The following is a 136,267-nucleotide window of genomic DNA, read 5'->3' on the forward strand; positions in this document are numbered from 1 at the left end:
TCACGGACCGCAAGATCGTGACCTGGCTGAAGTCGGACGCTCAACCGACTGCGCCACCCAGGCGCCCCAATAAACTTTTAAAAAAGTGCTTTGTGTAGGCTGCTTGCAGTGGTTCTGGCGCCTCTACCTACTTTGACTCTTAGTTGGGTATTTAGACCGTTTACATTTGGTGTACTTATTGATGTGCTAAGGTTTAAATGTATCGTCTTTTTTAAAAATATGTTTTAAAGAACCCAGTAATAAATAAGTTTACTTATTTATTTTGAGAGAGAGTGATCGGGGGAGGGGAAGAGAGAGGGGGACAGAGGATCTCAAGCAGGTTCTGCACTGACAGTAGCAAGCCTGACGCGGGGCTCAAACTCATGAACTGTGAGATCATGAGTCGAAGTAGGACGCTTAACTGGCTGAGCCACCCAAGAGCCCTAACCTACCATCCTACTAATTGTTTTATAAATTCCCATCTGTTCTTTGTTCCATTTTTTCTTCCTTTTGGATCAATTGACTTTTATTATTATTATTATTATTATTATTATTATTATATTATTATTATTCCAGCATATCTCCTTTGTTGGCTTATTGGCTATAACTTTTTTATTATTCTTATTTTAGTGGCTGTTTTAAGATTGACAGTAACACACTCAATTTACCACAACCCACCTGCTAGTGACATCATCCCACTTTGTGTATAGTATAAGAACTTTCCAATACTGTCTGGTATCTTCATTTCTCCTTCCGGGCCCTAGTGCTATTGTTGTCATACCTTTCGCTTCTGTGCGTTAGAGACCCCAGACTATATTGATATCGTTTCTGTTTCAATAGTCAGTTATCTTTTAAGGAGATTTAAATAATAAGAAAAAAAATTGCATTCCTTCACACAGTTACAATTTTTGGTGCTCTTTACTGTTTTTTGTATGTTTATATTACATCTGCTATGACTTTCCTTCTGCATGAGGACTTTAATATTTCTTTAAAAATTTTTTTTAAGTTTATTTACTTTGAGAGACAGAGCAGAGGAGTGGCAGAGAGAGAGAGGGAGAGAGAGAGATCCCAGGCAGGCTCCATGCTGTCAGAGCGGAGCCCAATGTGGGGCTTGAACTCTCGAACTATGAGATCATGACCTGAGCCGAAACCAAGCGTCAGGTGCTTAACCGACTGAGCCACCCGGATGCCCCAAGGACTTTCGTATTTCTTATGGTACAAGTCTTCTGGTGAACTCTTTCAGGTTGTGTATGTCTGAAAAAGTGTTTATTTCTACTTTGATTTTGAAAGATATTTTCCTGGGTATAGAATTGTGACTCAACGGGTTTTGATGTTGTGCATTTATTATCTGCACTGTCCCCAGTGAGACATCTGTCATTGTCCTTTGTTATCTTTGCTACCGTATACATAAGGTGTCTTCTCTCTGGTCACTTAAGATTTTATCTTTATCATTGGTTTTGAGCTTTTTGGTTATGGTGAGTTTGGGGATAATTTTTATGTATGTTTCTTGTGCTTGGTTTTTGGTGAACTTCTTGGATCTGTGGGTTTATAGTTTTCATTCAATTTGGAAACTTATCAGCCATTATTCAAATTTTTTTTTCTGACTTCCGTTTCATTTAGATACTCCAATCATATGTATCTTCAGCCTCTTGAAGTTGTTCTATGGCTCCGCTTTTCAAAAAGTTATCTTTTTCTCTGCTCCTTTTTTTTGTGGGAGGAGAGCTAGTTCTGAGCACTACATGTCCATTCTGCCATTAATCTTTTTGAGTGTTTATTTGTATTTTGTTTTTGTTTTATCTCAGACATTGTGGTTTTCATCTCTAGAAGTTCTGTTTGGATCTCTTTTATGTGTTTCACGTCTCCACCTAACTTGTGAAACGATGGAATGTTGTGGTAACTGTTGTGCAAAGTCCATCATCCATGTCAGTTCTTGGTCGGTTATGATTTGATTTTTCTTTCCATTAAGGTTCACATTTTTCTGCTTTTTGCTTCTTGGTAATTTTTTGTCAGATGTTGCACTTCAGGAGTTTACCCTGTTGAGTGCTGGACGGTTTCACATTCCTATAAATGCCCTTGAGTTTTGCTCTGGGATATGGGTAAGTTATTTGGCAACAGGTGGTCCTTTCACATCTTCCGTTTAGATTTCTCAGGCAGATTTGGAGCAGTGCTCATCCAGGACCCTTCCCCTGAGGCAGGGCTCCCTGTCCCCCTCCCCAAACGCCGTGGATCATGGGATTTTCCATCTGGCTGGTGGGAACTGGTGCTGCTCCCAGACCTGAGTGTCAGGTGCGACTCTAACACTCTGGAATGTTTCTATCCACAACCCCACATGCATGCACTGATCTACTCTCGACTGAGTTCAGAGGGGGGCCCCTGAAGAACTCTGGAGCCCTCACTCTGTGCAGCTCTGCCTTCTTTGGTCTTTTGTGCTGCTGACCCTAGGCAGTCTCCTGTCTGCCTGGCTCCCCATCTCCACTTTCCCACCCCAGGAGCCCAACCACGAGTTGGGGCGATTGTAGGGCTCATCTCATTTGTTTCTTGCCTCTGAATAACGGGCTGTCCTTCATGGCCTCATGTTCACGGCCTGGAACCGTTGTTCAGGTGTGTTGTGTGTATCTTATCGACCCCTTGAACGTTTCAGGTAGGACAGTAGACTCTGTCTCTGTGGCTCCATCTTGGCCAGAAGTGGAGTCACCAAGACCAAGTTCTAGGTTAGCACCTACATGGGTGAGGTCAGGGATGAGGCAGCCAGCGCTGGTGGGAACTACATACATCGCAGCATGTCACAGAGACCTCTAGGGGGCACCTTCCATGAGACATGTGAGAGATTCTAGCTTGCAGGGCTTAAGTGGGTGCTGTGGGAGAAGCCAGTTTAGCAGGTGGTGGTGGTGAGTCCCTGAGGCCTGGTCCTTGCGAATGTCCGCTGGCACGCACCCAGGGGTGCAGGAGTCAGCCAGGACTCAGAGGTGCCTGCCCAGGTGGTCTCTCCACCTGTCCTGGCTCCTCCGCAGCTCATCACAGCCTACCCAGGAATCTTCAGGTTATGTCATTCTTGCTGACCACCCCCTGCCACAGTAGGGTCTCAGAAAACTATCAGTGCCACTCCCGAGTGTGTGTAGTTTAAGCTACAATAGAAGCCATTTTTTTTGAGGTGATGCAAAAGAAACGATTATCGGGTCTTGAGACGTGGCAGAAAGAACTGAAGTTCCTGGGGTGGAACCAGTCAGAGTGATGCTTCCGCCAGTGAAGAGAGGGAGCAGGAAGTCCCGAGGGCTGGGCCCCTGAAGAGTGGCCCAGGAGGACCCCTGACAGGGGAGAGGGCAATGGCACACCCCCGGAGTGCTGGGGGGCGGTGCACGGGCAGCACAGGCCCCCTCCCCCGTGGGACCCCCACCTTCATGCAGGAAGCAGCCCCAGTGGGGCCCTGAAGCGCCAGCTGGCCTTGGCCCTCACCCCGTGCCCTCCTGTTTCTCCCATCTTAGCAGCGGGCCGGCCTGAGGGCCAGGCTCTGCCCCCCATTTCAATGGGTCCCACAAGAGCAAGAAAGGCCTCATAAAGGAATACTGCACGAGCGTCTAGATTTTGGCACTAGGACTTACTACCAAGTCTCTGCCTTGCAGAGTCACTGGAGGTTATGGGAAACTCGTCCCTAGGGTAAGAGCGTTCAGCTCCTCTCACGTGAGCCCCCAACCCTCAGGCTCAGAGCAGAAACCACAGGAAGCCGTCAGGGTAGGTGCTCACTCCTGTCTGGGACCAGCTGAGGGTCAGTCCTGGTCCGGGCAAGCCGTGCCGGGCTGCCTTTGCACAGTCCTTGGCTTGGGAAAAGGTATGGGGAAGCTGGAACAGAGAGAGGGCAGAGGCCAGGGCCGCGGGACAGGAAGGGGCCCCAGGACCCCGGGGGAGGGGCCACGGTGCTCTAGCAGAGGAACCAGGTAGAAGGCTGGGGAGTCGGGGCGGCAGCGACTGACTGTCAGGTCAGCGTTCTCCTGGGTGTTAAAAAGGCCCACTCAGGGCCTAGGGGACCCAAAAGCACGTACTGTTGGGGCCATTTCTGGAAAATGCAAACTGGCCCGAAGGTTTGTCTGGGGAAGAACCCTTTGTCAGGACTCTCTGGCCGGGAAGGAGCTGGTGGGAGCCGCTGGAAAGGCAGGAGGCCTTCGGGGACGGGCTGTGGGGCTGTCAGGACAGCGGGGCGCCTGGAGGAGAGGGCCGAGGCTGGGGCCTGGGGGGGGGCGCCCTGGGCCCATCTTGCCTCCATGTGGTCTGTGAGTGCACTCTGCGGACTTGGGAAGCCCGTGGAAATGCGAAGGAAGCAACAGAGGAAGTGACAGCCTGGAGGGTACCCCCCACTTCCCTCCCCTTCCCTCGTCCCTCCTCCTTCCCCCCTCCCTCCTCCTTCCTCCTTCCCCCCTCCCTTCTCCTTCCTCCTCCCTCCTTCCCCCGCCCCCCCCACACCGCATTAGAGGAAGTGACAGCTTGGAGGGTATCCCCCCACTTCTCTCCCCTCCCTCCTCCTTCCCCCCTCCCTCCTCCTTCCCCCTCCCTTCCTCCTCCCTCCTCCTTCTCCGCTCCTTCCTGTCCTCCCTCCCCCTCCCTTCTCCTCCCCGATCTCCCACTCCCCCACCCCCACCCCCCAGCGGAAGACGAGGGAAGGCACTGGGCAAAGCCACCGGTTCAAGGCCTCACGCTTTCCTGGTGCTGCAGGAAGAATGGGCGTGGGGCTCTTCCCCTGATGCCGAACCCACCGCTCACCCATGGGGGTGGGGAAGGGGAGTGGCGTTCGAGGTGGGGCCGCCCTGGCCCATCCTAGGCAAGCTTTTGGAGCCCACCGGACCACACGGCCGCTGTTGGGGCACCAGCTCAGTAGCAGGGGTGAGGAGGGGGTGACATCCCAGACCCCACCCGGGGAGAGAAAGCGGGGTCCTCCTGGGCCTGGCCCCCACCCCTCGGGAATTAGAGGGTCTTGTGGGGCTGGGGCCACGTGCTCCTCTGCCCCCGAAGCCTTCGCCCCGCCCCCCCAGCCGCCCGGACCGCCCCCACCCCCCTCCACCGCGGGGCCTGCTGGAGCCCGGAGCACCTTGACGAGTGAAGGTCGGATCTAAGTTTCTGTCTGTGGCGCCGGCCTGGGGCCTCGTCTGGGCTGAGCAGGATTCTCCCAGGCGTGCCCACACAATGCGGAAGGAGTGTTCAAAGGACCTGAATAAACAGGCGGTACATTTCGGGGACAATGGGCAGCCGCGTCTCCAGGCGGGGAGGGACCTCTGGAATCCGCCGTCCCGTGCTCCGGGGCCCGGGACTGCGGCGCTTTGTGCGCCGGGTTAATGAGCTGGAAAATACAATTGCGCTTCCCTGGCTGTGAAAATCGCTTTGGGGGCAACCGAGTCACTTAGCTGCCGGGGGAACCGGGAATTGATTTCCTTTGTCCCGAGGACCCAGCGCGTCCTTGCGGAGGCCACGGGCTGGGGGCTGGGCCTCCTCCCACGAAGACCCCAAGCAGGACAGGCTTCAGAGAGACTGAACAGGGCCAGGAATCCCCAGGGAAGGACGAGGTTTTAAAAGCAAACAAAACAGCAGACACCTGTTCTCCTACCTCTCTCATCTTCCAGAGCCTCACCTCTTTTGGACCAGAGGAACGTCCCCTTCCCCTTGTTGAGCTGGCTATGAAGAGGCCACTGTCCCTGGAGGATGGCACTGGAGCCCTGGACCAGGCTCCTGTGTATGGACGCTGGGAAGCTGGGCAGGCAGCCCTTGCCCAGGGAAGTCTGCTGGGCCAGCGCTACCCAAGAGGCCCCAGGACTCTGATGGTCACTTGAGACCTTGCTCCTTGCTTGGCCAAACACCATATTCACTGCGTAAATGGCCCAGGCCCACGGGGCATGTTGTTTTGGGCAGACTGTGGAAAGTTTCTTAATCATTTCCCAGATACGGGGTCATGAACGTTTAATTTCTGAGCCACACAGGCAGTGCCTGACACTTCTGTAGTAATTCTCTCCCATCTTTCAGGCTCACCCAGTGTGTGGCTTTAGATGTTGATGAAGCTTTTGCAGGCTTGATTCTGTGGATGGTGGGGGTCTTGCTGGTTGATGGTCTGTGGAGACAAGCCCTGGGGATGGCGGGCTGTGCTCAGGGCCGGTCCACGGAGCCTCCCTGCTCTCTGCTGCAGATGAGTCTGACGCCAGCAGCACTCCACCGAGGGGCCACTAGGCAGTGGCGTCGGGGGTCCTGCCGGCCTGGAATTCAGGGCTGAAACCCTGATTCCCAGACTTCATTCCTGTGGTTGCCAGCAGCCCAGAGAAGCTGGAAGTGGTTTGAGGAAGGCCTGTAAATCCCAGGGGATGGGGTCTCAGAGGAGCCAGGGCTGTCGAGGGGCACTGGCCCCAGACGGACAGCCATGGAGTAAGAAACACGGCCAGTGTGCAATCCTTGAAAACCCCTCAGCTATGGGAAGAGGGGAAGAAATCCCACGGCTTCAAGGGCGGACGTTTTTCCTCGCTGAATTCTCCTCATTGAAGTACGTTAATTTTCAAAACAAACGCAGCCTCAGTTTTGGTAATTTTCCAGGCGCGGAGTTTCTGTTCTAGACAGAGGCCCTCCACGGAGTCCTGCACACATGCCTGTCCTCCCTGCAGCCACGACGGCCAAGCTGCTCACATCTCTGAGCCCGCTGGGCGGAAGCTTCTGGGGCTTGTAATCCGGCCTGATCCTGCCGGCCTCAGATCCCTGCAGGCCCAGAGGAAGGCCACACACAGCAGTCCCAGTTGAGGCTGGCCCTGGTGACAGGCCAGAAGAGCAGTCCCCTCCCTGAGCCCTGAGCCCCTCAGGACAAGTTGACAGGTGGATGGGCTGGGTGGGTCCAAACCAGATGAGAGATATCAGGGTTCTTAGGGGGTATTCTGGAATTCTGGTTCATACAGAGCACTGCTCCTGCCTCAGGAAGTACATGAAAAGGCGTGGTGTCTCCAAGCTGACCGCTTCCGTTCATAAAAATGGCAAGTGGGAACAGTACCCCGGTATGAGAGTCGAACAGACCAGCCCCAGAAAGAGGTGGCCTCCTTGGCCCTCCCTCAGTGCCCCAGCCCATGCTTGGTCAAGGGGAAGGAGAGCCTTGGGCCACTTGGGCCCAGTCTGTCCTCCACAGGGGCCTCTGGGCAAGCCTCAACCTCTCCAGGGACAGAGTAAATGAGGGGCATTGAGAGACCAGTCACCCTAGTGCACTCCCCACATTCAGGGAAGACATTAGGGCAGGGAACACATCCCCCAACAGCCCTCAAGTCACTGTGGCAAATAGAGGGGCATCGGGTGTGTGGTTAGGAAAACGCAAAGTGTGAGATCTGAGCAGAGACTCTAATGCCAGGGGTGTTTTGGGGACAGAGGCAAGACCAATGAGGGTGGCACTGTGGGAGGGGGCCAGAAAGGGGAATAGGATCTTGGGGTCATGAAAACTGATGTTAGGAGCATGGGTTTTGTTGTAAATAAAGGGGGGAAGGGGTGTGCAGGGTCAGGCAGGAAGTTCAGGTGGCCACACCAGTAAGGTAGTTCTCTATTTGTGCCTCATAGGTCATGCCAGTGCTGGTGGCGTGGCCTGGGGGACTGATGAGACCTTAGCAGGACCCCCACCCCTCACCCTCAGGCAGGGAGGGGGACAGGGGGGCTGCATTTGGGAGTTCTGCAGAGAGATGTAGGGGCCTTGGGTGTTTTCTTCTTGATCAAAGACACCAGGGAATGAGCTGTGTGCATCTATGGACAATTCATGGCCCAAGAATTGTTAAGTTTGAAAACAATTGAAAACGGAGGGTAATTGACAATCTAGTATCTAATTTAATCCTGGTCTAAAAGACCATTTAAGGCTGACGTTTCTGGCAGTGGGTCTGACTGCCCACTTTCTTCTGCAGTCCTGGAGGCGGGGAGGCGGCTGGGCACGTGTGGACCCTGGGCCTGGGCTGCTGTCTGGCCCCTGCTCAGGTGGGCAGTCTCGGGTGGTGAAGGAAAACCAGGATCTCTGCTTCAGGGATGCTGTGGCCACAAGGGCTCCCCTGCCTCAAATTCCCCTCCACGTTCCAGAAGAGGCAGCTCTGGCTTCCCCAACCAGGATGGTGATGACCGGAGCCTCACACACCCCCAGCACTGGCCCCAGGCAGGCACTGAGCCCTGGGGATGTTCAGGCTGCAGTGCTGGGCCTCCTTCACCACCTCCCAGGGGAGGATGGGAGCCCACCACCCGCTTCCCTGCAGGAGCGCCCTGCAGTGCGGGACCAGAGAGCGCCCAGAGATGACTGGGTTGTGGCCGGGCAGCAGGGCCCAGCTCCCGCTGGACGCATGCACCGGCCACACTTGAGCGCTCTGGCCGCCCCGCTGGGACTGTTGGCCTCCAGGCCCGTGCCCCGAGGCCCCTTTGTCATGCACATGAGGGCGCTGAGGCTGAGAAAGGGTCCCCTTCAAACACGGAGTCCCCGATGAAGAGCACTTTTCTTTCCCAGTCTGCGGGCTTGGCACATGCCTGCTGTTTCCAAGTGGCCTCTCATTGAAGGGGCCAGCTCCCCCATTCTTTGTCCCTCTAGGTGCCCGGCTGACAGCCCCTGGCAGCTGCTGCGCTTTCAAAGGCTCTATAGAGCGTCTCTGCAGGTGAGCCCTCCTGCCAGGGGGCTCCCCGTCAAAGGCTCTTTGAGACGTCACCGGGGAGCGGGCTCTGAGCGTGTAGCTGCTCACAGCGCCGGCACAAAGGCCGCGCCACTCAACGGGCGACCCCGTCGCCTCCCCGCCCGCGCGCGCTTCCGTGGGGAGGGGGCGGCCAGTCCCGGGCCTCGCGGTCCTTCCCCAGCTCTCCCGCGGCCCCAGGCTTCCCTGGCCTCCCGCCGGCCCGGGGTAATTGCTCCTGTGAAGCCCCCGGCCGGCCTGCCGGCGTCGCGGTGCCCTGAGCGCTCCCACCCAGCGCACGGGGCTGCCGTCTGGCCGCCGGTTTCCAGCTCCTTTTCAACTTTATTAAACCGGGACCCGCGCCGGGAGGGGGCGGGGGGGGGGGGGTCGGGGAGGGGAGGGAGCCGCTCCGCCCTGCGAGAGGCTAGGCGGCCCGAGCAGGGGAGGGGCCTGCGCCTACGGGAAGCTCCGCCCCGCGCCCCTCCCGCCCACGAGTGGGGGCAGGGTCCGAGCTGCCTCTGCCGGGTCGCTCGCAGCCAGCAGTCCTCGGGCCCCATGGTTACCAGGTGACACTCTGTAGGATTCACCAAGCAGCCCCGTAACCCCAGGCTGCACCCCCCCCACCAGTGCCAGGCTGCACTCCCAGCCCCAGGCTGCACCCCTTAACCCCCCAGCCCCAGGCTGCACCCCCCATCCCCCTAACCCCAGGCCGTACCCCCAGCCCCAGGCCACACAAGGGGTTTTCTTGCCCTGGGGTTTGGGTTAGGGGTTAGTCTCCAGGGGCTCTGGGAGGTCAGGCAACACTCTCAGGGACTGAGTCATGTGGTAAAGAGCACAGGGGACACCTTCTGACAGGACTTGAGTGAGTCCTCAGACAGATTTTTGGAAACCCAATGGTCACTTGTCACCAGCGTATCCACCCAGGACTGGGCAAGCAGGCAGCCCTGGGTGGGGCCCAGTCTCTCGGGCTTCCAGCCCCTTGGAATTTCCTGGGCCTTCCAACGGTGGCTGCTCCAGAAGCTTCTGCACAAGTGCTGCCCAGCCCCCCCCAGCCCAGGAGACCGACGCCTCTTGCTAGCTCAAAGAATGAAGTTTCCCTCAGGCCAGTCCTGAATCCCTGCCCACCCTGTCCTCTGCGCGGGATGTGCCCCTGCCCACTCTCCCACGCTGCTCTCCTCCCTACAGCCTCTTCACCCTGAGCCATGTCTCCCCACAGGCCACTTCCCCCCACCACTCAGGTTGGACTCAGGCTCCAGTGACCTCCTAGGCAGACATCAGATCCTGGCCTTGCGCTATTACCAGACTGCTCAGAACAGCTAACTGTAGTCAGTGATGGTCGCCATCTTCCTGGTGAGAGCCAGCCACGCTCCCTTCATGGACCCAGGAAGGATGCTGGGGTCCGGGGTGGGCTTGTGTGCTGGGGCGCATGGCAGCTCTTCCCAGACCTTGGAGCCCACTGGCCTTTATGGAGGGGTCTGTGCCTGTCGGGCCAGCTTGGCTGGCCAGTGGAGCAGAAGCCCCTGGGTCCCGGAATCATTTGCCAGCGGCTGATTCTTGTTTGCTGTGTCAGCTGGGGGGGTGGGGGGGGGGTGCGGGGGACGGCAGGGCAGGTGAGGCAGGATCAAGTCTGGTCTGTGCGTCCCAGCACGCTTCTCAGAGGCCGTAGCTGTGGGCACATCGCTCCCACTTGAACTTCCAAGGGAGGCTCCTGGAGCCCTTGTTCTGCATCAGGGTTACTGGATGGCTCTCTCGAATTTCCTGGGTTCGCTCCTGTTTGCCCAGGTCCCCAGGACTCGGGTCTGTGGGACAGATGGTGTCCATTAGGCTGACGCGGCCCAGGGGACCCCGCCGCCATAGCCTATCAGTAGCCCACACCCGACTGGCCTCCTGGGAACCAGCCCCTGATTGCTCCTTCTCCCCCTGAGCGGGGTGGGGGCAGGGCAGCTTTCGAGAGGCCCTGCAGAGTGGAGCCTGCTCGCGGGGCCTGGCGCCTGGGATGGCGACCCGCCTGCAGCTTCCGGCTTCCGTTTCCCCTGGGCCTCGCTTGCTAGCTGCAGGTTGGGGTCTTCCTTTCTCTTCCTCTTTCCTTCAGCTGAGCGTCACAGAACGTGGGTTCCAGTCACCGGGAAGGCCTCCCAGGCAGTGGCTCTCCCCTCTCTCCACACACACCACGCACCTGCCGCTCGGGCGAGCCCGGGGACCTTGCAGGGCAGCGCCCTTGCCCCCACTTGCTGTTCGGGGCCTCTCTGCCTGGCCCGTTCCTCTGCCCAGGGTGGGGGCCCCTGTATGGGGTCCCCAGGAGGTGGTTCTCAGGTCTAGCACCAGCCTCCACCTTGAGTGGATCCAGGCCCTGGATCAGAAGGGGCCACTTGGCCGCAGGTGCCTCTAAATCCGGGCCTCTGGGGCACGCGGCCACCGGTGAACTTCAGGCCGACCCGACGAAGGTGTACCAAGTGCTGACCGTCACCCTTGCCTCCTGTAGGGCCTCCAAAGGGACTGTGGCTCTTGGGTTCCTGGCTCCCTGGTCCCCACCCCCCCCCAGCTGTGGCAGCTCCCCGAGGGAGCAAGACCACCTGTGCCCCCCATGCCAGGCCATCACCTGGAACCCAGGCTCACCTTAGCCCCCTGGCCCCACAGTCCCCTCGGGCCCCCTTGTGTGCTCGGCCCTGCCCCATGTCACCTTCCCAGGGAGGTCTCCCCTGGTCACCAGTGGCCACATCCCCTGTCCTTCTCAGCCCTTAGGACCACTTGTAGGATGAGCCCTCACTTTTCTCTGTCTCCCGACTAGAGAGGATGTTCCTGTGCTCACCAGGTGCTCCTCGGAGTGGAGCCAGAAAGTGCTCAGCAACCATGGGTTGATGAATGAATGTTGAGGGTGGTGGGCACTCAGACCATGCTGGGCCTGGGGCACCTGTCCTCTGCCCAGATCCCTGGGAGCCTGTGGGTGGCAGGAAGCCCAGCTCCGAGGACGCTCAGCTCCTGTACGCAGGGTAGGGCTGGAACGTGCGACACCCCGTCCCTGGGACACCCCCGCCCCAGGGTCTGGTGGAGCCGTGACCAGGAGCTGCTCTGACCTGCCCTTCCTGCCCTGCTGTGGCCGCCACTGGACTCGTGGCTGGCCGACCAGCTGTCTCCATGGGTGTGGTGGGGGGAATGTCCCCCTCTTTTGTCCCCTCTGGAGTCTATTGTCCCCCTCGGGGGGCATGGCAGCTGCCTGGCCATTCCTGGTTCCTTCTCCCCCTGCTTCTGACCCTGACTGCTATCGAACTCCAGCACCCAGAAGCACTTTCTTCCACGGAGACCCCTCCCCAGTACGGATCCCTCCCCAGCTCCAGCCACGTGGCAGTGTGAGGCCCACTCCGCCAGGCTCAGGTGCACGACCTCAGCTCCTGGGCTTCCGGGGAACAGTGTTCGGAGCACAGCATACGGACCTCAAACGGTTGGGGGAGCCTCAGGGGCTCCCGGGGCCTCAGGCCGGGCCCTCCTCCCCACAATGGCCCCCTGAAGGGCCGGGCTGGGGACTCTACACTGTCCTGCCCAGGCCCTCGGGGGCTTGGAACCATCCTGTTTTAGGAGAACCAGACCCTGCCTGGAGGGGCCATAGGTGCAGGGACTCCTGATCAACAGGTCCTGCCTGAGGAGGGTGGTCTTCTCAAGTTTACCCACCCCCACTGGCCCCTCCATCACTACCTGGTGTCCTGTAGATGCAGCCTCTCCTGACCGTGTGGACAGCCCATGACAGCAGCGTGTCTGCTCGAGCAAGAGACGATTGTATCACATGTATACTTAAAACACATTTGGCAACAATTAATTAATATATTATTAATTATATATAAATCGTGTCATAAAGCATGGCAGGTTGATGAAGCTAGATGCATGCAGCCTGGCATGGCTGACCTGTGGTGACCACCGGAGGCCCCGGGTCAGCCCTGTGTGTATGCCCATGCCTCTCCCTGTGTCTCCTGCTCCCGCCCCGGCACCAGGCACACTGTGGAAGCCCCTGTGTCAGGCAGGCCCCCCTGGTCTGGGCTGCTCAGGCCCCTTCCTCCCCAGGGCGGTGGGCATGCAGCTGAGGGCCTCGGTCTGCCGATGCTCAGAGGTGATGCAGTATGAGCCCCACACGAGGCTCAGAGATGGGCTCACACACCACCTCACGTGCCTTGGGGAGAGGGAACTTTGTCGAACGATTTCCTTTGAGGTGGGGCGAGGCCAGGCCGTCCTGCCTCGGACAACAGCCAGCGTCGCGTCACTGCAGTCCCAGCTTGTCCGTAAGGATGTGGCCTCACCAGCTCGCTGAGCCGACAGGTCCGTGCAGCCCCGGAGACAGGTGCTTCCCGGGAACCAGGTGGGCATCGGGTGGCTCGGCCTCCAGGCAGGGGCAGGGGACATCCTCCAGCAGGGCATGGTGTCCTGGGCTGGGGGCTGGTCCCCTGCCTGCTGGAAAGTGACCCTGTGGGCCAGCCCTGCTCTGCTCTTGCTCTGAGGTCCTGAGCTGCTGTGCCTGAGGGCACCTGACCCCGGCTCCCCACCTGAGTGTCCAGCTGCCGGCCTGGCTGAGCAGAGCAACTGAGGGGTCCTGAAGGCCCCCGTCCCTGGACACGCAGACCCAGAAAGACACAGAAGGAGCATCTGGAACCAGCCTCAACAGCTGTCTGTCCTGGGCCCGGGGACGATCTGGGCAAGGAGACGTGGCCCCTGCTTGGCCTCTCCACCCCGCCTGAGTCTGGGGGATGGCTCTAAGCCGGGCCTCTTTCCAGACCCTCTTCAGGGAACAAGCAAGGGAAAAAAGGAGCATCCAGGTCTGCCCTAAACTAGCCAATTACCACCGGGACCATACAGCCACCTCTGGAACCCTACTGTGCCACCAGAGCGGGGGGAAACCAATTAACATGGACACGGTTTCTCGCTGTCCCCGGCAGCCGGCCACAACCACTGCACTGCGAGCTCTGGGGCAGGATCTCTGTCCTCTGTGTGAGCCATTGTTCTCCCTTTGGAAAGAAGTCAAAAGTCAAAAGAAATGTTTTGCTGACGCGGAGCAGATGTGAACTTTTCCTCTGGGCTCAGATGTGAGTGTGAGGGGTGGCGAGGCGCCCTGGGGCCTGGCCTGTGCAGCAGAGCCCAGTGTCAGGTCTGACTTGTGGTCTCCTGGCTCAGGAGGTCACTTCCTGCCACTGGGGACACTGCCTGCCGGGAAGGAGGCACCTGACCTTGGTCACTGGGGTAAGATGGAGACGCCCCAGGCTTTGACCTCCCGAGGGCATGTCAGAGAGAGGGAGGGGTGTCAGAGCAGAAGCAGACACGATGCCTGGGTACCTTTGCTCCTGAGTTGGGGGATGGGAGCCCCAGAGCCCTGTGTGCCCAGCACCAGGCTGCAGGCCCAGAGTCTGACAACACGTCCCCACTTATGGGGATACTGAGCCCAGAGAGCATGGGGTTCTGCCATCCAAGCCAGAGTGGGGACAGGACCCGGCTTCCCCACACGGTAGAGCCACCCCAACCTCTAGAGTGACGTACACAGCAGGGGTCAGGACCCAGTCGGGGTCGGGGAGCAAGGCAGAGTGGCTAGTGGAGGCTGGGTCTGGGAGGGCGTGCCCTCGTGTCCGACTGGACCCACACCACGCGCTCCTTGGCACAGAGTTCAGCTTCGGAGGAGGCAGACGTGTTTCCCCTCTCGCTGGTGTGGGGGAAGGGCAGAAACACCACGGGCAGGTGTGCTGGCCTCACGCGGGGCACTGACCCACCAGGCTCTTGGGGCGGCTGTCACAACGCTCTCTGTGCAACAGGAGAAGCCTCGTGGGATCACCTGATTCCCCTTCAGGGGCCCCGCCCAGGGGAGGACTAGTGCCGTTTCCAGCTCTTTCTTTTTGGCTTTTCTAAGATCGAGTTTGGACTCAACCTAGACGCAGGCTAGCGGCGTTCCTATGGCATTCGAGCCTGGCAGTCTGGTCGGTACAAAACTGCCCAGGGGTGCATCTGGACTGCGTGGTGCCCACTGAAAAGGAAAGCCTAGAATGCTCACTGCCCTCTGACCTTCTGCCCGCCCCCCGCTCCCGCCGCCATGCCTGCCCTCCTTCTGGCCCCACCCTCAGACTCAGGGCTGTATACATTCACATGATATATCAGTGGGCAGGAGATGTCCTTGAACCCTTGCAGTGAGTCCTTGGAGAGGACTCCCCAAGAGGAAGGACCAGGGGCCAGTGAGGACAGGGACCCCTCAACCTCAGGCCTCCTCCTGTTGCCCGCGGCCGTGACCTGGGTCTCATGGCTGTGACTGCATGGTGCCCCCACTGCCCCCGTGGCTGTGGCAGGCAAGGACACCTGGCGCCCCGAGTGACCCCAAGAACCTTGGCCAAGCTAGCCCAGACTGGGGGCTGCCTGTCCTCTACCAGCCACCGGGGATCCCAGCACCCAGGACCCCCCCTTGGCAGAAAGCTGGCACCTCGCCTGCCGGCTGCTGGACAGGAAATGTCTGACAGAGGGCAGAGTGGCGGCATCCTGCTAGGACTTGAAGTGAGAGAGGAAGTGAGAGCCGGGCCCGGCCATGCACAGCCGGAGCTTCTGTTGAGCCACTGTGGAAGGGGGCACACGCCCCAGGGCCTGCTGCGCAACCTCGGGGACCCCCTCCGGCCAGGCTCTGGGACGGCCACCTACCTGGGGCTCTCTGCATTCTGGGGCGCAGGTTAGCCTGGAGCAGGGCGCCCGCACAAACTCTGATCCCGGTGCCCGCAGGCCCCTCTCCACCTGCCCCCACCAGGCATGGGCTCCCCTGCCGCCCCCACATTAGAGGCCTTGGAAGGATTCCTTCTGGGGTGGGTGGGGCAGACCTGGAGCTGCACGTGGGAGCGGGCATAGTCCTGGTGTGGATGACCCATGGCTGGGCGGCCTGTCATGTGCAGGGCTGACCGAAGCTCGGTTCTCTCTCCCTCCCTACCCAAACATCGCTGCTGCTGCTGGCCGGCCAGCTGTGCTGGGGTGGACACACGGCCACCACAGACGCTGTCCGGCCAGGTGGGGCCTCTGAGCCAAGAGGCACGTGCTGGGGGCTGCTGGGGAGGGTGCGATGCCGGTGGGGACCTGACTCACAGGCTAATCTGGAAGCAAAGAGGGGAAGGGTGCCCAGCAGAGGGGACGGAGGCTTGGCAGAGTGGGGACACAGAGATGGAACATTTGGTGTGGCCAGAGCCCTGGGGGCGGTGGGGCAAAAGAGGAGCGGCTGCTGGAGTCAGCAGGGTCCCCCCCACACCAGGGGAGCCCGTTGCTGTCCAGACACTGTTCAAAGAGGCTCAGACAGCAGCAGCCAAGGTCTCCAGTCCAGCCTTCATGAGAAGTTAGGAGAAGTGATGGGTGGCCAACCTCAGGGGAGAATGGTCAAGGGGGATGGGAGGCACTGGGAGTAGTGTTGGCTCCCTCCCTGGTTTTCCAGGGTTTTCCAGGGTTTTCCAGGTCAAAGGGGGAGGTGGGGCAGAGGATCATCACAGTCCCAGCCCTGAGCTGGGGGGCGGGGGGTGGTGGTGCAGGTGCAGGGGCTCTCACGGCTCTATTTCCAGAAAACACGCCCAGCTTGGCCCCGGGCAGGTGGCACTTGCCCCCCTGGGTGACCCAGCTGCATTTCAGTGTCTTCAGCACCTCTCCTCCGCCGGTGACTAGAGCTTCCGGTCTTTGCTTACAAGTGGGTGGCCCCAGCCCCATCATCCCTGTGCCATCTCGGTTACTTTTAGTTGAAATATAATACACACATAGCCTAAAATGTACCATTTCAAAGTATACATCTCAGTGGGTTTTAGTGTATTCACACAGCTGTGCCACTGTCACAGGGACTAATTCCAGAACATCTTCATCGTCCCCATGAAAAACCCCATCACACGTTAGCTGCCGTTCCCTGCTCCCACCCCCTCCCACCCCGGGCCCAGGCCACCACAAAGAGCTTGTGCCCCCACAGCTGCCCACAAGGGGCCTGGTGTCCTAAGATCCCCCCAGGGGCTGCCCAGTCTCCAGCTCACAGTAGATGCACTTGAGAGCCATTTGTCACCTCCAAAACTGAGGTTGGAAGACCCAAACCCCAGCAGAGGCTTCCTGGAGTCCCTGTGTCACCCCTCTCACAGCATCCCCACAGAGGCCCTCTGGATGGATCTATGAGATGTCACATCCCTCGGGGCTTGGGCCCCTCAAGGCAGCTATATGGGGATCCAGGCTCAGCAGTGACAGCCCAGACACTTCTTCATCCTAGTTAGGGGTGCCCACCCTACCCAGGGCCATGCCACGTCCTTCCCTCCCCTTGAAGAGCCTACTGTCCAGGATGAGGTTGGGAAACTCTGCAGGCTGAGCCTGGGTTAAGACCACAGGGCTCCACTCCTTAGCCCTATTCCAGCTTTCAAAACTCACCTCCCCAAACACGCCAGGTTCATGTACAGCAGGGGCACACGCACACCATAAACACCATAAACACGCACATACACACATGCCCCTCCCCACACAGATGCATTCACAAACACGTATCTGTCAGCCGCTGAGAGGAAAGCACCTTTCAAGCCCCATTCTGAAAACGGAGTGTCAATTTCTCCTTTTAATTTTGCCAAGTTTTATTTTACCAAATTTGACACCATGTTATTAAGTGCTTACAAGTTTAAAATTATTATATCATCCTGGTGACTTGACTCCTTATCATCAAGTACTGATTTGTATTGTCTCCAATAAAGTGCTGATGTCGGGCGGCTGCAGGGCTCGGTCTGTTGAGCCTCCGACTCTTGATTTTGCCTCAGGTCATGATCTCACAGTTCATGGATTTGAGCTCCATGTGGGCTGCTTGGGGTTCTCTGTCTCCCTGTCTCTCTGCCCCTCCCCCGCCCACTCTCGTTCAAAAATAAGCATTAAAACAAATTAAGTGCTGATGTTTAGACTGTCTAATATTCACGCAGCTACACCAGCTCCTTTTCCATGAATGGCATTTGCTAAGTATGTTTTTCCCATCATTTCACTTCCAGCTTTTCATCTTCATGTTTCAGGTGGCTCTCTTGTAAACAGCTGGATTTTACTTGTTAGCCTGCTGAAAACCTCTTTTTGCCGATATGTTCTTATATGTAATATAATTACTGATAGACATCGTTGTGTGATTGTTTTTGTGCCATTTATTGTTCCACTTTATCTTTGCTTCTTTTTTCTCCTTCTCTGATTTCCTTTAGATATTCTTTTGAAAAAGAAATTATCCCCCCCACCCCCCCAGTAGTTTGGAAGTCGAACACACTGTTTCTATTGTCTATTTTTGTTTGGGATATACTGTGTTTTTTGAAAAGACAGGTCCACTTTTTTCATCAATTCTGAGAAGTTATGAGCTGCTAGCTTTTCAGATGTTGCCATTTCCCTATTTTCTACCTGAAACTCCAATTAAAATTGTGTGTGACCTCGTTGTATCTCTTGGTCTCCTAACCCCCGCTTTATATCTCTTATCTCTGTCTGTATCGAGTTCTGGATCATTTCTTCAGCTATTTCTTCCACATCCCAACCTGTTTTCTTCAGCTGTGTTTCATGCTATTTAACTGAGTATTTAATTTTCAAAAATATACTTTCTTTCTTTCTAAAAGTTCTATTTTATTCTTTTCAAATTTCTCTATTTGTTTTTAATGCATTTTGATGCTATTTTGTATTTTCAATTCTTTTATTTCTGAAAAAAATTTTTTTAATGCTTATTTATTTTGAGATAGAGAGAGAGAGAACACTAGAGGGGAGGGGCAGAGAGAGGGAGAGAGAAAATCCCATGCTGACAGCACGGACCCTTTAAAATAAAATTTTAAACACACACTTTATTTTTAATATCTTTAATTCCATTTTCTTTTTTCTTTTTCTTTTTTTATCTGTTACTCTTAGAAAATCTCATTTTTATTTTTTATTTTTTAAAAATGTTTATTCATTTTTGAGACAGAGAGAGACACACAGTGTGAGCAGGGGAGGGGCAGAGAGAGAGGTAGACACAGAATTCAAAGCAGGCTCCAGGCTCTGAGCTGTCAGCACAGAGCGCGATGCGGGGGTTCGAACCCACGAACTGTGAGATCATGACCTGAACCGAAGTCAGACGCTTAACTCACTGAGTCGCCCAGGCGACCCAGAAAATCTCATTAAAAAAATTGTTTTTTATTTGAGAGAGAGAGAGAAAGCGTAACCAGCATAACCGCTGGTTCGGACCACGTAACCTTTCCACGTTTCACCCAGAGCATCGGCAGCAACTTCTGTGGCCACAGGCTCCTCATAAAAGGTATGGAGTCTGAGTTCCCCATTTCTGGCAGCCGGTAGTCGGGAAAGTTCATCCTGGAGCAGCCCGCCGCCTCCCAGATGCCACCAATTCCATTTTCCGAGCATGGTTTCTCTAATTCCATTTTCCGAGCATGGTTGAGTTTGTCGCTTTGCGGCATCTTGCTGGCGGAGACTGTCTCCTCTCCTGTCCCGTAACCGTGGCGTTCGTGTCATGTGGTTTCAGCCGTGGGAGTCCTGTGCAGTCTGGTTTGAGAGCTATGTTCTTCTAGAAGAGACTTCACTACTGCTGTGGGGACCCCAGAACCACTCATTTGCTGAGCCACACAGCAAATGAAAACCCAACCGTCTGCGTAGCTCCGTGTGTGACTAAACTCCCAGCTGGGGGTGACAGGCTGTAGAGCACCCACAGGGTTGTTTTTCTGCGGGGGATTCTCTGTCCAGTCCGGCCCCTCTCTCGACACCAGCCTTTGGGGGCCCAGCCTCCTGCGGCGGCCCCCCTGCCGGCTCTACCCTGGCCTGGCTTGGCGTCCCTTCTTCTGACCTCGCGGGGCCACTAGAAGCCGCTCTTGGCCCCTGCGGTGGCAAACGCACGTGGGCCGCTGCAGCCAGGCTGTTGTGCTCCCCTCGGGGTTCAGCTCCCTTCTCCCTGGACACTTGTGTGCTCCTGTGCAGCCAGGGAGGTTCCAGACTTTCTAGGTGCCTTTTTGTGGAGGGCCGCACTGAGGAAGGAGGGCCCTGCCTGCCAGAACGTCCAAGAGCTTCAGAGAAGCTAGAAATCCTGATCAGTCAGCCAACTTCCTGCTTTTAAAGCGTGGGCAACACGTTTAATAAAACAACAACAAAACTCCCAGGCACTCTGGGTCACACAAAGCCCCCTGCAGCCTTGTGTGGCCAGAGACCTGTCTCTGACCTCAGAGAGGCAGTGTCTGCGCTTTCTGGCTGAGCCATCTGATATTCCGGGGGTTTAAGGGTCTGTCCGAAGGCCACGTGGATAGTAAGTGGCAGAGCTTGGGTCACCTGGAGCCTTAAAAGTTTGGTTCTTCCTTGATCGATCCAGCCCCCCCCTCAGACGCTCGACAGCCTCGGGCTGGGAAATGATGGGATCACCAAGTGACGGGGCCAGGGCCGGCAGGACCACCCCGGTGAGACGGAGCCCCGCCTCTGTGTCCCAGCCCTGCACATTCTGGTCTCCAGTGTTGGCAGCACAGACTTGCTTTCCAGACCGTCCCCGCTAACATGAGGGCGGGGGGCCCTAGGATGCCAGGATGCGGTCATGTGCAGACTCATCTCTCCCACCAGACTGGGCTCGGGGGTGCGCAAGGACTGACGGCTGGCCCTTGGATGCACTAAGGACTCGGGCGTCAGGTCTGGCCGCAAGGACAGGCTGGGGGTCAGTGCTAAGCTGGAGGCCCTGAGTGTGTCTGCCCGCGTCGGCCTGGGGAGCTGGGGTGACATCACCACCTGGACTCTGGCCAGCAGCCTAACGACCACCTTCTGAGCCCCACACCTGCCTTCTTGCCACCTTCCTCCAGCACAGGGTCCTCTCCTCCCTCTGCTCTCCTCTCCAGCCACCAGCACAGGCCCAGGATGACCGGGGCGTCCCTACCTGTGGGAGGGACGACCCTGCCTATGGCTGCTCCTAGAGGCAGCTGTCCACGGCCCTCTTCCCCACCCCCCCCCGCCCCCCTCTTCTGCTCTCATTCCTTCCCCCCACTTCTAGGGCTATCAGTCTTGTAAACAGAGCTTGGATAATCAGTAAACTGGAACCAGGCGCAGAGAGGGAGGAGGGTGGTACTTTGCTGCGGGTTGAGCAATGAGGATACAGACAAGTGAGGAGCGGGGACGGGCCCAGAGAGCCTCACAGCTCACTGGGAACCTCCCAGAATGCCGAGGGCAGGGCACAGAGTCAGGAAATCAGAGCCCAGGCAGGAGCGGGAAGCAGAGCTTCCGGCAGAGTCAGAGCTAAGGTCCGGGGGAGGCAGTGGGGGTGGGGTCTGAACTGAGTGGGGTGCAGGGAAGGAGGTCACTCCCCTGCTCCGAGTTGTCGAGAGCTTTGTTACGAGGGAAATGTTGCCTGAGCCACTGACCAGGCCCCAAGGACCACTGCCCACGGCCCAGAGGGTCCTTGACTGGTGATGGGGAGGGAGGCATGGGGGCCCCCCCTGCCCTGCCCACCCACTAGGGTCTGCATTGAATAGCCTTGACCCTTGACTAGTGACCAGGCTGAAAGGAGCCCTGGAAGGGGCGGGACGGTCACCTCCCTTGGAGAGGTTCTCACCCGCTGGAACCTGCACCGACCCTGTGGCCCCAGCCCACTCACCTCCCCGATTCCCTCGCGTGTCCAGACCGCCCTTTTTGGTGCTGGACGCCGATGACTTGCCCAGAGTGGGGGTGGAGGGGGCGGGCCGAGGGTGGAAGGCGGGCGGGACTGGGATTCCCTCCCCCCGCCCCCTCCCCCCCCCCCCCCCCCCCAGGAGCAGGGCCCTGCCCAGCTTGGTCCGTGGCAGGAGCTGACCTCTCAGACCAGCCCAGCCCAGCCCCAAACTGGAACTCCGGGGTGGGGGCAGAGGTCCCGTGGTCACGATGCTCTGAGACCCCCAGGGATCCGCGGGAACCCCCGCCCATGGCGCTGAACGGTAAGGAGCAGAGGGTCGTCTGATAGGGAAGCAGAGTTCACAAGGAAGGTGGGGGGATGGGAGGAGGCCAGCCTTTGAGCCCCACATCCCCCACTTCCCCGATCCCTCCAGGCTTGGGTTTGGAGCCCCGTGGTCCGAGCTGGGCCTGGGCTCAGCGGGGCCCCCTCAGCAGAGGCCGGTGTGTGAGTGTGCGGTGTGTTAAATACTCGCGGTGACCCTCTTTCTTGCCCTGGCTGCCTCCCGGAAATGAGCTCTGGGACCGGGACCGCCCGCGGAAACGCGGCAGTAATGTTGGGTGGGGGTCCATGACCGTGCGGGGCGGAAGGTGGTGGTCCTCAAGCGCAACAGCGTGGACCCAGCCAGGAATGCAGCCGAGAGGAGAGGGCTCCGGTTAGCACACCCACCTGCCCGAGGGCCCCCTCCCGCACAGCCCTTCCAGGAGGACCAACCGCAGCCTTTGGCTTTGCCCTGAGTGCCCGGGAGTCATGCCCCAGCGGCCCGACTCCTGGGCGCGGGAGCCCGGAGCAAAGAGCAGCGGTGTCTCCCGCCTCCCAGGGGCTCAAATAGCTTTCCCTGGATCTACTTCCTGCCCTTGTGTTCCCAGCCTGGCCAGCTTCCCTCACTCCGGGCTTCCCTCCCGCTTCTTCCCTCCCCCTCCCCCCTCCCCCTCCTTCCCTCCTTCCCTGGCGCTTGCAAGGGGAAACTACCCCTGGCCCCCATTAGCCCCCGCTGCTCACAGGCAGGGAGGCCAGAGGCTTCTTTTCATTGGGTAGCAGACACCCCAGGCCACCCTTGCTTTTGAAGACTGGGTGTTGGTGAGGGGTGAGTGTCCCTCCGACTGGGGGGAGGGGGGGCAGGATGTGCAGGGAGAGGTGAGCCCCTCAAAGGATTTGTTGTTGGGAAAATCTCTGTCCTCCGAAGGCGGTATCACTGGATGTGCCTGCCCCTCAAAGTTCTGTTACTCCAGGCACGATCTCATCAGCTGGGCCTGTGGCTGGTTTTTCTGGGGGATTCTGTCCTCAAAAGGCAGACCCCTCCTCCGTGCCTCTTGGAGTGGTTACCAGCTTGTGCTCCAAATCTGTGGTGACACATCGCAGGCCCCTGGTCCACGTGGGGTGTGCCAGCCTCACTGGCATCATCAGCACCAGGCAGCTTCATCAATTCTGGGTGTCGCTGCTTTTCCAGGAACAAAATAGTCCATGAGGGACTGTCTTCACCAGGGGGGAGTTCAAATAGCTATTTTCTTAAGAGATCACATGCACGTGATGGCTCAGATTGGAGAGGAGCCTTTGGAGACACACCTTTGGCCCAGGTGGGAGGAGGTCTTGGAGGGGGACGGGGCCCCCAGGGACCCAGATGGCTTCTCCCTTGGGTTGCTGAGTAGAACTGGTGAAGGGGCCGGTGCGAGGTGTGGGTGGGTTTTGGGAAACCACCAGGAGGGCCGCAGCTGGCTCCCAGGCTGACCCTGAGAGGGCAGGAACAGGGGAAGTCACCTGAGCTCCGCGTGGCTGTTTGGGCAGGGTCGCCCAGCAGCTGGGGTCTCCCCTTCCTTCGAGGATGCACTCCCACGCCCCACCCTGGCCAGACCTGCTCGGGGAACCTTACCAGGAGGCACCGGTCACCCGGCCCTCCCCGTCACTCCTTCCAGCTGCAGGGCCTGGCCGGGCGGCCGGCAAGCCCAGCGGCCCCGGCAGAGGGGCCTTGTAAGTGCCCAGCATCACCATCAGACAGACTTCAAGAGCTTCCTGACCATCTTGCCCCTATTTCCAGACCTTGAGGCCCAGCTGGGTTTCTCAGAAGGGGCAGTGCTCTGCCTCTTCTCCCTGTCCACCCCTCACCCCCATTCTGCACAAGGGGCCTTCCTCAATCTGCTTCCTTTTTTCGGTTTCTCACTCCTTGTGCTGTAGCAGAGATGCCCCTAGAAAGTATTGGCTGCAAACTTCCTTCTATGTGGGGACGGCACTGGGGGAGGGTCCCCAGCTGCCTCCTAGGCCTCCCCCGGACTGCAGTGAAGAGTGGGCAGCATGGGTGGCCGGTGCTGGCTGGCTGAGACCCTCGATGCCCAGAATGGTGTCTGAGTCATAGCATTTAACGACGAGGTAAATCAAGCGTGTCTGCCGGGGAAGCGTGGAGCGGGTGCAGGCACGTCCCGGACGCGTGCACACCCTCACCCACTTTGCAGGCTGCCCGTGGGAGAGGCGGGGCAGCCAGCCCTCCATGGAGGGGGAGCCCTGTGAGACCAGGCTTTCAGATGTGTCCCCCAGAGCCTCGCCCACCTGACGTTCCGCTGTGCCACCTGGAAGCGGGGGTGGTGGTGTGGGGATGGTGCCCACGCAGGAGGGCTTGCTGGCCAGGAAGGGTGGGCACCGTGGCCCCTTACAGAGGCTCCAGCTGTGCTGTGCTGTGCTGGCCACGCTACGGGAGGAGCCCCTTGTCAACACTGTGCGGGTGCCTTCTTCCCGACCAGCTGGTAGAGCAAGTAGGGGTGGGGGGCCCCGTGGAAGCAGGGAGTGGGCAGCCGGGCTTCTCCCACCTCCATTTCCCAGAGCTGCTCCCTGGTCCTCCTCTGGGCTCTCCTGCCCCTGCTCACCGAGAGGGGACGGGTCTCAGCTGGGAACTTCCTGGCAGAGTGGCAGCACAGCCACTGACCAGCTGCCACATGGGATGTGTAGGGCTCCAGTGGGCGAGGCCCCTCGGCAGGGCCGCCAGCCGGTCGTCGGCACATGAGAGGGTCTCAGCGGCGAGTGCTCTGTGGGCCTCCTTGGACACTAGCAGACAGACCTCTGGTGGCCGCAGTTCAAGCTCTGTTCACTGAGTCGGAGCATTGGGATCTCGATGTGAGGGTCTCAGGCAGCATGGAGAAAGTTCTAGTGCTTCCTGGAAAGTGTGTCTGCCCTTCCTAGAGCAATAGAGCAAACGTTATAGAGGCGGACCCATCTTAGTCTGCTTGGGCTCCAGAACACAACACGACAGGGGCGCCTGGGTGGCTCAGGCGGTTGAGCGTCCGACTTCGGCTCAGGTCACGATCTCACGGTTCGTGACTTCGAGCCCCGCATCGGGCTCTGTACTGACAGCTCAGAGCCTGGAGGCTGCTTCGGATTCTGTGTCTCCTTCTCTCTCTGCCCCTCCACTGCTCATGCTCTGTGTCTCTGTCTCAAAAATAAACGTTAAAAAAAATTAGGAACACAACACGACAGTCTGGGGGCTTCAACAATAGACAGTCACTTCTCACAGTTTGCAGGCTGGCATTCTGGGATCTGGGTGCTGGTGTCATGGCCACCTCCTGGCTTGCAGGTGGCGCCTTCTCACAGCATCCTCACTGGTGGCAGGGGCGGGGTGCTGTCTGAGGGTCTCTTTATAAGGACACTAACCCCATTCATGGGGCTCTACCCTTATGCCCTAATCATCTCCCTATACCTGTACCTGGGGGTTAGGGCTCCGACAAATTCTGGGGACATAAACATTCAGTCTATAGCAATCCCTCAGGACCAGTAACCAGGTGAGCCACAACTGAAGAGAAAGAAGGGGCTGGAAGATGCGGTCACTCTGTGCCCCGACCCTTTCAAAGCCAATGTCTAGTGGACATCAAGGAAGATGCCCCAGATGAGAACAGCAAGGCTGATTCCTTACAGCGCACCATATTGGGGGATCCCACGACACTTGGGTGTGGCCGAGACCCAGGGGCAGGCAGGGGAGTGGGAGACTCCACGGTGGAAGGGGGCTCAGGCACCCTGCTGGGGGCTGGGGGCAGGGAGCTAGAGCAGCGGTATCCTTGCGATTGGGAAAGGGAACGTGCTGGCTTTCTCCGAAGGGCCCTGCCTCGGAAGAGGGGCAGGCAGTAAGCAGGAAAGCTGGTGGTTTGGGCCAGTTGTGACCGGGGTCGTTTGTGGCTCTCCGAGCTGTGTGCTGCGGGTTCTCGACCTCAGTTCCGTCTTTGTAAATAGTCCGCTGTTGTCCATCCCGTATCAGTCCGTGTGTCTTGATCTTTTGCAGCCTGAGGGTGGTTTTCTTCTCCGGAGACCGGAGGCAGATTCCCAGGACTGGATTCCCAGGTGGTGCCCATGGAGTCTGGCCCTGGGGAGGGAGGCGTGGCTCTGGCCATCCCCCCACTGAGGCCCAGTGAAAAGTTCCACCTGTTCGTGAGCTACAGCAGCGTGGACGCCACCTGGACCCACGGGCTCATCAGCCGCCTGGAGGCGGACCTCGCGGGGCTGAAGGTCTGCCTGCACGAGCGGGACTTCACCCCGGGGAGGAATGTGCTGGAGAACATGGCGGAGTGTATCCAGCAGAGCCAGAAGGTGCTGCTGGTGCTGAGCCAGGACTTCGTGCAGAGCCGGTGGTGCCTCCTGGAGGCCGACCTGTCGCTCTTCGGCTCCTGCCTGGAGAGGAAGCCGGTCATCCCGGTCCTGCTGAGGCCCTGCCAGGTCCCGCTGCACCTCAGCCACCTGACTTACCTGGAGGCGGCAGACAGCCACTTCTACCGCAAAGTGGTGCAGCTCCTGCTCATGCCCAACCACTGCCTGGCCCGCTCCCTGCCCGCCTGGCGCCCCGCCACCTCCCTGTACAGCGGGAAGAGCCTCCTGACCCTGAACTGCGTCAACAGGGACAGTCTGCCCTCGTGGAAGGTGGGCACCTTCAGCACCCTGGGCGTCCCCGACCCCCTGAAGGAGGTGCTGGAGGACCCCGAGGTGTACAAGCGAGCCGTGGGCATCCTCAACGGGGTGCGGTCCCCCAGGTCCTGCCTCCGCTACCTGGGCTGCAGGGTCACGCTGGCCGTCTTCCTGTTTCTCGTGGCCTTGGCCCTGCTTTCCCTGCCCCTGATCATGGGCCTCCTGGAAAACACCCCAGCTCAGCGCTTCTTCCTCATCTCTGCCAACATATTTTTCTGCCCCCTCTTCTTCGTGTTAGGAGTTAACACCCTGTGCTGGTTCAGGAGGTTCTCTAAGAAGATGATGCAGGAACTGGTGCTCAGGGTAGGGGAGGCCAACCTCCTGCTGGCGCCCCACTCGCTGCTGATGGGCTGCGACACCATGAACAAGCTGCACTTCGTGTACGTGCTGCTGGGCGACTGCAGGCGGGTCTTCCTGGAGGCCGCGGAGGGCGAGGCCCTGTTCCGGGAGGCCCTGCTGCGCTTCTCCTGCAGCTACGCCTGCTGCGTGGCGCACGCGTACTTCCCCGCCTGCGACGAGGCGCACAGAGCCCGCGGCCACCTCGAGCTGGGCCTGTGCTTCTGCCAGTTCGTGTCCTTGCAGCTGCAGACGCACCAGGGGCGTGAGGTTAACCCCGTGTGACGCCAGCGCCCTCCGTCGGACATCTGGCCGCCCCTCAGCTGGCCCTGCGGACCAGGCCTCAATGAGGTGCGTAGGGGACCCTCCCCTGTGGCCAAGACCTTCGCCCGCAGGCCCCACACCAGCCCGAGGACCCCGCAGCCTGCTCTGAAGACAGGGGCTGGGGAGAGCGGCAGGCTGGCCTGTGACCCCAGGTGTCCTCAGGACATGGCCTGCTCCTCCAAGGAAATGCTCACTGCCTCTCTCTGGACGGCTCGTTGGCGTCCAGGGGCCGGGACAGAACCCGCTGGCTCGTTGTGGCCCCGCCCTGAGCAGCCCTTCCAGGCACCTGCCCCTCAGACTGGAGCATGGAGGGAGGCCAGGCCAGCCTCCAGGACTGGGGGCCGTCCACCCTTCACCGCCAGGGCGACACACACACACATAGACACCCCCCCCACCTCCCCGCCCCCCCCCCCCAACTGTCTACCCCGAGGGTCTGTGGGGCCGCCGCTGCCATCCCCGGCTGGAAGCCAGGAGGCCTCCGTTCCTCCTCAGCGTGGACACCCATCAGACCTGGGGCCGCAGCGCCACCTGCTGGTGCCGTGTCCTCCATCCGGAGATCAGTGCCTGGCGCAGACGATCTTCCTCCCGAGAATGAGAGGCCTCCGCAGACAAGAACCTGAAAAATGTGAACTGGTTCTGGATATGGGGACACAACAGCTAGTGTCCTGGCCAAGCTGCACATCCGCCCTGTGACCACCTTGTGTCAGCCCTGTGTCCGTCCGCCCTGTGTCCACCCAGCAGTGAGACCTTTGCACCTCACGCCCGTGCCTCTGTGAGCCCCAGTCAGGGTCTGCAGACCCTCGGCCCCAGCAGCACACCAGGGCAGGACTTCAGACAAGAGGAGTGGCCCCGGGGCACTGCCTCAGCTCCTCTGTCTGTAAAAGAGCAGCTGGCAGGTGATCTGACAGATTTGAAGTTGGAGCTGGGTGTTCCCGGCAGCCCTGGGGAGCCCTCCACCCGCGGCCAGGTGCTGCTCCGGTTTGCAGCCTCACATCCATCTTGTGTGACCAGTGGCCCTCGGGGCCTGATGCCACCCCTTGTCTCTCCCATGAGCGCAGGCCCCAGACCACAGCCACCAGACGACAAGCAAATGAAGTCCCGGCTCTGACTCCCTAGCAGCCCTTACAGCCAACAGTGTGCCTGCCTCCCAAGACCTCTTCTTATGCACGCCTTAGAGCAGAACCCCACCCTGCACCATGGATCCTACCAAAACCCCGCTCTTTTGGTTTGAACGAACCAATGTGGTCCTAGCTCAGGAACCCAAAGCACTCCACCCAGAGACCCTGGCAGAGGCCGGAGTCTCAGATCCTGTCTACACCCTGCCTTGACGTGGTCTCTCCAGGCGCAAGTGCACTTCCTCCAGGACTTGTGAGCAACCGACTTCTCTATTTCAACTTGTCTTGTGCAAGAACAGCAGGTCTTGTGATCTGTTGAAGTACAGCTCACCACCCAGCAGCCTGCACACACTGAACACGTGTTAACTGGACACAGAGGCTGGACTGCTCACCTGTGTCCCGAGGCCAGGACTGCACGGGGAGGGTCCCCCTTGAGAGGAGCAGAAAAGGGAGGGGCTCTGGTCACGGGGACAGTGTAAGCAAAGGCACAAGGCAGGACCCCAGGTCACAGGAGAAACTACCAAGTAGGGGATGGTCCTGTGAGCCCCAGGGCTCGCTGGGTGGCTTTGGGCGCTGGAACTTTCTTGGGGGCAGTGCTTGGCATCAGGATCCGTTCCAAGGGGTCCCAGCACCTTGACGGACCTTGAGAGGCCTTCAGTCTCGGCCATGTCCGAAGCAGGGGGCATAGTCTGGGCCCCAGGCTGAGAAAGAGCCTCCCAGGAGCAGCCCCACAGATGCAGCATAGGGTGAGGACACAACAGGCGCATCCATACCCACTCTGCCGCTCTGGGCACAGGTGGCCCCCATGAACACTGACGGGCCTACTCTAGGCCACAGCAGCTGCACCCGCTGTGGCTGTGGATCCGCTCGATGCCTAGAACGTGGCTGTGCCAGCAGGTGCACGAATGCTTCATGGAGCTAGGTGACCAGCCAGGCCTTTTGGGACCTGGACTCCCGGCTGCAGCACAGAAACCCTGGGGGACAGTGGCTGGGGGCCTGTGGGCTGAGGCCTAGCCGTGTGCACGGGTGCCCACATGTACACACAGCCCCTCCACTCCTCGGGCAAACCATGTGCTGACAGTGTATTCCTACCCCCACGGTGCTGTGCGGCCCAGAGACAGCAGAAGGACAAAAAGAGATGCCGGTCCCTTCAAAAGGCCATGATATTTCAAGTCATGAAACACCACATTTGTGAGCACAATAAAGAAAAAGGTTTAAATTAACCATTTTTAAGGGTTATTTATTTTGAGGGAGACAGAGAAAGAGTGGGGAAAGGCTAGAGAGAGAGGGGGAGAGAGAACATGAGCAGGGGAGAGGCAGAGAGAGGGAGACAGAGAATCCCAAGCAGGCTCCACGCCGTCAGCACAGAGCCCGACTCGGGGCTTGACCCCATGGACTGTGAGATTGTGGCCTGAGCCGAAATCTCCAGTCAGAGGCTCAACCGACTGAGCCCCCGGGAGCCCTTATGGGAACCATTTTGCAGGATCGTTGATCTTTTCCTCGAGCTGTGGGAAATCCAAGTCTCTTTTAGATCCTGCTGGCTCGGTATTCCGAGCCTCTGCTGGGGTCCAGCGGTGTCAGGCCGGCAGGGGGGTACCATACAGCCGGGGGAACGGCACCCCCAGTGCCCGCTGTGGAGCAGGGTCTGGAGCTGGCTGTCCCCCGCCATGCCCGCCAGCATCTATCCCCAGGACTGCACCATCCAGGCCTGTGGCTCCAGAGTGCCAGCACCCCAGCTGACCTCCCAGCAGCCTGGACACAGGGCTGTCCCAAGTCACGCTGCCTGCCCTGACCCCTGTCCTGACCCACGCCAGCAGTCGGTGGTCAGGGGGTTTGATGAGGCCCTGTCCTCAGGCTGCTGGAGTTCCCACCCCCAGGCACACCTTTGCGCCCAGAAGCAGTGGTCTCCACGTGGAGAGAGGGGAGGCCACTGCGTGCCCCACCTCCGCTGTCCACCCCAGGGCAGCCCCTCAGCTGGCCCTGCAGAGCACACACGTGTACCCCCTGGGCAGGTGAGGGAGGAGACACGGAACTTTCCAGGGACCTCCATCTCCTGAGATGCCTCGCGAAGCGTTGGTGATCTGTCCTGGCTCGTTCTTAGTGGGTGACCTCAGGTGTGCTGGGGCCTGGGGACCCCAGGGAGGGGCCGAGGTTCTATCCAGTCCTGGGAGCACCTCACTAAGGCGCTGGTCTCGCCGTACCCCAGCTGCTGTCCACAGCCAGTCCTCCGTTGTGGTGTGTCACCCGCCGGCGCCCACCCCACGGGGCCTCTGCATGGACCCCTTCCAGGGTCCCCACATCATAGGGCGCTTAGAGAGGAAAAGCACATGTTCTGACTCCACCATGGGGTCCCACTGCGGGTCCCATGTTGGGGTCCCACCGCGAGGATCCAGGCTGCGGCAGACTGCAGCGTGGAGTCAGTCCCGTGAGCTGGGCTTCCCTCCGGTACCGTCTGCCCCGCACACACTCACCTTTCTTCTCCACAGCAACCGGCAGGTGCCTGGCTGCGGGAGGTGCTCTGCGCCCTGGGACCATGAGTGGGCACGCCAGGGTGTCCCGGCTCCTGGGAGGGTAGCACTGGTGAAGTGGCCTCCCACCTGCGGGATCCTGCGCTTGTGTCCCGAGGCCCGACCTTGGCGGGGGAGGGGTGGGGGGGTGGGGTTGCCTGATGGGCCAAGGCATTTAACCTTGAAACACCCTTGAGGAAAGAGCCGAGAGGAAGTGAGAGAAGCAAGTGGGGAGAGGGTAGTCACACAGGTGCTGGGGGTGGGGCATAACGCACGGCACACCGATGGGGCCGGTGGGTGTCTGTGCGCGTGCGCCTGCGTGTACGCATTGTGTGTGCGTGCGTGCCCGCATGTGCGTCTGCGCGCGCATTGTGTGTGCGTGCGTGTCTGCGTGAGCGCGCGCGCGCGTGTGTGTGTCTGTGTGTCTGCATGCGCGCGTGCATGTGCGCATGTGTGTGCGTGCACGCGTCTGCGTGTGTGTGCGCACGTGCGTACATCTGCGTGAGCGCGTGTGCATGTGTGTGCGCATTGCGTGTGCGTCTGCGCGTACGTGTGTGCGCGTGCGTGCGTGTGAGCATTGCGTGTACGTGTGTGCGTGTGCGTCTGCGTGAGTGCGCGTGCGTGTGCGCATTGCGTGTACATGCGCGTGTGCGCGTGCATGCATGTGCGTGGCATGTGCATATCCCGTGTGTTTGCCTGGTGTTTGTCATGGTGGAAACCACAGCCCACCGAACAGAAACAGAATTCGTGCCCTGCTAATGTGTCCTTCTTGCCGAATGTGCAGCCGAAGGAAGCAGAACTGACTGCGTCTGACAACCTAGGTCTGCCCGGCCCCGGACATCGGGTCGTGCACGCAGTCTGTCCAGCGAAAGGACGGCCCCAAAGGCCACGGCGCCCGGGTGCATCTCTGCCCGGTTGGGCCCCTGAGGGTCCAGGGTTTCTTTCTGCGTTGAGCTCAGATCTCCTCACGTTTTCCCCGAGTCCCGCCAGCCTGTGGGAGCCCGTGATCTTGGGACACGTTCTGTGTTTCTGTAAGAATCGTTTTAACTTTTGGACATTTTATCTGACACTATCAACAAAGCCTCTTTTAGTTTCTTCACGAAGGACCTTCCGGGCTGTGCGTTCGAGCCTCCCCAATACTGGCACCACACGCCGTGGACAAGACCCACGGGTGAACAAAGTGCAGAGGGTGTCCACATTGGCTCCCCGAGGGCAGAGCCTAGGACGGGACGGTGAGCAGGTGGCGAACCTGGCAGAGGGTTCTGGGGGGTATGTCCTGGGCACCCCTGAAGGCCAGGCCCACCTGAAGTGAGCCAGCCTGTGGTCCCACTCCAGGGCGGCCAGCTTGGGAAAGGGTTTTTGCAAGAGGTTTCTGTAAAATCTGGGTAAGAACAAAGTTGAAAGGACACCCAGAGGATGTGTGGGACCCTGAGACAGGAGCTGGGCCCGCTGCAGGGGGCCTGGCAGGGGCCTGCACACCCTGTCACGGAGCCTCCTGGGGAGAATGGGGTGCTCTGGGCAGTTGTGCACACAGATGCCGGGAGGGTGCGGAGCAGCTCCTGCAACCCCCGCTGGGTTTGCCCAGAGGTCCTGGGGCACAAGTCGTGAAGTTGTGCTCGTTGCTCACGTAGCATAAACGACTTGTTTTAATTTGAAGGGTTGAAAGTTAATCTCAGTAACCTAAGGTTTTCGTTTTAGAATGTGTGAGAGAATTCCAGTTTAAGATCTGATTGACTCTGACTCCATTGTATTAGATGGTGAGTAGTGAACAAATGTTCGTAAAGGTTTTGTTTGTAGGTTGGAATCAGTTGTATCAATTTATGGTTAGAGCTTGAAATACCCAGGGCATCTAATTAAGTTTATCACGTTTGTGAAATGTCTTTAAAAATTAGAGACTGACTATATATCAAATATATAAGTTAAAAGAAAATTAAAGAATGAGTGAAGAGACACATAAAAGTTACTACATTTGAAAGCAAGCTTTTAAATGGAGCTTTAAAGCTTGGGAAAGCTGGGGAGGTTCAGGACAGACCTCTCCAGAATGTGCCACGTTGGCTTGTGGATGGTTTTGAGCTGAAGGCACTTGAGACCCTGTGGGCTCAAGAGAAACTTTTGTCCTTCCCTTAACCACATGCAGGAATCTAAACGGGGGCGGGGTGTCTTTCCCAGAATAAGGGTTATTAACCGAGATGCATTCTGTCGGAGTGACTCATCTGTCTGGTGGGGCAAACGTCTAATTACCAACATCTGTTTCTCTTATCTCGCTGTGAAGTGCATTCCCTCCTCTGACGTCCCGGACCCCCACCCCCTTCTCCTGGGTTCAGGACGACATGTGTACCTCCTTTCGCCTGTCTTTGGAATTTCCAGGTCTATGTGGATTTCCTGTTGGTACATCGTTAAGTTTGATTTCCTCCTGTTAATCTGTCTTACTCCAGCTAGAAGACGGGAATTCATGTCCCTGACACTGGTTTAAGTTTATAAGTATAAATTATAAAATGTTATAATTTTATAAAATAAAAAAATTTAACCCACCAAGACCACTGGTAGGAATTTGCTTTGAAGATAAGTTCCCCACAACACAAACCGCACACGCGTAAATTATTCATTGCAGCAAAGTACCGTAAACCCGGTAAAGAGCCCTGTGTGGCGGAGCAGCCCGCAGCTGGGACAGGAACGAGGACAGCGCATGAGCACCGTGTGGCATGACCTTCTGTGTTTGTTAGGTGAATGTGCTCGGATGAAGCATGTGTTTGTCCTTTGTCCTGGGTCCCGGTGTAGAGCTCCTGAGACCCTCGGCATTTCCTGCGTGACAGGGAAGGCGCCGAGCACTAGTTAGAGCAAGGAGATTCCCAGGGCTTCCAGATTGAACACCCAGGTGCAGGAAAGTTCCCTGCTCCTAGGCCCACCCCTGGCCTTATGCCTCTTCCGTCCGGCTGTCCCTGATTTGTACGCTTTATAATAAGCCAGTAATCTAGCAGGTGCTTTCCTGAGTTCTGTGAGTAGTTATACTGAGTTATCAAATCTGAAGACGGGGTCCCCAAATTGGTAGCTGAGTTGGAGAGAAATGCATATGGCCTGAGGCCCCCATACTTGTGACCAGCGTCGGAATCAGGAGCAGGCTCTTGAGGCTGAGCCCTTCACTTGTGGGGTCTGTGCCGGCGCTGAGGAACAGGTGTCATAGCACTGAACTGTAGGACACCCGGCTGGTACTGGGGGACTGGAGATTTGATTGTTGTTTGTGTGGGGAAAAGAAATCCTTATAGTGAAAAGTGTCAAATAGGAAAAATAAAGTGCAGGTGCATCTGTGCAAAAAGATGCACAGACAGGCTGAGCTGGTAACGAAGACTGATCTCCCTCGGGGGTGGGACACACCGTTTGGAGCCGTGTTCACGTTTTACATGCTAAAAATAATAGGACAAAATCAACCAAATGGGAGAAGGACTCTGAAACAGTGCTAGCAGTACTAAGCGATTCCGCTATATTTCAGAGGAGTAACACAGCCACACTGATGTAAAGAAGAAACCGCGTAACTTGAACACAGCATTTTGACTATGAATCCCCAAGTTAAAGACAGAACTCTAAACGAGCACCAGACTCTAGTTTGCACGCTTACTTGTGCCATGGTATGGTTACCACTTCTGAAAAGGATTCCAGTGTGTTCTAAGACTAAGCAAATGAGTATATTGAGGAAAACAGGAACCAGGTTTCTCCCTGTTGGAGGATGGAGGTATCAGCAAGGAAAGGGGGAACTAGAATAAACCCTGAGGTTCTGGGTTGGGATTAGAAGTATTGGTATGAACTCCTGGAGATTCATGTATGTCGTATGTGCACTCATAGTCCATAGATGTATGGATATATTGTATTGATTAAATGTGGGTTGTGTCTGTACAGGTGTAGACACTTGCACACACGTGCACAGGTGTATACGTGCACTCACAGGGAGGAGGGAAATACGGACTGTGTGCGGATGAATGTGTGCATGTATGTATCACACCCCGGCTCTCTCCACTGAATGTGCCTGAAGCCACACCCACAACCACACCCAGATCTTGGTAGCTAGCACAAGAGGGGCCTGGAGCATCTTTGCTCCAGAAAGCTAGGATGCGCCCCGAGACTGATGAGGGCACGTCAATAGGATGCCTTCCACCAGCCAGGAATGAAACATGTGAACATAAGAATTAATAGTGGTGGTAACAGATTGTCGCCTGTTGAATAAAACGGGAGAGTATGGGTCACACTGATGTAAATAAATGAGGAAAGGGGGGCAAAGGAAATCTTTTCTTTACAGTAAGCCAATAGAATGTCAACCACTAAATGTAGGAAAAGTGCTGAATTTAGATAATTGCCACTTGGAAAATATAGTAGTATTGATTCAGACAAGAATTGTCAATGGAGGGGCGCCTGGGTGGCTCAGTCAGCTAAAGGTCTGACTCTTGATTTTGGGACAAGTCATGATCCCAGAGTCGTGAGATTGAGCCCTGCCCACCCAGGGAAGGGGCTGATGTGAAGAAGCCCCCCCCCCCCCCCCCCCCCCCGCTCCCCGGCCTCCAGCATGTCCATGGTTTCCTTCAAACACCTGTCTCATCCACTTCCTGGTCACTGCCTGCTGTCCAAAGCCACTCAGACCCCTCACCTTGCCTCCCTGGGCTGGAGGCTGGAGGTCAGAGTCCCACACTCAGTCTGAGTGCCCAGCCTTGTGTCCCCTCACAGGACTGCACTAGGGCCAAAAAGGGCCCCCCCATGTCACCTGACACTGCTCAGTGCAGAAAATGCCTGTTTCCTTCCTAGTTCTGGCTGCATGAGCCTGCAAGGTTGTTCTCTCCAACCCCAGCCCTTGGTACTGGGGCCCGAGCTTACCTCTCACCCGGTGGGAACAGACCTGAGGCCTCGAAGTGCTGTAGTGGGGGGGGGGGGGGGGGTGTGCTGTGGGCTGGGTGAAGAGACTCTTGCCAGCTCCAACATCCTCAGACCTCCCACCACCCCTCTAGCTCCAAGGGAATGGGAGATAGGGGTGGTCCAGGAGTGGGGACCCCTCTCAGACAGGGATGGGCTCACATCCCCTCTCCAGAGGCCCGGGCCCCTTGGAACCATGCATTTGCTCATTTCTTCAGTGACTTGTGCCTGTGTGAGGCGGTTGGGGCAGGAACCACATGTGGGCGCTTGCCCAGAACAGGGGGATTCAGAGGCTCCCGTCGACGGGTTAGGTGTGTGAGGACCAGGCCCGGCAGTAGGAGGCGGAAGGGCCTCACTGGATGTAGGGCTAAGCAGCAGTCAGGGCTGGAGCCCAGCCCTGGATAGAGGCGAACTTACTCCTTTGCAGCCCGGCAGCGCTGGGCCTGTGCACGCCGGGCGCTGGCCTTCCCCCTCTCCCTGCGTGGCCGCGGCTTCCCGGGGCTGCCTCACTGCCCCCACCCCCACCCCCACGGTGGCTGCTGCTCTTCCGGATCCTTCGGGGCTCCCTCCGGGCAGCAGAGGAGACCCGAAGCGGGCGCTCACCCAGGCGGGGGTTGGGAAGGCAGGGAAAAGGTCAGCGGGACCAAGGAGGCTCAGGAGAAACAGAGGCCCAGGTGGATATGAATCTTTACTTAGAGAAAAGCAACAGAGCTGCAAGCTCGGGGGCAGGGGGCGTCAGCGAAGGGTCCTGGAAGCAGGGGCACGACCACGAGATGGGAGAGCGTCGGGCGAGGGCGGTCACAGGTGCCGGCAGGGGGCGCTGCCAAGACAGAGGGAAGCAGGGGCGAGAGCCGGCGCTGCGAGGTGGGCCCGCGTCCCCCCTCGCCGCCCACCTGCGTAGGAAGAGGTGCCAGGCTGAACCCCGTCCCCCGGCTTCCAGCTCACCGGACCCCCGCCCTGCCCACGACCCCCATGCCGCCTGAGCACACCTACCCGGGCTGCAGGTGCGGAGGGGCCATCACTGGGGGGCCGGGGGCGGGGCGCTGCCTGCCGCCTTCCGCGCCGCCTCTTTCTCTCCCGGCGCGGAGGGCTTCCCGGGGGGCTCGGTGGCCGCCGCCGCCGCCGCCGCCGCCGCCCCCGCCTGGGTGGGCGCCTTGGGTCCCTCCTTGACGGCGCGGTAGCCCTCCCCCCAGGCCGAGGGCGTCTCCGTGCCGTGCTTGCGGCTCAGCGGGTAGGCCCCGATGGCCGCCAGGATGCTGCGGTGGCGCTCGGGGTCCATCTCGGTGTAGTACATCTCCAGGGTCAGCGGGGTGCAGATCTTGTGCTGCGGGGGGGGGGGGGGGGGGGGGGATCAGGGCGGGGCCGCAGCGGTCTTCCCTGGGCGTGGTCCGAGAAGCGGAGGGGAGGCAGCCCACCTCAGTGCTTCCACAGGGACACCCACCCTCCCCGCCCCCGCCCGAGCAGAGTAAGGTCGCGACTGCCTGCCTCACCCCGACCCCGTACACCCAGCTGGCCAGGCCTTACCCGGAGCAGGAAGCCGTCGGGGCAGGTGAACTGGTCATACCAGATGGCCTTGTACATGATCAGGACACAGCCCAGGAGCGCCATGGCAAAGGCGATCATCCGCGCTGTGGGCAGCTGCGGGAAGGAGAGAGACCCGAGGAGGGGGGTGTGAAGCTGTTGGAAGGACCAGGGCGGTCCTCACACAGCCCCGCTCGCTTCTGTTTGGCTTTTCTCTCAGAAACAACGGAGGAAAGGAGATGACAGGTGTCACTAATGAAAAATAAAGGGTTTTAGAAATGGTGTGCAAAAACTGATTTAAAAAAAAAACCCCAAAACCATTTAGTGAACTTAAGAGCTAAAAAAACAGGAAGGGTGAAAATATTAGCCAGATATATAGCATAAGTGACTTTCCATAGTACCTAGAAAACCCAGGGGTCACTAAGGGAAAACGGACACACAGCAGGAGCAGGTGGGGCCCAGGGTGGCTCAAGGCAGGAGCCCCTCTGAAGGCAGATGCTGTTCTCATCCACTTTATAGCAGGATGAAGGCCTCTGAACGGGGTGGTGTCCTGTCCCTCTCTCTTCCTGAGAGCAGGCGAGTGAGCAAGAGCTCCCGGCCAACCTGGCCCAGACGTGGCCCCCCATGGCCTGCAGCCTCCTCCTCGCCATCTCCCCTGCCCTGACTCCCCATGGAACTGACCGCTGGGCACCATGGGCCCAGGAGGGTTGGGTTACCCTGCGTCCTTCCTCAGGGTGGTTACAGGCCAGCTTCTGGGCCTCCAGGTCGGGGAACTTCTTTGGCTGGTCCGGGGGGGACAGCTGGTATTCTGTCTGTGTCTTGATAACCACCTGTGGAAAGAGATGGCCCAGGAGGACACTGAACCGGGAGGACTGGCGGGGGCAGGCCCAGGGGTCAGCTCCCGGCAGTGGTGTGGGTGCTGGCCATCTGCCAGGACTGCCTAGTGGCTCCACTGGCTACAAGCTGAGGCCAACGGAAGGTGGAGGCAGAGAGCCTGCTGGGCCGGGCGGCCCTGGGGCCTGTCCACACCACACAGGGAGCCCCTTAGTCTGCGGGCTGCAGTCAGCTCTCCCTGCCAGGCCAGGAGCTTCCCTTTTAGGTGCTCCACAGCTTGGCTCCTGCCTCCGGGAAGTCCACCCTGACTTCTCCTCTGGCTCCCAGAGTCTTGAGGCCCCTACCACCTGGGGCACAGGCAAATAGTCCTGTGCTTTGTGAATGCTCCCAAGGGGTGAGCACTGAGCCTCCCCACGTGTCTACTGAGAGCCAGATCCAGACCTGTGGCGGACTCGGCTGCTGCCCCCCCCAGATCACTGGGAGGTGCTCCCACCCCCACAGCCCCCAGACAAAAGCTTTCAGCTGCCTGCCCCCTCCCTCCTGCTGGGACAAGTCCTGATGCCAGTCAGCTCGTGTGGGGTCAGGCAGGGCTACGCTAGAGCCGAGCCCTGCTTCTCACACATCCCTCCTGACAGCGGGTCCCCATCGGTCACCTGCCCCAGGACCCTGTTTCAGGCCCTCAGGGAAGGATGGGAATTGTTTGCTTGCTGAGCGCCTGTGGGCAGCACCGTGGGCTGGGCACGTCTGCAAGATGTTGTAGGAGTCCTCACAGTGACCCCCGTTCACGGATGAGGAAAGGGTGACTCTGGGTGACCAGAGAGCTGATCAGGTCACATGGATCACCCATAGCCGACTAGGGCTTTGGTCCAGCCCGGCTCTACCTCTGCTGGCTCTCCTGCACGTTGGGGGAGGCCACATCTGCATAAAACTCACCCCACTGCCCTCTATGCACAGGGCAGGCTGAGAAGAGCCCCTCACCCCCTCATGCTGGTCTAGGCCCTCACCTGGTCCGGGAATGGTGGCTGGAGCTGGCTGACGTCCAGGGGGCTGATCAGAGGGACGCTGTCCGTGGTAGCCCCATCCTGGTCCCCGGGGTCCTTGCCCGGCTTCCCGGAGAAGCTGCAGCCCAGCTTCACCATGGTGATGGGTGGTCCTCGTCCTGTGCAGAGTAGACACAAGGTTACTGGCCACTCAGCACCCAGCAGACGTCCATGCCGGCTGCTGCAGGAGCCAGAGGGCCCCAGCTGACCCCGGTGTTCCTCACACCTGGGCCGGGACAAGCCAATCTCCCAGGACAAAGTGGGTGTGTTCGTCCATAGGCTTCTAGTCCCTTCCTGCCCTCTGGTCTCCCTTTGGGTCCCAGAGCCATGCAAGGGGTGCTGCCTCTGACCAGGGAGTGCCCAGACACACAACACCGGCAGAGCCGGCAGCTAGCCAACCTGCTAGCACATTCCAGCACATTCCAAGGGCAGCTATGTGCTCAACAGAAAATGATCCCAGATAGAAGGCTGGAGAGTAGGGTGGCCAGACTGTGCAAATAAAAATATAGGACACTTGGTTAAATCTGAATTTCAGATAAGCAATGGAAGTTTTTTGACGTCTATGTCCCATGTAATATGCAAAATAGGACGTATCAAAAAGTTATTTGTCTGAAATTCGAGTTTAGCTGGGCGTCCTGTGTTCTATCTGACAAATCTCCTGGAGATGCAGGAAGTAAGGAAGAGGTACAGAAAGGACATCAGTGAGAAGATCCAAATGCTAACTGCACAGAGCACAGTAGTAGGGCTGGAATACCCTGACGAGAGACAGAGGACCAGCCGAGGACAGCGGAGGTGCCTGGAGGAGCGCACAGCCCCCCCACCCCCTCCACCCCCCCTCGGGAGCTCAAGACGATTTTACCTCTAGGCTGACCGATAAATAAGAACAAAGAAAGGAAGGGCCGCCTGGGGGGCTCAGTCGGTTAAGCGTCCCACGTTGGCTTGGGTCATGATCTCACAGTTCGTGAGTTCGAGCCCCACGCCGGGCTCTGCACTGACAGCTCAGAGCCTGTTGAGATTCTCTCTCTGCCCCTCTCTCTGCCCCTCTCTCTCAAAATAAATATTTGTTTAAAAAAGTGATCAGTCTTTTCACCATAAGGAATACAGAAGAAAGATCACCTGATTAACTTCAATAATACCTGGAGAAGTATTTGATAAAATTCAACATTTATTATTTTAATTATCTATTAGCACTTCAAGGGCAGAAGGAAACTTCCTTAATCTGATGATAAAGGTTATCTACAAAAACCTCTAAGCTGTCCTTATACGGTGTAAACAGTGAAAGCTTTGCCTTTAAGGTGAGGAAGGAGATATCAAGGCCTGCTATTATCAGTTCTATAAATCACAGTGCAGGAGGTTTTAGCCAGCTGTCGGGCAGGGAAAACGAATGAGAGAAAACAGGCCTGGACGAGATCAGGCCAAACTCTCGTTGCTCACAGATGAAGCACCTTGTATGTGCAGAACACCCACGACACTCTACAGATAAGTGACAAAGGCTGAAGAGTGAGGCCAGCAGGGTCATCCAAGGTATTCAGGGGTCATTAGTGACAACAGATTAGGAAATAAGCTTTTCAAAGATTCTACTTAAGCGGCACTGGAAATATTAAACACTCAGGACCAGACTTAATGAGAAAATCATGGAAAACCTCAATCAAAACATTACTGACACTGAAGGAGACCTAAATTCTTTCAGTAAGTGGGGTAGGGAATGGTCATGGATTTGGGAAGGTTCTATGTTTAAAAATAGGGGCGCCTGGGTGGTGCAGTCGGTTGAGCGTCCGACTTCAGCCAGGTCACAATCTCGCGGTCCGTGAGTTCGAGCCCCGCGTCAGGCTCTGGGCTGATGGCTCAGAGCCTGGAGCCTGTTTCCGATTCTGTGTCTCCCTCTGTCTCTGCCCCTCCCCCGTTCATGCTCTGTCTCTCTCTGTCCGAAAAATAAATAAATGTTGAAAAAAAAAATTAAAAAAAATATCATTTCCCCCAAAACGTGTCTGTAGAATCAATACACCCAATCCATAGCCCAAAAGAATTCTTTTGCGTGTGAACATGCCCGGCATCGTAATTTTATATAAAAACCAAGGGGACAAGAACACGTGACCCCTTGAAAATGACCGAGGGGTAGGATTCGTCCGCCAGGTGCAGCCAGTCGCACAGCCTTGTGGTACAGATGCGTGGTATACACACGCCTGTGCACACGGACCACAGATTTATGACAGAGATGCCACCTTTCGATAAACATGTGTCCACACGGAGAGCAAGGCACCAAAACCCCACCTCACACACACAAATCTACTCCATGTGGATGTAGCTAAGTTGGGAAAGCGTCTGGAAGACACTACAGGAGAATGTTTTCCTGGTCTGGGGGAGGGAAAGAGTTCTTCAGTATGACAAGTAAGTACTAACCATCAAAGGGCTACATTCAATTTAAGAACTTCTGCTTATTAAAACGCAACTTCAAAGAATGGAAACAGAAAGCACGACTGGGAGAAGATGTTTGCGATATGCAACTGGCAAAGGACTTGCGGGCTCGTCAACAAGGTATGTTCAAACCCTAACCCCTGGCACCCGTGAACGTAACCTCACTAGCAAACAGGGTCTCTGCAGATGTAACTAAGATGACCTCATACCGGACTGCAGGGGCCCTAAGCCAATGACTGGTGTCCTTACAGAAGGGAGAAATGTGGACGCACACGGGGAGATGCTCAGGTCCAGATGAGAAGGTTGGAGGGATGCATTCACAGGCCCAGGAACACATGGGGCGGCCAGAAGCCAGGAGAGGCAGGAAGGATCTTCCCTAGAGCCTCAAAGGGATCACGGCCCTGCCCCAACCTTCATTTCTGACTTCTCGTCTCCAGAGCCGATGGAAAAATACATGTCTGTTGTCTTAAGCCACCTGCTTGTGGTAATTTGCCACAGCGGCCTGAGGAAGCCAACGCAGGGCAGATACCAAAATATAAAACGGACATCTCAAGTTGGTAAAGAAAAAGATAAACCCAATAGAAAAATGGACAGAAAAAGATTTCAATGGCCACGAATACTAAAAAGGTGCTCACCCTCACTAGTCCCCGAGGGAGATAAATTAGAACCAGCTTAAGGGGACACACTGAAGCCTGTCAGGACCCAGGAGAGATGCCACATGGGTGGCGTCCGCTCACGTAATCCACTCAACGTCCGACGCCGAGCAGCCCTCACTCCAGCGTGGACACCCAACAGAAGGACGGGTGGGCGTGAATGTGCACACAGCACCACACATCACCCAGAGTGACACAAGTAAATAAATGGGGGTGTTCCTACCACGGAGTCCTTGGAGCAACGGAAGTGACCAGTCACAGCTTCACGCAAGAGCAGCCCTGAGTCCCACAAAACAACGCTGGCCAAAAGAAGCCGGGCGCAAAGGAAGGTTCGATAGTAAGAGAACTCCAACTGAAACCTTTAGGAACCAATCGGCGGCATTTAGACACGCACTCTGGGGGTCCGGACCAATCGTTGCTCCTGTGTCTGGAGAGTCTGAGAGGCGGTGCCCGTCAGGGAGGGGAGCTGCGTCGGGGCTGGGTTGGGATTTCTAGTCTTTGCTTGGATGGTGGATGGCTGGGGTGCCCTTCTGTTACATTATTAGGCTGCACGTTTGTTTTATGACCTCTTGTGATGGCAGAGGCACGGCCACCCCATGCCCTCCCCCAGGATGTGGACCCTGGGGTTCCGCTCAGCAGACAGGGTGAGTTCCTTGGCAACTGTGCCCTGGCTGTCTCCCCACCCTCTTCCTTGTGAGGACGAAGGGCAGAGCCCCAGGGGCTGTGCTTCCTACCCTGGCCACTGCATGGGGCCCTCCCTCGCCAAGGCCAGCACCCACCCTACACACACTGCCGTGCCTCTGCAACCCCAAACTTCTGTCCTAGGGTGACTTCACCACCCCCAAATGCGTCTCCCTGGAACAGCCCCACCAGCACAGGTGCCCATCAGGCTCACAGGTGCCAGTCTCACACCCCAGAGGCCAGGCAGGCCTTGCTGTGGGTTCTGGATGTGAGCAGTCAGGGTGGGAATATAGAGGAGGAGCCCCTACCCAGAGGCAGAGAGGCGGAGAGATGCCCAGGATGGAGAACCTGCGAGGTGCTGGGCAGGGGGCCGGGGCTGTGTAGGACCGGGGGAGGCGTGGCCAGGAAGCAGCTCTGTGGGGCTGGCGAGAGAAGCAGCCCGCCGGGCAAGACAGGAGCGCCCCCATCGTGGACTTCCCGGGCGCCCCGGGGAGGGAGGTCCTACTAGGGCCCTGAGCTGGGGCTCCTCCTTGGATTTACGAGCCTGGCCCGGGCGCCCTTACAGGACGGCAAAGCGCCCCCCACTCCCACCCCCTGCTGGAGGGCTTTTCCTGAGGACAGTCTGGCTTGGCAGGGGATCCGCCTGGGGCACATTTGCACCAATTGGTTAGTCTGCACGAGGACCACGCAGACCACGTCCGTGCTCGGTGAGGCAGAGATGGAGAAGGGACCACCCGAATAGAAACAGAGATGTCGGGCTTTCCAGTGCAAGGAAGGAAATGTGGCTCCAAAGCGCTGGGAAGGGGCCACGGAGGGAGGGACTGACAGGAGAGCGGGGGGGAGGGGGGGCGAGGGGAGGTGGGGGCAACAAGAGCTCAGGGCTTGAGGGGAGCTTCGTGGGGGCGGGAAGGGTGTGCCTGGGCCTTCTAGCAGCGGAGCCCCGCCCCGCCCCCCCCATCAGCCTTCGATTTACAGAGGAGAGCGCGGAGGGGCACAGTGTGTCGCCTCCCGCACTCCCGTCAATCTGTGGTTGGCCCCCCCCGCTGGAAGGCCGGGTGTGTGCGGGGTCTGCACAGTCTCTCCACAGGAAGCCTCTCCCTATAAGGGGTTCCGCCTCTGGGGTCCTCTTGGAGCCAAACCTAAGCTCCAACTCCTCCGACGCGGTGTGACGTCCAGGTTACGTCATCGCGGGTTTCCATGGCAACGGAGGCTGGCGACAACAAGTCTTCACGAAGGAAAGGAGCCATTTGGGACCTTCTGGACCCTCCGCTTCTGGTTCCGTGCCCCTCCCACCAGGCGTAATGCTGGGGAGGGGGCTGGGCTGCATGTGGGACCCCCTCCCCCCGAACATTTATTTCCCTCGCTGAGACCTGGGGACCCTCTGGGAAGGCTGGCTGGGCTCATTCACAGGACAGACACAGAACTCCGTGGAATTGGGGGGTCGCCCCTGCTGCTCCCACTGCCCCCCTCACTCCACCCTGCGCCGTAACTGCGTCTTCTCCAGCAGCTCATCCGCTCCCCCCCCCACCACCGCTGTGCCCTCCTGGATGGGGGCCGTGCACGCTCCTCTCCGACGTTCGGGGAAGGGGCACCGGATGAACCGTGCGGGTGGACGGACACGCGGACGGCCAGGCAGGGCAGGGGCCCTCGGCTGAAAACCCGACCGAAGCCGGGCGGCAGATCCGTGCGTCACAGACTCGCCTTGGCGCCCCCACTTCCCCCGCCCCCCGCGGTGTGCTGCGTCACGAGTAGAGGTGCGCGCCGGGGCGCCGGGGCGCGCGCTTGTGCGGGCTGGGCACGAGCGTGCTGCGCGTGGCGGCCGTGCATGTGACTGCGGGGCGCAGGGCGCTGCGCGCTCCGCACGGCCCTCCGCCCCCCGCCCCTGCCCTAGCCGCAGCCCCACCAGATGCCCTGCAGGCGGGTCGTGGGCTTGGCTTTTGGTCTAAGGGTCTGTGGACTGCAGGCCCCAGCCCCGCCCCGCGAGGCCCGAGTTGGGGGAAGCTACGTCCGCACCCAGCGGTGCTTTGGTCCCGCATCGCAGCCACCTGTGGCCCCGCGTCCTGGGTCTGCGGCAGGTGGTTCTGGAAAGATACCCCTCCGCGCGCCTGCCCCCGCCACAGCCACCCCGCTCTCTATGCCAGCAGCGCTTCCCCGGGGTCTGGTTCGTCTGACGCCTTCCACCTCGCTGCTTCTCCCAACCCCCTGCTCTCCCCCACCCTCAGACGCAACTGGCGCCCCCTCCCTACCCAGGGGACGCCCAGCTCCCAATGGCTCTCTCAGATCTGCAGGGAAGAGGGGCTGCGGTCACCAGCACGACCCCCACCCAGCTGCCCTGCTCTGCTGAGGGTGGGGGATCCGGGCAGCACGTCGGGTCTCTGCAAGGCTGGACACCTAGGGTTCTTCTGGAAGGTCCAGGCAGCGGCTCACCCCGCGGAGGCCCCCGATCCTCTGGGAGGCCTGGGGTCAGCACCCCCGCTCCGTCAGCAGAGACCCCAAAGGAAGACCCCGGTTCGGCCTGGCCGCCATCGGCTCAGCCGCAGTGCCCCCCCCAACACTCTCCCACCCCTACACACGCACCTTGCACACGCGCCTGCACACGTACCTCACACACCCGTGCACACTGCCCCGTGCACACTCGCCCCCCCCTCCCCCCGCTCCACCAGGAGAAATGGGGAAATGGCTCACAGGCGGCTCCGACGGACAGCTGCTGCAGGACGCGGTCGCAGGACGAGGGTGCGGAGGAAGGACGCGGTTCCAGACGCTTCGCAGCCGGGGCGGGGCGGGGGAGGGGCCGAGCCGAGACCGAGGCTGCTGTTGCCTGGGCGACGCTGGTGGAGGGAGTACTTGCGTCTGCTGCAGCCGCTCCCCTCCCACGGTGCCCCCCCAATCGAAGCTGGGCCTCGGCTCCCCCATAGCCTTACACACACACCTCACACACTCACACCACCTCGCTGCAGGGGGGTAGGCACCCTGGCGGGCCGAGCCCTGGCTGCTCCTCGCCTGAGGGTGTCCAGGCCCTGCCCCACCACCCTGGTCAGTGCTCACACTCGCCGTCTTGCTGCCCTCGGCCGGCTGTGTTCAGGCGCGGCTGGTTTGGCCTCCACGTCCCCGGAGCAGAACCTCCTCGTGTCTTCCTGCCTAAAACCCCTGGGCTGTCGGCTTTCCTAGGGCCCTCCTGTCACCCTCGGTCACTGCTGTGCCGCAGCCCAGAGAAAGTGCTCAGTAGGCGTCTGCGCAGCGACTGGGTGCTGTGGCTCCCCTGGCTGGGGTCAGGCCGGGCACTGTGGGGGACGGGGCCCTCTGGCTGGGGTCTGGCTGGGTGCTGTGGGGGACGGGACCCCCTGGCTGGGGTCAGGCCGCGCATCCTGGCTCCCAGCTGGTGTAAGAGGGCAAGGAAGACAGCAGGTGTCAGTGATTCATCCCCTTTTGCTGTTGAATAGTACCCCGTGGTATGGATGGGCCCGTTTTATCCGCTGATGGGCATCCGGACTGTTTCCAGTTCTGCCTGTTGTTGACAACGTTGCCGTGAACGTTTTCTTATGTGTCTTCGTGTGGACAGAGGCCTTCACTTCTCCTGGGTAGGCACCTAAGAGTGGGACTGCTAGGTCAGGTGGTAGTTTACATTTAACTTAAGAAAATGCTACACTTTTCCAGAGGGCCTGCACCATTTTACACTCCCGCAAGCAAAGTATGAGGGCTCCAGTCTCCCCCTCGTCATCAACACTTGCTGCTGCCTGTCTTTATAACAGCCATCTGCATGGGTCAGTTAGGGCCGCTGTGACAAAGCACCATGGGCTGGGTGGCTACACGTCGGATTTAGTTCCTGATATCGAGGTGTGGGTACGGTTGGCCTCCTCTGAGGCTTCTGTCCTTGGCTCGTGTCTTCGGATGGTCGGCCCTCTATGTGTGTCTGTGTCCTCACTCCCTTTTCTTAGGACACCAGTCAGAATGGATTAGGCCCACCCATATGACCTTGGTTTTGTTTGTTTGTTTGTTTTGGGGTTTTTTGTTTGTTTGTTTGTTTTAGTTTATTTAATTTCTATACCCAACTCGGGGCTCGAACTCACGACCCCAATATCAAAAGCCACATGCTCCACTACTGAGCTAGCCACACTGAACTCCCCATATGACCTCATTTTAACTCAATTATCTCTTCAAAGATCCCATATCCAAATACAGCCACACTCCAAGGTGCTGAGGGTTAGAATTTCAACATAAGAAATTTTGGGAGGAACAATTCTGTCCCTAGCACTGTCCTAGGACATGGAGTGATATCTCACTATGTTGTGAACCTGAATCCCTAATAACTAATGACACTAACCAAGCATTTCTTTATGGATTTATTAGCCACTTACATAGCTTATGTGAAATACCCGTTCAAATGTTCCTAATGCTTTTCAGTTGGGTTGTTTGTCTTATTATTGACTTCTAAGAACTCTTTATATATTCTGGATACAAGTCCCTTATCAAATATATGATTTACAAACAGTGTCTCTCTGTCTCTGACTTTTCTCTTTCCTTTTTTTTTTTTTAAATTTTTTAACGTTTATTTACTTTTTGAGACAGAGACAGAGCATGAACGGGGGAGGGGCAGAGAGAGAGGGAGACACAGAATCGGAAGCAGGCTCCAGGCTCTGAGCCATCAGCCCAGAGCCCGACGTGGGGCTCGAACTCATGGACCGTGAGATCGTGATCTGAGCTGAAGTCGGATGCTCAACCGACTGAGCCACCCAGGCGCCCCTCTTTTCTCTTTCTTGATGGTATCTTTGGAAGTGCAAAAGTTTGTAAATTTGATGAAGTCCAATGTATCCTTTTTTTTTTTTTTTTTTTTTTTTGGTACCACGCTTTTGGTGCTATACTTAGGAACTGTTTACCTAACCCAAGGCAATGATAATTTTTTCATTTTTTTCTTCTAGAGGTTTTATAATTGTAGCTTTTACATTTAAGAATCATGTTTTGGGGCACCTGGGTGGCTCAGTCGGTTAGGCTCTGACTTCGGTTCAGGTCATGATCTCGCAGTTCGTGAGTTCAAGCTGTGCTGACAGCTCGGAGCCTGGAGCCTGCTTCCGATTCTGTGTCTCCCTCTCTCTCGTCCCCTCCCCTGTTCACACACTGTCTGTCTCAAAAATAAACATTTTTGAAAAATTAAAAAAAAGGAATGATGCATTTTGGGGGCGGCTGGGTGGCTCAATCGATTGAGCACCCACCTCGGCTCAGGTCATGATCTCATGGTTCATAAATTTGAACCCCGCATTGGGCTTTGTGCTGACAGCTCAGAGCCCCCTTTGGATCCTCTGTCCGCTTCTCTCTCTGCCCACCACCTCCTCATGCTCTCTCTCTCTCTCTCTCAAAAATAAATAAAACATTAAAAAAAAAGGGGTGTCTGGCTGGCTCAGTAGGTAACGTCCGACTTGGGCTCAGGTCATGATCTCACAGTTCATGTGTTCGAGCCCCACATCGGGCTCTCTGCTGTCAGCTCAGAGCCTGCTTCGGATCCTCTGTTTTCCTCTCTCTCTGTGCCCCCTCCCCTGCTCTGTCTCTCTCTCTCAAAAAAATTTTTTTTAAGTGATGCATTCTGAGTTAACTTGTGTGTGCAATGTAGGTTACAGGTCTAAGTTCTTTTAGGGTTTTTTTTGCATGTGGGTATTTGCTTGTCTTGGTGTCTTTTGTTGAAAACACTAACCTTTCCATATTGAATGTTTCTGACATCTTTGTCAAAAATTAGTTGTCCATATGTGTATGGGCTTACTTCCGACCCTTAGTTCCATCTCACTGCTCTGTGTACAAACCTGCATGCCTCTGGCATGTCCTTTATCACTGTGCCATGAGAGCAAGTTTTGAAATGGAGGTAGTGTGTGCCTTCCAATTTTGCCCATTCTTTTAGAAAGTTGTTTTGGCTCTTCTGAGTTTCTGCCTTCTCACATAAATTTTAGGATCAACTTGCAGATTTTTGCAAAGAATCCTGCTAGGAATTTGACAAGAATTGCACCAAGTCTGTAGATCAATTTTGGGAAAATGGCCATCTTGACAAAACCGAGTCTCCCAGTCCGTGAACCTGGGACACCCTCCGTCCATTTAGAACTGCAGTTTTCTCAGCACTAGTCTTGTGCTGCTTTTGTTAAATCAATCTAAGTGTTTTATTATTTTCAATGCTATCATAAATGAGCTTTTCCCCTAATTTCATTAAAATTGTTCATTGCTAGTACGTAGAAACAATTGATTTTTGTATATTGATTTTATATCCTGAGATCTTATTAAATTCATTTACTTATTTCTACTGATTTTTTTTTTTGTATTCCTTAGAACTTTCTAAATACGGGGTCACATCATCTGCAATAGAGACAGCTTTATTTCTCCTTTCCAATTCAAGCATAGTTTCCTTCTTGCAGGGTTGTGCTGCTTGAAATTGACAGGACAGGGGCGCCTGGGTGGCTCAGTCTGTTGAGCGTCCAACTTTGGCTCGACTCATGATCTCACAGCTCGTGAGTTCTAGCCCTGCGCCGAGCTCTGTGCTGACAGCTCGGAGCCTGGAACCTGCTTCTGCTTCTATGTCTCCCTCTCTCTGCCCCTAACCCACTAGCATTCTGTCTCTGTCTCTCTCAAAAATAAATAAACATTAAAAAAAAAAAAAGGAATCGACAGGACAGCGCTAAAAAACGGTGAGAGTGGACATGTTTGCCTTATTCCTGTTCTTAAGGAGAAAGCCATCCACCGTCTTTCACTGAAATGCGATGTTCACTGTCCGACATCTTCCTAGTTGGAAGTTTTTATCACTTATGGATTTGGATTCTGTCAGATTATTTTTCTGCATCTATTAAAATGACCATGTGTTCTTTGTTCTATCAGTATAGTGTAACATATCAATTGATTTGTGAATATCAAATCAATTTTGCATTCCTAAAATAAATTCCTTTTTATGTGTTTTAATATTTTATTAAGAATTTTTGTCAATGTTCATGAGGAATCGTAGTGCCTAGTTTTCCTTGTAACGTCTTCGGCTGCCTGTGGACGCAGGGTGGCGCCAGCCTGGAGCGCTCTCCTCTCCTGCGCGGTCACACCAAAGGGCTGCGGCTCCCTCTGGGACTCCGCCCGCGGGTCCCTAACGTCTCCAGGAGGAGGTCAGCTGTGGGTCTGATTGCGGGCGCTCTTCTGGGGGTGCTTTTCTCTCGCTGCTTTCTATATATATTTTTTAACGTTTATTTATCTTTGAGACAGAGAAAGACAGAGCATGAATGGGGGAGGAGCAGAGAGAGGGAGACACAGAATCCGAAACAGGCTCCAGGCTCCGAGCCGTCAGCACAGAGCCCGACGCGGGGCTCGAACTCACGGACCGCGAGATCATGACCCTAGCCGAAGTCAGCCGCTTAACCGACTGAGCCACCCAGGCGCCCCTTTAAATTTTTTTTTAACATTTGTTTATTTTTGAGAGACAGAGACAGAGCGTGAGCAGGGGAGGGGCAGTGAGGGAGACACAGAATCCGAAGCAGGCTCCAGGCTCCGAGCTGTCGGCACAGAGTCCGATGCGGGGCTCGAACCCACAAACTGCGAGATCATGACCGGAACTGGAGTCGGACACTTGACTGACTGAGCCCCCCAGGTACCCCTCTCTTGCTGTTTTCAAGACTTGCTCTGTCTTTAGATTTCAACAGTTGAGCTGTGTCTTTGTATCCTATTTGGGGCTCACTGAGCTTACTGGATCTATGGTAAATGCATTTCATCAGGTTTGGAATGTTTCTGCCATCGTGTATTGAAATATTCTTTCTGCCCCTTTCTCTCCTTCCTCTTCTTCTGGGAATGTATCTGTATGAATATGTACGTCTGGTGTGTATATACATGTGTATGTGTGAGTGTGTCTGCATGTATGCACGCTGCACGTGTGTATGAGATACGTGTGTGTATACATGGTGTGTGCGCGTAGGGTACACGTGTGCATGCGTGGGTGTGTATGCATGTGCTTGACATTGTGGTCTCACGGGTCTCTGGGATGCTGTTCATCTTTCTCCTTTTTTTTGGTCTCTTCAGGTTGGATAATTTCTATTGATCTGTCTTTGACAGTTGATCAGACTTAAAGATATTAAATACTTAAATGCGTCTTCTACTAAACCTTCCAGTGAATTTTTAAGTTTTAGTTATTGTGTTTTTTAATTCCAGAATCTCCACTTGATTCTTTAAAAAATTCGGTTTATTAAAATTACTTAAGGGGCGCCTGGGTGGCGCAGTCGGTTAAGCGTCCGACTTCAGCCAGGTCACGATCTCGCGGTCCGTGAGTTCGAGCCCTGCGTCACGCTCTGGGCTGATGGCTCAGAGCCTGGAGCCTGTTTCCGATTCTGTGTCTCCCTCTCTCTCTGCCCCTCCCCTATTCATGCTCTGTCTCTCTCTGTCCCAAAAATAAATAAACGTTGAAAAAAAATTTTTTTTAAAAATAAAATTACTTAAGACATCTTCATCAAATGTTCCTTTAATTCTTTAAGCCTGGTTTCCACTCATTTTTTTGTCCACTCATCCAGTGTCTGGGTCCACTCAGAGAGACTTTCTGTCACCCCCTTTCCCCTAAATACTGGCCACACATTTCTTGCTTCTTTGCCTTCGGATTTTTGGTTGAAAAATACGTGTTTTGTAAAATTTTTTTTAGTGTTTGTTATTTATTTTTGAGAGACAGAGAGAGACAGAGTACGGGCAGAGAGGGAGACACAGAATTCGAAGCAGGCTCCAGGCTCTGAGTTGTCAGCACAGAGCCCGACGAGGGGCTCCAACTCATTAGTCTTGAGATCATGACCTGAGCTGAAGTTGGATGCTTAACCGACTGAGCCACCCAGGTTCCCCCAAAATAGGTGTTTTAATTGGCTCATCAGTGTCACACATGTGCCATACTAATGCAAGGTATTAATTGTGGGGGAGACATGGGTGAACAGCCACAGGCTGTGTGGGGACTCTACTTTCTTAAAATTTTTTTAAACGTTTTATTTATTTATTTATTTATTTATTTTTTCAATGTTTTTATTTATTTTTGGGACAGAGAGAGACAGAGCATGAACGGGGGAGGGGCAGAGAGAGAGGGAGACACAGAATCGGAAACAGGCTCCAGGCTCTGAGCCATCAGCCCAGAGCCTGACGCGGGGCTCGAACTCACGGACCGCGAGATCGTGACCTGGCTGAAGCCGGACGCTTAACCGACTGCGCCACCCAGGCGCCCCACGTTTTATTTATTTTTGAAGGATAAAGAGACAGAGCATGAGCAGGGGAGGGGCAGATAGAAAGGGAAACACAGAGGGGCGCCTGGGTGATAATTTCGAGCTCGAGCCCCGTGTCGGGCTCTGTGCTGACAGCTTGGAGCCTGGAGCCTGCCTCGGACTCTGGGTCTCCCTCTCTGCCCCTCCCCCACTCACATTCTGTCTCTCTCTCTCTCAAAAATAAAGATTAAAAATAAAGACATAAATAAAAAAAAGAAAGGGAGACGCAGAATCCGAAATACGCTCCAGGCTCCGCGCTGTCAGCACAGAGCCCCACACGGGGCTCAAACTCACGAACCATGAGATCATGACCTGAACTGAAGTCGACGCCCAACCGACTGCACCACCCAGGCGCCCCATGGGACTTGTGCTTTCTGTTAGATTTTTCTCTAACCTTAAAATTACTCGAAACATCAAGTCTATTTGTTTAAAAACAACTGGCTGTCTCAGATTGTATAGGGTAACCACCTTGGATTCTGGTATTTCCTCCGCAGATGGCTATTGTTGGTTCGTTCAGTGATTCCCTTGCACTAAACCTGTGCGCTGCTTCCTTCTGGTGTGTGGCACGGCGCCCCAGGGTCAGGGCGCTGCAGCCCCCTGCGAGGCCGCTGGCGCCCTCCGCTCATACCCAGGGCTCAGCAGCTTGCTGGAGCACCCACTTCTCAATTGCTCCTGTGCCACAGGTCAGGTTCCAGAGCCCTGACATGGTTGGTTTTAACGGTCCTCACTCTGACTTGTGGGAAGCCCCACCCCTTGTGCTTGTCTTTGGGCAAAGTCAGCTGGGGGGAGGCCTGTGCCCAGAGTGCCCGTAGGGCTGGGGCGGGGTTTGCTGGGATGCTTTTCCGGCTTCCAGCCAACCAGTCAGCCCAGTTTTGGGTCCATTGCCCCCGGGTCGCGCAGCTTGGGCCTGCAACGTCAGGACATTTTGTTGGTGGGTGGCCAGGCCAGGAGGAGTGGGCAGGAAGACGCAGACTCCAGGGTAGGGGCTGGTGTGGGAGGCGGAGCTGTGTCAGATCTGCCCTGAAGTGGGTGGTGGGAAGGCCACGGGACTGACAGGTCGCAGGGAGCCAGCTGGGCGCACCCAGTCACCGGTGCAGTTGGGAACCCTGGTCTCTGACCTCTGTCCAGACACGCCTACATGGGGGCCATAAAACCCTGAGAAACGTGGGTGGGGAGGCGCGGGCCCAGTGTCTGAGTTACTGTCTACGTGGATCTGGGACTACAGGTCCCCGAGAGCACCCTCTACGCTGAGAAGGGGACTGCGGCATGAGGAGGTAATACCCAATCCCTCTGAGGCCAGACCCGCCACCCGATCCTGGGGCTCTGCTGTGCAGCCACTCAGACTGGTTCCAGGGGAGAGGGTCGGGGGCGGAGGGAGGAAGGCTCGGCTCTGTCCTCAGGCCAGTGGTGGCTGCAGCCCCCAGGGTGTCGAGCCCTCCCTCCAGAGCCAGCCGAGATTGTGGCCCATCTGCTGTCTGCGTCCGGGCACCCGATTTGAGGGCCACCCCTGTGAGCACACCTGTCCCTTGGGGTGTCCCCTGACCCAAGAGTCACCCTGGAGGTGGGAGGTAGGAGGCAGCACGTCTGTGACTGCCCAAAAGGGAGGGTTGGGTCAAGAAGAGGAGGCTGGAGGCTGGCAGGGCTGAGGGCAGGGGTCAGATGCTACCCTGAGGGAATGTCAGCCTGGCAGCTGGGGTGTGTACCGGGCCCTGGGGTCAGAGGCTCTGTTGCTCCTGTGGGGGACCCCTTTCTTCCTCCTCTCAGCCAGAGCCCTCCCCTTGCCCTTCTGTTCTGGGGCGGGGTTCTCCTTGGGACCCTAGCTTGAACCTGAGGCCATGCCTCCTTGCAGAGAGGTGGGCCACTGGGTTAGGGCTGGGGTCCAGAGCTGTCTTCCTGGACAGAGGATGGGGGCCCCAAAGCCAGGACGCCCCATGCTCACCGCTGCCATCCCCACTCCCTGGACCCCGCCGTGTCCTGTCCTGTGAAGTCCTTTCCCTGACTCAGCTGGACAGCATGGCGGTGGGTGTGGCGCCCAGACACGTAGGCGCAGGCAACCAGTTCAGCCCCTGTGCAGCACTGGAGCTGGCCTCTGCCTGGGGACCCCTGCCCTTTGGCTCCCGAGGTGTGCCTCAGCCCCAAAGTGCTGAGCCACTCGGAGAAGCAAAGGTCTTTGTGGGGATGGAGTCTGGGGCTACAGGGGCAGGCAGCTTGTAGGAAGCCTTGATCTGATGCCCCTGCTGACCCCGAGCTCCCTGGCCCTTCCCAGCCCCGCCCAGCCTGTCACCCCGCCAGCTGCATAGACAGAAGGAAACCTTCCCAGAGCACCAGGAAGAGCCCTGTGTACACACAGCCTGTTAGAAGATAGACTGAGGCATATGAAGCATTTTGAGTTTATTTGAGCAAAATCAGTTAGAATTGGGCGGCGTCCCACCCAGCAGACAGGAAGGCACTCGACGGGCCGGACGCGATGGAAAACTTAGAGGCGGACGAGCAGGTTACAGTAGCAAAAGGCGGGTTGGCGGGTCGCTCTTCTTCAGGGAATGGTGGGGGCCGATCAGATGACCTACCCCGCGCGGGCCCACCTTACTGCTGTAAGGATCCATTTCTGGGGGAGCCTAACCTGTCGTTAGGCCTCGGGTTGGTGATGCGGGACTTAGCGTGAGCGATTCCAGTCTGGGCCTGTTGTCTTGTTTTTTAACAACACACACACACACACACATGCTCATAAATGCACAACTCCCCCACACCCCCCCCCCACGTACCACACACCGCACGAACACATCACACCCTCCCACCATCCACACGCACATCCACACACACCATCCACACACACACCACACCCTCCCACCATCCACACACGCACACACACGCGCACACACTCGCTGTGCCAGTCTCTCACCCCCTGTTCTCCTGCTCATCTTGGATAAGGCTTCCAGGACCTTTGCTGTTGGGTTCATGGATCACCTGTCCTGCGTGTGTTCCTTTGTGTCTCTTATCTTTGGCCGCTGCTCCTCGGACTCCTTGCTTGGGGCTTGATCCTTGACCTCCTCTGCCCTGGTGGCCATCCTGGCCTCCCTCGGGGTCAGGCTGAATGTGTCCGAGCAGAGTGACCCATCCCACTTGCCTCCTCCTGGGCTTCCTGCCCAGTACTGGCACCACTGTGCACCCACAGCTCTGACCTGGGGGGGCCTGAGGGAGCCACGGCGCAGAGCTTCAGGGGTGCCATGAGCACTGAGCACTCCCAGAGCCTTGCCCCAAGTCCTAGCTCCCCGGCACCTAAGCAGAGGATGCTGTGAGCGCACACCGCTCCCTGGCCAAGAGGTGCATGTGGTTCCATGTGCAGCCACCAGCACAGAGGCTGGGAGCTGAAGGGTCCACCTGGTGGCCGGGGCCAGTAGCGTGGGGTCCGTCCAGAACGTGGGGTGCAGTGGTACCCGGTCTGAGGGGGCCTGGGGGCAGGTGTGGGCCTGTGGCCATCCCACCTCTTTGTGCCTGTGTGTCCTTGGGCTGTGAGATGGGGAGATAATAAACTACCTGTGAACCTGGCCCCAGGCCTCCCTGGCTGGGACCCACATTGCCAGTGACACCAGGCCACCCACCTGGCTGTCCTGTCTAGAGGAACAGCCCCGGCCTACCTCTCACTCTCCTCTCTGGTCCCTTCAGGCTCCTCCTGGTTGCCAGCCTGGCGGCTCTGCTGCTGGGGGAGGCAGGCTCGGCTTCCAAGCCCCAGGTATGTGTGGGCTGCTCTGCCCAGCCCCTGCCCCATCAGCAAGGAATGTGAAGAAAGGGCACCAAGCTGGCCTTTCACAGAGAAGGCAGGGCATTAATGTGACTGCAGGTCTCTGTGCAGGGTGGCCCTGCGGGCACCGAGAGGGACCCTAAGGATGAGGGGGAGCGTGCCCCTCTGCGGGGTCTGAGAGGCAAGGCTCAGTGATGCCTAAGTGACCCAGGCAGAGGAGGGGCCCTAGGTGACGCTCACTGGCACTGTGACCCCCAGGGCACATCCTCTGTCCTGGGCATCGCTGCTCAGATGCGCTCTGTGCTGTGTCTCCCCCCCCCCCCCCGCCCCCCACCCCCTTGGGTCAAGACCACTCAGACTTGCACACCTAGGAAGGCCCAACCCTTCCCCACAAGTGACAGCTGGTCTCCACGGGGTCACCTGTTTCATACACTCCCCTGGCCTCCACAAGAGGGCTGGGCCCAGAGGAACTGGACCCCTTCCTCCAGCCATCAGCCGGGGATGGGGGGGGGTCCAGATGCAGCCCCAGGGGTTGTCCTGTCTCTCCAGTAACCACATGGCCTCCATCCATTCCCTGGAGGAGGCTGGGCAGGGGGTGGAGTTGGCAGGTGCGGTCCCAGGGGCCTTGGAACCATCTCTGTCCAGGTGTCCCCTGACCTTAGACCCCTTGTGGACTGCACGAAGCCCACACCTGTGATCCTTTCCTTCCAGGTCCTCATCAAGACCAAAGACAAAGTTGGGGCCCCTGAGCAGGACACAGAGGAGTGAGTGTCCTCGGCGACCCTTGTGCTTTCCCCGGCTGTTGCCCCTTCTGGGCCCTGGCCCCAAGCTAAGGGCATTGGTGGATGGAGGGGAAACCCTGCCCAGCACCTTTCAGGAGGAGGCAATGCTCCAGGCAGCATGGGACCCCATGGGATCTGTCAGAAACCGGGCAGAGTACAGGGTCTGAGGGCTCTAGGCTGATCCCCTAGGGTGGCTATCCCCTCACCCCCCAGGGCTGTGGCCTCAGACAGAGCCACTTCTAAGCCATGATTGCTTCCCTGCATCCACACGAGGCAACCTCGGCTGGTTTCTCTCCCGGGGCCACACCTTGCCAGGCCAGAGGATACAGTGCCTGACATCTGACTGGTGGGGACTCCTGCCCAAACTCTCTGGGTCTCCATGGCCCAGGGCTGTGGCCGGGGCAGCATCTGTTGGGCCAGGATGTTTTCTCAGAGACACCCTTGGGGACGCTGCAACCTTCCGGGGCCCCCTGCGGCTCAGGCATGTGGCGAGGATGCCTACCCTTCGGGTCTGGGTCCCGTGGGGACCGCCTGGTCATAGCTCTTGGGTGGGGAGGGGGAGAAGGATGGCGATGCTTGTCCTGGGCCCTGGGGCCCCGGGGCCTCTGGCGAGTGATGGGACAGAGCCACCAGGGACCCTGGTGGGGGAACAGATTCCCACCAGGTCTCATCCCCAGAGCCCCCAGGCTGCTTGTAGGGTGGTGGGCGCCCTCACTGGGGCTGGCTGGCTGCCTCCTGTGGCACCTGCGGACCTGACCCAGCTGTGCTCCTAGGCCCTGGGGCGTCCCTTCTCTGGGAAGGGACGACGAGCTCATGGGGCTGCCCAGCTGGGACCCGGAGCCTGACCGTGACGGCCTGTACCACCCACCACCCGAGGAGGCCCAGGCCGAGGCAGGGCTCCGTTCTTGGTCACTGCCACCTCACCAGGAGCTTCAGGGGCCAGAGGAGGATCGAGACCACATCTACCATCCCAGGGACGACTCCTGACCCCTGACCCCACCCCAACTGGAAAAATAAACCTTGCAGATGTGGATCCCACGCGTCTTCAGGAACAGTGACCATGGTCCTAGCCTGCTCTGTCTGGGAGAAAGGGGCCTGTGTCCTCCTGGGGCCATAGGTTTGTCCTTACACGTCGAGAGGCCCCCGAGGCTCCCCCAACCCAGCACCCAGGCTCCTGGAATGATCTCCTCTCAGGCCTCCTCCTTGTATGTTGGGATAGGGCCAAGAGCATGGCAGAGGTCAGCGGTTGGGACCAGTCAGCCCCCCACAGGTGGGCCCTGGAGAACACAAGGTTGGACAGATGAGGGGAGCAGGGCTTGGGCCCAGACCCCAGGGCTCCTCCTCTGCACGCCTGCCCGATGCTGTGTGAGGTGCCCAGCCCCCCAGCACGGCCCGACGTGGCAGCCACAGGGACAGGCTCACTAGTTATTTCACACGAAGAATATGTGCCGTTTGTGCGTGCAGTTTCTGTGTGGCGATCATGCCCCTGCAGTGAGAGGGAAGCATTCAGTGCCCTCTGCCCCCAGCCTGAGCCACCCCAGTGGTTGAGACAAAAGGAAGCGCCAGGCAGAGGCCACCAAGCTCTCAATTCCGAGGCACCCGGCTGCTCCGGGGATGGTGGGCTTGTCCAAGGTGACCTCACAAGCCCCAGAGCTCCCTGTGTCCTTCCGTGGGTCCCAAGTGCCTCTGAGGACTTGAATGGTGGCCCTCATCCTGATGCTCTGCCTGGCGGCTCACGTCTCGCCGCCTGGCATCGTCATCCCCATGTTACCGCTGAGGAGACCCCACACTGGACAGCGACCTGTTCAAGGTCCTGCCCTAACAGGACAGAGTGAGTCTCAGCCTCACCTCTGTGCACCTTGCATGGGTCTGGGTCACCCCAGACCCATGTGTGTGTGTGTGTGTGTGTGGGGTGGAGGGGGGGCAGAAGTGAATCCTGCATGGCACACAGGAGGGTTCACAGTCCCTCAGGTCCCTCCCCTGCCAGGTCGGGGACGGCCATCTCCAAGCAGCTTGGGTGCGGGCAGTTGGGGACTGGTGCCCAGCTCAGATCCAAGGTCAGTGGTGGCCACAGCCCCAGGCAGCCCAGGGTGGCGTTTGTGGCCAAGTCTCTCTCCAGCACTACTGGAGCCAAGGTTCCTCACGGGCATTTCCTCCAACCCAGAGGCACAGCCATGTGGCTGAGGGCACCAAGAGGCGGGTGAGCTGGGGATTTGGGAGTGTGCAGTTGAGGTGTGCAAGCCTCAGGACAGGAGACACTGGCAGAGGCAAGAGGCCTGTCAAGAGTGGACAATATCCCAGGGCATTTAACTGTACACTTTACACGTGTACAATTTATTCTGTCAGTTAAGTCTCAATAAAGCTGTTTAAAGAAAAGCCTTCGTGTGGCTAGAAGTGGCCGTGGGGTCAGGGGTCTGAGGTTAAGCCCCGGCAGTAACTGGCCCAGAGCAGGGTCCCTTCAGGTAGAGCCTCAGATCTGCAGCCCGGTGGGCTTGCCTGCCCTCTGGATTCTCCTCGACATATGGACACCAGCTCCTCGTCGCAAGCAGGGGCCCTTCCCCAGCCTCTGAGGCCGGAGGGCCCCTGGTCATGCCAATTCCTGCACACACATGGCTGAAAGAGGTCTGGAGGGAAAGGAGAGGGTTTGGGGAGACCCTGGGGTCCAGGGCAGTGGTGGCAGGATGCCTCCCACCCCGAGGCCCAACCCAAGCCTCATGCTGAAGCCACGACAGCCTCCTCCTCCACGCTGCTTCGGGCCGGCTGGCCCTTTGCCTGCTGGGCCAGGGGCGTTCTCCTGTCCTTTACCCCTCACCCGCCCACTTCCCAGGATGGTTCAGGCTGCTGCGTATTCAGTAGGCACTCAAGCACTGGAGACAGAGAACAGAGAACAAGAGACGTGCCCTCCCCCCCCTACTTCCCGGAGCATCCAGACCAGGTGCTGACACCTGCCTGCCTGGTCCTCTCCAGGGCCACCCACATGTCTCCCCACTCAGGGCCACCTGGGCAGCGGCTCCACCCACCTCCAGGCCTCTTGCATAGTCACGGCCCCCCACACAGTCTCCACTCCACCTGTGTGAGCTCTTGTCTCAAACTACAGGGGGGAGGGAGGCCTCACCTCCCACCTGAGGAGGCAGCAAAGGGGACGGAGGGATGGGCACTCCACGGAGCCAGTGGCTTCCCTCGTGCTTAGAACCAAACAAGTCTTTGTGAGGGTGGGGCTGTTGTTGAGGCCTCTGGACACTGACAAACCACTATGGTTTCTGACATTTTCATAAATCGGGTGCATCCCAGGCCCCTCCCAGGACTGGCCTGGCCCCCTGGGGCTCCCGGTTGGCTGCAGTCTGGGTGCTCCAGAGCGGGGCCAGCTCGTCTGTCGTCTGGCTCAGAGATCCAGATCTCCTCCCGGGCCCTGTGGTCTTCGCCAGGCCTAGCAGAGGGCGTCGGGGGCCAGCACCCCCTTCTTGAGGATGAGGTTTCCGTAGAGGGCTGTCTCCCTGCATAAGGAAGTGAGCTGAGCACCAGGCTGGGGCCTGCTGTTCTGCCACCCACCTGGCCCACCTTCACCCCAGGCGCTAGACTAATCCAGGGACCGGTCATCAGGCAAGTCCCTTGGCAGTCATATTCCCAGTGGGGCATCCAGTCTCAGTCAGGGCAGGGCTGAGCAGAGAGTAGGGGGGGCTCTGGAGTGGGGAGGAGGGCCCAGCATGGCCCAGACCCAGCAGGACCAGCAGGACCCCATGGGCCTGGCCAGAACTCACCCAGTTGCTACAACAGCAAAAGCCTTCTTGGCCCGCGCATAAAACTCAAACCTCTCTATCTTCGCCAGGGTGTCCTGGAAGGCAAAATGTCATGGTCGAGGGACCTTGCTCAGAAACCCTCAAGGGCCCAAGCAGGTAGCAGGGGCATGAGGTCACATGGCTGCTCTGAGGTTCATTTCTCTGGCTCTCCTTGCTGGGGTCCCAAGGATGCTTGGCCTCTGAGCTGTGAGGGCTGGACGGGCAGGAGCATGGGGGGCTGTGGTGGCCACCTGCCTGGGGCCCTTGTGTCCCTTGGAGCTGGCCTGAGGGCAGGAGGGTGCCTGCCCAGGACGGAAGCCCCAAGCATCCTCTCCTCAGGTGGGTCCTGCCCAACACACCTGCCAGCGGGTGGTCCTTGGAGGACAAGCCCACCCCCTCACAATGTGCGGGTGACACACGGCATTGGCCAGGCCTCTGACCACAAGACAGGGGCCGGGGCACCCCACTTCCCCCTGGCTCCACTCAGACAGGCTGGCGTGGGGGAGGGACCCTAGGCAAAGCCAGGTCAGGATCCTGAGGCAGGGCACAGCCACATCCCCAGGGTCACTCTTCTGTGGAGGGAAGGCAAGTGCTGAGACAACTGTAGCATGGAATTTGGGGCCTCGGTCTTGTGCTCCTCCTGGCCTCCAAGGAGGTGAAGCTTTCCTGGTGGGGCCGCAGTCTCACCGTGCAGCCGGCCCCGGACAGGATGGACTGGTAGCTCCTCCACACCGGGGTCTGAAGGCCCTTCGTCCTGTCGCTGGGCACCAGGTCCATGACAGCAGCCTAGGCACAGAGGGGTCAGCTTCGCAGTCTGTCTGGTTGCCCTGGGTGCTACCAGGCCCCCACACGGGTGACAGTTCAGGGGTCCTCCGTTCAGGGTCAGAGCCCTTTGGGGACACATTCCTCCCCACTCAAGGCAAGTGGACCCCCTGAGGTCTGACAAAGAAGAAAGCAAGTGGAAAAGGCACTCACCGGGCTCTCTACGTAGGTGTCCAGGGGCAGCAGCTTCAGCACGGCCTCCAGGAGCTGTGGGATGCCCAGGCCTGAGGGCACAGTTCCAGCCTGAGACTCCAGCCCTCTCCCACCTGGCTGCAGATGGTGCCACCTGCCCTGTTGGCCTGTCCACACCGTTCCCCCTGGGCCTCACTCAGCTGGCCAGCAAGAATGCACTTGCGCCCAGGACAGAGAAGGCCCTGCAGGCACGTGCTGTCCGCCTGGGGACACTTATTGGGGCCACACTGGCATCTCCCCGCCCTGTGGCCATCCTGGCTCTGGGCCTGCCCTGCCCGTCCCCCTTCACTGCACTACACAGGTTATTGGTGGTGACCTCAAAGTCATCTATCAGGAAGGGCACCTGGGCCACTGTCCTGAGCCCAGAAGTCCCCCGACATGACCCCTGGGTTGCCACTCTTATCCTGTGGTGAGCACAGTGGGGCCTGGGAAGAGGCTGTCCCCACGGCCCCTGTTCTCCCGTAGAACTGGGTCCTGATTGTTAAAGAACTCGTGCGCATCGTACAAAACTGGGAAATACAGAAACTGCTGGTGAGAAACCCCGAGAGCACTTCCTTTTGCCGTCTTCTCTGCTCTTCTTGGTGGTTGACTTGTCCGCAAGCCTGGGCTCCGACCCCTAACTGCTAGTTTCCACTAACACGCAGGGTGTGCGCGTCGCTTGGAGGCTTGGCTGCTCCTTGCCTCCCAGCATTTGGCCTTTCCCACGGCCCATCCTCCTTGGGTCATCTGGCTCAGGGTGTAAACTGAGGCACAGCTGGCTCATCTCTGTCAGCAGGGAGTGGAAGCCAAGGCCACTGGGTCTGGAGCTGGCAGCCCACTGAACATGCCTCAGACCACTGGCCTGCGTTGTCCGGGGCGGGGCGGGGGAGGGGTTAGCCCACGTTTCACATCTCTGTGCCTCAGTGACCTCGCCTCTCCATGGAGAGTCATGTCCCCCTCACGGCATCGCTGAGGGCGGGGAAACAGCCATGCCCAGTTTGAGCCCAGTGCCAGCCCAGGTAGGACAGGACGCTGCTGCTCTTATCCCCCCTGCCCAGACCTTACTCTCGGTACAACTCTGCTACCTCTATCACCTTGGGGATCTGGTTCCAGGACTCTCCAAGTCAAGCCTCCTGCCCACCCCTTAGGGTCAGAGGGTCTTAGAAACACGTGGGCACCTGGAGCCTGTAAGGCCAGGCCACCAGTACTGGGATTTCTAGTGAACACCTGACCTGGTTGTACTAGTGCTCAGCCAGCCGATGAGGCTCTGGGCCTCAGTTTCCGCACTTGCATGAAGTTACCAAGTGGTGTCTCAGATGGAGCAGGAGGCCCAGGGTCATCTCTGGGGTTGGGGTTGAAGAGGGTCCTGGTACCGGGATTTCCTGGCTCACTGGTGGGTGCTTGGGGAATGAGTGGGGATGGGGACAGAGCTGCCACACTTGGGGAGCCGAGAGCGGGGACGACTGCCCATCCACCCTAATCCACCCTGTCAGAGGTGGCCAACTCACCGTCGGCACGGATCTCCTCCGGGCCACACCTGCATATGGAGGAGGTGGGGAAGTTCACGTCTGCAAAAACTGAACAGCCATCCAACCTGATTAGACATCCCTTGGTGGGTCCTTGGGTCTGCGCAGCCCATCTTGCAACTTCGTGGGTGGGCGCAGACCTCCGGTCACCTGCTCACTGCCCTCTCCGACCCCTCCCATCAGAGGTGGGGGGAGGGGACAGGGAGTTTCCCAGTGGTGTAGAAACTGCAGGTGTTTCCAGGACGAGGGCGGATTTTGGACCCGCGGCCTCCACCCAGCAGGGGCGCCCCGTCCTGAGAAGCTGCCCCCGTCCGAGGCCCATGGCCCCAGGAAAAGATAAAGCGCCGCAAACAAATTGGTGTGACCCTTCGGGGGCCGTCTGGGAAGGGGTCTGGAGACAGCACACCGGGCCTGAGGCCGGAGCTGGGAACTTGGCCGCCCCCCCACCCCCAAAAGCCAGGCTGATGGAGGGGCCGGGCCTCCCGGACACAGCCCTGCCTGGAGCAAGGGTCGCTGTCCTCGTGACCTTCTGGGACCAACCAAAGTCGGGGCAGGGGCCTGGGCCACCGCCCGGGCCTCAGTTTCCTAAAGGACGCGGGACGGGGAAGGAGGGAGTGTCCTACTGGGAAGTCGGATGGGGCGGCCCATGCAATGCCCCCACCACCCTTCCCTGGAAGCGGGAGTCGTCGTCTCCTGGCCGGGCCACAGCCTGGGCCGGGCCACCTGCCCGGCTTCTTCCGAGGGTGGGGGCCCCCGAGGCCCTGTCCCCGCCGCGCTCACCGATCTCGTCTCCGTGCCCCATCCGCGCCAGGGCGTAGAGCAGCTCGGGGGACAGCAGCGCCGGGACGCCCTTCAGCACCACCATGCTCGCGGGGTCTGGAACGGGGGGCGGGGCCTCGACGGAAGGGGCGGGGCCTGGAGCGGAGCAGGCGGGGCCTCGACGGAAGGGGCGGGACCGCGCGAGGCGTACCTGGGGCTGGAAGCTCAGAGCCGCGCTGGCTGACCCTGGGCAGGGGTGGTGACAACCGGCCCAGCCCCACAGGCGTCTTCCTGGGCCTCGCGTTCCCCCCCACGTCCAAGACCCGGGCGTCGTGTGTTTGTGGTCCGAGCTCTCCGCTGCCGCCCCTCGCGGCCTCCCCGCCCGCCTCCGCTACGCCCCCAGGCCAGGCTGAGCCCCCCAGTCGCACCCCAGACCGCCGGGTCTCTGGTGTCGCTGAGTGGGGAAGGGCGGGTGACCAGACCTGTCAGACTTCTTTAACCAACATTCTTCCTTCAGGACACCCGCCGGCCTGCCCTGGGGTGGGGGAACCCTGGAGGGCAGGCAGCTGTGGCCTCTGGGCTAAGTGGGTGTGCTAGGAGCACCCCATTGGCGTTTTCCACCCTGTCCCCCAAGTGTCAGCCTGCTGACACCCCTCAGGTAACTGACTGGGGTACAGCGCCCCATCCCAGGACAGCAGTGCCCTGACCTGCCAGCCTTCCTCAAGACTGGATCTTCCCACCCCCACCTTCCCAAGATGAGGTGTCCAGACTGGGGGGGGGGGGGTGCTGGGTCCACAGCTCCTTCCAGTAAACAGAGGGAGCACCTTGCCTTCAGCTGGCCAGAGTCCCCTGCCTGCTGACCCTTGTCCCTGCCACCTGGAATCTGGATGCTGGGCTCCCTCCTTAAGATCCAGGATCACCAACCATCTCAGGGTGTCACCACCTCCTGTACACTCCTTGCTGGAAGATGCCCACTTCCACAGCAGGGCACCCCACAGCCTGTCTGTGTCCAGGGCTCTGTCAGGTTCTGGGGCCTGATCCTGGTAGCCGGTAGCTAACTGCCATCCCACAGTGCCACGGGCACATCTCCACTGAAAGACGGGGTTTATTCCCTTCCCTTGAACCAGGTGGACCTTTGTAACTGCTTTGACCAATAGAATATGCTGGAAATGGTGCTGTCTGGCTTCTGAGGTTAGGTCATAAAAGGCAGCACGGCTTCCTCCTGATTCTATCCTCAGAACACTTGTCCAGGGCACCCAGTCACCATATTGGCAGGAAGCCCAGGACACACGGGAACCTCCTGGTGGATATGTTGGTCCTTGGCTCCAGCTAGGCCCCGCTGATGCAGCACCAACCACCAGAAGAGTGAGTGAGTGGTCAAGAGGCCCCAGCTTAGGCCCCAGACACAGTGGGATAAAGACAAGCTGACCCATACAGACTGTGAGAACGGCTAGTGATTGCTGCCCTAAGCCACTAAGTTTAGGGGCAATTTGTTACACAGCTCTAGCTGGCTGATGCAGGTGGCTCCTGGGCCCTGCTAAGATGGACACCAAGAGCCCCACCAACACTGTCGTTGGCCTTCAATCTGTGTCTACTCTCTTCCCATCTGCTCCCACACTCAGGCTGGAGGGCAGACAGCAGAGCAGATGTGCACACGTGTGCTGGCCTGGTCGTACCCCACATAAAGACCCACCACCAAACCTCACTGCCCAGTGTGCAGATGGGGATCCTGTTCAGCTCCAGCCGGGCCCTTAGCCCCAGGGCCTCACCTCACAATGCGGCCCTGCTCACCTGCCCAGCGGGAGACGGCCCGACCCAGAGCCGTGGGCAGGCTCTCTCCTTCTGGAGCCCACCTTCTTCCGCTTCACTGCCACATGGACTCAGGGTTGTGTGGTCCGTGCTATTGTCATGACCCCCAGCCCTGTGGTTCTGGGAATGCTGGGAGGCCTGGCTTCTCCTGGGAAGGTTCTGTACATGAAAGACAACAAAGCCACAGCAAAGAAAGAAAGAAAGAAAGAAAGAAAGAAAGAAAGAAAGAAAGAAAGAAAGAAAGGAAGAAAGGAAAAGAAAGGAAGAAAGAAAGAAAGAAAGAAAGAAAGAAAGAAAGAAAGGAAGAAAGGAAGAAAGGAAGAAAAGAAAAGAAAGGAAGAAAGAAAGAAAAGAAAGAAAGAAAGAAAGAAAGAAAGAAAGAAAGAAAGAAAGAAAGAAAGAAAAGACGTCTCTGTGTTTTCCTGCTGGGCCCTGGGGTGCTTGGCTGGTTGAGGAGACAGTTGGAAACCAGCCTGGCATCTGGCAGGGCCAGGAACGCAGGGCCCTGGGCTGCCCGGTTGGGCAGGGTGAAGGCAGGAGCCGCCAGGGGCTGGAAGGGGGGGGGGGGGGGGGGGGGGGGGGGGAGGGGGGGCGGGGGGCAGGGGAAGGCCAGCAGGGCCTGTACCCGGGCCATCCGAGTGGCTGCCTCCACCCTGGGTGAGGGTTGTGCCTGAGCAGTTTGAACTCCAAAATGGAAGTGTGCAAACATGAGGGGAGAAGCCAATCTGGTACAGAGAGATAAGTAAGGCAAGGTTTCAGCTTCAAAACAAATCAAAATCCCAAACAATATGGGGCCAGAAGTCCATTAACTCCAAGGGAGTGGGAGCTTCACCTTGGGGTTTGTGGCCCCCGGGCAGTGTCCTGCTCAGGGCTGCCAGCGATGCTGTCACTCACGGCAAAGCCTGTGGCCGCGTGCTAGCCTCCCTGCAGCTCAGCCCAGAGCCCCCAAGCCAGCTCTCACTCCACCAGGCCTAGGGGGTGGGCTCCTGTCTCTGCCAAGTTCTGGAGCCCAAATAACCCTGTGGATACAGACATGTGAGGCACACGGAGACTCTGACGTGCATGTTCAATGTTTAACAATTTCTTGGCTTCTGGCTGCACACGGCTAAGACAGGGTGTGAAGACCAGTCTCGGATGGGACCCTCAAAACTGGCTCCTCAGGAGGCGCCTGGGTGGTTCAATCAGTTAAGCGTCCGACTTTGACTCAGGTTATGATCTCACGGTTTGAGTTCGAGCCCTGCGTCGGGCTCTGTGCTGACAGCTCGGAGCCTGGAGCCTGGAGCCTGGAGCCTGGAGCCTGCTTCGGATTCTGTGTCTCCCTCTCTCTCTGACCTTCCCCTGCTCTCTCTCTCTCTAAAATAAATAAACATTAAAAAAAAAAATGAAAAACCCCAGCTCCTCACAATCCTGCGGCACATTGCTCGATCAAATTACAGAGGCTGCTGCCTCATGCCTGTGAAAAATTAAACAAATGGATTTCTCCAACTTTCAGGTTTCTTTCCTCGGACACCTCTGCTTGTTCATTCTAGAAGCTGCGATAGGTGTTATGCCATCCAGCACAAATCCTCAGTTATGCATTCAGCTTTAATAAATGAGTATTTCCACATCTATTGCCCGAAGAATGCCCAGCTTTCTGGTGACCTGCCCAGAGAGCCTGTTTGGTGCGGCCCGAATCCCATTCCCTCGTACCTACTTCTGCCCATGTCACATGGTCTGAGACCGAGGCTTATCTGTAAAGAATATAACCCTGCCTTCTGTCTGCACTCTCAGCCCTGGGGAGCAGGGGAACTCCCGCCTGCCTCTCAACACCTCCCTTCTGGAGCCTGCTCCAAACTCACTGATTTCTGACCACGAAGCACAGGAGAACAGACAGGTCCTGGGTGAAGCCCGCAGCGCTAATACCTGCAGGGCAAACGGTCCGCATAGGATCAGAATTCCTGTTGTGGCCCAGTGCCCGGCTTTGCTGCACTTCCTGTTGTGGCCCAGTGCCCGGCTTTGCTGCACAAATGTAACCAAAACACAAGAGCATGTCATCTAAGGTGTTCAGACAGCCAAGCTTTACAGAAGGTCATTTCAACTCTTTGTCAAGCATTCAGCTCGTTTCCTGGAGCGGGGGGTACACACTCCTGGCCCTATCCCAGCCCAAGACTGTGACTGGATCTGCACGTCCAGAAATGATCTCAGCTGTGTTCCAGCCTCTGGACTACCTGCCCACATCTACCTGCAGGACACAGTGGAGGAGGCAACTGTCACGAGTGCTCCCGGGTCACCACTGAGCCGCAGGGAGAGAGGGCTCCCAGGGATGTGCGCTCTGAGGCTCAGCTCCTGGACGAGTCCCTGCATGGGCAGAGCTCTGCCCTGGTTTGTGGGCAGCACTCACCGTCCCAACAGGTGGGGCTGTCTCTGTAGAGCAACACTGGCAGGGTGAGGGCTGGGGATGGCGTGGCAGCCGGCAGGCGCTTTCCCCTCACCCGGGCCCATCAGTTAACCGGCAGCTGCTGTGCCACATGCACCAGCGTCGACAGCTAGCTGGGTCCCCATGGTGCCCGGCGCTCACCCGTAGATGCTCACGTCCCGGCCTCACCTCAGAGGGTCCGATGATGTTCTGAGGCTGGGCCCCTGCCCTGGGGTAGTGACTGCTCGCTTCACCCCTGAAGCTCTCAGGCAGGACATGGGTCTCCGTCCTGTGCTGCAGGGCTTTTGCTCATGGACCTGGTAAGGGACGGTTTGGAGCACCATGCTATGCTGGCCCAAGAATTGAGCAGCAGACGTCTGGTGGGGTGTGGGTGGCCTCCTGTGACTGGGGTCCCTCCATTACCCAGTGCCCTGCACGGTGTGATCCAGGGGACGCAGCTGGCCCACCAGAGTCTGAAGCCAACAGAGGAGACGTGCTGTAGAAATTCGGTCTCCTACCGCAGGTTCCGCTGGATGCCTTGGAGACCTCACATGCCAGGGCCCCCATGGTTCTGGTCCGGGTCTGGGGGCACGTGCATTCCAGCAAACACCCCAGGGGTTCGGTTCGGATGCATGTGGTGCCTAACATCAGTGCCGGAGACTCAGGCTGCCTGGCCCTGAGAAGCACCAGGGAGAGGCTAGCCGACGAGTTTAGATGGGACGGGGTAGGGCAGGTCCCTGTCACAGGCAGCCTGTCCCTTGACAGGCTCACTTCTCAAAATCTTACAGACACGCTCACGCTGAAGCACGAAGATTCACACAGAGAATGCTCACCACGGTGTTTTGCACACAGTTCTGGTAATTGGATACTGGACGCAGCCTAATATCCAACACCAGGGGAAATAAACCACAACATACCTGCATAATTATGTATTTCAGGGCCATCGGGCGGGATGCTCACAGGAACATTACTCAGCCATGAGAAGAAATCAAACTCCATTGTGTGCTATGACCTGGACAGAACTTGGAAACACACTAGATTCCTGGACACAGAAAGAAGGTGGCCGAGGCAGCACCAAGGCTGAGAGGTCACGGTTTGGAACAGGGGTTAGTGTTTAATGGGGACAGAGTCTCTGTTCGGAGGATGAAGCAGCATGGAGATGGGCAGCAGGGAAAACACCGCGAACACACTTGGAGAGTTAAAAACGGACGAGATGGTAACCTGTACGTTACATATATTTTACCACAAGTAAAAGAATGCTCGTCAAACACGAGAAGAGGGTGCACTCGTAGGACGGGAGTAGAAGACAACCAGTCAGTGCACTTTGGAGAAGCGTGGATGCAGAATTCCATTTTTATAAAAAAGAAAACTGAGCTCCGTACTCATGTGTGCACGTGTGTGCACAGAAATATCTAGAAAGCTCCGTGCCTGTTAGCAGTGGTTACCCTGTGTGATGGGTGACTTACTTTATGGACTTCTGTGCTGTGTGACTGTCGTCACAACAACAAAGCGGAAGTTTGCACAGCGATGTGATGCTCACCTCCAGAGGAGAAAGGCACGATGCGATTTATGTCTGCCACGTAGTCAGCAGCGCCACCCTCGGAGCGGCACGTTCACTGGCTGTGAAACCACACAGCGACCCGGCAGGGGACACACTTCCATCTGAACGTGACACGCTGTACACACTCACTATCTCAGTTCCTGAAATTGAGTAAAAACTTAAACACGCCAAAGGCTCGTGAGCAGAATTATTTTCAGTTTATTTTGAGAGTGTGTGCACGCAAGCAGGGTGAAGAGGCAGAGAGAGAGAGACAGACCCTCAAGACAGAGAACCTCAAGCAGGCTCTGTGCTGTCAGCGCAGAGCCCGACGTGGGGCTTGGTCTCATGAACTGTGAGATCGTGACCTGAGCTGAAATCAAGAGTCGGACGCTCGACCGACTGAGCCCCCCCGGCGTCCTGAGCAGAATCTGATTAAGAAGAATATGCTTAGTCAGGACGTGAACACACTCCAAGTGCCGATTCTCACGGCCACTGGGTTCAGACTGCCCACCACTGAGAGCACGAGCCCCGAGGAGCTGAGTGTCCCCCACACAGCCCTTTACAAGAGAAGGACTGATTTGCTTCTACAACTGTCAGACTGTATTTTCTCTCTTTAAGTAGAGACTTCAAGGCGGAGACAGAGGCGCTCACTGGTCTTTGAAACTGGCCTTTCTCTTTTCCACAAATGCAGTCATCCCTTCCTTCCGGTCTTCCTGGTGGGAAAGGGAAAAAAGGCGGAGATGGACATTTGTCAAGCGTGGGGCTCAGCCTGTCTGGGGTTTGCTCGGTCTGTCGGGTTCCTCTGCCCTCCGATATCCAGAGCGGTGGGGGCACTGGGAGGGAGGGTCCTGCATTGGGATCGCCTGGAAACCTGGGAGTGACCCAGATTCCCTGACCACTTAGGGTTGGCCTGGAAATGGCAGTTTTATATGTCACTCAGCCCCAGGTCTGATCATTCAGGGGCCACTGATTTACATGTCAAATAAACTCTCATCCACAGAGAAGCTCAGATGCACGTGTTTGGGTCATTCACCTGTTCTGCACCTGGTTTAGTGGCGGTCTGTGTCAACGAGTATCCCGAGTGCCAAGGAGCAGGACACGGAGTGCAAGCCCACCTTGTACCTTTCTCTGCGCGTGCACATGTGCACACATGTACACACACACCCTTCCCTGCACGCGCATGTGCACACACATGCACACGCATACCTTCACTCCCTCGACAGGCAAAGCTATTTCTGATCTCTCTTTTATGAAACACCTACATAAGACTTTCTGATAAAAAAGAGGTTTTAATGACCATTACAAGACTGACCACCTTTTGGTTACTGTCAGAAATCCTAGAAAACACTGTTCTGAAGCTCTGGGTTGCAGTTTCAGAACACATTCAAATTCCGTTCCCAGCAATTTGACAGATCCAGGAAAATTATGGGCAAGCGGACTGCATTTACGTACGGGAGCTTGCTGTCTAAGAGTGCAGTTTCTAAGACCTTCCGTAACAGGAAGTCACCCTATAAGAGCTTCCATACACTGCACTTATTTGCGAAAATCATGCTCACGGACAGGATACATCTGATCCAGTTACTGGGGAAGTGAATGGTTCAACCAAAGAGAAATGGTATCTAATGAAAAAATCTACAAGGAATTCTCCGTGATTTTTATGGCTGGGACACTTGTGACGCCTCATCTGAATGTTGTTTACTCACAGTAGCGAACGTTGAATAGAAGAGCTTCTTCTCCAACTTGTTTCCCTCTGTTAATGTCATTTCAAAAGCTGAAAAAGAAAATCCTGAAGTCATGAACTCCGGTGTTAGATGTGGGAACATATCAATTTTTTACAGTGATAGGGAACATTTCCCGCTGACCCACATCAACCTCAATTTCACCATGATTGAGACCGCAGCCTGGGAAGCCCTCCCTGGCTGAGACATCAGCAAAGCCACCTGCTTAGAGGGCTTCCTGAGCTTCCTGCCCAGTGGCCGAGAAAACAGAGGCGTGAGGAAATGAGTCAAGGAGTTTAATGACCAACTCTGTCTAATCACAAGAGAATGTGGGAGCCTACAGAGGTAGATGTATTTCACAAAACATTAAAAAAATAAGAATTAAAGGGGTGCCTGGGTGGCTCAGTCAGTGGAGCCTCGGACTTTGGCTCAGGTCATGATCTCATGGTTCGTGGGACTGAGTCCTGTGTCAGCCTCTGCGCTGACAGTGTGGAGCCTGTTGGAGATTTTCCCTCTCCCTCTGCCCCTCCCCTGCTTGTGCTTTCTCTCAAAATAAATAAAAATTACATGTGTGCCTGGGTGGCGCAGTCGGTTAAGCGTCCGACTTCAGCCAGGTCACGATCTCGCGGTCCGTGAGTTCGAGCCCCGCGTCGGGCTCTGGGCTGATGGCTCAGAGCCTGGAGCCTGTTTCCGATTCTGTGTCTCCCTCTCTCTCTGACCCTCCCCCGTTCATGCTCTGTCTCTCTCTGTCCCAAAAATAAATAAACGTTAAAAAAAAAAATAAATAAATAAATAAATAAATAAATAAAAATTACAAAAAAAGAAGAAAAAAAAGGATTTATTAAAAACAAAAAAGGGAATGAAAACCAGAAAAAGGAACATTGTGCCAGAACAGAGTCCTGGAGTCCCGGGCAGTAAGAACGCCATTGCTCTGGGCCCCGTCTTTCTGGCGAAGGTGCAGTGTTTCTCTTGGCTGAGCACCAGGAGCAGCAGGTCCTGGGCGAGGGGTGGAACGGTGGCAGGTGCCCCTGACTGTGGCCTCACGGACACTCTGCAGGAACAGCAGCGTCCGCTTCTGGAGTGTGTGCTACCCACACACCCCCGCAGTGAAGCGTCACAAACACCAGCTCACTCAAGTAAGGTGGCCGCAGCCCAGGGTGACCAGCTTTCCCGCATATGAGTGCAGGCCCGGGGGCCTCAGCAGCCATCTCGGGCCCACGGTCTTCTAGGCAGCACCAGGCAAGACCCCCAATGCCTGGACCACGTGCTCCGTTAAAACTCCAGAAATTCTCAGAAGGGCCACAGCCGCTTGGCCGGTAGAGAGCAGATGGGAGTCTGGAGCCACGGGGGGCAGCAGGCACGCTGACCCCGGTTCACAAGGGTGTCCACGAGCCTATACTACCCGTCCGGCCCTGCCCACGGCACAGCCCACAACCTGCTGCGGACAGGGAAGCATCCCCCACCAGGTTCTGGGGGCTGAGCCGACTTTCTCAGGAGCCAGACTGGTTTCACTCTAGGGACCATCCTGCCCATCCCACCCATTTCCCTGTAGCCCAGAGCTCGTCACCCTCTGTCCCTCAGGCTGGCTCCTTCCTTGGGTTGTGACAGCAAGGGGACTCAGAAGGTTTCAGGAGAATCTGTAGCCAGCAACCCAAAACTAGAACTCTACAAAGAGCCAGGATCACAACATGAAGAACCTCGTGATTTCTGTCCAGGGTGGGTTAAGATGCATGACTTAGAACCAAAGCCTCGAGGCTCACGACTGTTCCTGTGCTGCCCGGCCCTTGGACCTTCGCCTCCCGGCAGAACCCCCACCTGCATTCACGGACTCTTTGGCCATTGCTGCTATGATTTTGGAATTGCTGGCAATTTTCTCCGCACACCGGATGGCTTCTTCGACCAGTGTCTCCACAGGAAAAATTTTGCTTACAAGACCTGAAACACAAAAAGGTAAATAACATGGGAAAATAGCACTGGTTATGTTTTTCTGAGTCATGATGCTGTGCCAAGAGCCCGGGTCTTCTGGGTGCTAACAAGGGGCTGCAGTGACACAGTAAAGGCTCCACGCCATCCCTGAGGTGGGGCCGATGCCCTCTGCTGCTGGGGCCACTAGGCTCTCACAGACACATAAATTAGGAAGAGAGAGTCCCCCAGGGACAGAGAAGGAGTGTGTCCGCCGAGGGTCTCCAAGATCCCCCACCGCTGACACTGGGCTTGGGAAACAGGATGGTTTTCTAATGATTCTTTAACCAGATGTTTGTTTTAGTTATTTTATACATGGGGCATTCCCAATAAAAAACAAAGGCAGCTGTCCCCGGGGTTCTCGGGACACCGGAAAGCACGGCTGGACACAGCCCTCCCCTCTCTACTCAGCTCCCCGTGAGGGCGGCTCCATGGGGCAGCGCTGGCTCCCACCTGCTTGCTTGGCATCCTGGGCAGAGATCCGGTCACCAGTGAGGACCATCTCCATGGCCAGTGACTTTCCAACAGCACGGGTCAGTCTCTGGGTGCCCCCTGCACCTGCAGGCACAGAAGGCTGCAGGTCACAGCCAGTTCATGGCCAGTGCAAGCCAAGACGCTACAGACACACTTCCAGCAAGTTCTGAGGGGTGAAGATGGGCCCCGTGGGTGGGGCAGGTGGGCAGAAAGGAGGCAACTTAAAGCCCTCAGGGGAGGCTCCTTTTCCTACTCAGACCCCACGCCTGGCAGGCCGAGTCCTCTGCATGAGCAGCTCTCTGGCAGGAGTCAGACTGCTCAGACCCTGGCCCCGCGCAACCTGGAGGGCAGCTGGGGTGGCCTCTGACAGTGGCCTGCTGCCCTCAGGGTATGGAGTGAGACCAAGGCCTCCACCTCCTGGGCTGTTGAGTGTGTCTTTATCTCCAGTGCTGGCTTCTGTGCACCCCACTCACCCTCCTGCTCACTTGACACTCTGCAGCTGGAAAAACAGTGATCTGCCCAGTCATCTGCCCCACGCTGAACCCCAGGCTGCCAGGATGAGCCAAGGGGACCACCTGAGGGAGATACCCACAGTCCAGCAGGCTCAGGTACTATTTCAAGGAAGTGCAGGCCTTGGGCACAAGGACAGAAGAGCCCAGTGGTCAGCAGAGCTCATCCAGGGCTTTCCTTGCCCGTATCTGACCCCACAGCTGCTCCCTGCCTGCCGGGCTGCTCAGGAGATACTGTGAGCTCCAGGCTCTACATGCACGGCAGAGACCCTGTGGGGAAGTGAGCCAGGAGTCCTCATCAAGTGGTCCCCAGGGCACAGAGAGGTCACTGTTTGCCCACGGATCCCGTCAGCCTCCTCGTACGGTATCTGATTCCCTGCTCTGTTGAACCTGGGGTCACAAGCCAGATCACTGCAACTATAATGCAATATGCAGCCGGCCACTCCTACTAGCGTCTGACAAGGAATCGGGCTGTCATTAAAGGAGACTGCGCAGCCAGAGGCTCTTGAGCCACTGTCTGAGCACTGTTGTATCCACTGGGGCTTAGTGTGCTGGCCAGCAGAGGTAGCAATGGGAGCAGAAAGGTGGCCGCTGGGCCAGTGCTCGTTCGGCAGCCCGGGGTCCCTCGTCAGATGCAAGCTGCATGCTTTTGTCTATTGGTGGAAAAGCCCATCACTTCCTGAGACGTGGGCAAATTCCAGAGAATTATCTGAAGGAAGACTTTACGTTAGAGAGGTCATCACGCTTTACCTGGGATGGTTCCTAGTAGGATTTCCGGCTGCGCAAACTGGGCTTTCTCTCCGGCATAAATGATGTCACACATCATAGCAAGTTCGCAGCCGCCACCAAGCTGCAAAACATGAGGCGCCACCAGGAAACCCAGTCAGAAATTCACTCACTCTATCTGCCTAAATTTTCTGTTAAAATGAACCTGCCCAAGAGTAGCAAGATTCACACAAGAGATGCAAAATTAGTTACGTGTTCCCATAAGTTACCCACAAATGGCCGATGCTGGCAACGGGCCCAACAGCAAACTCTCTCAGCTCTGTGGGTCCCACAGGCTCGAAGGCAGCCTCGAAGGCAGCCAGGGAGTTCATGAATTAGCAGGCAGGATGGTGGTCCAATAAACCCGACTGGCTGACCCCGGCTTACCCAAGGGGAGCTTTGTTAAAGGATCACTAACAGAGCTGCCTTCATCACTTCGCTACGACCAGCCCCAGTGCCTTTGAGTGCCCATGTGCCTGGACAGAGTCCCTGAACTACCACGCGGAGAACACGTCTCTCAACGGCGGCAGAGGCTGTCAGTTTACAGGTGCAGGGCAGGCTGCAGCCATTAAAACTGTACAGAAAAGGCAGAACGCAGCCTATAACCTAGTAGAGGCAGTCATTCCCTGGAGTCATGGGGGCTGTGGTGGGGACAGAGGGGCTCTCCTAACAAAGGAACCAGAAAGCCAGCGGTTGAACGTCCACTAACAAAAGCCAGTGCTGTAATGTGTTCTCTCTGTGCTTCCCGGGTCTTTGGCGTCACTTGGTAGGAGGGGCATGCTGGCTGGTAACTACACTCTGGCCTTTCCTTTTCTTTTCTTTTTAAATATTTATTTATTTTTGGGAGAGAGACAGAGCATGAGCAGGGGAGGGGCAGAGAGAGAGGGAGACACAGAATCTGAAGCAGGCTCCAGGCTCCGAGCTGTCAGCACAGAGCCTGATGTGGGGCTCGAACCCACGAACTGTGAGATCACAACTTGAGCCAAAGTCAGACGCTTAACCGACTGAGCCACCCAGGTCACTCTGGCCTTTTCAAAACAAAAATCGGTTATTTGATGCCTGCCAGTGTGCTGAGAGGAGGTGTGGCCCGACACTCACGGCGTAGCCATTGACAGCAGCTATGACTGGCTTCTTAACCCGGGCAAGTCGGTCCCAGTGGCTCAAAAACATGCCGGAGTAACAGTCCTGGAACGTTCGGCTCTGCATCTCCTTGATGTCGGCTCCAGCTGGGGGGTGGAAACGAGGTCCCAGTTACGAGAGCAGAGACCCCATGTTGCTATGGGAGCTGTGAGTGTGTAGGAACGGCCAAGCAGGACCTGTGAGGCGATGGCCACAGGGACAGAGGCGGCAGCAGGGACAGAGGCGATACACCGTGGTATTTGTTGACGGAGGTGACACAGAGGGACCGCGGGATAGGAACCAGGTGCAAGCGGGACTCAGAAGGCTTATTCATTAGTCACTTAAGCCCTCAACGCACATAAAACCCGACTGTCGGGGACCCGAATTTCTCTCAAACTCATTTTGCTGGTGGAGCACACTTGAATGTTAAACAGACAGAGCAGTTATTTGAAGAAATACTGGTGTCGTTTACGCTTCACATTTCAAGAAACCCCAAGTACTAAAGCGTCTGATGCTGCCACGGAGGTCTAAGTGCCTACAATGCCACGTGCCACGGTCAGACCGCCCCTCCAACACCTGGCTGACCGGCGGCCATGCTGCCCACACACCTGCAAATGCCTTCTCCCCACCCGTGAGGACGATGGCCCCCACAGCGGGGTCCTCCTCAAAGGCGTCCAGTGCCTGGTTGAGCTCCACGATCAGGCCATTGCAGAGCGCGTTGAGCGCTTTGGGGCGGTTCAGTCGGATCAGCCCCACGTTGCCGTCCTTCCCCTTCTTTTCTGTGATGAGGTACTGAAAGTCAGCACCTGGGGTGAGAGGGGACAAAGGGATTTCCATTCACGTAGGCATCGAACTAGCGGGACTTAACCCGTCAGTGCACGGAGTGACCCTGACATGTCCCCAGCCCAGTCCTCAGGCAGCAGCACACAGCTTTCAGCCTCATGGGTGGCCTCTGTACCAGTCTCTACCCTCACAGAAGTGTGAACATTTCCTTAAGCTAGAAAGCAAACCCAACAACAAATAGCAGCCCACAGCGGCCTTCCTTCTCCTGCATGTGCTGGTCAACACTGCCCAGAACCTGCACTAGGGACATCCCGTGACCCTGCAGAAACAAGGGATGGGGACATAGGTTCCTTCAACAAATGCCAACTCGGTGGCAGAACCAAGCTGCGGACAGAACACAGCAGGAGGCACACACAGGGAAAAGGTGACTGCCGCGGCCGGGAGGGTCAGGCCGCTCAGATTTGGGGGGTCAGTAAGGCCTGGAGAGGAAGAAGTGTAACCTGGGAAACCACAGGTGTGTGTGGGGTGAGGATCGGCACCTACCCTGGGGGTCGGTTGGGGAGCGACACGGAAAATACTTAGCAGCAGCACGAATGCTGCCTGGGAAACGACTGCTGACTGCAGGTCAGGGGCAGAAGGGAACCTCAAGGAAACGGAGGGTAAGACCACAGGCCGTGGCAGCGGGCAGTCACGTGGGTACCTGCGTGGGTACCCGCCAAAGGAAGAGGAGGCAGGGATTCGCCCAGTTCAGGGACAAGCCAAGCGCTCCTCGGGAGGCCCGCGCCCCGGCTGAAGGCTGAGGGCGGGACGGGCCGGCCAGACCTGGGGCAGCAGCGGACACGGGCGGCCCGCACTGGAGGCCTGCCGGACCAAGCACGTGGCCGTTTCCAATCCCGAGGCCCCAACTGCACCTTCTCTTGAACTCCCGAAAACCAACAAGCAAACTGAAACGGCCAGCGGTCTCGGCACGTGGTCCTGATCCCAACTGAGGGGGCACCAGTAACCCCGGAGCCCAGCGGGGGAGGCGGCAGGTGCTGAGGGGCGGGGTCAGGCCCTGGCGGCGACTGCGGGTGCTGAAGGGTCAGCTCCGGAGTCGAGCAGGGTCAGGCCCGGGAGTCCCAGGTGCGGCCGCGGTGCCGGGCCCCCACCCCGGGTCCGCGCCCTCGGCTCCGCACTCACCCGAGGCGAAGGCGCGCAGGGCCGCGCAGCCGAGCCGGGGGCGCAGCGGGCCGCGGACGCAGGGTAGCAGGGCGCGCAGGGCGGCCATGGCGCTCTGGGACGAGTCGCCCCGCCCCGCGGAGCCGCCCCCGGCTCCGCCAGTCAGGGCCCGGCCCGCCTCCTGGCCGGCGTCGCGAGAAGACGAGGGCATCGCGAGACCAGCGGCGTGCCGGAAGGGGGCGTGACGAGGCCGGGGGAAGGGGTCGAGGCTCGAGGAGCCAAACCCGGCGCGCGGGTGGCAGCGGTGGGCTGAGGGATTTTGGGGGGCCCCGGGCGGCGGACACCAGCCCTGAAGATGCCGAGGGCCAGGCCCGCCGCTGTCTGACCGCCCGTGGGGACCCCAGTCAAGCCGCCTGACGTGCCCGGGAAGGTCGCCAGGGGCTGCCGGGCCCTCTTCTTGACCTTGACCTTTAGCCTTCGGCCCTTGCCACCCCGTTCCGGACGTGTCCCCCCACTTCCGGGACGAGCCCCCACGCGGCTTTCCCAGAGGCCGGGTTCGGGGCAGGGCTCGCGGGCGCGGGGTCCCAAGCCTGTGCGCCCTTGGGGATGCCCTGGGTCTCTCACCACCCCCCCCCTCCCCCCCCAGTCCTGCACGACAAGCGTGACCGCGGGGTCGGAAAGAAGCTGAACGGAGTGATGATTCCTGACCGCTCTCCCGGGGGTGGCTGGCATTCTGTTGGTGCTTCGCCCCCGCAGCCCCGCGCGCTCGGCGCCGCGGAGACATTGTGCTGTCCCTGGCCCGCGTGCGCTCACTGTGGGGCGTCCCTGGCTGCACCTCCCGCGCACACCGTGCGGTGCGTCCCGGGCCCTCGCGCTCGGTGTTGCATAGTCCCCAGCACCGAAATTTTTGTACGTGTAGGTCTAGACAGCGTGCGTGCGTCACCGTACTGATTGTTTACACTGGCGGCCAGGTAGCTACTGAATACTAGATTATGGGTAGCTTTATAAAAGTAATATTTAACTAAATTTTAAGAATGACCTTGTAAGTTTAAATTCTTTTGGTTGTAAGTTACGAGTGCTCAGACACCAGGCTTCCATTTGTATCTTGTGCAGGCTCTGCAAATGGAGACAAAAGACAGAGTCTACAAGTGGAAAGTACAATTGGAGTTTTAAGTAAATAAAAAATTCAAACCAGAACCGAATACTCGGCAAGGTTTATTTCAAGGCTGAGGGTGGAATAAAGACCTTTTCATGCAAACAGAAACATTGCCAACTCTGTGCTAAAGGAGACTGTGTCCGCGTGGGCTACACGGCTGGAACAGGCACACAAAATGAAATGGTTCCAGCACGAGAGAAGTTTCTGGGACCCCAGGGCTGGTGTTGAGGAGGGTGCCTGCTGTCCTCCATGAGGACAAGAGCACAAGTGACAGAACAAATGTATTAACCTTCAAAATAAAAGTCACTTACTTTACCAGCAAAAATGGGTTTATTTGGAAATAGCAGAGAAGAGCAATTAGGGACATGCCAGCTATAGTCCAGTGCAACAGAGGAGAGGAACTTTATGCAGAAGGAGGACTTTGGGAGGCACTGCCTCAAACTAAAGTCTTTTGGAGAGAAGCAAGAGTTCCTGGTGATGAGCGTTTCTTGGCTGAGTTGCAGGAGTGGTCCTTGTTTTTGTGCACATGCAATGTTCACCTCTTCCTGTAGGGGCCTGTAATTGATGATCCTTTATTCCCAAGGATTCTTAGGTTGGGTCTGTAATTCACAATTCCTGTAATCCACATGGAGTGGTATGGCTCCCCCTTTTGGCCTCGGGACTCTATTTTGGTGAGGTTTCTCTTATTGTGGTGTGTGTATATATACATATATACATATATATATGTATACATATATATACATACATACATATACACACACACACACACATATATATATATATATATATACACACATACACACACACATATATGTGTTGGGCCTCAGCAAAGTTTAAAACCTTTGTATTCCAAAGGACACCACGAAGAAAGTGAAAAGACAACCCACAGAATGAGAAAAATTTTTTGCAAACAAAAGATGTGATAAGGGTCTTGTGTCTAGAATATATAAAAACACCTTCAACTCCATAATAAAAAGGCAAACCATTAAAAAATGGGCAAAGGAGGGGTGCCTAGATGGCTCAGTCGGAAGGCCGTGCGACTCTTGATCTTGGGGTTGTAAGTTCAAGTTCCACGTTTGGTGTAGCGGTTACTAAAAAGTAAACCAAAAAATGGGCAAAAGACTTGAACAGAAACTTTTCCAATAAAGATATACAGATGACCAATGTGCGCACAAAAAGGTGCTCAGTATCTGTAGTCACTAGGGAAATGCAAATCAAAACCACAATGAGAGATCACCTCATACTAGAATGGCTATAACCAAAAAGGACAGATAATGGTAACTGTTCGCAAGGATGTGGAGAAACTGGAAGGCTTATTCACTGCTGCTGGGAATGTAAAACAATGCAGTCACTTTGGAAGGTAGTCTGGCAGTTCCTCAAAAAGTTAAACATAGTGTGACCATATGACCCAGCAATTCTACTCCTGTGTATATACCCAAGAGAATGAAAACATAGGTATACACAAAATCTTGTTCATGAATATTCATAGCAGTTTATTCATAGTATCAAAAATGTGGGAAAAAAATCCAAATGCCGATCACCTTAATGGGTAAGAATGTGGTATGTCTATACAGTGAATGCATTAAAATGGATTAGAATATACAATAGAATGTTATTTGGCAATAAAATGAGGTGTACTGACACCTGCTACAATGTGGGTGAACGATATGCTGAGTGAAAAAGGCCCTGTACTATTGTATGACTCCATTTACACAAATGTCCAGAATAGGCAGATCCATAGCGGCAGAAATCAGATTAGTAATCGCCAGGGGTTGCAGAAGGGGTGTGGTGGGGCACTGCTAAAAAGGAGGTTTCTTCTTGGAGTGATGAGCATGTTCCAAACTTGCTTGTGGTGATGGTTTCACAGCTCTGTAAACATACTGTAAACCAGTGAATTGCACACTTTAAACGGGTGAACTATATGGCATGTGAATTGTGATCAGTAAGGCTGTTTACAACTGGACAACCTGATTTACTTAGGTCACATGGGCAACATCACTGTGTAGTTGCAGCCTCGATGGCCGGGGTGGCCCTCGGGCTGATCAGAAGCTCATGACAGAAACAAGGGTGTCCTGTGTGTGCTTGAGCTGCTGCTGGTGGCCTCAGACACAGCCAAGTAGTCCAGCCCCGGTCGTGGCCATGGGACTTTTCTGTTTCCAAGAATGTGGGACGAGGATGACAGACCCAGCTACTGGTCACGGTGCTGGTTGCAGCTATAGTTTGATTCAGGCGGTGGTGCCACAGTGAAGGGACACAGGGGCAGGAGATGTCCTTTCCTACAGCCTGGGGACTAAGGTGCTCCCTCCCCCAGGTGTCAACCTAGCTGTCTTCTCTCCCCAGCCATAAACTCAAGTTGTGGACTTTGCCTTCTCTCCAATCACCCTCTACATGCACCCAGGCCTTCCATTCAGATGTCATCTGCATGGGCCACCACTGGGCTGGGGGCAGGGGTACACATGGAGCAGGTATTCAGTCAAGTGGTCCCTGCCTTCAAGGTGTAGGGCTGTGTCAAACAAGAAGATCCAGGGGAGTGGGCCAGAATTAAGTTTGAGTCCCCCAGACCCTGTTTTGGCCAGCTTCTTATCCAGGAATGATCAGGGCAGAATCTAACTTCCTAAATAGGCCCCTGCAACCCCTCATGATCCTGATCTTACCAGTGTTGACTGAGAAAAGTGGCAGAGTTGAAGTAAAACAAAAGCATTATTTGGGGTCTCAGAATTGCAATTTGGGGAGTAGAGATTTGGGTAGCAGCCCAAATTGTGTCCTCCTAGGGAAAAAACATCAAGGTTTTTTATTTTTATCTTTTTCAAGTTTATTTATTCATTTTGAGAGAGAATGAGGGCAAGAGCAGAGGAGGGGCAGAGAGAGAGGGAAAGAGAGAACCCCAAGCGGGCTCCACACTGCACAGAGCTCACAAACTGCGAGATCATGACCTGACCTGAAATCAAGAGTCTGATGCTCAACTGACTGAGCCACCCAGGCACCCCAAAAGTCAGGGCTTTTTAAAGACCAAAGGGAATGCTTGTAGGCACTGTTTACTAAGAATTTTGATTGGTGTGGGCAGTAGGAAACTAATCTTGGCTGAATATAATCGATTGCTAAGGCTACCACTAAGCAAAGTCTTTCTGTGCTGCGTTGCCGGTGTTTGGGCAGAGTCCTTGGAGCCCAGTTCAAAGTTCATGGCTTTACCTGGTGAGGGCGTGAACAGGCTGTCCCCTTGAAGGCCCCTGGCTCCATCTGAAAAACTCCTTGACAAACGTGACTCCATCTCATTTTACCTTTCGCACCAGAAAGAACAGGCTGGCTGCTGGAGGAGGAGAAAGTCCCCACTCACGAGGTACCAGATGCTTGGGGTATGGACATCATCAAATACCTGTTTCTGGGCAGCCACTGGCGGACGATAAAGGGACAGGATAACCGAAAACATGGCACCGGGTAGTTTCAAGGGTGATAGGGCCAGTTGACAGGACAAGGGCAGTGACAACGCGGCCTGAAAATGGGGCTGCAGCTGTGAGACACAGCCGGCCACCTGGAGAGAGGGCTGACATCTGGCCAGTTAGTCTGCCCGGAGTGACCAAGGCCCAGATGAGGAGGTCCCCCTCACTGAAGGATGACGTGTGCCTCACGGCCCCATGGGTTGTGTCCTCGAGTGTGGCATTGTGCTGCCACATCAGGGGCAATGGGCGTGTCACTAGAAACTCTCTAACAAGCTCCAAACAAGCCACATGACCCAGTTTTCTAGCCCTGCTTACAGGGGCTGCTTGCCACCCAAAACTAAGGCCCAGGCCAGAAGCCACGAGCTCTAAACAAGCCCCCAAGGCCCAGTTTTTGACCAGTTTGATCCAGTTCCGGCAGCGGGCTAACCCTCCAGGTGACCTTGGGATTGTAACAGAAAACACCCACTAGCACCCTGACAGACCCACTGTGCCCATTTAGGGAAAACAGAGGTTGCGCGGACTCCAAGAAAGCCTCCCTCTTCCCTGAAAAACCCCGCCAGCTTGCTCACTAGCCCCTTAAGTACCCTGACGCCATAAAGCCCTGACCCTGAGACCTGATCCAGGAGACGGAACCTTTAGAGCACAAGCTCCCCTTTTCTATTCTCTGGTCATTGAATAAATTACTGGCTTGCCATCAAATACTATTTGGTTATTTGGCAAACAGTACTGAGTAGGAACTAGCCACTTTGATAACAGATGGGCTTCTTGGGCTCCACCACCAGCTTGACTTCAGGGGTCACATCAGGGCTCTCACCACGGGCATACCTGTAGGAGACCCAGAGACCAGCAGCCATTTTCTGGAGTTTGGGACACCAAGAGTCTTTAATCTGTGGGCTGAAGTGTCCTCAGTGGTAGACCAGACATCTGGGACATTGACCACAGCTCAGTGACCCTGCTGAGTTGAACCCTGGGGGAACCCCAGGGCATATAGGGGAACCTCTGAGGAGGAAGCCCCCTGAGCCAGTGGTTTTACTCCAGGTGCTACAGTCGGGGGTAAAGTTTCCCCCAAAGGGAGAGCTCTCTCTTCCAGAAAACAGGTGATACTAGGGTCAGGGTGACTGTACCCCAAACATGTTTCATTGGATTCATCAGATCGGCAGGGATGTCAGGCTGAGTGACAAGGCCAGGGGTCTGGCGGTCAGCTCTGTAAACTGGTCTTGTCCTGGCACTGCTTCTGGGTTCCCTGCAACCTCCGGTTTCCTCCTGGGGCTTTATGTCCCTGCCAGGGGCTGTGCAGGGGTCAGGTGAGCGCCTCCAAGTCAGAGAGTGCACCTCTAGGGACCGGCACCCTCTGACACGCTGTGTTATCCCCGTCTTTCCCTGCACCAGACAGCTGTCAAGGATCCTATTGGGGAGCAGGGATGAGGTACAGAGGGAGGAGCCCAGGGCCACCTGCCCAGCATGCAGCTGCACAAAAGCTGCCCTCCAACCACTGTGGTCCCCAGGGGCAGAGATCGTTCCTGGCAGTCACTCGTGGGTGTCCCGGCCTGCTTGGTTGCCTATATGACCAGCCACAGAAACTGTTCAGTGTCGGGAGACAGGTCAGCCTGTGGTCTGGGCACTCTGCAAGAATTCTCAGACACTGCTTCCTGCCTGTGGCAGCACCCCTCCCAACATCATTCTTTTAAGGTGCATGTATTGCTTGCATGTACATTTCATTGAGAGTCACATATTTACTCATATTTTTATGTCTACTTTCTGAATTCCACAAGGGCTGGGATTTTGCCACTATTTGGTCATTATTCAGGGATGAGTCTTCTGCACCTTGCATCATTTGAATAGGTATTCTCATGTTTAAGAAACTGTTAAGATTACAGGCAGTGGCCCTGGTGACTGTCCCGTGCCATCCTGGCAGCAGCCTGGAAGTCTGTCTCTGCACAGAGGCACAGTTGGGAGTGCGTCTCCAGCACCCAGAAAACTGACCGTCTGCACTCTCTTCCACTCTTTGGCTCCAAATACTAGCAGGCAGGCATGCATGCTGCACACAGGACACCGGAAGATGCTGGGGAGACCGGCCAGCCCAGAGGAAAGACTTAGAGATACTGATGGCGGGGGGGCTCCCCAATCAACAGGCCCCCTGAGCACCCCAGAGTCAAACTCAAATTTGATGAGTCCCACTTACAAGTCTAGTATTTCCAAATAGCCTTCTGGTATATTCCTCCTCACGAGCAAACAAACATTACCTGACGGCGTGTAAAGCGTCTTCCTGGAAGGTAGGAACGGAAGAAACAGCAAAGAGATAACTCAGAGCAAACATACTAGGCAGGAGAATGATACTGCAGTATTTCTCATTCATACCCTCAGACGTTGCTCACTTGAAGCAAGAACAGCATTTCTCTAAACACTGACATGAGTGGAAGAAGAAGGAGCTCTTGGAAATTAGACACTGTGACAGCAGAAACAAAAGCCTCAAGGGAGAAATCCCTCAGAAAGCAGAGCAAAGGGTAAAGATGGAAAACAGGAGCGACTACGTTCGAGGGTCAGGCTCAGACCTCTGACATCCTAAAACAGGAATTCTAATTTTTTAAAATTTCTTTAGAGAGAAAGAGAGAGAGAGCACATGAGCAGGGGAGGGGCAGAGGGAGAGAATCCCCAGCAGAGTCCACGCTCCCACCACCCTGGGATCACCATCTGAGCCGAAATCAAGAGCCCGATGCTCCATCGACTGCACCACCCATGCACCCCCTAAAATAGGGATTCTGGAAAGAGGAAATGTGGAATCGAGGAACAAGTCATTGGTAGAAATGATTGATTAGTGAAACAGCCTACAAAAGAAGTTCCTGGGAGTGAGGGACAGGCGTTTCCCGACTGAGGGCCCTTTGAGTTCCCATCACAGTGAAGGAAAATCCAGGCACTTGGAGCCACCACGTTGTGAAATTTCAATAGATGATCCTGAAAATTTGCAGGGAGTAACCAGCCTCCACTGTGGTAAAGGATTATAAATTGAAAGCCTGTGAATTTCTTAACAGCACCCCTAACAATCAAGGGGACAATGCCTTCACAGTCTGAAGGAAGAAGCCTCTAACCTAGAATTCTTTGCTTAGAGCGTGTGAGGGCAAATCGAAGACATTTTCAGGTCTGCAATAACATTAAACAAAAAAGATATCCCAGACACCTCTTCTCAGCTTCACCAAAACAGGTGAGTGAATCAAGGAAAAAGAAGACCAGATGGCTGGAGAGGGCCGGCACAGGTGGAGAGAAGGGAATCCGTCGGGAGATGGACGGGGGAAACCCAGACAGACCATCCGCCCAGACTGGAGCCGACCGAGGAGTTCGCGGCTGAAGCCTGCAGAGCCTCCCGTCCCTGGCCACCCTCGCCCGTGGGCACAGGTGGCCACAGAAAGCCCACGGAAGCCTCCGGGTGGACTAGTGCGTGGCTAAGAAGGAATGACAAGCGCTAACACGTGGTTACAGGAAAGCCTTGGGCAGAGGGCAGGAACTTTCTAATTCTTGCAAGACCTTCCTGAACTAGGGGAATTCTCTAGAGAGGCCGGTATGCTTGATTTATAAGCACTAAACGGCTTCTGGGACCAGTGGGGGGAGGGGGAAAGTGCTAGAAAGTTCTTCACTTACCTTCGTTTATCTTGAACTTCGTACATCTTGAACTTCGTACTTGATGTGTGGTACACGTGTGTATAAAGACACGTGACCACGTACACACAGAACAGTGTCGTCGCCGAGAAACTGTCGCGCAGTCCCGCTTTGTACGTGCTAAGCTCTCCCGGTCCCACCCTGACGTCACGGCCGTCCTCGACTTCCACCTACAGGCTCCACGACACCCTAAGGTGAAGGCGCTCACCTGCTTTTCCGAGGCAGGAGAGAGGCGTCTCCTCCGCCTCCTGGTCGCCTTTCCCACGTCTCCTTGGAAAGGAGACACGAGCCGCCTGGCCGGCCGCCGGCCGCATCCTCCCCCCGTGGGGACACTCGCCCACACGGCCCAGTAGCGGGGCTTCGGCGCCTGCAACCGGGCTGGAGACACGCACGGGCGGCGCCACGCTCGCCCTTGCCCGGCCTGCACTTCTGCGCCACCAACATGGCCGGGAACCCCGAGCCCAGCCCACAGGGTCTCGTGGTGGGGCTGGCGCCTGAGCCTGGCCTCGCCCCGCGCCCCTGGCTCCTTGCTCCACCTCCGGGCCTACGCCTTCTGGCCTCGGGCCCACAGCCCTTCGCCCGCCGCACCCCCATCCACCTGCAGTCCCGCCCCGCGCCGCTCCGCGCCCACCGCGCCCACCGCGCCGCGCTTCCACCAGCCCCACCCCCGCCCCACTCCCACTCCAACTCCCATTACCTCCAGTTCCGCCCCGCCCCCTCGCCCCGCCCCTCGCCCCGCCTCCGGTCCTCTGGGTGCTCTCCGCACTTGAGAGCGGCGGAGACGCGCGGCGACTGCTCGGGACGGCGCGATGGAGTCGAGTGGCGGTCGCGCGGAGGCCCCGGGTCGCGGCCCGCGGGTGCTGGTGGTGGGCGGTGGCATCGCGGGGCTGGGGGCGGCGCAAAGGCTCTGCGGCCACCCGGCCTTCCGGCGGCTGCGGGTCCTGGAGGCCACTTCCCGCGCCGGCGGCCGCATCTGCTCAGAGCGCAGCTTCGGTAACGGCCTTTCTCGTAACCCCTTTCCGGACCCCCTTTCTGGAACCCAGCGGGTGTCGCCCGAGCTCTGCCGCTCCTGGTCCGGCCTGCGCCCAGGGTTAACAGACCCAGAAGCCTTACCTGGTCCCCTGAGTGAATCTCCGCCCCACCCCACTTAATCAGCCAAAGTTCAATGGTCCCCGAAACTCAGCTGCCTGGTTGGCAGGGCCTGCCCCTGCGGAGGAGGGTAACCCATGTCTCTGCAGTCGCCCCCGTTGTGTCCCACAAGTAGCACCGCCCCCCTCCTCTCCCCCCCCCCCCCCCGCCCCCCCAGCCTCGGGACCACTCCCAGGTGTCCCTTTTGCCCCCATGCCTGCTCTCCACGTGTCCTCCCAGGGCAGGTGCAGGCCAGCACCCCCTCCTCAAGTGTCCCCCTTAAACCAGGTCTGAGCAGGTGCTGCCATGAAGGACTGTAATCTTTCAGGGACTCTATGGCTCTGGGCTGGTTTTCAGAGCTTATTTGGGGAGGGCAGGGCTGCGTGTGGTCCAGGAGAAGGGCTCAGGGGTGGCCTTTGTGGAGAGAGAACCTCAAGGTGGCATCTCCTGCCCTTCCCAGGTGGCGTGGTAGAGCTAGGTGCTCACTGGATCCACGGGCCCTCCCAGGGCAACCCTGTCTTCCAGCTGGCGGCCAGGTACCAGCTGCTGGAGGAAAAGGACTTGTCAGAGGAGAACCAGCTGATTGAGACTGGGGGCCACGTGGGCTTGCCTTCCGTGTCCTACACTAGCTCTGGGGTAAGTGTGAGCCATGAGCTGGTGGCGGAGATGGCTGGTCTGTTCTATGGGCTCATCGACCAGACTCGGGAGTTCCTGCACCTGCCGGACGCCCCAGTGCCCAGTGTCGGGGAGTACCTGAAGAGGGAGATCAGTCAGCATGCAGCTGGCTGGACGGAGGACGAGGAGACCAGGAAGCTCAAGCTGGCCATCCTCAACAGCTTCTTCAACGTGGAGTGCTGTGTGAGCGGCACCCACAGCATGGACCTGGTGGCCCTCGCACCCTTCGGGGAATACACGGTGCTGCCGGGGCTGGATTGCACCTTTCCTAGGTATGTGCCTGCCCCACCCGCCCAGTCAGCCCTCTATCCCCCGGTCCCCCTCCATGTCCCCCCACCGTCCCTCCACCCACCCAGGCCCCCCATGTCCCTCCACCCATCCAGGTTCCCCCATGTCCCCCCACCATCCCTCCACCCACCCAGGCCCCCATGTCCCCCCACTGTCCCTCCACTCACCCAGGCCCCCATGTCCCCCCACTGTCCCTCCACCCACCCAGGCCCCCATGTCCCCTCACCATCCCTCCACCCACCCAGGCCCCCATGTCCCCCCATTGTCCCTCCACCCACCCAGGCCCCGCCATGTCCCCCCACAGTCTCTCCATCCACCCACCCCCCCATGTCCCCCCACTGTCCCTCCACCCACCCAGGCCCCCATGTCCCCCCACAGTCCCTCCACCCACCCAGGCCCCCCCCATGGCCCCCCACAGTCCCTCCACCCACCCAGGCCCCCATGTCCCCCCACTGTCCGTCCACCCACCCAGGCCCCCCCCATGGCCCCCCACAGTCCCTCCACCCATCCAAGCCCCCTCTGAAGTCTGGACCTCTCCACGCACCCAGGCCCACTCCATACACCCTGGGACTTCTTCCATTTACCTCAGGTTGAGCTGGGAAGCAGGGGAGGGTGACAGGGTCAGGGGGACATTAGTCTTCCCTGTTTTAGAGAGATCGCTTGTTTCTCTAGTTTTGCTCATTTAGGAAAATTAATTATTTTCAAGAAAAGGTGGTTAGAAGAAGGCAGTGCGTCTCACAGAGCTTTCTTCTGCCCGTGTTTACGAGGCCCCTTATGTGCTAAGTGCTGTGTGAAGGCTTCAGCTCCCGTGATGGACAGACAGCCCACCCCTGTGGTGGGTGGCTGTCCTGCCCTCCCCCCCCCCCCAGCATTCCAGAGACCCTCGCAGGCTTGTCCGTCTGGGCTCTGTCTGCCTGGGCTGTCCAGGCATTCACCCCAAGGTTCCTGGCAGAGGGGGGCATCTGTGATCAGAAGTAGGGGGCCAGGCCGGGCAGGGAGGAGGCCTTCTCCCACGATTGCCTCCATTTGCTCATGCTCGTGGACTCCTCCTGGTTGCCCCGACTGAGGTGGACTGGAAACCACCAGGGGCAGGGGTGGGGGGAACCCTTGCCCTCCTCCCTCCTTCCCTGCAGGGCACTTCCTCCAGCGGCTTCCTCTGAAGACACCAGCGCTTCTGTCTCTCCTAGGGGCTACCAGGGGCTCACAAACCGCATAATGGCCTCCTTGCCCGAGGACGTGGTAGTTTTTAACAAGCCTGTAAAGACCATTCACTGGAATGGGTCCTTCCGGGAAGCCTCTTCTCCTGGGGAGACGTGTCCGGTGTTGGTGGAGTGTGAGGTGTTGGTGGAGTGTGAGGACGGAGGCTGCTTCCCTGCACATCATGTCATTGTCACTGTGCCCTTAGGTAAAGCTGCTTTTCCCCACGGGTTTCCCTCCGGTCACCCATCCCAGGTGCCCTGGCCTCTGGCTCTCTCCCACCTCAGCTGGCTCTGTGGTGTTTGTTCGGCTGCTAATCTCGTATTTTCATTGTAGTCCTGGACAGGATTATTCTAATGTGTTTTGTAGCAACCGCATGCTTTGGAATTGAGTTTCACAGTAAGAGAAAGCCCACGTGTTGCTTCTTCAGAGGTCATTTATGGACAGGTTGGGACTGCCTCCAGGGGTTCCCCAAACCCTGCTTTCTTGGACATGGCAAAGGGTGTGACAGCCAGGTCTCAGGTTCAGTCCTTGTATGATTGAAAAAGGAGTCAAGTATAGGGTTCCGTTTAATTCTAGATCTGATGCCCTAGACAGAAGCCATTGGTGGGAGTTGGAAATTTGACAAAGGATGGGAGTGGCTGGGAGCCACGCCGTGTCTGTGCTATCTCACTTACTCCCCACACTTAGTTGTCCAAGTTCACCAGCCTAGCAAAGCCAGAGCTGCTGTAAGATGAAGAGTCCCCCCAGCCCGGTGGCTACAGCCTGCGCCCTGGGGTACCTTCAGGACGCAGCTTGCTGAACACCTAGTCCTTTCTCCCACATGTGGAATCGTACTGGACATATTAGCATAGTCTTCGGCTGCTCCTCTCTTGCCAACCCTGTCTTTTTGGTTGTACAACTTGTGTCAGTGTTTCCAACTCAGCACATATAGATCCGTGACATGGGTTTTTCCCCCCACCAATGTCTGTGTTCATTCACTGCTGTGGTGTGTGCTAATTGAGCCTCTGCTATAATCAGCAGGTGCATTACTGTGAATGTTGATATTGTTCACAAGGAGCCAGGACACCTGTCACGTAGCCACATAGTTATAGCCACATAGTTATTTCTTATTTGAAGATGTCATTACTCAATATTACTTAAAACCGGTGGAAGTTTAGGTTATTTTCACTTTTTCTGTTTTATGTAACATTTCCCACGTGCATTTAAAAACACTTGTGTGGGACACCTGGGTGGTTCAGTCAGTTGAGCATCCAACTCCTGATTTCAGCTCAGGTCATGATCCCAGGGTCGTAAGATGGACCCCTGTGTCGGGCTCTGTGCTGAGTGTGGAGGCTGCTTGAGTCTCTCTCTCTCTCTCTCTCTCTCTCTCTCTCTCCCCCTCCCCCTCTTTCTCTCCCTCTCCCTCCCTCCTCTCTCCATCCCTCCCTCTGTCCCACTCCCCTATGCACGCACACACACACTCCCTCTCTCTCAAATAAAATTCAAAACCCCCAAAACCAAAACAAACAAAACACATGTGTGAACGTATCTGTGGCATAGATTGCAGTAGAGGAACTGCTGGGCAGACGGGGACTGTGGCGGAGGGCACGTGACCCCCCTGTGGATCTGCTTCCTGTTGGGCTGTTTGTCCTTTACTCACTGCCTTTCAAGATATCTCTGTCTTAAGGAGATTGGCTTGTGCTGCAAACATCTCACCTCGTTGTTTGACTCTGGGCAAGATATAATTTTTTGTCATGCAGATACTCTTTCTGTAGCTTCTGGATAAAGCCTGTTTGTTGTCTCCTCCAAACCAATCCACATCAGCATGGACTGCAGACGTCGCGAGGTGGAAGGTTTAGAAGGGGAAACTGTCCTGAGAACAGTTTGGGGGTGTGCCAACGGCCCCTGCCTGACCAGCTGGCCACGGGGCCCTCTGTGTCCCTCCACGGTGGTGCTGCTCGCTGAGGCTGAGTCCAGAGATGGCCAGAGCCAGCCCAGCGTCTGGGAGCCCAGTTGAGCTGGGGCTGGTGTGGGTCCCTGGAGGCCTCTTCTCTGACTCCTCTGATGGGGGTCGGGGTGTGACTCTCGCCTCCAGGTTAAGAGATGTGGTGTAAGTTGGGTCCACTTATGAATTCCAGGTTTTCTTAAAGAACGTCTGGACACCTTCTTTGAGCCCCCGCTGCCCACCCAGAAGGCAGAAGCGATCAGGAAAATAGGCTTTGGGACCAACAATAAAATCTTCCTGGAGTTTGAGGAGCCCTTCTGGGAGCCAGACTGCCAGTTCATCCAGGTGGTGTGGGAAGACACGTCGCCCCTGCAGGACGGCGCCTCCGAGCTCCAGCACGTCTGGTTCAAGAAGCTTATTGGCTTTTTAGTCCTGCCTTCCTTCGAGTACGTATGCTTCTTGAGTTTCTCTGAGGAAGCTTCAGGTGTGAGCTCTGAAGGGGCTGGCTTGTTGGCCTTAGTTTGGTTGAGAATCAGCGGTGTGTTGGTTCACTGGGAGGTGTTTCTGGAGGATTTATGGGTGGGATCCCAAGGGCAGCCAGAGCCTGATGACAGACACCAGGGGGCTAACCCCTGCAGGGACAGACAGAAGCCTGCTGTGTGCAGCTTGTTGTATCTCCGGGCCTGGGGGCCTGGAATGTGCCGGTGGCCTGGCAGGAATGTTCAATCAGTAAGAAAGTATTTCCTGAAATCCCCAGGAAGCTGGGGCATGTAGGGTTCAGGAGGAATTTGAAACATGGATGTGTCTGTGGCTGGAAGACAGTATTTAAACCTGTTGCAGTAATTGAGCAAATACCCTTACAAGTCATGGAATCAAAGACCCATCAGTGGCTAAATTGTGTGGCCCAGCCATAAAACATAAATAATGTGGCAACTCTGGACTCGGTGTTTACTCAGAAATAAGACCATGAATAATTTGGGGGGGGGTGCTGATTTTTCCAGCAAGATCAAAAGACGTGGTTAGTATGTTGTGGTCCAGTTTCCACACAGAGACGGGGTGGGATCGGGGACCATGTTCTTGGCCTGGAGGACAAAACACAGGCATGCCTGCCGGCATAGAGCATCCCCAGTGGTCATGAGAGTAGGATGTACGGGCTCCTCCAGCCTACGAGGGACCCTGCATGTCTCCTTTGCACTGAGGATGAAGCTGACTCCAGGGCTCAGAAATGTGGCCGTGGTTGTGTGGATGGGTGGTGGAGCGGTGGCTTGGGGGGCCCGGCCAGCTTCCCTACGCCTGGCTCTCTGGCCTATGCTCTGTGCTCAGGACATTGGTGGGCATGACAGTCCTGGGGACACGTCGTGGCTCTCACACTTTGTGGTCTCAGGAACCCCTTTTATGCTCTTTAAAAGTATCGAGGATCCCAAAGAGCTTTTGTTTATGTGGTTGTATCTGTGCATTTACCACATTAGAGATTAAAACTGAGAAATTTAAAAATTGTTATTTTTAAATGGTAAGCCTATACCATGTTAACATAAATATCATTTTTAAATGAAAAGTAACTGTATTTCTTAAAAAATTTTTTTTAAACATTTTATTTATTTTTGAAAGACAGAAAGAGAGAGTGAGCCGGGGAGGGGGAGAGAGAGAGAGAAAGGGAGACACAGAATCTGAAGCAGGCTCTAGGCTCTGAGTTGTCAGCACAGAGCCCGGTGCAGGGCTTGAACCCACGAACTGTGAGATCATGACCCCAGGGAAAACAAGAGTCCATGCTTAACTGCCTGAGCCACCCAGGTGCCCTGTGAAATGAGCTCTGACCTCACAGAACCCTGGAGTTTGTGGCCCACACTTGCAGAACCGCCCGGCACAGGTGACTGTGGCCACAGCTGGCCGGGGGCCAGGCGTGTCAGGGGTGTGTCTCCCCGCGCAGGTCTGCCCACGTCCTTTGTGGGTTCATCGCTGGGCTGGAGTCCGAGTTCATGGAGACCCTGTCCGACGAGGAAGTGCTTCTGTCTCTGACCCAAGTGCTCCGCAGGGTGACAGGTACCGAGCACACATGCGGCCAGGGCACCACCTGGGCCCCTTGGTGAACTCTGTAGGGCAACCAGGGCACCAGCTGTGCAGAACTGAACTTGGAGCTGTGAGCCTCTAGGACAGTCCTCCCTTCTATTAGTGGGGCCACTTGAGTGTTCATCTCTGAGGAACTGAAATGGCTTTGCGAACACTTTCCACTTCTTTTTTCTGTTTCTGGGGGTTCTGAGTTAAGCAAAGCGGGTAAGACAGAGACAGCCCTCTGATGAATACATTCGTGGCTTGGGTTTCATTCCGGGTAGTTTCCTGACTTTCCAGCTGCGGGGTCTTTTTTTTTTTTTTTTTTTTTAATTTTTTTTAATGTTTATTTATTTTTGAGACAGAGAGAGACAGAGCATGAACGGGGGAGGGCCAGAGAGAGAGGGAGACACAGAATCCGAAGTAGGCTCCAGGCTCTGAGCTGTCGGCACAGAGCCCGACGCGGGGCTGGAACTCACAGACCATGAGATCATGACCTGAGCCGAAGTCGGGCGCGCAACCGACTGAGCCACCCAGGCGCCCCGTCCAGCTGCGGGGTCTTAAATGGAAGAGCGGCTGGGGCCAGGCGGCCCGCGGTGCAGGGGTAACGCGTGTCTCTGGGTTCAGGAAACGCCGAGCTCCCCGCGCCCAGGAGCGTGCTGCGCTCGCGCTGGCACAGCGCCCCGTACACCAGGGGCTCCTACAGCTACGTGGCGGTGGGCAGCTCCGGGGACGACGTGGACCTGCTGGCGCAGCCCCTGCCTGCGGACGGCGCGGAGGCGCAGGTGAGGCGGCGGGTGGGCGGAGTCCGTGGGCTTCTTGAAATTATGAACTGTTACGCATGTATTATTTTATCAGAATTCTACATGTGCATAGACTGAAGCATCAGAGAGTTCGGCAGTGCTGGCTAACAAAATAAAATAACACGAGATATAGCAGGCTGGCGGAGGGCCTGACACCCCCTTCCCAGACTATTCTGGCGGAGTCTCCTCTCCAGGTTTATCACATCTCCAAATAACGCGTCTACCTGCCCCAAAGCATGCAGTCGTGGAACACTTCGAATGTGTGCACAAGCAGGCGGAACCTTTGGGTCTCCATCTCCAACTTCCGAGCTGTCAGGTGGCGGCGGTCACTCACCTCCCCCAACCCCGTGATCATGAAGCGTGCCCCACAGGTGACATTATTTTCCTGCACATATTTCCGTGTGCGTCTCTAAAGGATGAGGGATGCCCTCTGAAGATGTGTCACTATAACATCGTTATCGCAGTTACGAATTTACACTAATTCCTCCATATTGTCCAACACTGTTCAGTTTTCCGTGTGCTTTATGATCTCTTTTTGGTTTGCTTGTTTGATAACGTTGCTCCTTGAATTTTCAGTTTTAAGCATCACTGAATTCTCACTATGGCCGATAAGGTGTTAGCTCTCTTCACTCCTGTGCCCCCTAGCTCCCCATGCGTGCAGCAGTACTTTGGGTGAGGCCCTGTCCACCCCTGGGTGCAAGGAAGCTGCGGCTCCTTTCCCTGCCTCTTTGTAGATGTGAGCGTGTTTCTCGGTGTGAGTGTGTGCAGCATGTATGTGAGTGTGGGAGAGAGTGTGCAGGCTCATTTTCTTTGCCTGGGTTCTGCTAACTGTTTACATTGTCTCCCGCTTCCTTCCCTCGGGCCAGAGTCAGCTCCAGCCCCTTCAGGCACAGCTGTGGCCTGACCCCACCCACGCCCCGTGCCCACACCCTGCCTGCCCCCAGCCCCACCCTTACTGTGTTGGAGCATTTATTCCAGTAGCTTCCTGAGGAGGGGGTGCATGGAGGTAAATGTTTAGGGAAAGTTTGCAGGTGTGGAAATGTCTTTTTTCTACCCTTATACTTAGGTGGTCCAGTCCTGTCACTACGGAACCAACCACCCTAAAACCCACTGGTACAAAACAGACACTTTATTATGATGACAGATCCTATAGGTGGGCACAAGGGACCGTGTGTTTCTGCCATTTGATGTCTGGGGTCTCAGCTGGGAAGACGACCTATGGGGATCACGCAGGGTTGGGGCGGGGGTCATCTGAGGCCTCTTCTCTTGCATAGCTGCCCTGGGCAGGGACCCTGACTGGAGTGCCTGCCCGTGGCCTGTGTGGCCCTGGCTTCCTCACAGCATGGCAGCCTCATGCGGCTGCCCACGTGGTGCCCACGACTCTTAGCACAGGTGTGCCCGGGAGCAGGACGCTGCTGGGTGCCAGACGGTGAGGCTGGGCCACACTCCACTGCCCAGCGCGGTCACACGCCTGCCCAGATTCCCGGGGCGGGACGCAGAGCCTACCTTTCAGTGGGAGGCATCTCCAAAAACTTGTAGCCGTGTAAGAGCCACACACTGGGTGTAGACCCTAGTTCGAGAGTCACTGCCCTCAGGTGTGGAAGACATTCTCCGGTGCTGCAGTGGGGAAGTCCGGGGACATTCACGTTCCTTTCTTTCCTACCTCCTAGGAAGCTTGGAAGAACATTAGGGCCCTGCTCTCACCAAGCACCTGTCCCACCCCCCCACACGCGGTCACTGACGCCACCCTGCACCTTGCCTCGCACCTCACGGAGCTTCCACCCTGCGCCTGCTGTCAGCTGGGAGAGTCTCTTGGATTTGCTTTCTTCTCTCTGTTCTTTTTTCTTCTCTTTTTCTTGCTGAGATTTCTGTTGTTTGGATGCTGGACTGGTCCCCAAATTTTCTTCTCTTTTTCCCTCCTAATTTCCATCTCTGTGGTTTGTCACTCTGCGTTTTGGGCGATGTTCTTAACATTGCATCCCAAATGGTCTGTTGAATTTTCCATTTTGCAGTAACATTTGGTTCCAGGCGTGCTTGCTCATGTTTCCGGATGTCTTGGGGCTCCGTGGGATTAGTGAAGAATACATACAGCCACGCCCTTGCCCCCAGCTCTGTGGCCACGGTGACAGTCGTGTGGCCACAGCCTGACTCCTGTGCCCCGTGCTAACCCCGGCTTCTCTTTCCAGGTCCTGTTTGCAGGGGAAGCCACACATCGGGCGTTTTACTCCACCACGCACGGGGCTCTGCTGTCTGGTTGGAGGGAGGCTGACCGGCTCATCGCTCTGTGGGACACCCAAGCGCAGCTGCCCGAGCCCCGGCTCTGAGCCCCGCTCCTTCCATTCCGAGCTGGGCTCTGCCCCTCCTGTGCCGGGGGAGGCTGCCACCATCCTTTCTCTGACAGCGTCTGGCCTGGCCAAGATTTGGGGATATTAATGACAGCCTTCCTTTTTTTGGCGACTGGGGACAGCTCTCATTTCTCACGTGTATCATGGAGTCTGGTCAGGGCCGAGCTTGAGCTGAGTGCGAGGTCTTCCTGGAGAAGTGTGACGCAAGGCGCCAGCACTGCTGCTGAGGGCGTGCACATAAAGTGTGTTAAAGCCTCTGTGTGTCCTCATCCTTCCACCTCAGGGCTGCAGCATCTGTCGCTTCTGTCTTCGCCTGGTCCCAGGCTGGGGTCCCCGCAGGGCCCGGTGCCCCCTCCCCTGAGTTCCCTGGACTTTGGGTGCTGTGGTCGCCCCTGGTCCCAGGCATCTCCTGGTGTCCCGAGCTCTCATTGCTGGTGCTCAGGACCGTGCTGACGAGATACCTTAGCAGACACCCATGGCGTGCTGGGCTGGGTGTCGGCCAGGTGGTGGGAGCCATGAGTGCATGGGGCACCCCATCCTGACTTGGGGCCAGAGGTTTTCTGGAGGAAGTGGATGAACAACAAGGCCTCACGAACGCAAAGGAGGGGGACAGCTGGTGTGTCAGGGTGAGTGGGGAGCATGCCAGTGCAGTGGGCAGTGTTGGGGTGAGAGTGTGGGGATGCCCTGGGTGTTCTGCTCAGCTGACCTCAGCTTCCCTTCCTCCAACTGTCCCAGCGAGGGGGTCGAAGTACCTCCATTTTCACAGCTGGGGAAAGCACAAAATACCTAGAGGTCAAGTTCAGTAATTGCCCAGTCTCACGACTGCCGGCGTAGAGCTTGGGCATCGTCCCAGGACAGGCCCTGAGGGGAGGCAGGTGTGGCTGGAGGGTGGCACTTTGGAGGAGGCACTTTGGCCACCCTCAGAGGGTGCCTGTGAGGCAGGAGCCTCAGAGGCCTGGACTCTATGCTGCAGGCGGTGGGGCTGCTGGCCCTGCACCCACTTTGAAGTCAGTGGCTTGTGCCTGTCCTCGTATCTCTGGCTGCAGTCTGTATCCTGCTCTGGGGTGGGGGCACCCTGGCTCCAGGGGTGAGTGTATGTGTGTTCGGAAGAAGGGCTTTGGGGCCAGGCCTGTCTGGGCTCTTCTCCAATCCCGAGTGGTGCCCAACATGCCCTCAGCCCCAGCACACTCTGCACAGGCCCTTCTCATACCTTCCCCTCCCAGATCAGGTCGCCCCTCCAAGGGGTCTTCCTTGCCTCCACCCTAGAGCTCTGTATGTGTGTCTACTGCTGTGTGTCACTGGAGTGATTTTGCACGGGACACCTACCAGTGAGCTTTGTTTTTTTTTTTTTAATGTTTATTTTTGAGAGAGAGATAACGAGTGCACAGGCAGGGGAGAGGCAGAGAGAGGCAGACACAGAGTCTGAGGCAGGCTCCAGGCTCTGAGCCATCAGCACAGAGCCTGACGCGGGGCTTGAACTCACGATCTGTGAGACCATGACCTGAGCCGAAGTTGGACGCTTAACCAGCTGAGCTGCCCAGGTGCCCCAACAGGGTTTTACTTTAGTTTTACAGTCCTAGGTCTATGAGAGATTGCAGCTTCCCTCAGGCGCAATGATCTGTATTGTTGACATCCATCCAAGAGTTCATTGAGCCACATGCTTTTGGGAGACATTTCTTGTATCCAGAGTGACAAAGGCCGTCCTCTTGGTGGGATGGCTGCTCTGTGATGGGGGGGCTGAGGGCTGGGTCCTCTTCTGGTGACTAACTCATCTGGAGGCCACCTGGGAAGGCTGGTGGATTTGTTTCTCCCATGGTGGATTTGTTTCTCAATCTCTGGAATGTTTAGTGCTGAGAATTAGGAGGTTTAAGACCATCACAGTAGTGACATTTTTGTGCGGAGAATCCAAGCATGTTTGCAATTTTAGGAACTTGTTTCAAAAATTACATTTAGAGTAATATTCTTGTACCCATTGTACGCTGAGTAGCTGGTTGGACTCAGAGTAAAGCTAAAACCTGGGGCGCCTGGGTGGCTCAGTTGGTTGGGCCTCTGACTTCGGCTTAGGGCACGATCTCGTCCACACGTGAGTTGGAGCCGCGTGTGGGACTCAGGGCTGACAGCCTGGAACCTGGAGCCTGCTTCGGATTCTGTGTCTCCCTCTCTGTCCCTCTCCTGCTTGCAGTCTGTGTCTCTCTCGCAAGAATAAATAAAAAAAAAAAAAAAAAAAAAAAAGCTAAAACCTGACTACATTTACACAGAGTACGCGCGCAGTGGGAATCCCAGGCTCAGTGTATTAATAGGCTTAATGTAGCAGAACTGCAGTCAGTATTTGCAAACGCTTTGCTTACAACCTGGAGTACTTGAAAAAGAGGATATTACATATATAGGGCACATTTAAAATGTTTGAAAATTTTAACCAAGTTTGTAAAAAGAGGTCAAACGTTGGCAGGGGACAGCTAAGTTATATTACAGTTATACTCAGAATACATTTAGGGAAGAACTGGAAAACACTAACGTATTCACGAATTCTCGGGACCCCTGAGAGTCTCCAGAGTGCACAGGCCCCAGGTGGGCTCGTAGACCCGCCCCCTGGGCTCCTTCCGGCGCACAAAGAAGCGTAGTGCGCACGCGCGGACCGCGCGTCCGTCTCCCGAACCCCGGAACCACGGGGCCGGATGGTGGGCCGGTCGGAGAGGTCCGTCGAGGGAGCCGTTCCCCCGCGGCGCTCTGGGTCGCGGCGCCATGAGGCTAGCCTTCCGCGCACTGGGCGGCGCCGCCGGGGTCGCCTGGCGAGAGAGCTTCCCCCTGGGCGGTCGCGACGTGGCGCGCTGGTTCCCGGGCCACATGGCCAAGGGTGAGCGGGGCCTGGAGGGGCCGGTGTTTGCGCGGTGAGGCCCGGTGGCCCCGGCGCCCGCTCGCTCGTCAGGCTGTCCGCGCGCGGGGCGGGAGGCGGCGGCGGCCCGGGGGCGGACCTGAGCCCCGAGCCCCAGCAAGTGCCTTCTGCCACTTTGTTCCCCCAAGCCTCCGTTTCCACATCCGAGTCCACAGAGACGTACTTTTCCGAGTCTTGTTTGAGCACTCGATGAAATGGTGGTAGGAAAGCCCTCGCCGAGCTGCGAAGTATTCAGCTATTATCGTTGCAACACCTTTAAGACACGGCCACTGCTGTCTTCCGCCTGAAGCCCTCGAGGAGTTTCTTACTGTTGATTTGTAAAAATGGGCCCGAGAAGACGCGCGGGGCCGGCGCGGTCCTCCGTGTCAGCGATCGCCGGGTCCCGCTCCCGCAGCCCTCAGCGCGCTCTGACCTCCGCGTAAGTGGTGAGCCGGTGCCCGCTGCGCCGGCCCCTGCGGAGTGCGGTGCGTCGGTGTCCGCCCTCGGGACGCGGACGTCCGAGGCTATGCGGAGGACCCGGTTGAGCGGGGGGGGGGGGGGGGGGGGGGGGGTCACCGTGCTGAGGGACACTGTGGGGGAGGGGGTGGTTACTTTCGTTGTGGGTGTTGTTCCTGGTTAATGGTTAAGGGGGAGTTCACTGCTGTGCGAGTGGCTGAAACTTAGGCAGCAGCATGTCCCCACAGCGTGCAGGGCCCAGAGAGTCGGGTGGTCCGAGTTACCCTTTTAAGGCCGAGACCAAGACCCATAGGAGGTTAAATACTGCAGCTGGAGCCCTCCAAGTGGCTCCACCCCAGACATGCTTTTGCCCTTCAGGCAGGACCTCTTCTTTCTGGAGACACCGTTATTGAACTTGGAAGAGGCCCTCAGCAAGGGTGTATCAGTTATGGTGACTTAGGACACTGCACTCAGGTGTATTCTCTCTAGGTGGTGTGTCATTCTGGACCATTCAGTGTCACCCCATCACTCTTGAAAAGCCATAGACGCCTTCCCTTAGGCATCTTTCTTCTGTTTTCCAGGGCTGAAGAAGATGCAGAGCAGCCTAAAGTTGGTGGACTGTATCATCGAGGTCCATGATGCCCGGATATCCTTTAGTGGTTGTAATACTGTGGTTTATGATAAGAAATCTGTATATACACACATGTAGGTATATGTTGTATATGTGTGTATATATGTGTGTGTGTGTGTATACACGTGTGTGTGTGTATATATATATACACACACACACACACATACACATATATATTTGGGCTTTGTCCCTGTTTCTGGCGCAGAGCTCCTAAAATCCTGGACATTTTTTTGTAAGTTTATTTATTTTTGAGAGAGAGAGAGGGAGAGAGCGAGAACACTGACAGCAGAGAGCCCGGCGCAGGGCTTGAACCCACGAACTGTGAGATCATGACCGAGATCATGACCTGAGCTGAAGTCTGACGCCAACTGAGCCACCCAGGCCCCACAAACCCTGGGTATTTCTTAAGTGATGAGAGTGGTAAAAAAGTGTCTGTTGTTAGGTGACTTTTGGAAAGCCACTAAGTCACCTAAGTTCCAGGGCTGGTTGCCAGGGGAGGTGAGAGTGGCTGGAAGTTGGATGGATTGCCAATGGCCACTGATTTCATTAATCAGGCCTATATAGTGAAACCTCAAGAAAAACCTAAAAGGACAGGGTTCAGAGAGCTTTTGGGTTGGCAAACACGTGGATACAGAGGGAGAGTGGCACATTCAGAGCACGGGAGCTCTGTGCCCCACTCCCTCATACGTCGCCTTATTCATTTCTTCTGTCTGACTTCCTGAGTTACATCCTTTTATAATAAGCCAGTAATCTAGTAAGTAAGATGTTTCTCCGAGGGCTGTGGGCTGCTCTAGCAAGCTAATTGACTCTGAGGAGGGGCTTGTGGGAACCTCCCATCTGTAACAAGTTGGTCAGAGGCACCGGTGACCAGCTGGACTCGGGATTGGCACCTGGAGGGAGTGGGGTGGGGAGGTGGCACATTGTGGGACTGAGCATTAACCTGTGGGGTCTGACTCTTCCTCCAGGTAGATAGTGTCAGAGTTGAGTTAACTTGTAGGACGTCCTGGTAGTGTCGCAGAATTGCTTGGTGTTGTCCTCCTCCCCCACCCCCAACTTTATTGGAATTGGGTGTGGAATTGTAGTGGTACAGGAGAGGCCCTCCTTCCTGAATCAGGCTGTGCTCAAGGCAGCAGGAAGCATTCCTGCTTTGTAGCCTTGTCTCTGTCTGGTCCTCCTCCTGTGTCTGGTCTCTGCTCTGGTCCAGTCTGCTCCCACAGTGCCTGGCAGCCTCACCTCTCAGAGTTACTGGCATTTAACTCTAAACCCTCAGTACATGACAGAGTTCCCCCAGGAGGCTTTAAAAATCCTGGTTTGGGTCCCTTTCCAGACCGGTTAATCAGAATCTCTGGTGGGGGTCCAGGCCTTGTATTTTTCGAGCCTCCTCATTGATAGGTAGATAGCATCCATTGTCTCTGACCTCTGCCTGCCTTGCCCAGGCCTTCCAGTTGAGTCCAGCAGTCGGTTCTCGAGGTGGGGCGTGCAACCTTCATTTCGACGTTCCTGCCAGAAGGCTTTCCTCCACGCTTGAGGCAGGAACCGGCAGGGTCTGGCGATCTTGCTCATTACCATGTACTTTCCAGACCCTGTTTTTATTGTATTTGAGCTATGCTTGGATTCTCTTTATGTGGTAAAGGCATTGGTTTGAGAGTTCTTACCACCTCAGGGATAGCAGATGAGGGACAATTTTCACTATTTCAAAGACTTGGAACTTTTGTAAGAAAGTACTGAGTTTATTTACTGTAGGCGAAATATTGTAGGATATCTCATGCTGGCCAGAAGTGTTTGCTGGCGATCTTACGATTATCAAAAGTGATGAACCTGTAGTTACTGTTCAGTGCTCTGTAAGAGGACACCTGTCCTGTTGGCTTCTAGATGTTTGCCCTTTTCTCCAGGACAGCAAGAATGCCTACGTTGGGTTGCGGCCCTGGGGTGGAGTCTGAATTATACAGGATTGGTTAACCCTTTAGGGAAGAGAGTAGGCAGCTTAACTGGTGCCTGGACCCAGGGTGTGCCCAAGGCCTCAGGAGTTTCACACCTGGACTCACTAGGAGATGAAGCACCGGGAAGGGGCTGAGTGTTCAGAAGATAGGTATATGGGCACCCCCCTCCTACCTGCGTTAGGGTTCCACGAGGTGGGACCTGTCGTGATCCCCGAGGGTCCCTGGTTGAGGGAGTAAGGGCGTGGCAGTGCTAGTAAGGAGGCAGAACCTTCAGTGGTGGTTTCCATGGGGGACCCTCATCTCCTTGGCAGTAACCAGAGGGCGGCATTGGTCTGAGGTATACTAGTTAGGACTTTATGGGAGGCCCTTTTTTTGAGCGATCAGATCATTCATTTTGAACTCACATATCTTGGCAACTAAACAAAGAACCCTTCAATAAGACCTTCCCCTGAGTTTTGTTTTTTGTTTCTGCCGCCACCATTCCCATTTGAGGAGGAACGTGAGAACCACTGCCCTGCTTGCATGTGGTGGTTCCATGGCAGTGAGACCGTTTCCTTCTCTGCCAAGAGGGTAGGACTGGGGTATGAGGCTGGGCTGGCTGGCATGTACTTGCTTTGAGACTGGGCTTCCTCCTCTGCTCACTTCCTTCTAAAGATGTTCCTCTGGGGGCGCCTGGGGGGCTCAGTCGGTTAAGTGTCCAACTCTTGGTTTCAGCTCGGGTCATGATCTCATGGTTCGGGAGATTGAGTCCCTTGTCAGGCTCTACGCTGACAGTGCAGAGCCTGCTTGGGATTCTCTGTCTCTCCCTTTCTATCTGTCCCTCCTCTGCTTGTGTGCACACGCTCTCTTTTTCAAAAATAAATAAATAAACCTTAAAAAAAAAAAGATTTTCTTCTGAAGGTGGTGCCAATATGCATAACAAGACGAGATAAAATAATGGTCTGGTGAAGCATTAAAGGAATTTTTGCCTTAATTTTGCCACATTCCACTTTCAGGCCGCAACCCTCTGTTTCAAGAAACCCTTGGGCTTAAGCCTCATGTGCTGGTCCTCAACAAAATGGACTTGGCGGATCTGAAGGAGCAGCAGGTGAAGGTCCCTGTCCCGGGCACCTCCAGCACTAGGGTTGTGTCTAGGGTCACCCTTGCAAGCAGACTCTGTGTTGATTCACTCAGGCAGGCTTGCTTTTTAGCAAACAACCCTTTGTTTGCGGAGGTCTTCCCGCCTGATTTCTCAAAATGACCTGCTTCCCTCTAATGTTTAATGTATGGTCCAAATGACCAGAGAGCGCACCTCCCAAAGGAAGTGGCCAGGCTTTGCTGCTGGAGCCAAGTGCCCCACAGGGTGGCTTCTGGCCCCATGCGGCTCTGAGCGCTTGAGATGTGGCTCCTGCTGCAGACACGATACTTGTGTTTTATTTCATTTCAGTTAATAAGTTTCCGTAGCTGTTTGAGGCTGGTGGCCATAGGCACAGGCCACAGGTACTGACCTGGAGGCCTCCTGTGATGGCTGCATTTGGCCCAGGCACCCACACTGGCCAGTTCCATGGCCTTCCAGACACCAAGTGCGCTGGAGGCCCAAAGTAATGTCTTCAAAGCAGGCAGGATCGGGGGACACAAGTGACCAAGTGCAGGGCATGCCCACGTGTCCCAGCATATAAGAAACATGAAGGTCTGGGCATATTATTTTTGAGTGTTCACCTCTGCTTTTCCTGCTGTGTTATCGAATCCTTCTGGAAGGGCAGGTGTCAGACCCTTGTGGATTCCAGCCTAGCAGTTTTCAGGCTGTTAGTGGCGCAGCGTCCTCTTTGTTGGCAGAGTGCATTCAGGCTTCTCAGTTGGTCGTGGTATGTTTGAATTACTTAGACGCCAACCACAAGTCTCTGTCACAAGGTTTCCAGGGGAACATCAAATATAGGAGCTCTTTGTTTGCTGAGAATCCGAGCAGAGGCCACCCCTAACCCACGTGCGGGTACCTCTGGTCATTTAAATCCCTTCTGCTGTGCAGGACGGGAGGTGGACAGCTCCAGAGCCCCCAGAACAAGGTGTTCATGGGCTTCACTGCACGCACGCTCTACTAACTTAGCATCACAAGCTTTGCTTTCATTGGTTGAGACTTGAGTCTTACCAGCGATTGCTTCTGGCCTTAAGTGCTAATCTTTGTGGAGTGTTGGGCACATAAGGTGACCTAACATAGGGACACAGCGGTGTCTCAACTGGTTGGGAGGCGGCGGGAGTGTGTGCTCCTCCTCTCAGGTGCTGCTGTGGGCAGAGGAGAGGAGAGGAGAAGGCCCCAGGGATGGCCCTTCATGTCTGCCTCTGGGGGTGGGTGGGGACATCCCATGTGAATGTATACACTTCAAAGCGTGGCTTCAAATATGTCTTTGTTGTGGCCTGTATCCTCATCTGTATCATCATAACAAACAACTGAAATATATAATGAAAATTAAGTTAGCAAATGACTTTTGGTTCATTTAGGCATTGACCATGTTTTAGGTCAGTACGTGGTCAAACAATATCATACCGGTATTAAAAACTATGATTCCTACACTGATTTCACTTAATGTTAAGACCAATAAATTCATATTAACCTTAGTTTACTTTTGAGCTTTTAAAGCGTTGCATGTACTTTGTACTTGGATTGGGTTAAGGCTGGGTTTACAGTGGTCATTTTGTGAGAGCTCGTCAGAATACTCAGGACTAAGCAGATCACTGAATGCAGCCAGAGGTGGCTCATTTTCCATGGAGGTACCTGTGTCCCGAGAGGACAGCCAGTGTCTGTGCTGAGCCCTCATGCCCGCTGGAGCCTGCAGCTCGTGGACCCCTGCCCAGGGCACTTCCTTCCTGTGCTCACACTGGAGCCTCCTCTATGGTCTGTGCTGTCCACAGGGCCCCCTCGCCTGGAGCACGCCTGGCCCGGGTCGGGGTGGGGCTTCAATCTCAGATCCTTGGATTTTAGCATATCACATCCACATTTTCATTTAGTTTTTAAAATGGAAATATCGTACCCCAATGTTTATAGCAGCACTCTCAACAATAGCCAAATTATGGAAAGAGCCTAAATGTCCATCAACTGATGAATGGATAAAGAAATTGTGGTTTATATACACAATGGAGTACTACATGGCAATGAGAAAGAATGAAATATGGCCCTTTGTAGCAATGTGGATGGAACTGGAGAGTGTTATGCTAAGTGAAATAAGCCAGACAGAGAAAGACAGATACCATATGTTTTCACTCTTATGTGGATCCTGAGAAACTTAACAGGAACCCATGGGGGAGGGGAAGGAAAAAAAAAAAAAAGAGGTTAGAGTGGGAGAGAGCCAAAGCATAAGAGACTCTTAAAGAGAACAAACTGAGGGTTGATGGGGGGTGGGAGGGAGGGGAGGGTGGGTGATGGGTATTGAGGAGGGCACCTTTTGGGATGAGCACTGGGTGTTGTATGGAAACCAATTTGACAATAAATTTCATATATTGAAAAAAAAATGGAAATATCTCTTTCAGAAAATTATACAGCACTTAGAAGGAGAAGGCCTAAAAAATGTTGTTTTCACCAACTGTTTACAGGATGAGAATGTCAAGCAGGTAGGTGCTTCTCTGTTTTATACCCTAATGCTTTTGATTAAATACATTTAAAAGAAATGGATTATCTCATGCTCTTGTGAGAAGCAGAGTTTTGGAGGCAAGGCAGGGGTTGGCTGGGGTTCCTGGGGTACACTCATCTCTGGTCGAGAGTAGGTAGGCCCTGGGCAGCCTGTGGTGGTCTGCAGGACCCAGTGCCAGGCTGTAGCGTGTACCCGGGGCTGTTGTTGGACAAGCTTCTGGAGGGTGTGGTGCCTGGTTTTCCGCAGTTGTATTTCGAGGATTTCCCTGGCTGGTGTATCTTTGTGGAAGGTGGCTGCGGTCACAGCCGTCACCCTCTGAGGGATTGACCTGCTTGCTGATGGTGGAGGGACAGGTCAGGGTGCAGGTGACACCCCCCACCCCCCAGCGCATTCTAAGCCCTGATGTGGACAGAGCCCGGGTTCTTCGATGCTGGGCATGGGGTACACCACCTCCAGAAGCTAAGGAGGAAGCCGGTTTCTGTGCGAGTGTGCCGCTGTGTGGTTTGCCTGTTGCAGATAATCCCGACGGTCACGGGACTGGTGGGGAGCAGCTGCCGCTATCATCGAGGAGAGGTCGGTGGTGGGGCTCAGTGCTGGCTGTGGGGTGGTCCCTCCTGCTGAGGAGCCCTGGGCTCGGTGGCTAAGCAGTGGTAGACCAGTCCCCATGCTGGGCCATCACCAAGCCCCGAGAACTCCTGGGGGCTGTCTCTGTGCTGCCCCAGCCCACAGAGCTGCCCTCTGTCTTCTTGTTTGGAGCAGGGATGGGGGGTGGCCCTGCTGAGGCCGGCGGGGCCTCCACAGTGACCTTTCTTCACCTGAACTGGCCTGGGTTTGTGGGTCCCGTTGCATGGGCCACATGAGGCTCTCAGTGGGGCTGTGGGTGGTCCGGGTGGACCCCTGACTCCCTGCTCTTGTGCTTCTGCAGAGTCTGGAGTACTGTGCCATGGTGATTGGGATCCCCAACGTGGGCAAATCCTCGCTCATCAACGCGCTCAGGAGACAGCACCTCAGAAAAGGTACTGCTGGCCGTTGTGAGCTGATGCCGTGGTGTTTGCTGGCGAGCGGCCGCTCTTCCTCTGGCTCCGAGAAAAACCTCGCCCTTAGCCAGAGTGTCATGGCCCCTCAGGGTTGTCTCTTTGCACCAGATAACTGATGTAAGGTTAAATGGTGAGACAGAATCATCTTGTCACACATTTTAAATTAAAAAAAAAAAAAAATTTAATATTTATTTTTGAGAGAGAGAGAGAGACAGAGTGTGAGCAGGGGAGGGGCAGAGAGAGAGAGAGAGACAGAGAGAGACAGAGAGAGACAGAGAGACAGAGTGTGAGCAGGGGACGGGCAGAGAGAGAGAGAGAGAGAGAGACAGAATCCGAAGCAGGCTCCAGGCTCTGGGAGCGGTCAGCACAGAGCCCGACGCAGGGCTCAAACCCACGAATTGTGAGATCATGACCTGAGCCGAAGTTGGACGCTCAACCGACTGAGCCACCCAGGCGCCCCTATCCTGTCACACATTTTACTTTGTTCTCTCTCCTGAACATGAAGTGTTAAGGTATTTAACACATGGATGACTTTCCTGCCTGTTGGTGATTGTGTTCCCCTTCACGGAAATCTCTTTGATGCCCATACTCATGGCGTAGCCAGATAGATGGGGCCTGATAACAAGCAGCAGGCGGTTGATGGGGCAGCTCCAGCTGGGAGACGGCATCCTGCCCAACTGCTCGGGGGAGATTCTGGGGAGACCCCGGGCCTATCTCCTTGTTTCGTGCTCATTTGGATTTGGAGTCACACAGACGTGCCCACACTTACTCGCTGTGTCATTACCCTTTTCCATTAAGTATTTTAAAGTTCAGTACCAAGTCCCACATTGGCTTCGTGTTCCACACCAGGATGCGTTCTTTATTAACAAACCCAAACACCATGAGCTCCGCTGAACTGTTATTTTACAGATGGTGTTTTTGGTGCTCGTTGGAGAATTGTCAGATCGTCATTTTGTTTTTTAATTTTTTAAAAAATGTTTATTTTTGAGACAGAGACAGAGTGTGAGCAGGGGAGGGGCAGAGAGAGAGGGAGACACAGAATCTGACACAGGCTCCAGTCTCTGAGCTGGCAGCACAGAGCCCGATGCGGGGCTCGAACCCACAAACTGCGAGATCATGACCTGAGCTGAAGTCGGACCCACTGAGCCACCTCGGTGCCCCAAATCATCTTTTTTTTTAAGTTTACTTTTCTCTAATTGTGGCTTAAAAAAAAAATTGGTGGCATTAAATATATTCAGTGCTGTGCGACCATGACAGTATTTCTAGACTTTTCCTTGGTCTCAAACTGAAAGTCTGTAAACATAACCCCTAGCCCCCTCTCCCCTTCCACCGCCTGGGCACCACTAATCTGCCTTCTGTCCCTGGATCTCTGAAGAGCTCCTACCTCACATGAATGGAATCACACAGTAGTTGTCCTTTTCTGTTGGACTGATTTCACTGAGCATAATGTCCCCAAGGTCCATCCGTGCTGTGGCCTGTGTCAGAATTTTGTTCCCTTTCAAGGCTGAATAATATTCCATTATGTTTAGATGCCACGTTTTGCTTTTCCACTCGTCCACCGATAGATACGTGTATCTCTACTCTTGAGTTTATCCGGCCCCTTGGTCGGGAGCTGTGCTCACAGACAGGCCTGTCGTGATCAGTGCTGTGGGGCTGATTTGCCGGGTGTAGGCTCGGTGTCGGGGGCACAGGGTCAAGTCCAGGAGGGAGGAAGCCGTCGTGTGGGAAGCAGCAGCTCTGTGCTGACCTCCACGGCCAGGCCCTGGCCTCTCCTCACCCTCCCAGGCACCAGGGAGGTGCGTTTCGGTCCCTGTTGGTTTGGTGCTGAGTTGAGCATGAGCTCATCTGGGCCTTCATGGGTTTCTGGCTGTGTCGTTTCTTCTTCTGTAGCTTGTGTGCCAGGCTTCTGTGTTCACTACGTCCGACAGCCCCTTTGCATCCCACAGGGAAAGCTACCAGGGTGGGCGGCGAGCCTGGGATCACCAGAGCTGTGATGTCCAGAATCCAGGTAGGGTCCTCGGCTGCTGGGTCTGGAGCTCCACACGCAGGCACCTGCTGCTTCCTGAGGACTCGGGAGGCCCTGCCTCCACCCGCCCCACCGAGTGTTGCCGCACGCCAGGCACTGCAGCAGCCTTCCACCAGAGCTGCGGGCAGGCGTGCTCGTCACCCCTGTTTTATGGAGGGGGAGCACGCACCTGCCTAAGGTCACACAGCTCAGCTCAGCTTGTCCACACGTTCCCTTCTTTCCCTGGGAGGAGAAGATTGGGGCCCTTGGGGCCTGTTGCTCTTGTGCTCTGGACTCAGTGGGAGCTGACCCAGTGGGGAAGCCAAGAGTGTGGTGGAAAGGCCTCGTTGGAGCCTCAGGAGCCTAACACCCCAGCTCCAGGGGCCGCCCAGCAGCAAGCCTGGAGGCAGCGGCGCGGCCAACTTTCCTCTGTGTCCACAGGTGTGTGAGCGGCCGCTGATGTTCCTGCTGGACACTCCTGGGGTGCTGGCTCCTCGGATTGAAAGCGTGGAGATGGGCCTAAAGCTGGCCCTGTGTGGTGAGTTGGGGGTCACCCTTCGTGCCCCCTCCTGCCGCCTGGGTGCGGGGCCCCCAGCCCTGGCACTTTGTGCCTGCCTTTCTAGGCCTGGATGTTGCAGACTCTTGAATGCTGTGCTGAGCGGGCATCTCAAGCAGCCTGTGCGGTCCTAGCTCAGGGCGCATGTGGGCCAGGCACTGCTGTGACCCCACTGACCCTCACAGCCCTCCTTGGAGAGAGTGCCTTCCTTCTCCCATTTTACAGCCAAGGCAGGTCTGTGGGTCAGGTCCAAGGGCCACGGCCGGGCCTTCTCCTCAGCAGCACCTCGGGCTGAGACAGGGAGGGGCCCTGGGGTGCAGATGCCAGGCTGGTTTGCCAGGCTCACCCTGGTCGCCTGATTCTAGGAACCGTGTTAGACCACTTTGTCGGGGAGGAGACCCTGGCGGACTACCTTCTCTACACCCTCAACAGGCACCAGCTCTTTGGGTGAGTGCAGGGTCCGGGGCAGGTGGCTAGCCTCTCTCTCTCATTCTAGACAAACATAGTCTAAAACAGCAGCAGTAAGATGCGATTAGACCAGCAGCCTGCACGTTATTTGCAGCATACAGGTCGATATGTTTGTTACACAGTCAAGAAAAGCCTCAAATTTCCTGTGCTCTTTGGTAATTCCTCCTTCCCACCTTTACCTGCTCCCATTTTACAGACGAGACCCCAAAGCCCGCTCGCCACATCCTGGTGACCATCTGTTTTCTGTCTTTCCTTGGACGTCCTGTGCTCTGTCTTGCGGGGTTCCCGTCCTCGGTGTGACTGCTTTCAGATTCCTCTGTGTGGTGCCTCCAGTCGCTCCTTCCTGGTGCAGATTTACACCTTGTTATTCCCCCAGGAGTGAGACGTGAGCAGAGGGTGTTTGCTGGGTGTCCTTTACCGCGTCGAGGACCACAGCCTGGCCGGAGCTTTGTCAGTTTTGTTGGTATGGTTTCATTGACTTTCTCCATTGTCTTTCTGTTATTTCATTGATTACCGTTCAGTCTTTATTATTATTTCTGCTTTGCTGGTTTTCCTTCTGTTTTTGCCATCGGTTGTTGAGAGAAGGTACTGAAATCTCTGCCTGTGGTCTGTCTGTCTTGCGGCTCTGTCCGTCTGCTTCACGCATTTCGGAGCTCTGTTGTGCGGTGCAGGGACAGCCCGGGGATCATCGTGTCCCCCTGAACCGATGCCCTTATCAGTCAAAATGCCTTTCTTGATGTTCACAATACTTCCTGCTCTGACATCGACCTTGTCTGGTAGTTACACACCTGCTGTAGCTTCTGATGAGTGCTCACATGGAGCGTGTTTGTGTCTTTATATTTAACACGTGTTTCTTGGGGTGCCTGGGGCACTCTGTCAGTTAAGTATCCGACTCTAGATTTCAGCTCAGGTCATGGTCTCACAGTTCGTGGGATCGGGCCATTCTCTTCCCCTCTCCCCTCTCTCTCTCTCAATAAATAAATGAATATTTAAAATAAAATGAAATAAAATGTGTTTCTCATAGGCTGTGTACAGATAGTGAGGCCTTGTTTCTTATCCAACCTGACCATTTCTGTCTTTTATTTTGGGTATTGGACCATTTACATGTAATGTGATTATTGATCTTGGGGTTACGTTTGTCATCTTACTCTTTGTCCTATCCGTCCTTTGTTCCTTTTCCTCCTCCTCTGCCTCTGCCTGTGCTGTCTCCATCTTTCTCTCTGTCTCTCTCTGCATCTTTCTCTCTCTTCCTCTGTCTCTCTGTCTCTCTGTCCTTTTCTGGTTACTGGGATACTCTTATCCCCTCTCTCCCCTTTGTCAGCTTGCCTTCTGTAACGTATGGAGGAGGTTGTCTCGGTGTGAGGAGGGTTAGGTGATAGAACCCGTCTCATGGCGTATAAGCACCTTACGATAGCGCATCTCCATTTTTCTCGTGATCTTTGGGCTTTTGTTGTTCTGTCTTGCTTTTGTGTATTTTGTAAGCCTGAGATGTACTGTTTTTGCTCATATGGAGACTCCCAGGTGTGAGACGTAATCTTAGCTGTTTGCCCATGGCTTTATGGTTCATGGGCACCGCTTGTTTCTTTGTGTAGATCCACGTTCTGTCTGGTGTCGCCATTCTCTCACGATTTCCTGTAGCGTTTATTGTAATGCAGGTCTGCTGGTGAGGAGTTTGTCTCCTCAGGTTTGTCCAGAGATGCCCGTATTTCATGTTCGTTTTGGAAGGATACTTGCCCTGTGTGTGAAAGTCTAGGTGGATGGTTTTTTTTCAGGAGTGGAGAGATTTTGTCCCATCCTGTTCTCACCTGTGCTGTTTCTGATGAGGAATCTGTCACGTTTGTCTTTGTTCCTCCAGCTGCCTTTAGGATTTTCTCTTTATCGTACTTTTGAGCAATTTATGACAATGGGACCCGTGTGGTTTTCTTTACGTTTCTTGTGCTTATAGTTTGTTGAGTTCTTAGATCTGTGGCTTTGTAGCTTTTATCACATTTTCAACTATTATTTCTTCCTGTGTTTTCAGTTCCTGCCTGCTCCCGTCCTCAGGACCTGCTGGGCACGGCTGCTGCCCCATGGGCGACCTGCCTGCACCCCATGTGTCTGACCCACTGCAAGCGCCCGCCAGTGTGTGTCTCACAGCATGGGTCTCTAGTCCGATTCGGATCATGCTTTACATCTTCTGTGTATCTGCTTAACTTTGTAACCACATGGGATGTGGTCACGATGACCGGTCTAACATCTCTGCTAGTCCTAACATCTGGGGCGTTTTCAGCTGACTGATTTCCTCCTCACGATGAGTCTGTTTTCCTGCTGTGCACGCCTGATCATTTTTGCTTGGATGCTGGGTGTTTTAAATTTTACCTTCTTGGGAGATGGGTATCTTTAAGTTCCTGGACACATCCTTGAGCTTTGCTTGAGACAATTATCTGGAAACAGTTCCTTCCAGGCCTGACTGAGGCAGGGCCTCCCCCCCACCTCCGCTGTGCCCCATGGGTCATGAGGTTTCCGTCTGCTCCTGGCTCTCTGTGAGCACTGACTGCTGCCCCTGTGCCCTCCAGGGTGGTCCTTCCTGGCCTCTGGCTTTGGGGAACTTCCTTTATCATGTGTGCAGATCCCTCCTCTGCTAAATACAGAGGATGGCAGGCTTCCAGAAGTCTCTCTCTGGGCAGCTCTGCCCTTTCTGGTCCTGTCGTGTGACTTTTACTGGGCCCACACTCCAGGCACCCTTGGGGCTCCCTGGGGCCTCCGGGCACCAGGCTGGGTGTTTGTTGGTTTACATCCTTTGTAGCTTGATGTCTGGTGCCTTGAAAACCATTGTTTTGTATGTTTCTGGTTGTTTCAGGTGGATCGTAAGTTCAGTTCTCGTTACTCCATTTTGCATGGAAGTAGGATTTCAAATTGATTATTTTGTTTCATTTCCGTGGGAGTCTGTGTGGGCCTCCGCGGTCCCCCAGTGTTTCTGGAGAACAGGCAGCCGTGTCCTGCGGGGTGGCCCTTGTGTGTGTGTAGTGGGGTGCCCAGGACAGAGGGGCCGCAAGTTTGATTTGGGACCTGCCTTCCTCAGGATGCGATGTCCTCCAAGGTGGGCACTCCGATACCCAGGTGGGGTCTCCCCTCGGCCGAGCCCCTTCCTGCTCTGTGGACCCGGAGGCAAATCCCACCGTCGCTCCGGCTGTCGTAGGTTCCGGGACGAGTGGCCGGCAGAGGTGTTGGTTGGGTCTCCCGGCTCCTGTGGCGGACGTGCTTGTCTGTGGATGAGGCTTGTCTCTTTCAACCCTTCAGGGTCAGACACACCCGGCCCTGTGCTGGCCTTTCTCATCAGGCCCTGAGCCAGCGTCACGGACGGGGCGTCCACAAGAGCTACTGGACAGTTCTCGGCAGAGGCGGGCGCCGAGTGGGTTTGTGCTGGTCTGTGGGCTACAGAAAACACCAGTCAGACCTGCTCATTCTCCCCTGGAGAGAGTGCTGGCAATCCTGGCGATCCTGCCTTGGGCGGCTGCCCAGAGGCTTGGAGCACCTGTCAGGGTACTGCCGTGCTGACCTAGGGCTCCAGGCTACGGGCTGCTCGGGAAAGGGGTGGATGACGCAGTCGTCCTGCCATTGCAGCCACGGGCATCAGCAGGGAAGTGGTCCTCAGGACAGCTGGCTGTGGCCACGTGGGAGGACAGACATTGGCAGCTCTGCAGTGGGCACTTATGGCCACATGCACGAGGGGTCCCTTGTGGAGCTGGGCGTGACCCAGCATGTCCCCTCCTGGCTCCCACTCCCCGACTGTTGGTCTGTGTGTAGGTACGTGCGGCACTATGGCCTGGGCGGCGCCTGTGACGACATCGCCAGCGTGCTGAAGCAGGTGGCTGTGAGACTGGGGAAGACGCAGAAGGTGAAAGTGCTCACGGGCACGGGTGAGAAGTGGGGGCATCCGCCTCCGGCTGGGCTTGGGGAAGCAACCAATCGAGCGGCCCCTGGTGCTGGGGGAGGACACTGTGGGCACGTGTGGCTGTTTTGGGAACACAGGTTCTGCAGAGGGGCGGGCTCTCGGTTCAGCCTGTAGACGGCAAGGCGGCCCTGCCTCTTGGCGCTGGATATACCCTGCGTCCCACCGGTTTGAAACCTGCCGAGGTCGAGGTGCCACAGCCCAGACTCTTGTGTTTTCTTTCAGAACATGTGCTCGTGCCCAGGCTCCACAGGTGCCCACCCTCCGTCCCTGAGGACGGGCAGGGAGGCATGTGTCTGAATCCTGCGCCTGCCCTGTAGGGAGGTGCCTTCCTCACCAGACCCTCTTCTCTCCCCCAGGTGACGTGAACGTCATCCAGCCCAACTACCCTGCGGCAGCCCGAGACTTCCTCCAGACCTTCCGCAGGGGGCTGCTGGGCCCAGTGATGCTGGACAGGGATGTCCTGCAGAGGTCCCCCGTGGCAGAGCCCTGAACTGGTCCAGTTGGCAGGGGCCTCACTCCTGCCTGGCCCTTGGCACCAGAGATGCGGGGCATCCCAGGCCCCAGCCCAGAATCTGATGCTGGGCCTCCCTTTTCCAGAAGCTCCATGCTGGGCACTATCCACTCAGGTCTCTACGCCGGGAAGGAACCTGTACCTCCTGCTGCCCCACAGCCTGGCCAGCTGTTGTTGGGGACTGTGCCTGGGGTCTGGACGTCAGGGCTGACGAAGTCCCTAAGCTGTCCCTGGGTGTCTCAACTGTGCCGAGTATCTCTCAGGGGGAAGATGATGCTTTCTCAGGAGGACGTGAACGTACAGTCTGCAATTTAAAAATCTCACGAGGCCAGTCTCTGCTGGTGGCTTGTTTGCTGTGCACCAGGAGCACCTTGGGCTCACATGTTAACGTCTCTCCAAAACGACACAAAAAATGGGATATGAACTGCTTAGTGAGTAAGGCCTATGTATTGGGGCCTTGGTGGTACCCTGGGTCCTGCAGTAAAGAAGAGTCTGTTTGCCAGTGGAGTGTTTATTTCACGACACGACAAAAATGTGCACACAAAATGGACAAGAGGTGCCAAGGAGCTGTGGCCAAACCCAAGAACTGTCTGCTCCCTCGGTGCCCCGGGGGCTGCCCTGCTCACGGCCAGCTGCATGCAGGCTGGGAGGGTCGCTGGTGTGGCTTCCCCCCACTTCCGAGTGGCAAACTGTAGCTACTGGACAGTGGGACTCTCCCCAGGGACCTGTACCTGCCAGCCTGCATTCCAGAAAAGGGCAGAGGAGGGAAAGGGGGTGGGGTGGGCCTGGTGAGCAGCTCTGTTCCTTCTGTGTCCAGTGTGTGTGGCCTTCCTGGAGCGTTGGAGTCTCTGCCAGGCACCTCCCCTCCTGAAGGTGCCCACGGTGGCGCACACTTCCTAATCTGAGATTACCCCCCCTGGGTGCCATCTGCCTCCTGCTGGGACCCTGACCAGTAGGGCAGGAAGTACTCTAGCATGTGACTGTACCAGATGGGGACAGGCTCTGGGAGTCAGGCTGGTGTGTGGTGCCCTGTAGCCTGTGAGGGCGGCTCAGAGGCTGGGCCCATGCTCCTGGCCCCGCAGGGAGAACTGAGTTGGCCCGAGGTGCAGCCCTGATGGGTCTCCCTGTGCTGCCTGCGAGTACGGTGGCAGAATGGTCACACTGCCCGAGGCCCCGGGCAGGGCTTGGCCGCAGCCTGCTGGTCTTTGGTTGCATCAAATTTGGTCTGGAATGGATGGAGAGGCACCTGGGCTCATACCCCAGGAATGCTGGCAGTGCGGATCCCTGTCCTGGTCTTTGGAGAACAATGCTTGATCCAGGGCTCCGCTGGTAGCTTGGCGACCCTCACCCTGACCAGACCTGTGTGTCAGCTGTGGGCGAGCAGAGGTGGCAGGGCCCCCGGAGGTGCTGGTCTTGGCACTGGCCTCTGTCAGCTGAGTCCAAAGGCCCCATAGTCTGGGGGGTGAGGGCAGATTCTGGGAGGCAGCCCAGCGGCAGGTGAGGCTTTCAGTGAGCACCGACGGCGGGGGGGGGGGGGGGGGGGGCGATCCAGAGGATCCAGGCCTGGGGCGTTGTCCTGCCGTGGGATATGGGGCAGAGGGCGTAAAGAGCCAAGGCCTCCAGGGCTGAGCTCACAAACTGCAAGCCAGGCCAGAGGCTGGAGGGAAATGGGCTTCCGGGCACCTGAGAAGCAATGGGCTGGTCTGCAGACGGGTGTTTGTGTGCCAGAGGCAAACTCTTAGACGCTTCCCTGGGTGTCTTCTGTCCTCAGAACACCCTCAGGTGCCCGGATGGCCGCCATGGTGTTGCGGGGGTCAGCCTCCTGCACGCTTCCTTCTGCTCAGCCAGAGCAGCCCGCATCTGGTCGCACTTGCTGCTGCGCCTGCCTCCAGGGACCTGCTGGTGGCCTGTTGGTTCTGACTTGAGACCCGGCCTCCGCCGTTCACACCTGGCCCTCACCTTCCTGGAGCAGCTGCAGACCTGCCGGAGCCACAGCTGGCTGTCCTGGGGAGCTCTCTCCATCCCTGAGTACCAGCAGGCACGATTCCAGAATGGGAGCCTAAAGCTCCAAAGGAAATGAAAAGCTTCTGAAGCTTAGACAGTGCCCCCCCCCCCCCCCAAACAGGTCCCAAGAAGAGTTAAGTGACTTGTTTCAAGTTAGAGCACAGTGGCTCCAAGAGGCGCCTGGCAGTGGCCTTGAGAGGGTCTGCCTGGTGAGGGGGCACACTTCTGGACCTGAGGGTGGGCTGGCCGGGCTCCGGGGCAGCTGCTGTGGCAGGGGGTGCTCCAGGGATTCTCCAGAGAGTGATGGGCACGCCTGGGCTCCAGTACGCAGACGGCCTCTTCCGGACAGGTGGTAGGCACACTAAAACCTGTGAGGGAAACCTCTCCCCCCAAGTCCTCAAATCCTTTGGTCCATTCTGGCTGCTTCTGTGGGGGAGGCCACAGGGTCCTCAGGGGGGCCGGAATGGCCTGAGCAGCCTGGTCTTGGACATCACTTTGGGCAGCTCTGGAGAGATGGTGGGCCGTCAGCCTGGATGGTACCGGAAGCACGGGATGGCACCTGCTTTTCTGAGGGTGGAGAGGGTGGGGGGAGACCCTGCCATCCAGGCGGTAGGCGGGGCATCCTGGGACTGAAGGACCCTGGTCCTTCGGTAGGATGGGGAGGCTGGGGAGGGACCTGGGCCGGGCGGTGGACCGGGGGTGTCAGTGGGCACCCATAGGAGAGGCCGCGGCTCCTGCCCGGGCTGGCTGAAATCCCCCAGGCAGCGTCTCTGGGTCAGAGGCCGCCGGCAGCGGTGGGAAGCGGCGCTCAGCCGCTGGCGGCCTCTGGGGCCGATCCGGGGCGGCGGGCCTGCGGGGAGGGCGCGGGCTGGGGGCCGGATCTGGCCCCGAGCCTGGCCAGGCCTAGGGCCGCAGCAGCCCCAGGGCAACGAGGGCGCCGCCCAGCAGCAGGCAGAGGCGCGGGCCGCCGGTGGGCCCCGCGCCCGAAGTCCACGCCCGGTAGCTGTAGACGCCTTGGCCCGTCCGGTTGCCGCCTGGTGCCGCGTCCTCGTCGTCCTCCAGGCCGCGCTCCCCGGGGCCCGGGGCCCTTCTCCAGCCGGAACCCGCCGCCAGGCCGGCCGCCGCCCCCGCCGCCGCCCCGGCCGCAGCCACGCGCAGGGAGGAGCCCGCGTAGCGGGGCGCCGGCCTCACGCGCACCCGTGGGGTCCCGCGCGCGCCCCCGCGCAGCCCTCCCCGGGCGCTGCCGCGAGCCCCTCCACGGCCGCCCTTGGCCGCGCCAATGTCGCAGAGGAAGGTGGCGGCCAGCAGCAGAGCCCAGCACGTCGCGGCCGTCCAGTTCATCCTTGTGGGGCGAGCCTGCGGCCAACGGAGAAAGGACCTCAGCTTCTGTGAGGGTCAGGGGGGCAGGGTCCCCAGGGCCTGGAGCCGGGCTCGGGGACTCGGCATCTCGAGGACGGCCCGCGCAGGGCTGGGAGTGGGGTGGGAGGGTAAGGCACTCGGGCCTGGACAGAGGGTGAGGCGGGTGCGCGGGTTGCGCACCTGGGGGTGGAGTGGGAGCAAAGAATGAGGGAGGACCCCCACATCCCCGGCTGCGGTGGGAGGACCCGCCCAGACCTCCACGGCTTGCGGGGACCCGAGGCCACACCGGGGTGGGGGTTGTGTTGAAGGACAGTCTCGGGGATGGACAGTCTCCACTGTCTGGACAAAGGCCACACGCGGGTGGCTCCGCCCGCACCCCTTGGGGCAGCGCGCATGCGGCGCGGAGCCAGAGCAGCGGGTTCTGGCCTCGCGGGGACGCCGAGACACAGTGCAGACCCCGCCCCCGCAGCCCGGACCCGGGGGACCGTCCCCTCCCGCCCCACCCCGGCCGCCTGGCGGAGCAGCTGGCGCGGGGGACGGGGACGCGGATGCGACGCGGGGCCTAATTCCGGCGCAGGGACCCGGTGGCCGCTCGACCCTCCTCCCGGGCCCCGCCGTCCCCTCGGAGCCCCCGTCCCCTGCCTCCCCGCGCGCCCGGACCCCGCCGCGCGGCCTTACCCGCCTCGGGCCTCGGTGGGAACCGCGGGCTGGAGGGGCCGCTCCGGGGGCCGCGGCGGAGCGGGAAGGAGCCGGCTGCGGCCGAGACCCTGCACCGGCGCGCCGCGCCCCGAGTTTGCGCGAGGCCTCCGCCCCAGGATTGGGGGCGGGCAGACGCGGAGGCTCATCCCCCGGGCGACGGGAAGGGAGGAGAAAACGGCAGTTGGAGGCGCGCGCGGCCCCTCTCCCTTCCCAGCACCCTCCTGCTCGCTGCACACCGTCCCCCGTCTCCTCACCCCACCCCCTCCGGATTCCACACGCGTGCGCCCACTCTACCTCCAGCACCCAGTGCGCACCCGGCCCAACCGAGCCGCCGCCTCCCGCCTTCCCCCTCCCCCCTCCCCCTCTCCCGTTCTGCCCCAGGTGATGTGTCCCGGACGCGGGGACCACGGAATGCTGTGGCAGGCCCTGAGCTCGAGATCTGGTGTCCAGGGCTCTCCACGGGGAGGCCCAGAGAGGAGAGGATGGCTCTCCAGGTCCCCAGGGTGCCTCATCTTCCCGCCCTCACGGTGGCCACCCCACAGCAAGGTCACTTGGAGCCCCACTGCCCCAGCCAGCCGGCCTTTCCAGTCCCTGCTGGGTCCGGCTCTGGGGCTTGAAAGGGTGCTATCTTGCTGTCCAGGTCTGTCTCGCGACTACGACCTCTTCCCCTCCCAACCGGGCTTTTACCCCAGCCACTCCACTTGGGGACACCAGGCCCTCTTGATGGCTTTAGAGGTGGGCTCCATGACCTCAACTGTGACGTGATGTGACCTGTCTTAGCTTCCATCAGACCCTCTCGATCCCCAGAGGCTCAAACTCCCTAATTTCTGTGTTGAAGTCCTGATCCCCAGAACCTCAGAATATGACTGTATTTGGAAATAGGGCCTTTACAGAGGCAATTGTGGTAAAATGAGGTCATAGGGCAAGCCCTGACCTAATCTGACAGGTGTCCCTATAAGATGAGGAGATCAGGACACAGACACGCACACGGACGGCACTGCAAGGACGTGGGGAGAAGGCTGCCGTCTGTGAGAGGAGCCGTCCCTCTCACAAGGAGACAGGCCTCAGAAGGATCCAGCCCTGCCCACGCCTGTCTCAGACCGCCAGACCCTGCTGGGTCTGTGGCACTTTGTCACGGTGGCCCGAGTAAACTAATTGAGAACCTATGGGTTTCTAAAGTCCACGTGGAAACGTAAAGGTCTAATGTAACTCATTCTGAAAACCAAGATCAAAGAACTCACCCCGCCGGATGTTAAGATGTTACAGGAAGTCACGGTAATAAAACAGCCCGGTGTTGGCTAGGAACAGACAGAGACCAATACAGGCAAACGAGGGTCACTGACAGACTCAGGAATTTACACATGTCTACGGGCATAAACAAGATTGAGAATTTTGATAGAGGACAGGAAACTAAAAGAACCAAATGGAAATTCTAGAGCTAAAAAATACACTTAAAAACAGAGATTAGATATGGCTAAGGAGAATTAGTAACCGGGAAGATCGGAAGGAAATATCCAGAAGAAAGCATGGAGGGAAAAGAAGAGAGTGTACGTAACAGGCTGCTGGGGGCGGAGGGGACGCGACAGAAGACCCCCTGCGTGGACCAGGGAAACTGAACGGACAGCAGAGAAGGAAGGTGACGAGTGCAGTGTTTATGGGCACACAGGCTGACCGTTTTCAAAAACCAAGGAGGCAAGGCACAAATTCTAGAAGCATCACAAACTCCGAACATGATAAATATGAAGAAAAAGCAAACCCCAGAAACCAAACACGACAAGAAGATCTTGAAAGCTTCCCAAAGTGGGGGGAAACCCAAATACCTAAAACAAGTAAAAATAAGCTGGCTTCTCCACAGAAACAGGGAGCAGCTGAGAACACAGAAATGTGGTTTGTAGAGTTCCTGAGCAGCTCGGTGAGCTGACAACAGGTCAGAAGCTGAGAGGCTGGTACGTACTGGTGCAGATGAAAACCTATGTCACACAAGCAACAGTGAACGAAAAGCAAGCTGGCTCAGCTCTCTTAATGCCAGACCGAGCCTTACAGATTAGGGCAAAAAGCATTACTGGAAACAGAGTAACACTTCTTAATGATAAAAGGTTAAATTTACCAAGATGACAAAAGAATTCTAAATTTTATGTACCTAACGAGGGACATGACCTCAAAATATGTAAAACAAAATAGTAAGAGAATTTTTTTTATTTTTTAAAGTTTATTTATTTTGAGAGAGAGCAAGTGCGAGTGCAAAAGGGGCAGAGAGAGAGGGAGAGAGAGAACCCATGAACCCATGAACCGTGAGATCATGACCTGAGCTGAAACCAACAGTCGGACGCTTAACTGACTGAGCCACCCAGCTGCCCCAGTAAGAGAATATTTACAGCACAAAATCACTTACATGAATTTAAAACTCTCACAAGCAAAGCAATACGACACATCTGTGGATACATGCATCCTGTCTGAGGGCAAACACCACACATCACACCGGGGTTCCTGATGGGCGTGATTGGAGTGTGGGAAACGTGGGACCAAGTGAGAAGCGCTCACCCTGGCAGTGACAGTAGCCCAATAAGGAGAGTGCCGGATCAATCCACCTTTGTACCCAAGTGCCAGAGAAGAAAGGCAGAAACACCAGGTTATGGGTATGCCATTTAGTCATTAGACCCATCAAGTTTTAAATAGAATGACATTCTTGTTTCTGAGAAAAGTGGCACGTGTGTGGCCTGTGGCACTGTCTGGACTTGCCAGGTACACACACACACACCCCCCACACCCATCCATTCAGGTGCACGTATGCACATACACGCACCAGGTGCACACTTTTTACACAACCCCAGGTGTGCACCCCTCCAGATCTCCTCCTTGGGTGTGCACACACACATACCCATCCATTCAGGTACACACACACACACACACACACACACACACACACACACACACCTAGGTGCGTACAAAACGCAAGAGGGAAGACCCAGGCTGCCTCCTCTGGCTGTGTCCCCGGGCACTTTCTGGTCTCATCCAGATCGCCTCCCCCAGAAGAATGCTCATTCATGTTTTTCTCTGCTCAGGACCAGGGCCCCCTCTTGCCTGGGGAAGGACACCACTGCCATCAGATGGCCAGTGAGCTCTCTAGGGCTGAGCATAGTCGCCAGCTGCAAGGGGAGGGAGGCTCACCCCCAGCTTTGATGTCCCCATGTAGATCATGCGTCCTTATCTTGTGTTTTCTGGGCAGCATAATGGCTGTTTGGGGGAGATGGATGGCAGCGGTCCAGTTGGAACCGCTAAGGGACTGCATGGTTCGGGGCTCTGGTCCGACAGCCCTGGAGGTAGGTGTCTGAAGGATGGACGCATTGCGGGGGGGGGGCTGGGGCACAGCCAGGGAGGGGCTCCCCAGGCTTTCCTGCCCGTCCGGGAGGAGGGGGGGGCCTCAGGACCCTTGCCCACTCCCCCCGGGGGTCTGGGGAGCGGCTGCGCTTTGCGCTGTCCCCGTGGACAAGAGTGGACCAGGGTAACTCCTGCATGACGCACAGTCCTCTGGCGCCTGCTCACCCGAGGAGGGGGCTGCTCCGAGCTGGGGGTGGGGCACAGGCCGGAGTTCGGAGGGGATGAGGGGGACCCGGCGACTTGCTCAGTCCTGTGGGGAGGGGGTGCTCCGAGCTGGGGGGGCACAGGCCGGGGTTTGGAGGGGATGAGGGCTGTGCCCCCAATTCTTGGTGATGCAGCAGGAAGAGGCTGCGTCTGCAAGTGTCTGCAGGACAGAGGGTGGGGCCTTGGCCGGTGGGACCATGTTGGACGCCCCCCCCACCAGGCTGAGGGCGTCGGGGGGCTCTGGAATCCGTGCCCAGCCGTCTGTGCCCAGCCTGGCGGCGGGTGTTGTTGCACACCCCCCCCCCAGCCCCTGCCCCAGGCGCAGTCCTTCCAACCTTCCCCAGACCCTGTGCCTCGACTCAACCGCACCTTGCAGGAGGCGCAGGGCCTCCGCAGGGTCCCCGCAGGTCTCTGAGGGTCTGTCCCCACACACGCCGTGGCTCACTGGGTCCCTGCCACCTCTGGCCCCGGGTGATTTTGATCAGGCTCACTAGTGGCCGTGCTCCCCACCGCGTCTTCTAATTGCAAATTCTCACCTGGCCGGCACTCTCAGAGCAATTTGTGGAGGGCGCTTCGGGGTCCCTGGAGGGAGGGTGTGAGGCCTTCCCCCTGTCTCCCTAGTGACAAGTAGGTCTTTGCCTGTTACCTGCCACCCGTCCGGAGTACACCCCCAGCCTCACTGTCCTTTCCAGGAGGTTCTTGTCTGTTACAGTCGGCTGCACACCCAGGGTGGGGCTTCAACTCAGACCTTGAGATTAAGAGTCGCAAGCTGCTTGGACTGGCGTTTATTTTGACTCCTGCGTAACATTCTGCCCCAGCTCATGGTCTCTGGCTGTCTCCGTGGGTCCCTCCCTGGGGGTGGCTTGAAAACTCCCAAAGCAATAAGCCAGGACTCACTGCATTTGTTTCATACTGGTCAGGGTCACTGTCCTTCACGGCCTGATGTCCAGGGTCTTGAAATCCACAGTTTTCCATATTCTGTCTGTTTCCTTTCAGGTGGGAGGGTAAATCCCGTCTCTGTGTTCTGTCTGGCTGGATGTGGGCGTCTGTCCCCTATATTACAGCTGCCTCAGTGTCCCTGAGCTCCGGTCTGTGTCTCCTCCCCTTGCTGACCAGCAGCCCGGGCCTCCAGAGCCTGCACTGATGCCTGGAGCCCAGCCTGTCCGTTTCCTTTCTGTCTAGAGTCACAGTCCTGCACTGCCTCTTGTCCAGCATCTGAAAACAGTATTAAAGACATGTATTATAGTGCTGTATTTTATAATTATAGTATTTACATAATTATAGTATTGTATAGAAGTATAATCATATTATATATTTTGTCTAATTTTGTCGTTGTTTGTGGTGGAGGGCTAGACTGGAGCGAGCTCATGTTTTATGGCTGAAAGCCTGTTTATATATCTCAAAGTTAATTGTCTCCTCTATGTTGCAATATCTTCTCTCAGTTTTTAACTTTTAGTTTTCATTGTCTTTAAGGTGTCTTGATGAACAGGTGTTCTTAAATATTTTAACATTTTAAAAGTTAAGGTATAAGTTAAATACAGTAGCATCTACTCTTTTTAGTGTATGGTTCTGTGCGTTTTGACAAGTGTGTATACTTGTGCAACCACCACCACAATAAAAATACAGAGCAATTCTATCCCTCCAAAAGTGTCCTCTGTGCCCCTTTGTAAATAAGACTCCCATCCCCAGTACCTGGCAAATATGTTTTCTGTTCCTATGATTTTGACCTTTCTAGAATATTCTATAGATAGTATCAAAAGAGTGTGTCCTGTTTTGAGTCTGGCTTCCTTCCCTCAGCGTACCACTTCCGTGATTCAGCCATGCTGTTGTGTAGATCAGCTGTGTTCCTCCTTATTGTGGGTAATATTCCATTTATGGAAGGACCACCGTTTATCCATTCCCCAGCTGAGGCACTTTTGGGTCGGTTCCAGTTTTTGCTGATTATGAATTAAGTCACTATAAACATTTGCGTATGTTTTTCTTGTGTGAATGTAAGGATGGGTTATATGATAAGTATATGTTTAACTTTGTAAGGAGCTGCCAACCATCGTCCAATGTGGCTATGCCACTTGGCACTCAGTAGTGAGTTTTAAAAACTGTTGTTCTAAGAAGTTGGTGGTGGTATCTCCTTGTGTTGTGGGTGTTTTTTTTTTTTTTTTTTTTTTTTTTTTTTTTTAAAGATTTTATTCTTAAGGAATCTCTACACCCAACATGGGGCTTGAACTCATGACCCTGACATCAAGAGTCATACGCTGTACTGGTGGAGTCAGCCAGGTTCCCTCCTTGTGGTTTTTATTTGCAGTTTCCTGTTGACTAATGATGTTGCCTGTCTATGTGATTATTATCCATTCTTTGGTGAAATGCCCATTCAAGTCTTACACCTGTTTGTTTATTGAGTTGATTGTTTCTTTGCTATTAAAGTTTGAGAATTTTAAATTCTGAATGCAAATATTCTATCGGATACTTGATTTGTAAATGTTTTTTCCCCAAATCATGGCTTGTATTTTGAGTCTACTAGTAGTCTCTTGAATATCAGAAGTTCTTTATTGATGAAATCCTGTTAAAGTTTTTTTCTTTTATGGATTGTGCTTTTAATGTTGCATCTAAGAAATTTTTGCCTCACAAACATTTTCTCCATATGTCTAAGGTTTTATGCTTAGATCTACCATCTACTTTGAGTTAATTTTTGTGTAGGGTATGAGATACAGATTGAAGTTCATTTTTCTGCTTGTGGATAGCTGATTTTTCTGGCACTATTTGCTGAAGATTGAATTACCTTTCATCTTTGTGGAAATCAATCCTGTGTGCGTCTCATGTTTGGATTCTCCAGTCTGTTCCACTTCTATATGTTTATCTTTTTCCAATACCACACTGTCTTGATTACTATAGCTTTACATGTATTGCAACCAGGTACAGGTAGTGTGAGTTCTCTGACTTGGTTCTTTTTTCCAAATAGCTTTGGCTCTTTTAACTCCTTTTCTTTTCCATAAATTTTAGACTCAGCTTATTGTTTTCTATAACGAAGTTCTGCTAGAATTTTATTGAATCCATAGATCAGCTTGGGGACCATTAGCATCTTTACAATAGTCTCCAAACCATGAACATGGTATATTTCTCTATGTATTTAGGCCATCTTTGATTACTTTCATCAGTGGTTTGTAAGTTTTAGCATGTTTTACAAATACCTTTCTCCAGATTATAGCTTCTCTTCTTCAGTTCCTTTAAGATGTCTTTTGATGAAACAGAAGTTATACATTTTTCAAAATTATTTTAGAACACTTTTAGATTTATGGAAGAGCTGCAAAGATAGTACAGACAGTTCCTATATACCCCACACCCAGTTTCCCCTAGTACTAATAACTTACATTAATATGGTACGTTTGTTCAATTAATGAACCAATACTGATATGTTCTTATCAATTAAAGTTCATACTTTATTTGGATTTCCTTAGTTTTTATCCAATATCCTTTTTCTGTCCCAGAATCCTATCCAGGATCCCACGTTACATTCAGTTGTCATATCTGCTTAGGTGCCTCTTGGCTGTGAGTTTCTCAAACTTTCCTTATTTTTGTTTTTATTTTTTATGACCTTGACAGTTTTGAGGAGTTCTGGTCATCTATCTTGTATAATGTCCTCAGCTGGGATTTGTCTCATGTTTTTCTTATGATTAGACCGGGGCTTTGGGTCTTTGGAGGAAGACACAGATGTGAAGTGCTGTTTTCATCACATCACATCACATCAGGGCACATGCTGTTCACATGGATGATCATGGTTGGTCACCTGGCTGAGGCCATGTGTCAGATTTCTCCACTGTCATTCACTTCCCTTTCATACTGCCCTCTTTGGAAGGAGGTTCCATGCACAGCCCATATTTAAGGGGTTGTAAGTCATGTTCCCCCTCCTGGAGAAAGGAACATGTACACAGATTATTTGGAATTCTTCTTCATGGGACATTTGTCTATTCTGTCCATTGATTTGTTTATTTATCCAATCACTTGTTTATATCAGTACAGAGTCATGGATACCTACTTCACACTTTGGGTTATTCCAATACTGCTGTCTTTATTGTCTTGCTGTCTCAGCTTTGGCCGGGGAGACAGTTGTCTTCTTGGCCCCTTTGACATACCCCATCACTGTGCTTTCTTCTTTCTGAACACTTATTATTAAAATTCTGGTGCTGTGATATGTTCCATTCCCATCTTGTGTAAATTTCTTGCCCCAGCCATAAATTCAGTGATTTCTCCAAGGAGATCTGGTGCTTTTTGTTAGACAAACATATTAGAAACCACTTGTTGCTCCTGGAGTGTTGTCACTTTTAGGTCCTCTCAGCTGACAGAGCGAAGAGTTTTATGTGTGGATATTAACCTGTGCATGTGCACATATCTCTGAACACTGTGTGTGTAGCCATCTGTACCCATATTAAGCTGAACACGAGACCTCACCGACATCTCCACCTCTCATCCACCACTACGTGGGTCATTCCAGCCTCCTGCCCTTGCTGATGTGTAAGTCCACTCCAGCAGTGACAACCCTGTCTCCCACAATCCAACATCCACTCATTCAGCTGTTCAATTTCAGCATACATGCATAGTGGCACCAGGATTGCTAACATCTACTCTGTCAGGAAGAAGCTTTATCAGCTGAAGTACAGTGCTTGTGTAGCTTTCTTGCTGTTGGTCTTACAGACTCCACTTATTTTCAACATTATTTAGATCAGCACATTTACACCCACCCCTATGGTTAGATTGTTTCCCAGATCCCCAAACCTCCTAAATGAGTTTTTAAAATTTGCATACATTAAAGTTCACTTCTTATGTGGTAAAGTCCTATGGTTTCAACAAGTATCACATATCTGCCATTGCACTATCATACAGCTAGTTTGTCTGCCCTAAAAATCCTCTGAGCTTTACCTGCTAAACACTCTCTCCTTCCCCCTGAACTGATCATTTTACTGTCTCCTTAATTTTGACTTTTCCAGAATGTCATATAATTGGAATCATACAGCATGCAGACTTTTTGTTTATCCATTCACCTGTTAAGAGGCATCTTGTTTGCTTCTTGTTTTGAGCAACTATGAATGAAGCTGCTATCAACATTCATGTGCTTGTGCAGTTTTTGTGTGGGCATAAGTCTTCAGATCAGTTGGGTAAATACCTAAGAGTGTCATTGTTGGGTTGTATGGCAAGAGTATATTTAGCTGCATAAGAAACTGCCAAACCACCCTCCAAAGTGGCTTTATCATTTTGCTTTCCCTACCAGCAATGTTGCTCTGCATCCTTGCCACCATTTTGCATTGTCAGGGTTTTGGATTTTAGCCATTTTTATAGGCATGTCATGGCATCTCCTTATTTTAATTTGCAATTTCCTAGTAACATATTTTGTTGATCAGCCTTTCATATGTTTATTTTCCATCTGTATATCTTCTTTGGTGAGGTGTTAAAGATCTTAATTTTTTTTTTATGTTCAATTTCTTTTTTTTTTTTAGATTTAAATCCTAGTTAGTTAACATATAGTGTAGTAATGGTTTCAGGAGTAGAATTTAGCGATTCATCATAAACATCTTAATTAAAAATTAAAAAAAAATTTTAAATGTTTATTTATTTTTGAGAGAGAGCGAGAGAGAGCGAGCATGAGTGGGGGGGGGAGGGGCAGACAGAGAGGGAGACACAGAATTTGAAGCAGGCTTCAGGCTCTGAGCTGTCAATACAGAGCCCAATGCGGGGCTTGAACTCACCAGCTGTCAGATCATGACCTGAGCTGAAGTCAGATGCTTAACCAAGTGAGCCATCTAGGCTCCCCAAAGGTCTTAATTTTAACAGATTTTCAGAAATTTCAAAAAATTTTTTTAAATTTTTTGTTTATTTACTTATTTTGAGAGACAGAGGGAGGACGCACGCGCGTAAGCAAGTGGGGGAGGGGCAGATAGAGAGGGAGAGAGAGAAGCCCAAGCAGGCTCCATGCTGTCAGCACAGATCTTGATGTGGAGCTCGAACTCACAAACTGTGAGATCATGACCAGAGCTGAAACCAAGAGTCAGATGGTTAACCGACTGAGCTACCCAGGCATCCCCCAAATTTTCTTTTATGATTCACATTTTTTAAGGAAGTTCTTGACTACTCTGCGGTGAGAATAATATTCATCTATATATTCATGGAATTGTTTTAAAGATTTCCTTCTTTTTGACATTATTTTCTTTTTCCTTTCTTTTCTTACTGAAGTGAAATTCACATGACATAACGAACAAGTGAGAGCATGTGGTCCAGCGGGATTTAGCGATGTGCCGATTCCTTTTTATGACTGGATAATATTCCATTGTAAGTATATACCACATTTTATCTCTTCATTCATCTGTTGGTGGACATTAGGGTTGTTTCTAACTTTTGGCTATTGTGAATATCATTGCTATGTACATTCATACCGGTTTTCAATTCTCTTGGATATATACCTATTAATGGAATTGCTGGGTCATATACTAACTCTTATTTAACTTTCTGAGGAACTGCCACACTGTCTTCCACTGAGGCTGCACCATTTTACATTCTCACCAGCAATGTACAAGGATATCAATTTCTTTACATTCTCACCAACACTTGTTCTTTTCCATTAAAAAAAAATGATAGCCTATCCTGGTGGGTGCGAAGTGGTGTCTCATTGTGGTTTTGATTTGCATTTCCCTGATGACTAACGGCACTGGGCATCTTGTCATGTTCTTGTTGGCCACTTGTATGTCTTCTCTGGAGAAATGTTTATTCAAGTCCTTTGCCCATTTCTAAATTATCTTGCTTGTCTTTTAGTTGTTGGGTTGTAAGAGTTTTTTTAAAAAAATATATTCTGGATCCTAGACCCTTATTGGACATAAGATTTGCAAATATTTTATCTGATTTTGTGAGTTGTCATTTCAATTTCTTGATAGTGTTCTCTGATGCACAAAAGTTTTAAATTTTTATGAACTCTGACTTATCTATTTTTCCTTTTGTTGCTCTTGGTGTCACATCTACGAATCCTTTGCCAAATCCAAGATCATAAAGATTTACCCCTATATTTTCTTTAATGAGTTTTATAGTTTTAAGTAATATATTTTCATCATTGATCCATTTTGAGTTAATTTTGGTATAATGTGTGAGGTAGGGGGGTCAAACTTCATTCTTCTGCAGGTGGATGTCCAATTGTTCCAGCGCATTTGTTGGAGAGACTGTTCTTTCCCTGTGGAGTGGTCTTGGTACTCTTGTCAAAAATCAGTTGACCATAGATGTATGAATTTATTTCTTGACTCGTTCTATTCCATTGGTCTATATGTCTTTCTTTATTCCAGTACCACACTCTTCTGATTACAATAGCTTTGTAGTAAGTTTTGAAATCAAGAGGTATGAGTGCTACAGCTTTGTTCTTTTTCAAGATTATTTTGGCTATTCTGGGCCATTGCTAATCCATATGGATTTTAGAATCAGTTTTCTAAGAAATTTTTTTCTAAAAAGGCCATTGTTATTCTGATAGGAGTTACATTGAGTCTATAGGTCACTTTGGGTGTCATTGCCAAGTTAACAATATTAAGTCATCTGATCCATGAATATGGGTTGTCTTTCCATGTATTTATGTCTTCATTAATTTTTTGCCACAATGTTTTGTAGTTTTTAGTGTACAAGTATTTCCCCTCGTTGATTAAATTTATTCCTATATATTTATTCCTATATATTATTCTTATATATTCCTATAAATATATTCCTATTTATTCTTTTCTGATGCTTTTGTTAATGGGTTTTTCTTAATTTATGCTTTGAATTGCTCATTTCTAGCATATTTCAGAAACACAATATATTCTCTGTGTTGATCTTATACTCTGAAGGTTTGCTGACTTCACTTATTAGTTCTAGTTATTTTTGGGGTATAGATGCTTTGGGATTTTCTATATAAAGAATCATGCCATCTGGGAATAGAGATACTTTTGCTTCTTTCCATTTGGATGCCTTTATCATTTTTTTCTTGCCTAATTGCTTTGGCTAGAACTTAGTGTGATGTTGAGTAGCATTGTGAAAGCCAGCATTCTCCTCTTGTTCCTGTTCTCAGTAAGAAAGCTTTCAGTCTTTCACTGTTGAGAATAATGGCAACTGTGGGTTTTTCATAAATGCCCTCAATCATTTTGAAGAAGTTCCTTTCTGTACCTAGTTTTCTCAGTATTTGTATCATGAAAGTATGTGGAATTCTGTCCTTCGGTCTAATGGTTTTCCTGCATTAATTCAGTCAATCCCATATTTCTCTCCTTCATTCTATTAGTGTGGTCTATTCTATTCTATTCTATTCTATTCTATTCATTTTTGGGTGTTGGATCACCCTTGTATTCTGGGGAAAAATCCCACTGGTCATGGTGTATAACCCTTTTAACATGCCATGGATTTGGTTTTCTAGTGTTTTGTTGAGGATTTTTGCATCTACATTTGTAGATATTGGTATGTAGTTTTCTGGTGGTGTCTTTGGCCTTCTTATCAGGCAGTGCTGGCTTCACATTAGGAAGTGTTCTTCCCTCTTCTATTTCTTGGAAGATTTGGGAACATGTTGATTCTTCTTTGTTTGGTAGAATTCATTAGTGGAGCCATCTGGTTTTGGGCTTTTCTCTGCCTGGAGGTTTTTGCATATGGATCAATTTCTTTACTTGATACAGGTCTGTTCAAATTGTTTATTTCTTCTTGAGTCACTTTTGGCATTTGTGTGTCTAATAATTTGTCCATTCCATCCAGGATATCTAATTTGTTGGTATTGCCCTGCATTCTCCGGTAGCCCTTCTTATTTCTGTGAGGTCGGTGGTGATGTCCCTGCTCTCGTTTCTGACTAATCTGCATCTCTCCTCCTTTCTTTGCCAGTGTAATGGGAGGTTTGTCAATTTCACTGATCTTCTCAAGAACCAATTTTGGTTTTGTTGATTCTATTTTTATATCCTGTATTTCATTTGTCTCTGCTCAAAGTTTATTACTTCCTCCTTTCCATTGGGTTTGAGTTGAGTTTGCTTTTCTTTTTCAAGTTCCTAAAGGTGTTTTTAGTTTATTAGTTTGAGAATTTTCTTCTTTTACAAATGTGTTTACACTCGTGTTTCCCTGTATGCGCACGGCTCTTTCTACATCCCACGAGTTGGTATGTTGTGTTTTCACTTTCAAAGTCTTTCAGCTTTCCTACAAAATCTGTATCTGGAGTTTATTATTGTGCATGGTTTAAGATAAGCATTTATTTCACATCAGTTTTCCAGTGCTGAACAGCGCTTTCCTCCCTCAACTGTCTGCTTGGCTTCCTCTGTCCTACACCACACATTTGGCTGTTTCTCCGAGTTCTGTTGTAGAGATGGTGCTTGTGAGGATGTCCTTAAAGAAGGTACTGCCACTAAACCCAGGCAGACCTTTAGTCACTAATTGTATTCAGTTTTTGTCTTTAGTTTTTCACTTCTTTGTAAAACTTGTAGTTTTCCCAGGTGGAGGCTTCTCAGTGATACTCAGAGCCCCGCCTGATTCCATATTTTTCTTTAAATTTGTTTTTATTTTTATTTTAGAGAGAGAGAGAGAGAGAGAGAAGGAGCTGGAGAGAGGGGTAGAGGGAGAGAGAGAGAGAGAGAGAGAGAGAGAATCTTAAGCAGGCTCCGTGCTGAGCACAGAGCCCCACTCTGGGCTTGATCCCATGACCCTGGGATCATGACCTGAGCCAAAATCAAGAGTTGGACATTCAACTGACTGAGCCACCCAGGTGCCCCCCACCTCAATTTTGTCTTCAATATGCCATGGTTCTCAAAGAGGGGGACCTCCTCCTGCTGGCAGAGGGGCACTCCTGTCCTTCTCTGTTGGGCATGGGGAACGGAGGCCCAGGACCATCCAGCCTGGAAGAAACCAGGTCTCCCAGCAATTTCTATGTCAACTATGCAGCATCTCAGTGGACATTTTGGTGCAGGAGCTGGAGGTCATAGGGTGAGGTTCAAACTCTGAGGTTCTCAGGCAGGAGGTCTGCAGAGAAGGTGGGCCGGGACAGAAGGTGATTCTGTAAGGACCAGGCTCAGAAACTGAGAAGGCAGCTAGGTGTGGGTCAGCCATGGTCCTGGGGTCCCAGGTGTGAGCCAGGTCACAGGAGCCCTGGTGCACCCTGGGGCTGTCCTGGGCCCCGGCCCAGCCCTGGAGGCGGGGCTCTGAGGTGTCTGGTCAGCGTGATCATGAGCCCCCGCACCCTCCTGCACGTGATCACGTTTGATTCCGGGGCAGAGGAAGCAGGACAGACCATCGCTCTTTCACGGAGAAAGGGGTCCAAGAGAGGGTGCCCAGCTCATGGTCTGGCTCTGCGTTTCTGGGCACAAGCACCTGGGCCTTGTCACCTCTTGAGTGGCTTTATCAGTGGGGGGAATTAGGGATTTGAACTGCTCTTCTTCTATTGTAAGGAAATTACCAGAACCATGAAGAAGCTTTTGGTCAACATACGTTTGTCAGGCGAACGTGATAACCACTACACTACGGAAACTGGTCAACATAGGCTTGTAAGAGCGTCCCTTCATAGGAGGAGCCGGAACACAGCTGTCCCTGCATGTCCCTGTCCCTGTGAAAGCCTGGTGTGTGGCGCTGAGCCTGAGGGTCAGTCTTCAGTGGGAGGCTCTTACCTTCTGCGCAGGGAAGGAGGGAGACTTTCCAAGGCGATGGTGACCATTTCACAGGTGTATGCGTATCTTCAGACTCACCAAGACGTATACTTGAAGCATGTGCATCATTCTTGTATGTCAACCATAAGTTAATAATGAAAAAAGAAATGGGGGTGCACAAGTGTGTCCCTGTCTGTGACACGGGGAAACATAATCCCAAGGAAGGGAAGACGTAGCAAATCTCCACACTGATCTGTGCCTTGAAAATCTCTCTTCTACTTCGACATCTCCCAAATTCCTAGAGTGTTACCAGATTTGGAAAAAGTGTTTATTGAATCAAACAAAGCAGCGCTCCGTGTTTTCCCAGACCAGTGGCAGCCCCTGCCTTTGGCGCTAATTGATGAGGCACGGCTCCTGCCCCAGGGGACACCCTGCGCCAACTTTTAACGAACTCCCAATTAGGGGCAGCCCAGACACCTGTGTGGCACTGGAGTCCCAGGGCAGTGTAACACTTGTCACCCCGGAGCAGGCCGGCAGGGGTCAGCATACGTCCTGACTGCCACAGTGCCCCTTGTCCCTGGGGCCTCGTCAGGACCCGCTTTGGCCAATGCTGATGAGGGAAACGGGGGGAGGCTTGTGGGGAGCACACTCCCACCATCTCCCAGGACCCCTGCCCTGGGCGGCTGATTCTCTGCCACTGAGGCCCAGGCCCCGAGTGACCACCTTCCCATGGCCATGACCCCAGTTCCGCATATCCTGAGTGCTCCCCGTAGGTGTGCCCCGAGGTGTCCCCGAGGTTGATGCTGGCAGAGTGCAGAGGGTGGGCTTTTGCTCACGGCCACAGCCACCTGTGGACAGGGCACGCCGGGCTGGACGCCACCTCGGGAAGCTGCCTGGTGGCAGACAGCCCCCAGCTTGGCTCTTTTTACTGCAGCCATTTCCAGCGAGCCTGGGTGGGGGCGGGGAGTGGGGCAGCCTGCTCTGCCTGTCAACCTGTGGGGCGTCATCACCTTGTTTCCAGAGGGGACATGGAGGCGTAGCTTACAGATGGGGAAAATGCCCCACTTGCAGACGGGAGAACCAGACACAGAGCACCTGCCAAGAACACCAGTGTCCAGGGTGCAGCCAGCCCATGCCCTGGGGTGCATGGGGCCGCTGCTGTCCCCAGGTGCGGGCATCCTGTGTAGGGCATGGCCCCAAGAGACAAGCCTGGCATGGGGAAAATGCACTTGAGCTGTGGGTGAGAAACGGCCTCCAGGCACAGCCTAAGGGCAAGAGGCCCTGCTTAGGATGCTGGTTGCTGCCCAGGACCACCCTTGGGGCCCTCGCCAGCCCCTAGAGCCAGTCTCATTGCAGCTCTATCATTAACAAGTGGGTCCTTGCAGGCCTGCCCCCGAGGGAGGCTGGGTGAGGGCAGAAGTCACCAGAGTGTCGGAGGGCACAGGGCTCACCCTCTACCCTCCCCATTGGTGGGTGGGCAGGCGGGGGGCTCTCCAGTGTGGGGGATCCCCCTCCCTGCCCTATATCAGTTGCATCTGGTCCTTGGGCTGTGAGCAGGAGCGCCAGGGCTGTGTGTTAGCTGACGGCCAGCGGGGCTTGGTGGAATCACCGTCCTGCAGGAGAGGAAGAGGGGGCACTGCACGGCCACAATCTGAGGGAAGGACAACAGCCCAAGGAACAGGACAACAGGGGAGGTGCCACTGGCTTCCTTCTCATGGCGGGGGCTGGGGCAGCCTCCACACCTGTGCTCCGGGGTCTGTGCTGGGCTCACCAGTACTGGCCACTCTGAGTACCCAGAGTCAGGGTCGCCTGGGCAGAGTGGCCTTGCATGCCTGGGGCCCCCCACAGGGGGCTTGGGGACTGCACTCCACTCTCATGTTGGTGGATGGCCAGGCCGTCTTCCCGGACAGCCCAGACCTGCCTCCCGGCCAGTGCCATGGACGCCCTGGAGCTGCAGATCTGCAGCAGCTCCTGACCCCCCACCTCTGTTCCTTCTTGCTGCGTCTCCAGCAGACGGGCGGTGGGAAGCAAGCGGTCAGGCAACAGGAGACCACAGGGGCCCCCTGCCCCCCAGGACACAGCCCTGCCTGGAGGGTCCTTGGAATCATCGCGAGCTCACCCTCCTGGTCTCTGGGCTGCTTCGGGGGGAAATCCTGGATCGAGCTCACACCCCCTGGGTGAGTGACTTTGATCATGCTATGTCCCTGCGAGCCGACCTGGGCGAATGTCCCTCTTGAGGAGTCAGGCCACTGTAGGGGGGAGGGTCCCAAGGTAGACTCATTTTGGGACCGCCCGCCCATTTATTTAGTTCTATCTTCTCTAGCCCTTATGGGACCCCTTGCAAGATGTGGAAGATTCCATGGGATTTGAGTGGTCCTCACACTGCACAGCCGGGAGGGCCTGACGCCCCTGCACGCGTAGCTCCAGGGGCACAGGAAGGCGGGAGTTTTGGGGCCGGAGAACTGCGAGAGCCCTGGATAGGTCTCTTTTTAGTCTTTGTAGCCGTAATCTTGAGCGGTGAAAAAGGTTTCTAAACGAAGCTTGTCCTGGAGTCAAGGCTGAGCAAAACGGCCCAATTCTCCGGGTCAGGACCCAGTGCCCCGGGCAGAGTGCTGGGCTGCAGGGGCAGAGTGAGGGCTCACGAGCCGTGCAGTGGACTCAGGCCCTGGTGCAGCCTGGGCAGCGGCCTGTGCCCACCTGAACTCTGGAGGTGGCAGCTGAAAAGCACGCTGGCCCCCAGGAGATGGGGTCACGGGGGCCCTGCTGCGAAGACTGCTTCTTCCAGGGCCCACAGTGGCCCCACTCCTGGGACCTGAGGGTGGGGAGGGGACTGGCCTGTCTGCTGGGGTTGGCTTTTGCCCGAACGTTCACCACACAGCTGCATGGCTGCCAAAGGCGGGGGCTACAGCCTGACCAGGTGTCCTGTGGCTGTGGCTGGAGCTTGGTCACTTTGTTACCAATTGGCACTGTTGGGGGTAGCTTTGCTGACTGCACTGTGGGTCTGGGGAGGGGACGCAGCCAAGGGACCCCCAGCCCATCAGGAGCCAGGGTGACTGTTCCAGGGGCTGGTTCAGGTAGTGAGTGTGCACACGCGTGTGAGCACAGGCCCATGCATGTGTGTGTGGTGTGCACAGGTGTGAGATTCTGTGTGGGTGGTGTGTGCACCTGTGCCTGGCAGGGGGTAGGAGGGGCGCAGGCAGAAAACTGCAGGGGTCGCTGTGACTCCTGAGTGCAGTCCCCCCGGGGTGGACCCAGGGTCTGGACACTGTCGGGGAGAAGCCTTGCTCTGGGCTCCACGCTTGTGCGGTCACTTCCTGCCTCTGCCCAGCTGCCCCCTCGGACACTCACTGGGTGCTGTGGGCCCAGAGCAGCCGGCTGGGCAGAGTCCAGCCCTGTAGAGAGGGGTTGGGGGTGGTGCCGAGCTCAGTTCCCATTAAACCCCCTCCTCACTGGTGCCGCAGCCCCTCACTCTCTCATGCAGGCAGCCACCCTCAGGTGCCTCCTCCCCTCCAGCAGGTTCCACTGCCCCCCCCCCCCAACAGTGCCACCTGCAGCTTCTTGCCAGGAGGGGGCGCTGGTGATGGAGCTGTTTGCAATTCCACACGTCAGAGCCTCCTGGCTGCCGGGTTCCCAGCTAACGAATAATCCAGGGTGACAGCCCCAGGCAAGGAGAGCAGGGCCCCCATGGGCTTCCTCTGACCGTTGTTGTGCTGGGTGTGTGGGGGGGGGCTTTACTGGGCACAGAGGTAAGAGTGCTTTCCTAGGAATCAATCTGGTTTGTTGGATGAAAATGCGAAAAATGAAGCCATACGTAATTTCATTTGTGAAAACATGACAATTC

At 55.6% G+C, this 136,267-nt stretch overlaps 9 protein-coding genes and 2 long non-coding RNA genes across 15 annotated transcripts in view; 7 read left to right on the top strand and 4 right to left on the bottom strand.

Moving 5' to 3' along the window:
* Positions 1–4,865: 4,865 nt before the first annotated feature.
* On the top strand, positions 4,866–5,870 carry LOC112854588 (uncharacterized). Its single transcript, XR_003222970.2, has 2 exons — positions 4,866–5,190; positions 5,586–5,870. It is a non-coding gene; the product is annotated as an uncharacterized LOC112854588 (long non-coding RNA).
* A 15,453-nt stretch (positions 5,871–21,323) lies between these two features.
* Positions 21,324–29,161, top strand: LOC147576256 (uncharacterized). The gene has a single exon (XM_086681262.1). The coding sequence runs from the start codon at positions 25,555–25,557 to the stop codon at positions 26,782–26,784; it is 1,230 nt and encodes a 409-aa protein (XP_086537388.1). The 5' UTR covers positions 21,324–25,554; the 3' UTR covers positions 26,785–29,161.
* A 6,847-nt stretch (positions 29,162–36,008) lies between these two features.
* CALY (calcyon neuron specific vesicular protein) lies at positions 36,009–45,292 on the bottom strand. The gene is made up of 6 exons (XM_086681264.1): positions 45,168–45,292; positions 38,698–38,852; positions 37,576–37,689; positions 36,863–36,976; positions 36,332–36,662; positions 36,009–36,158 (listed from the first exon to the last, which is right to left on the bottom strand). The coding sequence occupies exons 2-5, from the start codon at positions 38,830–38,832 to the stop codon at positions 36,357–36,359; spliced, it is 669 nt and encodes a 222-aa protein (XP_086537390.1). The 5' UTR covers positions 38,833–38,852; positions 45,168–45,292; the 3' UTR covers positions 36,009–36,158; positions 36,332–36,356.
* Positions 45,293–52,730: 7,438 nt separating this feature from the next.
* On the top strand, positions 52,731–57,266 carry PRAP1 (proline rich acidic protein 1). The gene is made up of 4 exons (XM_086681266.1): positions 52,731–52,986; positions 55,376–55,442; positions 56,163–56,215; positions 57,007–57,266. The coding sequence occupies exons 1-4, from the start codon at positions 52,979–52,981 to the stop codon at positions 57,218–57,220; spliced, it is 342 nt and encodes a 113-aa protein (XP_086537392.1). The 5' UTR covers positions 52,731–52,978; the 3' UTR covers positions 57,221–57,266.
* A 2,219-nt stretch (positions 57,267–59,485) lies between these two features.
* Positions 59,486–63,453, bottom strand: FUOM (fucose mutarotase). The gene is made up of 6 exons (XM_025918267.2): positions 63,309–63,453; positions 62,511–62,579; positions 60,985–61,055; positions 60,697–60,795; positions 59,992–60,065; positions 59,486–59,727 (listed from the first exon to the last, which is right to left on the bottom strand). The coding sequence occupies exons 1-6, from the start codon at positions 63,391–63,393 to the stop codon at positions 59,661–59,663; spliced, it is 465 nt and encodes a 154-aa protein (XP_025774052.1). The 5' UTR covers positions 63,394–63,453; the 3' UTR covers positions 59,486–59,660.
* A 1,091-nt stretch (positions 63,454–64,544) lies between these two features.
* On the top strand, positions 64,545–66,702 carry LOC147576258 (uncharacterized). Its single transcript, XR_015241947.1, has 2 exons — positions 64,545–64,652; positions 66,589–66,702. It is a non-coding gene; the product is annotated as an uncharacterized LOC147576258 (long non-coding RNA).
* Positions 66,703–69,227: 2,525 nt separating this feature from the next.
* On the bottom strand, positions 69,228–77,691 carry ECHS1 (enoyl-CoA hydratase, short chain 1). The gene is made up of 8 exons (XM_025918265.2): positions 77,541–77,691; positions 76,187–76,384; positions 75,558–75,685; positions 74,445–74,544; positions 73,165–73,269; positions 72,565–72,684; positions 70,735–70,802; positions 69,228–69,744 (listed from the first exon to the last, which is right to left on the bottom strand). The coding sequence occupies exons 1-8, from the start codon at positions 77,626–77,628 to the stop codon at positions 69,679–69,681; spliced, it is 873 nt and encodes a 290-aa protein (XP_025774050.2). The 5' UTR covers positions 77,629–77,691; the 3' UTR covers positions 69,228–69,678.
* An 8,807-nt stretch (positions 77,692–86,498) lies between these two features.
* Positions 86,499–96,429, top strand: PAOX (polyamine oxidase). Its single transcript, XM_086681268.1, has 7 exons — positions 86,499–86,756; positions 87,352–87,838; positions 89,042–89,259; positions 91,172–91,424; positions 92,906–93,018; positions 93,652–93,809; positions 96,014–96,429. Exons 1-7 carry the CDS (start codon positions 86,573–86,575, stop codon positions 96,149–96,151), a joined length of 1,551 nt encoding a protein of 516 aa, XP_086537394.1. The 5' UTR covers positions 86,499–86,572; the 3' UTR covers positions 96,152–96,429.
* A 2,381-nt stretch (positions 96,430–98,810) lies between these two features.
* MTG1 (mitochondrial ribosome associated GTPase 1) lies at positions 98,811–114,686 on the top strand. Of its 5 annotated transcripts, none has more exons than XM_086681273.1 (11): positions 98,811–99,026; positions 100,082–100,159; positions 103,067–103,158; positions 105,573–105,653; positions 106,190–106,246; positions 106,599–106,689; positions 108,657–108,718; positions 109,157–109,253; positions 109,637–109,718; positions 113,526–113,616; positions 114,030–114,686. In XM_086681273.1, the coding sequence occupies exons 1-11, from the start codon at positions 98,915–98,917 to the stop codon at positions 114,036–114,038; spliced, it is 852 nt and encodes a 283-aa protein (XP_086537399.1). In that variant the 5' UTR covers positions 98,811–98,914; the 3' UTR covers positions 114,039–114,686. The 5 variants fall into 5 exon arrangements, with proteins under 5 accessions (XP_086537399.1, XP_086537395.1, XP_086537397.1 ...); XM_086681269.1 differs by having other exon boundaries at positions 98,812–99,026; positions 113,526–113,638; XM_086681271.1 differs by having other exon boundaries at positions 98,875–99,026; positions 100,082–100,205; positions 113,526–113,638.
* Positions 114,680–118,522, bottom strand: SPRN (shadow of prion protein). The gene is made up of 2 exons (XM_086681274.1): positions 118,226–118,522; positions 114,680–117,544 (listed from the first exon to the last, which is right to left on the bottom strand). The coding sequence occupies exon 2, from the start codon at positions 117,527–117,529 to the stop codon at positions 117,092–117,094; it is 438 nt and encodes a 145-aa protein (XP_086537400.1). The 5' UTR covers positions 117,530–117,544; positions 118,226–118,522; the 3' UTR covers positions 114,680–117,091.
* Positions 118,523–127,772: 9,250 nt separating this feature from the next.
* LOC112854873 (olfactory receptor 287) overlaps positions 127,773–136,267 on the top strand; it is a 10,984-nt gene continuing 2,489 nt past the window's right edge. Inside the window, exon 1 of the mRNA XM_086681275.1 lies at positions 127,773–128,143. The gene's annotated coding sequence lies outside the window, so the exon portion shown is untranslated. The remainder of the gene's footprint in view (positions 128,144–136,267) is intronic.

The sequence above is a fragment of the Puma concolor genome, chromosome D2 (assembly GCF_028749965.1).
Source record: "Puma concolor isolate L17-30 chromosome D2, mPumCon1.1.hap2, whole genome shotgun sequence".
Lineage (NCBI taxonomy): Eukaryota > Metazoa > Chordata > Mammalia > Carnivora > Felidae > Puma > Puma concolor.

What these genes read in the sequence shown, in the direction of transcription:
- ECHS1 (XM_025918265.2), bottom strand. Translation starts at nt 77,628, where the DNA reads ATGGCCGCCCTGCGCGCCCTGCTACCCTGCGTCCGCGGCCCGCTGCGC. An exon ending in CCTGCGCGCCTTCGCCTCGG is followed by an intron (nt 76,385 to 77,540) that starts GTGAGTGCGGAG and finishes CTCTCACCCCAG; the next exon opens with GTGCTGACTTTCAGTACCTC. An exon ending in CCTACTAGGAACCATCCCAG is followed by an intron (nt 73,270 to 74,444) that starts GTAAAGCGTGAT and finishes CTGTGCCTGCAG; the next exon opens with GTGCAGGGGGCACCCAGAGA.
- PAOX (XM_086681268.1), top strand. Translation starts at nt 86,573, where the DNA reads ATGGAGTCGAGTGGCGGTCGCGCGGAGGCCCCGGGTCGCGGCCCGCGG. An exon ending in CATTGTCACTGTGCCCTTAG is followed by an intron (nt 89,260 to 91,171) that starts GTAAAGCTGCTT and finishes TATGAATTCCAG; the next exon opens with GTTTTCTTAAAGAACGTCTG. An exon ending in CGGACGGCGCGGAGGCGCAG is followed by an intron (nt 93,810 to 96,013) that starts GTGAGGCGGCGG and finishes TTCTCTTTCCAG; the next exon opens with GTCCTGTTTGCAGGGGAAGC.
- FUOM (XM_025918267.2), bottom strand. Translation starts at nt 63,393, where the DNA reads ATGGTGGTGCTGAAGGGCGTCCCGGCGCTGCTGTCCCCCGAGCTGCTC. An exon ending in GGGGCACGGAGACGAGATCG is followed by an intron (nt 62,580 to 63,308) that starts GTGAGCGCGGCG and finishes ATGGCTGTTCAG; the next exon opens with TTTTTGCAGACGTGAACTTC. An exon ending in GGAGGAGATCCGTGCCGACG is followed by an intron (nt 61,056 to 62,510) that starts GTGAGTTGGCCA and finishes CTGTGCCCTCAG; the next exon opens with GCCTGGGCATCCCACAGCTC.
- MTG1 (XM_086681269.1), top strand. Translation starts at nt 98,915, where the DNA reads ATGAGGCTAGCCTTCCGCGCACTGGGCGGCGCCGCCGGGGTCGCCTGG. An exon ending in TGCCCGGATATCCTTTAGTG is followed by an intron (nt 100,160 to 103,066) that starts GTTGTAATACTG and finishes TTCCACTTTCAG; the next exon opens with GCCGCAACCCTCTGTTTCAA. An exon ending in AGGATGAGAATGTCAAGCAG is followed by an intron (nt 105,654 to 106,189) that starts GTAGGTGCTTCT and finishes TGCCTGTTGCAG; the next exon opens with ATAATCCCGACGGTCACGGG.
- SPRN (XM_086681274.1), bottom strand. Translation starts at nt 117,529, where the DNA reads ATGAACTGGACGGCCGCGACGTGCTGGGCTCTGCTGCTGGCCGCCACC.
- CALY (XM_086681264.1), bottom strand. Translation starts at nt 38,832, where the DNA reads ATGGTGAAGCTGGGCTGCAGCTTCTCCGGGAAGCCGGGCAAGGACCCC. An exon ending in AGCCACCATTCCCGGACCAG is followed by an intron (nt 37,690 to 38,697) that starts GTGAGGGCCTAG and finishes CTCTTTCCACAG; the next exon opens with GTGGTTATCAAGACACAGAC. An exon ending in CCGACGGCTTCCTGCTCCGG is followed by an intron (nt 36,663 to 36,862) that starts GTAAGGCCTGGC and finishes CCCCCCCCGCAG; the next exon opens with CACAAGATCTGCACCCCGCT.
- LOC147576256 (XM_086681262.1), top strand. Translation starts at nt 25,555, where the DNA reads ATGGAGTCTGGCCCTGGGGAGGGAGGCGTGGCTCTGGCCATCCCCCCA.
- PRAP1 (XM_086681266.1), top strand. An exon ending in GCTCGGCTTCCAAGCCCCAG is followed by an intron (nt 55,443 to 56,162) that starts GTATGTGTGGGC and finishes CTTTCCTTCCAG; the next exon opens with GTCCTCATCAAGACCAAAGA. An exon ending in CCTGAGCAGGACACAGAGGA is followed by an intron (nt 56,216 to 57,006) that starts GTGAGTGTCCTC and finishes CTGTGCTCCTAG; the next exon opens with GCCCTGGGGCGTCCCTTCTC.